This window comes from Centroberyx affinis, unplaced genomic scaffold, assembly GCF_046629955.1.
Source record: "Centroberyx affinis isolate AG114_WGS23_722 - 3 ecotype Tasmania unplaced genomic scaffold, CSIRO-AGI_Caff_v1 ptg000429l_1, whole genome shotgun sequence".
Lineage (NCBI taxonomy): Eukaryota > Metazoa > Chordata > Actinopteri > Beryciformes > Berycidae > Centroberyx > Centroberyx affinis.
The window spans coordinates 133-138,715 of record NW_027279093.1 but is presented as its reverse complement, the minus strand read 5'-3'; the positions used below and the strand labels follow the sequence as shown (position 1 = coordinate 138,715).

General features: G+C 42.7%; 13 protein-coding genes and 1 pseudogene across 24 annotated transcripts in view; 5 read left to right on the top strand and 9 right to left on the bottom strand.

Moving 5' to 3' along the window:
- Positions 1-9,227, bottom strand: part of gpbp1l1 (GC-rich promoter binding protein 1-like 1) — an 11,640-nt gene extending 2,413 nt beyond the window's left edge. For 2 of the 3 annotated variants that reach the window (XM_071516761.1, XM_071516763.1), the window contains exons 1-7: positions 9,151-9,227; positions 6,166-7,572; positions 5,356-5,470; positions 3,724-3,853; positions 979-1,298; positions 546-621; positions 166-362 (exon numbers count right to left, since the gene is read on the bottom strand). In XM_071516761.1, coding sequence (XP_071372862.1) covers positions 166-362; positions 546-621; positions 979-1,298; positions 3,724-3,853; positions 5,356-5,415 — 783 coding nt within the window. In that variant the 5' untranslated portion in view covers positions 5,416-5,470; positions 6,166-7,572; positions 9,151-9,227. Of the gene's footprint in view, positions 1-165; positions 363-545; positions 622-978; positions 1,299-3,723; positions 3,854-5,355; positions 5,471-6,165; positions 7,573-8,927; positions 8,940-9,150 lie in introns of those variants that run through there. The other variant, XM_071516762.1, reaches the window with a different exon arrangement.
- A 293-nt stretch (positions 9,228-9,520) lies between these two features.
- LOC139642066 (transmembrane protein 69-like) lies at positions 9,521-10,819 on the top strand. Of its 2 annotated transcripts, none has more exons than XM_071516771.1 (3): positions 9,521-9,671; positions 9,892-9,937; positions 10,049-10,819. In XM_071516771.1, the coding sequence occupies exons 2-3, from the start codon at positions 9,899-9,901 to the stop codon at positions 10,763-10,765; spliced, it is 756 nt and encodes a 251-aa protein (XP_071372872.1). In that variant the 5' UTR covers positions 9,521-9,671; positions 9,892-9,898; the 3' UTR covers positions 10,766-10,819. The 2 variants fall into 2 exon arrangements, with proteins under 2 accessions (XP_071372872.1, XP_071372871.1); XM_071516770.1 differs by having other exon boundaries at positions 9,521-9,806.
- Positions 10,820-10,980: 161 nt separating this feature from the next.
- On the bottom strand, positions 10,981-19,568 carry ipp (intracisternal A particle-promoted polypeptide). Its single transcript, XM_071516765.1, has 10 exons — positions 19,509-19,568; positions 18,569-19,003; positions 18,187-18,398; positions 17,671-17,890; positions 17,363-17,518; positions 16,959-17,126; positions 16,738-16,875; positions 15,705-15,827; positions 14,875-15,095; positions 10,981-14,099 (listed from the first exon to the last, which is right to left on the bottom strand). Exons 2-10 carry the CDS (start codon positions 18,924-18,926, stop codon positions 13,875-13,877), a joined length of 1,821 nt encoding a protein of 606 aa, XP_071372866.1. The 5' UTR covers positions 18,927-19,003; positions 19,509-19,568; the 3' UTR covers positions 10,981-13,874.
- Positions 19,569-25,669: 6,101 nt separating this feature from the next.
- LOC139642048 (phosphatidylinositol 3-kinase regulatory subunit gamma-like) lies at positions 25,670-32,997 on the bottom strand. Of its 3 annotated transcripts, XM_071516747.1 has the most exons (10): positions 32,648-32,997; positions 29,503-29,614; positions 29,256-29,354; positions 28,947-29,127; positions 28,657-28,782; positions 28,346-28,488; positions 28,025-28,201; positions 27,749-27,823; positions 27,460-27,630; positions 25,670-27,320 (listed from the first exon to the last, which is right to left on the bottom strand). In XM_071516747.1, the coding sequence occupies exons 1-10, from the start codon at positions 32,700-32,702 to the stop codon at positions 27,047-27,049; spliced, it is 1,413 nt and encodes a 470-aa protein (XP_071372848.1). In that variant the 5' UTR covers positions 32,703-32,997; the 3' UTR covers positions 25,670-27,046. The 3 variants fall into 3 exon arrangements, with proteins under 3 accessions (XP_071372848.1, XP_071372849.1, XP_071372850.1); XM_071516748.1 differs by lacking the exon at positions 27,460-27,630; XM_071516749.1 differs by lacking the exon at positions 28,025-28,201.
- An 11,483-nt stretch (positions 32,998-44,480) lies between these two features.
- On the top strand, positions 44,481-48,498 carry LOC139642063 (cytochrome P450 2J2-like). Its single transcript, XM_071516766.1, has 9 exons — positions 44,481-44,663; positions 44,915-45,077; positions 45,195-45,344; positions 45,641-45,798; positions 46,244-46,420; positions 46,941-47,082; positions 47,310-47,497; positions 47,648-47,789; positions 48,217-48,498. The coding sequence occupies exons 1-9, from the start codon at positions 44,481-44,483 to the stop codon at positions 48,390-48,392; spliced, it is 1,479 nt and encodes a 492-aa protein (XP_071372867.1). The 3' UTR covers positions 48,393-48,498.
- Positions 48,499-53,652: 5,154 nt separating this feature from the next.
- Positions 53,653-69,607, top strand: sgip1b (SH3GL interacting endocytic adaptor 1b). Its single transcript, XM_071516764.1, has 24 exons — positions 53,653-53,662; positions 57,709-57,772; positions 58,019-58,064; positions 58,444-58,500; positions 58,871-58,928; positions 59,967-60,142; positions 60,390-60,401; positions 60,986-60,997; positions 61,581-61,605; positions 61,720-61,783; positions 61,983-62,047; positions 62,162-62,230; positions 62,329-62,397; positions 62,497-63,261; positions 65,957-66,078; positions 66,471-66,621; positions 66,892-66,948; positions 67,312-67,423; positions 67,847-68,002; positions 68,131-68,263; positions 68,367-68,569; positions 68,735-68,799; positions 69,238-69,402; positions 69,585-69,607. The coding sequence occupies exons 1-24, from the start codon at positions 53,653-53,655 to the stop codon at positions 69,605-69,607; spliced, it is 2,679 nt and encodes an 892-aa protein (XP_071372865.1).
- A 3,443-nt stretch (positions 69,608-73,050) lies between these two features.
- dynlt5 (dynein light chain Tctex-type family member 5) lies at positions 73,051-74,186 on the top strand. Its single transcript, XM_071516773.1, has 4 exons — positions 73,051-73,163; positions 73,491-73,582; positions 73,719-73,843; positions 73,983-74,186. The coding sequence occupies exons 1-4, from the start codon at positions 73,051-73,053 to the stop codon at positions 74,184-74,186; spliced, it is 534 nt and encodes a 177-aa protein (XP_071372874.1).
- Positions 74,187-74,921: 735 nt separating this feature from the next.
- LOC139642064 (relaxin-3-like) lies at positions 74,922-76,199 on the bottom strand. Its single transcript, XM_071516768.1, has 3 exons — positions 76,169-76,199; positions 75,180-75,311; positions 74,922-75,061 (listed from the first exon to the last, which is right to left on the bottom strand). The coding sequence occupies exons 1-3, from the start codon at positions 76,197-76,199 to the stop codon at positions 74,922-74,924; spliced, it is 303 nt and encodes a 100-aa protein (XP_071372869.1).
- Positions 76,198-83,412, top strand: mier1b (mesoderm induction early response 1b, transcriptional regulator). Of its 3 annotated transcripts, none has more exons than XM_071516751.1 (13): positions 76,198-76,206; positions 77,020-77,044; positions 77,268-77,416; positions 77,541-77,726; positions 77,825-77,951; positions 78,106-78,173; positions 78,588-78,660; positions 78,822-78,973; positions 79,082-79,163; positions 79,333-79,427; positions 79,874-79,920; positions 80,879-81,006; positions 81,429-83,412. In XM_071516751.1, the coding sequence occupies exons 1-13, from the start codon at positions 76,198-76,200 to the stop codon at positions 81,740-81,742; spliced, it is 1,455 nt and encodes a 484-aa protein (XP_071372852.1). In that variant the 3' UTR covers positions 81,743-83,412. The 3 variants fall into 3 exon arrangements, with proteins under 3 accessions (XP_071372852.1, XP_071372851.1, XP_071372853.1); XM_071516750.1 differs by having other exon boundaries at positions 79,793-79,920; XM_071516752.1 differs by lacking the exon at positions 76,198-76,206 and having other exon boundaries at positions 77,017-77,044; positions 79,793-79,920; positions 80,879-81,021.
- A 581-nt stretch (positions 83,413-83,993) lies between these two features.
- LOC139642053 (nucleotide sugar transporter SLC35D2-like) lies at positions 83,994-87,968 on the bottom strand. Of its 3 annotated transcripts, none has more exons than XR_011695001.1 (14): positions 87,771-87,968; positions 87,352-87,385; positions 87,169-87,255; positions 87,005-87,072; positions 86,825-86,896; positions 86,641-86,709; positions 86,393-86,495; positions 86,198-86,290; positions 86,035-86,102; positions 85,860-85,938; positions 85,680-85,762; positions 85,550-85,602; positions 85,320-85,407; positions 83,994-84,679 (listed from the first exon to the last, which is right to left on the bottom strand). XR_011695001.1 is itself a non-coding variant. In XM_071516754.1 (13 exons), the coding sequence occupies exons 1-13, from the start codon at positions 87,956-87,958 to the stop codon at positions 85,397-85,399; spliced, it is 1,008 nt and encodes a 335-aa protein (XP_071372855.1). In that variant the 5' UTR covers positions 87,959-87,968; the 3' UTR covers positions 83,994-85,396. The 3 variants fall into 3 exon arrangements, 1 of the variants encoding a protein (XP_071372855.1); XR_011695002.1 differs by having other exon boundaries at positions 83,994-84,572; XM_071516754.1 differs by having other exon boundaries at positions 83,994-85,407.
- An 864-nt stretch (positions 87,969-88,832) lies between these two features.
- Positions 88,833-97,934, bottom strand: LOC139642054 (SERPINE1 mRNA-binding protein 1-like). 3 transcript variants are annotated; one of them, XM_071516757.1, is made up of 9 exons: positions 97,479-97,934; positions 96,271-96,451; positions 95,759-95,899; positions 95,625-95,631; positions 94,948-95,012; positions 94,517-94,591; positions 93,032-93,209; positions 91,594-91,779; positions 88,833-90,681 (listed from the first exon to the last, which is right to left on the bottom strand). In XM_071516757.1, the coding sequence occupies exons 1-9, from the start codon at positions 97,732-97,734 to the stop codon at positions 90,622-90,624; spliced, it is 1,149 nt and encodes a 382-aa protein (XP_071372858.1). In that variant the 5' UTR covers positions 97,735-97,934; the 3' UTR covers positions 88,833-90,621. The 3 variants fall into 3 exon arrangements, with proteins under 3 accessions (XP_071372858.1, XP_071372856.1, XP_071372857.1); XM_071516755.1 differs by lacking the exon at positions 95,625-95,631 and adding an exon at positions 91,968-92,033 and having other exon boundaries at positions 94,948-95,016; positions 97,479-97,920; XM_071516756.1 differs by lacking the exon at positions 95,625-95,631 and having other exon boundaries at positions 94,948-95,016; positions 97,479-97,932.
- Positions 97,935-98,268: 334 nt separating this feature from the next.
- LOC139642056 (3-keto-steroid reductase/17-beta-hydroxysteroid dehydrogenase 7-like) lies at positions 98,269-104,004 on the bottom strand. The gene is made up of 9 exons (XM_071516758.1): positions 103,852-104,004; positions 103,231-103,434; positions 102,999-103,091; positions 102,739-102,853; positions 101,874-102,068; positions 100,911-101,015; positions 100,731-100,787; positions 100,539-100,637; positions 98,269-100,436 (listed from the first exon to the last, which is right to left on the bottom strand). The coding sequence occupies exons 1-9, from the start codon at positions 103,884-103,886 to the stop codon at positions 100,302-100,304; spliced, it is 1,038 nt and encodes a 345-aa protein (XP_071372859.1). The 5' UTR covers positions 103,887-104,004; the 3' UTR covers positions 98,269-100,301.
- A 330-nt stretch (positions 104,005-104,334) lies between these two features.
- On the bottom strand, positions 104,335-116,800 carry LOC139642051 (discoidin domain-containing receptor 2-like; annotated as a pseudogene).
- A 7,070-nt stretch (positions 116,801-123,870) lies between these two features.
- LOC139642067 (carboxyl-terminal PDZ ligand of neuronal nitric oxide synthase protein-like) lies at positions 123,871-137,481 on the bottom strand. The gene is made up of 10 exons (XM_071516772.1): positions 137,377-137,481; positions 136,767-136,838; positions 133,863-133,955; positions 133,695-133,753; positions 133,456-133,564; positions 130,888-131,017; positions 130,276-130,403; positions 126,733-126,894; positions 124,956-125,124; positions 123,871-124,403 (listed from the first exon to the last, which is right to left on the bottom strand). Exons 1-10 carry the CDS (start codon positions 137,479-137,481, stop codon positions 123,871-123,873), a joined length of 1,560 nt encoding a protein of 519 aa, XP_071372873.1.
- Positions 137,482-138,583: the final 1,102 nt, after the last annotated feature.

Below are 138,583 nucleotides of genomic sequence, written 5' to 3'. Positions count from 1 at the left end.
AAGATAATGTGTTTGTCACAAAAGAGAAGCTTGTTCCTATCATAACTGGTACTGACCCAAGACCCAAAATGTATCTATTTAATCCATTCGAGTGTGCTTAATCTTGCAAATTACATTTTCTTTCTGTAGTAGTTGAAACACGTGACTCGACCCAGGAGATCATACCTTGGTGGGGGCCACAGCAGGCTTGGGGACCAGGTTCTTGTAGACGCTGGAGCCTGCTATGGGAGCTTTGCTGCCGTTGGTGGGCAGGGCGCCTGCACTGGCGAACCCTGCAGAGAAGGCCGTACTGGGGTCCTCCTTGGAAACCTTCTTGATAACCAGCATTTTGGACACCATCTGTTTGCCACTAGGGGGGTTTTCTGCAACACAACCAGGACGAGCAGTGAGGCAAGGTTACAGGGAGGTGAGGTGGTTAACTGGTGGGACGAGGGACTGTCAGAGCAACCCTCGCTAGGACTTAACCTTTGAATTGTCTATTTTATTTTACTCACAAATTTTATTTTAAGTGAAAGACAGCCTTAAGTTGGACTGAGAGTTCTTACCCCATACTCCAGCGTGGGGAGCGACTGCTCGCATCTGGGTCCCAGGCTTTCCAGTTGTTTCAGGGTTGAGGGAGGGCTATAAAGACAAAGATTGAATGCAAGCTTAGAATACTTTTGCATTCACATTTTGGACTTTCAAGTTATGTTCATTTACAATAATCTAGGCAGTTTATATGTCATTACTGGCAGAAGTACTGCGACAGTGGAGAGAAACTGGTATACTCATGAAATTCAATTCATATTTCTCAAGTGTGTTTTAACAGTTTTAACACTGATAACCGACAATCTGCATTCAGAAACAATTTCACTAGACAGTCTCAATACCTTTGCCACAGAATCAAAGTGTCTTATCCTTCAACAGAACTATGTCATTCAAGAACTATGTCAAGGTCAGTGGCATGCATGGGAAGTTCAGGGAAGGTTAGCTACTCACAAAGTCCTCTTCCACGAACTTCAGCTTGTCGTCCTTGCGTTCCTCCGTGGGGAACTTGTCCTGGTACGGGGCGCCCTTGCGGGGATGGAAGTTACCATTGCGCTGCCGGTGTCCCCCCTGCCTGTCCCTGTCGACCGCTCCCCGTTTGGGGTGACGTCCCTGGTGATGGTGACCGTCTTGGGCTCCCCGCGGCGCTCCGTGCCAGCTGGGCGCTTCCTTCCAACATGAACCCCCTGCCAGCCCGCCATGCCCCCCTTTGGCCACCCCAGAGTCCACCGAGTCGTGCCTCAGAAGCAGAGAGGGCTGCTGCCATCCGTCACCTAAACAGACAACAAAAACATTCACATAAAAATAATGAAGTTGTGTGTGTTTATTTGGGGGAAAAGCTGCAGACATCACCTCAAGCAGTATATGCACAGCCTAACCTGGCAAAGCGCTGAATGCCAGTTAAATTTGTCTTCGACAGATGAATCAATATGTCTCCTGCCACACTGGCCGGTAGCTTCCTGAGACGATAACACCTGAAAGCCTTGGTTATAAACAGTCTTTGGTCTTGGCCTGTGCTAACAAAGTGGCAGCATCTAAACGTCTGTTTCTCTGATGCCTGGATGGTAGAGATATTATTTCCATTGTGGAGACAGAGCAGGTGTGAGGCCACCAAGAAGGAAATAAATGAAGATCAAGAGTAGGTGAGCACATTTTTAATTAAGACTCTAAAGCTACTCACACAAATAATAATTCTGTACACAAAATAGCACTGAATACTAGTGCTGTCACGATACCAGAATTTTGATTTCAATACCAATACTAAAGTTTACTATCTAAAAATTCAATACTACGGCAATACCAGGGAAAACAATAAAAACAATAAAATAGTTGTAAAGTAGTAATAGTAGTAGTAAAATAGGTCCATATTTGGCTCCTAACACCTGTTTGTCAACCAGTTATGGTGGACTGGGATCCAGTTCAACACCTGGTGGACTATCTGACACTGTTAAATGGTTTCAGCTGTTTGACTCCGACTGTTGCAGTCTACTGTCAAGAGCCAGACTGCTGCTCTGTCTATCACAATCCTCCTCCTTTTGTAACTATACCAATCTGCATGTTTACGCCCTCTGGAGGTGACACTGAAATTTAATTTCAGCTTGCAGAACACATTTGGTGAAAGTACTGAACTTACACAATTCTGTGTTGAATTTAATCTTTCAGAACAGTATTGATGTAGTGTTGAAATTTCATTTATCATGACAACAATATTGAATACAGGTAGGGAAACATAGGTAAAAATTATTCTTGGCAGGTAGGTAGGTTGTTTTAGTTCACAAACCCGTTCCGACATTAAGCTCTACCGTCTCTAGTATTCAAGGCTTTGTGCTATGGTTCTCTCCTCTCCTCCCACTGTTAACTTGACTGTGATCCTTGATTGTATGGTTGTTGCAACTTTAAAAGCTTTTAAACCCCAAGAACACTACACCTTTAGAAGACATGAAAAGTAGAACCATTTCAGAAAAAGATACGATATAGCGATTTGGCAGCATGCAATACAGTCAAATTTTAAGGGGCCCTCAACTTTCAACTTTTCCTGTATTTATATTCATATATAATCAAAGATGTTTAAAGAAGACATTGTTAACATTTGGTTTTGCTTCAGTGATTAAATTTAAAGTTAGAGCATTTTCAAAAATCAATCCTTTTTTACAGGCAGTTTCAGACCAAATCCAATCAACGCATCACAACTGGACTTGGTCTTGATTGGCTCCCTCACTAAACAATTCCTGAAATCCTTTCAATTAGGCCATTTTGCAGCATTTGACCTGACACTCCCACTAGAAAGCCTCCACTCAGCAGGTTTACCTCGTTTGACTAAGAGCAGCTGGTGTTGTTGGCCAATCAGGGTCCAGTATTGTGACTGTTTTGCCTGTGAGGACTCTTCAAATTCATTCATTTTAACCAACTCCATTTAACATTTACCTACTACTGCATTTATTTGCAAAACATCATGAAGAACAACATTATTCTTATCCTGAGCCACAGAATATTTGAAAACATAATCATGAGAATTAAATGTTATGGAACCTTTTAGTGGAAAAAAATACTTTATCTCATTAGTTTGAATAGAACAAATCACACAAGTCATGTCCCATGTTTGCCATAACATAACATTGAACTAATATGCATTTCACTGGCTAGCTTCAGATTTGCCAGAATGCATGGGATTCCCAACTTTCCAGTATTGGGTGCTCGGCAGGAGCACCTCTACAAGAGCCAGGTTCTATGTGTGCATTTGTTTGTAACACTTTTTGCCATGCACACTGCTTACGGTCTGCACTGTTTAGGCAGCGCAAATCCGCAACTGCCCTGCATAAGGGAAATACAGTGTGCACTTGTACACCAGGCAGTGTGGTAGAAGTCAAACAAGCCCATCAACCAGCTCTGTGTTGGTGCACTGAACATCCACACACCAGGAAGTTGCGTGGTGATTTTGTAACTGTAGTGGCTAAGTCAATGCAGGAATTAAATATTTTGTTCAGTGATTTTCTTAGTTACAACACTGTGCTGCCACAGCACTTTGGTGTTAACAGATGGAGTTTTTATAGTCAACATAGTGTCACTCACTCCAATCATGCAAAACCCACTGAGCGCCTAAAAAGTGCAAGCACACTTGTTTCTCACTGACAGTTGCTTCCCTTCAAACAATCAAACCCCGTAATAACACAGACAGGAATAACTGTTGTACAGGGTTACCTGCTGGAGCACGCAGGGGCCCGTTGTTGAAGAAGCCATCAGAGGAGTTGTGGCGGCGGCGGCTCACAGCGGTTCTGCTGTCTCTGTGGTGGTGGGGCTCACCTTGTTTCTCAAGGTTGGCGGCAGGGGACTGGAGGACAGAAAGGGGACCATGGCAGTCAAAGAGGGAAAACAGGCCGAGGGCTGTGCACAGAGACGGTGGGTCATGGACCACACATGCCTCGTCTAGGCTGGGGTGATCCAGAATACAGAAGGATCTGCTCTTTCCTGTGTATCCCTTTCTCTCACCTATTAAAAATGACAATTACCTTACAACCAACTTTCAGAGAAGAGGACATTCTAATTTCCCCCTCCTTATTTTTGTCTGGCCCTTGTGAAGGAACTTGGATGTGCATAAAACCTCTTTGTACTCTGCAAACCTTTCATCTTCGTAATGTCTCAGAGAACTGGAATAACTGGAGGGAAAATGTCAATTTGGGGATCCATCCTTTGGGGACCAAGAGTGAACTAAGAGAGGCAAGAGAAAAGGAACTAAAAACTCTTTTGCTTAATGTTTTATGGGGCTTGCAGGAAAAGTTGCTGCCATGGGAGCCACTGGGATCAGAAACACCCAGTAAACCTATTTCTTAGTAGTCTCAAATGCTCAATTCCATCTGGATCACACACTGCTCTTCAAATGAGGTTCAAATATCAAATTAGCATGCATTTTTCTTCAAGGGGGTTTTTCTTTCACTTCCAAAGACAGAACAACACAGTTGATTTAATAATATACAAAAAAACTAGAGAGAGAATGTAGCTCTAAGCTTAGTGACAGTATATGCACTAAACCCTGAGGATAAATGACATTGAAGTGAAGTCATTTGTCAGCAGGACAGTGACTATGCATTTGCTTCTTGGTTTTGACTCTTGATTTACAGACAGGCCACTCAGCTGGGCAACGTCCTGACTCACAGATTACACTGAGCTTTGGCTGGGGGAGACACTGACTGATCCCATTTAGCAGGACAGTCTAACAACCAAACACATTCTTAACAAGGCAAGCCAACATCAAACCAATTGTTCTTCTTCATCCAACATCTGCCTTTTTCCATCTGCACCCCCCTGCACCCAATTTTACTTTCAATTCTTCTACTAGCCATGCGTGAACTGAACTGATACATGTTCAGAAAATAAAGGTGCATTTCCAAGAACACAACTAAAAACAACAACAAATTTAATTTTAGCTCACATGGAGGAGCATCTGAAAAACAAACGCAGCTTGGACCCTGAAGACCTAAAATCTTGTCACTACTACTGTGAGTTGTCATTAGAAGCTACTTAAAGTTGTTTGCTTTCTTCTATTATCAGTCTTTTCCAAGAGGACACAAAATGTCTGTGACCCTCCACTGAACCGTGCATCGACTGCACTGTCTCTCCCTGAGGGTGACTCGTCCCTGACTACACACACACACACACACACACACACAGGTGTACAAAGACACACACATGCACAGACAGACACAAGAAATGGGTGCTAATGCAGTTGCTCTGACAGGCATACTTTCAAGTTCCATCTCTTTCGCTCCCTCTGTTTTTCTCTCTTACCCACTCACATACACCGTCACGCATGCACACACACACATAAACACACACCTTGGCAGGCTGGGGCGTGGAGAAGTTAAGCCAGGCAGGGACAAAGTCATGCTGCGCCATTTAGGTCCAGTGTTTCCGGTCAGTGGATCGAGGCGTCAAACCTCATGGCCAGGATCTAACAAAAGAAATGTGGAGAATTAATGACATTTTCAATATTCAGATTCTGTACAAATATCAAGCATAGAAACACGAATCTGAGAAACACAAATCAACTGCATTTCATGCCCTAAAATCCTATCTTGAACATACAAAGCGTTTTGTCTTCCATCGGTTATTTAGAAAACACTGCATAAAAGTCTCCCGCAAGACAAGCCAAAAAGCGTCCTATTCTTAGCAGAAAAACAACAAAGCTAGACTTGCTGCAGCTGTGCCTATGAGGCTGATGGCTGGATGACAGCCTGGATGGAAAATATCTTGTGCAGTATAATACCAGTGTTTTTATGCAGCGTGTGTATGTGATAAATTTATATAGCTCATTGTGCAGCGAGTCAAATTCTCATCATCTCGCACGTCAACTACGGTGGCAGTCACCCAAGACTCAGGTGGAGTGCAGTGCAAAGCGTCTTCAAAAGAAATGCTTATTGGACTTAGCTAAACTTTCTAAGGAAGTATGAGTCAGAAAAGAAAAATACTACATTGTGTGTGTGTGTGTATTAAATGGGAAATAAACACCAGCTACCCATAAAATGATTGCAAATTGCTGGCAATGCAGCGTACTAAAGTGATTACTCTCACAACTATTGTGTGCGTTTACATCCATAAAGATTTGTCTGTCTGAGCTGAGTCAGTCAGGTGAAACGTTATCATTACCCCAGAGTCTGTGGCTCTGAAGTCCTCTGCCTCCTCCCTCGGTCCGGCTGGGCTTGGTTCCTCAGGCCCTCTGGCGCTGATCACAGAGTGCGTGCACTGACAGACGGGGAGCACCACACTGCCAACCCCTTGTCCACCTCCGCCAGGACAGCACAGCCCCTTTCCCCAGAGGCAGATCCCCTCGTCCAGGGTGAAACACTGGGAGACAGGTCAAAAGGTTGCAGGAATGATCTGGAATGGTGATCCAGAGAGCTGGGCAAGCAGGAAGCTGATTTTCTGAGAGGGACAGGTGTCGCTTTTTGAACTGGATTCCCAAGCAGCTCCTGAGCAGGGGACGTCACCGGTGGATTTTTATGAGTGCTACTGTTCCCACCAACTTGTCCAGGTGACTTTACTCAAGCAGACTGAATTCTTCACCAACTTATTTGAATCATTTGCTCTTTTTGTTTAGGGCTGAGGCACAAAACCTGATTGGTCTGTGTGCTGATTGGCAAGCTGAATTGATTGACAGGTGATTTGTCCAACTGGTGAGGCAGAGCCAGGTTGTCTTTTATTAATATAAGGAAGTAGTCTGTGGAAGTAGTCTGCACTGGAGTATGGATAGCAGTCCGTGTGGCAGTTCCACTATGACACCAGATGGGGGGGAAAAGAGATTCCACGTCTTCTCCTGCCACACTGTGTGCCAGTATGTTTTTTACTTCGACTCACCTTTTACCGAATCATTGTAAGTTCGACCGAAATGCATGCAGAAAAAAGAAAGAAGTTCTGAGACAGTCTTTTATTTGCAATGGAGATCACTGAAAACCACCGCTCACCTCATTAAACTGGTGAAAAGGCTGTCTGAGTTTGAAGAAAATAACGCTCCAGGTTTCAAAGTCACATGACAGTGAAGGAAGTAAAACCCAATGTTACATTGCCGTCATCTTCAGTCTAAGTTAGTGAAACTGGGATGCTGCGGGACGATGCATTATAATGCCGTTGTTGTCTTCATATGTTTTACATTCACGTTTGTTAAATGTCCATTGGATTATCTGGGGTCGTCTGATTGAAGCAGAAGTGGAGAATAGTTCAGATTTCATAGATATGCGAACTCTGACAGTTGAACAGAAATCCACCACAAGCCAAATATCTTCGGTGTCATTGAATGCATGAGAGTCCTTTAAGAATAGCCAAAACTAATCTTTTCCATAAGGAAAGCCTCAATAAAGACAATACAATCAACTTCTTTTTCTTTGACCAAAAAAGGATTGAAAAATAGCGTGGGCCCAAAATCTGTCAATTGGATATTTCCTTTCCTTCCAGGATGAGTTTTTCCTAACACAAGGGGAAGCTTCAGTGCAGCTATGCCAACTGTTTTCTTTTCTCTTGCTGAGGGTTCATGGGTATCTGCACAGGAACAGACAGGACCTGCAGAAAAAAGAAGACAGTATTAGCCATTATTCAGAGAAATTAACTTCACAGCATATGGCTCAAAAATAAACACAGACCTAAATTAGACGTCCATACACAGAAACACAGCTTTAACTGATAATAATTTTACCCATATTTCTTTAGGAGAGCACAGCTAAGTTGCTACACAAGGCTTATTGGTATATCAGGCATTATGAAACACTCCTCCTTCACTGAATACTTATATTAAAGCCTAAAATAGCTTCCAATTCAAGAGACAGTCAATACTTTGAAAGAAACAGCGTTTGATGCTTCAAGTACATTTTGAGAGGTATGAGGGAAAAACATGATGACTCAGGGATCTAAGAACCATTTCATGCTGAGAGATGGCTCCTTTTATAAAATTGTGTCGGCTTTCTTAAATCAAATATTCATACCAGTGTAAAAATAACTTGGACATGAACACTTTCTTCCTCACTACTTCTCCCCTGACTGCTGCACATCGAAACAGGCTGCCCTGAGAGTGTGTGTAATGCTGCATGACACTGAAGTGACAATCACACCAGAGTAGCGATTCTTCAGCCCAGCACCTTCTTAAAACATATATGACAAATCGGTCTGCCTGCCCATTCAATTAAACAACTGAGTCCTCAGTTTACATCAGTTGCAAAGCACTACGTAAATGTTTACACATTAACCCTTTATTCACAAAGACAGACCTTCAAAGGATATGTTAACTTGCTCCCACTGAAGTAGCCCGTTACGTAAGAACTCAACATCAATGAGTTTGCCTCAGACACTGGCTACAATGCGTTGTACACACATTTAGTTGAGTTAGAAGTAATGCCGAGTTGCATGATGGCATCGCTTATTTAAAGTATTACTCTGTAGTCTGTCTGTCAGGGTTGAATTGTAGCAAGCGGGCTAACGTTAACGTAGTGTGTGGGGAACCCAAATGTGCGCGACATTGACAATGAGTACAATCCACAAACACTGCAGAAGACCAAGTAAACATAAATTCACGTTTTACCAAACTGGCTGAGGAATGCGAATTCAAATGAGCCAATATTGTTTAGGTAGCACACTAGTTGTAATGGTTGCTAGCTAATCAACGTTACAAAGCTCTGTAGCGTTATCAGATCAGCCTTAACTCTGCTCAACGTTGCTGCTAACTCTAACGTTAGCATAGCAATTGTTAGCTAATAGCTAGCGTTACATAGCTTGGTAACTAGCCCACGAAAAATGATAGCTAGTAAAAACGAATTAGCAAGGTTGAAAGGCTTATCCACGCAAAAACTCGGTGCATATACCCATAGTCGCTAAAACTGTCTATATAAGCAGCTGTCACAATTCTACAATAGAGGTAAACAGACCTGGCTTCGTTGGAACAACACAGTTTCAAAATGGCTACCTTAGCAGCGGCACCACACATTCATCAGCCTGCTAGCCCTAGCGAGCTAACTGACTAGCTGTTGTATTTAATGACGATGCCATGTACCTTCTCTTGAGCAAGATAGTCTTGATAAAGTATGACTCCAATGCATAACTAATGTGACAACATTCACAGCGAGATTACAGATTCACACGACTACTCACCTCTTAATAAAGTGGCTATTGATGTTTGTTTGGGTTTTAGGAGCGCTTACCACTGGCGCTGGCACTGAGGGATTCGAATAGCCTAATGGAGGTACATTCAAGTTCTGTTGTGATTATGCAACTAAGTGAGGTTCTGCAAGATGTTTAGAGTCGGGACTGCATCTTAGCAGTACACTCCACATGGAATAGTATTCCATCCAAATAAACAGACGAAATATGTACATGCAGTTTCAGTAAGAACATTTTAAACTACATTTCGCAAAATTTTAAAACATTATTGTCATATTACGTAGGTTTAGAGTTTGCGATCTTGAATACAACTTAGTGCCTCCCCCGCCACCGCCAGACAAACCAGTCGATAACAGAACCGATTTCGCTTGCGAATCAGAAAGAGACAATTAAATCGAGTACCGATGGAATTTGAGTCAGCAAACGACCTCTAATGTAGTTAACGTTAACTTCGCAACTTTAGATGTTATTGACTCTGTTGAGGCATTGACACACATTTTTAATGTTCAAGGGTAACTGCAACTTCTGTGATTCTTATGTATTACGTCAGCTTGAGCTAGTAGCTATCTGATGTCAATCGTCAGTAGTTGCGAGCTTCGCTTAGCTAGGTTAGCTTGCGTTAGTTTCAGCCGGTTTCATCACATACAGTAAGACAACTCATACTGACGCGTCTTAATACAGCATGCAACATGGAGATTGTCCTAATACTAATGAATGTGTTGCTTTTTTCAGGTTGAAAATGATTGGATTTGCATGGAGAAGACACATAACTCCTGGGGTAAGAAGGAATAGCACATTCCTCACTAACTTCAATACAGTGAAAAGGGCTGGCATCATAAGAATGTGAAGCAATCCTAATTTCTCTGCACTTCAATTATCATGTTGTCAGGGTCCAGCATGGAGATGTCTTCAGCAGATCATCAGAGTACCAGACTGCTCAATGAAAGGTCAGCAGCATTTTAACACTCAAGCCTCCTCATGGTCACTGCTGTCCACACCAGCTTCCACCACCAGGCTGCTGAGCCTCAGGCCCATGAGCTGGCCCTCCTCCCGTCTCTGCCATGGGGACGCAGCCGGCACCTCCAAAGGAGGGGACCCAAGACACACCAAGGAGGGCTTCAGTATGGGGGCCCTCGTCCAGGCTCCTAAACCCGCTCTGTACCTCGGTTTCTCTGGCCTCATCCCGTTCCTGTCCGCCCCTCTCCTCATGGCAGCGACACAGTCCTTTTACCCTGAGCTGGCCTACGTGCAAGTGGTGTACGGGGCTTCTATCGTCTCCTTCCTCGGTGGGGCCCGCTGGGGGTTTGCCATCCCAGAGGGCAGCCCCGCTCGGCCCGACTGGATGAACCTGGGCAACAGCGTAGTGCCCTCACTCCTGGCCTGGCTGGCGCTGCTCTGCAGGGACAATGTAACAGAGGGAGCCCTGGTAGTCATCATGGGACTGGGTCTGTCTCTGCACTATGACCTGACCCTGCTGCCAGGATACCCCGCCTGGTTCAAAGCCATGCGGACTGTCCTCACTCTGGTCGCCACCTTCTCACTGGTGGCCACACTGACACTGAAGAAATTCTGCACTGAGAAAAAGATTAAGGAGCTTCAGAACTGACTGAAGTTGTTGGTTGTTGGTATTTTATTTTAATTAAAATAGTGTATTAAAAAAGTGAAGATGTGGGGTTGGTCTGGTTTGTTCTTGCAGCAGTAATATTGTTGCTTATGAAATGGGACATAGAATCTAATTTGCTGCTGCTTTACTCAAAACCGGTTTGAACAAAGAAAAATATGGTAATTTTACATGAGCAAATTCAAGTGTACAGACAACTGATAAAGATGCATGCAATTTGCATACTTTTCCTTTCCATTGCTGCTCAACTCAAGGCAAAACCACAGTCAAGGAAAAACGCTTGGGCCTCGTTCCATAGGAGTGTGTAGGCCACAGTCTTTGTTTATGTGAAATGTTCCCAAACATCTTCACCAATCGGCCTCTCCCTGCCCTTCTAGTGACTACAGTCTGAGATAGTGGAGAGGGGCAAAAAGATAAACAAATATTTTAACAGTTATTTAAAGACAGATGAATCATAACATCATGACCCAGCACATCTTAAAGCTCAAAATGTTTTGTTGTGGCGGGATGAGGGACATTTACAGAAAAACTTTTTTTTTTTTCTTACCTGAAACAAACATTAAGCATTTTCTGAAATCCATTAGTCACTGAAATCCTGACAGCCATCATCAAAAAAAGAGTTGCATTAGACTGGCATTAGATGTAAAACTCCTGTGTTAATCCATATGCGTCTAGCTTTAGTGGGCTTGTTCCTCAGTCACCGAGCAGGACACTTTCAAGAGCCGGACGACATTAATCTCACATTCTGTCCTGTGTGGGAAGTGAGCAAGATCAAGACCAAACACCACCCTTGATGCTTTACTAAACCTCAGCCAAGCAGATGAATACAGAGCATAATGAAAGTCCTGGATCTGAGAATGAGGACATTATGATGGGAATTAGAGAGTGGATGACAACAGACACAGTCCGGTTTGAAGAATACGTCTTCCTTTGTAATAAGAGGAGACAGAAATCTATTGAGATGTCAAATATAAAACCACAAAGGCCGAGCCTTGCTTTTTTTGCTCGTTTGTAAAATATGAAGAAAAACTTTCAACCTTTCTTCCCCTGCCACGCAAACTCATGCAGTGAATTTGTAATGTGTTTGTCACGTATGTGGAGAAGATTTAGCGTCTCAACAAAATTCAATCAATCAATAGGTCAGGAATACAAGTGTGTAATATTTACACAGGAGAGGAATTTAGTTGTGATTCTCTGATTAGTCACAACAGATGGTGAAACTCCTTAGTTTGGAGATAGTGTGGGAAAGGATTCACACTGTCTTTGCCTTTTGAACAGGATCACACGTGGAATTACATGATGAAAACGCCTATAGTGAGTCAAACCTCCAGTCATTAGAGCATCAGCTAACTCCTCTCATGAAAATGTAGTGTGTCATTCACAGCTTGGACTCACACTCCACTAGAGCGGGGTAAAGAGGAGACTTCTATAAACGACTGTATATACAGACTATATACACATTTTAAACAGTGCACTCTTGCGTCTTTATAACTGCAGAGTGCTAGATGTGTGCTACTCTGTGTATGGTTCCTGTACAAAAAGTTCAAACACAATTTACCTTGTGTACATGTACAAATCAGTCACATTGCCTGATTTACATCTGTGAAATGTCACAATTTGAAGTTACAATTTCATCATCTTTAATGAAGAAAGAGGGAATGTAGACTCACTCCGAACCCAGCATGCACAAAAAAATATTTTATTAGGTCTTTTCAGGGGAAAAAAAACAACTAATAAAAGATGATGTAATTACCATTGTGTACTGTTAATGTTATTACACTGTGCAGAGGGGATACATATGATGGGAGCTAATGCTACAGCAACACCACCACTCAGCTTGCTAAGTTGATGAGTTGCAGAATCCAAGAAAATCAATCAAAGGATGTTGTTGGTTTTTTTTTGCAAAACAATAAACACTTTCCTATACATGTGCATTGTGCTGCTTATCTCAACATTAGAGGGTTGAAACGTAAATGCACTTTCTAGTCATTTCAAGTGCCACTGGTGAGTGAAATGATAAAACACCCCTCCCTTGCTTGAATGTAAGTGTAAAATACTGACTAAAAGGCACTGATATTTATAGTAGCCTGTGTATGTACAATACATATAATATCAGCCAGTGAGATTGAATGAAAACTGAGTGACAGCTGTACTCGTGTTACATTAGTGGTGTGCTTCTTCACTTGATGAGACATACAGAAATCATGTTACTGAGAAGCTTGTCATAAAACCCAAGTAGCATTAAGCTTCATTTATCAAATAGGCTCAAAGTGGTTTGTTACTCCAAGTATCAATCCAAGCACATCAAACACTTCTTTCTTTTTGGTAAAAAACAAACAAATCAATCTCAGTGCATTCACATCTTAGCCAAGAATTGAATCTATTCATCATGTACATTCTGGCATATTGTTCAGAGTGAAGTGACGAGATGCTTTCAGAAGTCCAAGTCCCCGGAGGATTCTGGCACTAAAGATGAAACACCCTCTGGTCCCTCAAAGACAGCACTCCTCCGCTGTGCAAAACGATCTTCATCACATGGACGCCTTTGTTTTCAAATACACGAGAGAAATAGACAGAAAAAGCATTTGGCCTTTCTGATATTCTCGTACAGTGATTTAGTGAATTGGTAATAAACACAGTATAGATGGGTGGGTCCTGTAACAGTGTGAGTGGAGGCAGTTTGCACCCAGTTTTGGCAGCTTTCCAGTTACAGAATTGTTGTCGGTTTAATGTCAAAGTGTTCAACTTAAGTGAGATGGAGGTAAAATGGTACGGACGAACAAAAAAACCCCAGACAGAACCCGTCTAATCCAAGTATAAATAATAACATTTGTGAGAATGTGAAAGACTATTTGAGACAGAGAAACTGTGTTCCTTCAGGTGCAGTTTTAAATTTAAAATCTTTTCAGTAGCTCATTAAGGATACGATACGGACATGGGGTGATATGGGTGGTAGCGGACTACCGTGTCAACCTAAAAAAAATGTGAAACAGATTGCTGGTGAAATCCTTCCATCTGTGCAGTTAAAACCTTAGAGAAAGGACTCTAGCGTTGATATAGATGTTGACAGTTAATATGTGAACGCTTCCGGCTGTCAGAGCACGGCCAGCCCGCCGTCGCAGCGGCTGGTGATCATGTTGCCGATCTCAGTCCAGGTGTCCAGGTGCGGGTCGTAGATCTCCACGGAGTCCACCGTCACCGGTGCCGAGAAGTCTCTGCTGGAGGCCCGGCCCCCGACGGCGTACAGCAGCCCGTTCACCGCCGACACCGACACCCCCGCCCGCGCAGTGGACATCGGGGCCACCTCCACCCACTTCTCCTGAGGAAACACAAGCGCAACGTCGGGGAGAATATTAGGGACAGTCCCGCAGCACATTCGTAGTGATGACATGTAGATCCAGGGTTCACACACTCCTGGATAACCTGGAAAAGTCATGGTATTGGAAATATATTTTCCAGACCTGGAGAAGTTATGAGAAATGATAAAAGAGAGAAAGGTTCTGGAAGTTTTTTTCTTGAATACTGTCAAATGTCACAAAAAGCTGTGGCTGGCTCCAAAACGTTCTAGACGTGTTGGACGAAAATATTGTTGGTTGCTGACAGAGTTAAATTTATATTATAATCATTGATTTTAGGAAAAAAACAAACAAATGCTTAAAGTTAGTGTAATTGATGCATACTTTTTGATTTGGTCATGGAAATGTGAAAAGGGGTCATGGAGAGATTTCTTCAATGAAAAGGTGTACTTGTACACCTTTTACATCTTTCCGAATCGCAACAAAGATTGTGGGAGCTGTGTGAACATTTGCAGCTAAGGAGTGAAGATTCATAATGAAATGTAAATTTTCTGAATAACAGAACTTTTAAATCCCTTTTTACTGCTGTAAACTGTGACGAAGACTGATAGCACCCAGGTAGAGGAAGTGTCCCCCGACTGCCTGACCTGAATTTGCCTCTTGATGAAACAGCACTTCATGAGTCGACTCTCTGACTCAGTCGTTGATCGTGGGCTAAACACTATTTTGATGTGTCCTTACAAAGCCTCCTCCTTTTCAAACAGACACAGACAGTCCCCTCTCTCTCTCCCACCTCACCTCCTCGGGACAGTACTTCTCCACCGTCTCCAGTGAGCCCAGCGCCTCGTTCCAGCCGCCCACGGCGTAGATGCAGTTATTGAGGCAGGCGACGCCCACGTAGGCGCGACGCGTCACCATGACGGGCAGCGCGCTCCAGCGGCGGGAGATGGGGTCGTACACCTCGGCCGAGCGCAGCTCCACTCCCTCGTCACTGATCCCCCCGATTACGTAGATAAACCCTTGAAGGAGAAAACGGTGTTCAGCAGAGGTGTGACCAAGTCAATTTCGCTCAAGTCAGTCAGTCTCAAGTCTCGAGGCACAAGTCTCAAGTCAAGGCTCAAGTCTAAATGTAGAACAGCAAGTCAAGTCAGAACAAATCAAGAGTCCAGTATCAGTTGGAATATCTTAAAGAAAACTAAATCTATCTATCTAGGACTTTTCAATGCAATATAGTTTTAATAGGATAAAAACTTGGTAAGAGAATCATGAGTTTGATTTCTATAATCAGTTTCAACTTCAATAAATTCAATCATTCCATACAAAATTCAGAAAACTGAATTTAAAACCTAACCCAGTTGTCTGGTGGAACAAATCTCTTTTGTCAGATCTTTAGAAACCTTTTCATGTCAAAGTCAAGTCCCAAGTCACCAGAACTCAAGTCAAGTCTCAAGTATTCTCTTCTTGCATCAAGTCAAGTCTCAAGCATTGTTTTTTTTAATTGCATTTAGTTCTATTCTTTCTTCCTCCACCATAATCTTCTCTGTCATGTGGGGAAGTTGATGTAATACTTGAGAGAAAGCACTCACAAGTTGTACTGGACTATACAGATTTAAGAAGGAGGAACACACCTTGTAGCTCACAGCAGCCAAAGTAGTAGCGGGGAACTGCCATGCTGCCGATGACCTCCCACTTGTTCTCCTCTGGGTCGTAGCGCTCCATCGTCTTCCCAATCTCTGACCCGATCCAACCACCTGCAGGAGTTCAATGATCAGGTGTCACTTCTGTCCAACATTTCCCAACACAGGCTATAAATGAGCCACTTCATTGCTTTGGTTGAGTGATTATTATTTGATGAGCATTGTTTATTTGGATCTTTTTGCTCGTTTCTTGTTCTGTTTTCCACACTGTTGTGCACTGTGGTCAGTAAGATTCTGTTAACCAACCCAGTTGTGTCATCTTGATTTTACTGTTGTTGTTTTTTTTTTGTGTCTTCCTTAATTCCATTTATTTTTATATAACTTTCACATTTGTTTTGACATTAGTTTTAGTTTTAGTTTCATTTTTATTTCGTTTTTATTTAGTTTCACTTCTAGATTTAGTAATTTTGGTAGAGACAGTATTTTTTAAAGGTATAATGATAGAAGCTCAGAACAGGGATTTTGCATGTTTGCATATTGTGTAATACACACAATAAATCCTAAATGCGTGTGTAATTAAATGTAATTATATGAGTTTTTCAATACATCCTCAATTAATCCACTTCATTCTCTTCTTTAGCCTGCACATAAAAAAAAAGATGAAAACTATGAAAACATTTCACATATATCTTTATGTTGTGTTAGTTATTTTTACAAGTAGACAGGATAGTTTTAGTTCAGTTCTAGTTTTCTCACAAAATGTAGTTTTTACTTTTATTTCAGTTTACAACAATGTCTTCTAACACCTAGTTTTCATCTTGGTTTTAGATGTAGTTTACGATTAACCTTAGCGTGCACAAATTAGTAATTTGTATCTCTTCTTTCAGTGTTTTCTGTGATCACATTGTATCACTGTTTTTTTTTTTTACTTTGCTTCTATGTTCTATCATTGTGCAAAAAAACTATACTAGCAGCGCGTGTGTATTGTGGACAAACAGTGCGTTAGTAGTACTGCAGCGCTTACCGAGTGCATACAGAGCTCCGTGGCAGGGGCAGACGCCGACCCCACAGCGTGGGAAATTCAGCGAGGCCACAGCCGCCCACTGCTTCGTCACCGGGTCGTACCTCTCTGTGCAGTCAAAAATCATCGAGTCCTTCTCCCCTGGTGGAACATCATTCACACTTGTAAATACTGTTTTTTGGGTTTTTTTACATGAAGTGAAACAATGACCTCATCTCTCTCACCTCCCACCACATAGATCATGCCCTCCAGCACGGCGACCCCCAGCCCGCTGCGGGCCTGGTGCAGGGAGCACACGGTGGTCCAGTACTGGTTGAAGGAGTCGAAGCGCTCCACGCAGCTCAGCGCCCGGCTGTCACTCCAGCGGCCGCCCTGCAGCCGAGTGTAGCCTCCTGAACAGAAGGAAACACACAGAGGAGAGGCAATATATGATTTCACGGAGTGTGTTGTTCCGCTGGATGGAGATATTGTACACATACACACACGCACAAACACACACACGTTGATGTTCTAATGTTAGTGAATACATCTCTAACGTAAGTTCTGTAAGTTCTCTCTTCATTTCAACATGTTACAGGTCATCACGGTCACATATAGATGTTGAAACAAGAAGTTTACACCACAGAACCTATGGCATAGAGGTATTTCCTGGCTTTCCTTCTGGGCCTCATCTTGGCTGGCTGTAATAGACTGTACATCTTATTTTCCTTGGGAGACTTGGTGACTTCTGTGTATTCCTTCAGCAGCGTCTGCAGTGCCACCCGCAGGCTGAAGTCAGCAATGCCTTTATTGTGAGACAAAATGACAAAAATGATAAGCTGTCGGTATTGAAGAATTGGTTTGCAACATGTCCCAGTTGGTTTTAAAACCATATTTTAAGTGCAAATCAGTGGTTGTACAATCCTGTAAAATTGCAAGCTTTCATATTCTCCTCACCCTCTATGTACTTGAACAGCCTCTGTGGGGAAAGCAGAGGGAAGCGGACTGGATCCAACACCTCCACCACATGTTTCTTCCTCTTTGCCACATCTTGGAGAACCCAGTCCATGGCTGCGGTGAATACCTGGTACTCGTCCTCGATTCTCAGCTCCTCACTTCGCAGCAACTTCACCAGCTGATCCTTCGACAGGCCCCAGAACTCATCGGTAAGGCACACCTAAAGGGGGGCAGTTGATGGAGGCTTTGTGTAAGCATTTAACTTGAAAAGAATGTGTTGCCTCCCTTTTCACAACATAAGTGGTATAAATAAGGCTTTGATAATATGTTGTGATACGGTGTCATTCCTTGGTGTGTACTCTAGCAATCAACCACCTTTAAATTGGGTGATGAAACTGATCTTCAGTATATGTCTCGCTTCCATCAACCAGAGAAACAGAAAAGAGAGTTTAACAGCAAAAAGAGAGTCTTGGCAGAGAAATATTTTATTTATTTATTACTTTCATGCTTTAGTACCTCCAGGAAATGAACATGGATGTAGTTCTCTGTGAACTCCAGCATGTCCATGCAAGCGATCTGCTCCAGGAACTGGAAGATGCCCACACAGTTGGAAGGGTCCATGTGACCCTTGAGAAAGTCTCCACAGATAGACACCACCTCGCTCAGCTGCAGCATGTCTGCCGCCACCATCAGCTCCTGAACGTTCTCTACTGTCACATTGATCATACCTGATGAGAAGAGGTACATACGTGCCTGTCATAGATGTGTAGTAAATACTGCCTGTTAGATTTTTTCCTGTTGTTACATACATGAATGAATGAACGAATGAATGAATGGATGAACAGATTTGTAAGGACATGACTGATGGTGTGGTAGGCATATCAGGGGGAGTGAGAACCTGTGTATATGAAGTCCAGCAGAACCGCAAAGACTTCACCCTCCACTCCTAGGATCTGCACCTCCTCCTTATCCACCTCCCTCATCCCCCCAGAGAACAACGCGGAGAAGTAGGGGCTGCTGGCGGCGAGCACCAGCCTGTGGACCCTGAAGACACGGCCGCCAATCCTCAGCCCCACGTCGCAGAAGTCGGTGCGGAGCCGCATCTTGTTCATCTGGGCCAGGATGAGTCTGGCATAGCGGTCTGAGGCCAGCAGAGCCTGGTCAGAGGACTGGGGTGCCATGGCAGCTGTGGCATCACCGCAGCCGCCGGATGCTGAGACAGAGGTGGAGGCGGGCAGAGCACCCAGGGAGGACATGGCTCAGTCTCACACCCAGCCCCTCCCCTCTACAGCTTCATAGCACAAGACAGTCTTGGGAGACACATGACCTGGCCCTGAGGCAATGAACAACAACACAGACAAAGCTAGAGTCAGTGGCATAATGGCAGTACTACAGCAGCACTAGTGGTTCACTTGCCTGTAGTGTAGCTACATAAAAACTGTACATAAAACCTACGTAAAAGATTTAACCGTTCAAGTTAACCGACGAATAACTGCACAGTCTACGATACTGCATTGTGTTAATACGAAGAGACAGCGTTAAGGTTGTAAAAGCGTACATGCATTACTGTCTCATGGCATAAGACACTGGATACGTGAAAGGTGGTAGCTGTCCATCTCTCCGTAGCTATGTAAACAAAACACACCTGCCGCTGTTAGCCAGGCAAGCTAGCTAGCAGCTAGCTAGGATGCTCTGACATTCAAACATCTTGCTCTTTAAAACGGAGCGACCGATTTAACCGCTGGACAAATCCCTGCTCAGACTCTCAACTCGATGTGAATGGCGGACCTCCGTAAAAATGCTTGGCAAATTTGTGTTGTTGTTTTTTTATTTCTTACCCATAAGTTTACTGATGAGGATGCAGTCAACTTCCGTCTGCGCTCTGCAGACTGTCTGTCAATCGATTTGCTGAATCGACTACACTGTCTGGCAATGAATCCTAATACTAGGCATAACTAAACAATCCCCAAATCCTGGCAGGGTTTTTTTGTCGCCTGGGCTTGGTTGACTCTGGGCTTGGTTGAAACGAAAGTTTTGATTACATGAAATTATCAGTTATTTCTTGTTTTTATTCTGCTTCATCAGTTTTTATAATTCCGTTTAAAGTAGCCTGTTTTTTGCTGTTCACAGGAATGCACGCCACGTCTATTATATGATGCAACGCCAGATGGCAGTATTGCCTTTGAACCAGGTGCAAAAAAATTAGAAGTCCTTCACAAGCCAAAGAAACCTTCAGCAAATCATCACGGTTCTGTAATAATGTGAGTCCCTGGAATGTAATATGTATGTAATGTGTATCCTCCAGTGGGTCTGTTGTATCCCCTGCATTACAGACTTGACCAAGCCTACATCACATAGGGTCTTAATTGGGTTGCCCTCCACTTGGCCTGGATCATTCTGAATTGTCAGTGTGTCCTGTCTCCTGAGAGGGCGTCCAGCATGGCCATTATCTGAGCTGAACAATTAGCTTATTGGATACGGTTTAAATGGAATCTGAATAAGCCAATATAAAGCTAAGCTCGAGGCTCTCTGCTAAGACTGAACTCAGTGAGCTTCGACCATCATACAACCAACAGCTCCCTTTGTCATTTTAATGTGACATTTTCTCTTTCACGGCCAACTATCTTGAGAGGAATTCAATCTTTCATTACAAAATCTAGACTTAAAATGGGACATCATCTATGCTATTTGTCTGTCCTAAGAGACGGCAGTGGAACCAAAAGAACCAAAGAACTGTGCTGACATGAAGACATCCAGCCGGGAACTTCTCTGACGAATGAATGAATAAATAAATACTGTTTTTTTTATTCTCATCAATTATGAAACTGAAAATCTAGTAATAATATATTAATAATTATTAATATTAATAATTATCTTGGGTTCTGTCGGTCAACTTTTTGGCAGTTGATTCTTTTCAGCAAATGGACACACTGACATTTGAATGTTGACATGAATTGATATTCACCTTTAGATCTCTTGATTTGTACACATAAACCTATTCATCAGTGTTTGGAGTTGCATTACTATCCTGTTTAATTCATCCAATTTAAATGTTGGGCATTAACTTTAAGTGGTCACCCAGAACTTAGCAACATATTTGTCAGAAAAGCTAAAAAAAAAAAAAAAAAAAAAAAAGAAGAAGAAGAAAATATTTCGAGGAGACAAATGTATTGACACTTTCCACACAAGCAGATGAGTCCTGAGACATTGGAGACGTGTTAATCACATTATTTTTCACAGTCATGAAGTGATCTGGACTGTTTATCAAATCAAGAGCCTTGTTGGTGTTTCATTTCAGAGGGACAACAGCCTCCATTCAGTCAACGAAAGATATGTACCAGTGAGTTACACTTGTGTAGCCCAAAAGGTTAAAGGGTCAATCAAGTCAGATCACACAGAAATTGGTTCAAATGACTGATAAAGAGATTTCAGTCAGAACTTCAGATTCTTGATTTGGCTTCAACTCATAGTGTCTTCAATACTCAAAGTAGAAAGCAGGCCTGCAGTATCTGATAAAGACATTAAATTAACCTCAATCACAGAATTTTCATGCATGATCCGTCTATTTGTTAGAGCCTTTGTATGTTTCATTTGTAATATGAAAGTTGTTTTTTTCCCTTTGCCTTTTGTTCTTCATGCTGCTGTCTGTCTAGACAGGTGTCTCTTGTAGAACAGGTTTTAATAAGTAGGTGAGGTGCTGAAGTGAATTTGAATGTAGAACTGTAATATGTAGATGTCTTTTGGTGAAGATGGTTCTGTTATGGTGTGGCATGCTTTTCCTGGCATGGCCGTAGTTATTTTGTAAAGATTTTTTTCTAGAGGGCAAGGTTATCGCTTGTCATGAGCGTAATGATTTTCACTAAATCGTGGCTCTCCTTTGTGATGATGGAAAACAGTGTTCGACTCCCTCTCAGAATCTCCCAAAAAGTGGGAGAAAGACTGATTGGTGCGATGGCCATTATATGGAAAGTGGTTACCATGATTATCATGCTGTTCAAAGCACAGTGTGACCATGTCTGCCTTTCTGACTGGGCCTTTGTCCTCCAGTAGACACTGCTCCCACCAGGAAAGAAAGGCATAATGGGATGAAACTGACAACTTAGGATAGTTAGGAGAGCAGTAATTAGAATTTACCTCGCCCTTTAAAATATGATTCACCCTAAACCAGGCTGCAAATAAGTAGAGAACTCACTGTGGGGGGACTTTTATTGGTGTTTCCATTATATCCATGATAATACTATAAAAATCATAGTTGCGTGGCAAGGGTATTTTGCATCAACATTACATTTGTTTCAAAGTTGCCAGTTTTCTTCCTCTAACACAAACAGTTTATTCTGATCTGTCATGGGCAGACGTGGCTGCTCTCCTCACCTGGGAGGATTCATGAACTCTTTAACCCTTTGTGATCTTGGCTGAACTCTCCACCTACGTATTATTCTTACAAACCTAATTGCTTTGTGATTTGTCTCCTGAAGCTTTTTGCTGCCATCTGCACTGCAGCCGATGTCGCCCAATCCTACACCACGTCGGTTTGTTGGCCTTGTGCCTGGTGGTCCCATTTAATCTTTTTTAGAGCTGAACTCCTCCGATGAGATTGTCCTTAGAGCTCGAGGGCGGCTGAGGTCCGTCACTGACACCGCTGAAATCATTAGAGAGCATTCTTCTTCTTCTTTCATATCATAACACAGTATGTCACGGGTTAAATCAGGAAGAATTCGTGCAAGCTGTTGGACGTTTAACAGTCAGTTGTTATAGTTTTTTTAGTGTCCTGCTCTACCTGTTTAAGGAGGTGGGATCATCTTCCATCCCTGCCTAAGCTGGTATCTGCAAATCTGATTTGGTGGTGGATCTGGATTGGCATCGCTCCTGAATGGTTTGTCGGCAAGCAGCGAGATGTTATCTCCTTATAAGAACTGGCTCAGCGTCAGTCACTTCTCATCTCGGTGTGGTCTCAGCCCCTATTACCTCCATCGCTGTCACCACATGTTACAAAAAGAGCCGACAAATGACAGTTTAGGCTCTGAAACATGGCAGCCCAATTTCCATGACCAGTATTTGTCAGTGTCAATCTTCAAATATTAGTAATAAACTTTGTAATAAACTTTATTTATAGAGCACTTGTTACACAGTACACACTAGTTACAAAATACAAAATAAATGTAAGTTTATTCTGTATTTTAGAATGGAGCGTGAGCAGTCTATTTATTGATATGGTTGTAAAGCAGAGGAGGTAGAGGAGAGAAAGCTCTGCCAGGATTGGATGTTGGCCCAGCAGGAGGACACGCATGTTTCCAGAGGCAGGGGACTTAACCACCGACTGTCTCTGGGCACTAATGTTTCTTTGTTGTTGTTGTTGTTGTTGAATATCTTTATTTAGCATTCCAGCTCTTGTTTTGGCTAGCTACTAGGCTACTGTAACTTGGGGCTTAATTAATCAGGAATTGTGTTATTTGGGTTATCCTTTAAAATGCTTTGCTACCAGCAGCCGAACTTGATATTAAACACATGACTGGTTGGGGAAAAAAAAGATTATGTTCATGTCCTTTCCAAAACCTTTTTGGTACACGTTTGCCATAATCTTTCCACGATGGAAACACAATTTCCAGGTTTTACATGACCTGAACAAGTCAGTGGAGGGTGAGCCCATGAACTGAATCACTGTATTTTTAACCTGCAAACGTCATGAAACAGGACTATGAAAACTGGATTAACAATATTTTGTTTTCAAGTTCTGCTGGACAAAGCAAATGCAGTGTGTAAAATCAGTCTAGTCTAGCAACTGAAGTTTATAAATGAATTGTGATAGATAGATAGATAGATAGATAGATAGATAGATAGATAGATAGATAGAAAGAAAGAAAGAAAATGTTCAGTTTTGTCCTTTGTAATGTAATTCTCTGGTGTTTGACAACAATAGTAGTCATGAAGCAATAGCAAGCAAGCATGGAGCCAGTGTGTTTCGACGGTTCAGTCCATAGACAACAAAATTATGTTGCTTGGCAGGCAACAGACTCTCATGCCTTCCACCCATAAGCCAACTATAATGTGAGCTAGTAAAAAAAAAGGGAGAAAAAAATCCTTCGCTTATAGATTCTGCCTCCAACATAGCAACTGGGCGGTGATTGGCTAACGGCTAGCACGTTCTCGTTCTCCCATTGGTGGGCTGGCTAGCGTGAAAGCGGTGGAAGCGGACGGAGACAGAGGGGAGGAGAGACGCGATTGGCTGTGACAAAACTGAAAGCGAAAACCTCTTTTTCCAAAAGCCTGCGAGACAGTTGATGGTGTGTGTTTTAGGCGTGACTCCAAAGGTAATTCGTCCTCCAGTCACCCGGCCAAGAGTTATTTAAATTGGACAGGGCACTATAAAGAAAAACGTCTACGAATATAAACGAGTTTCTCCTATGACTAAGGTGTGCTGACAGAGAAAGAGAGAGAGGGAGGGAGGGAGGGGAGTAGAGGGGGAGTGTGTGTGTGTGTGTGTGTGTGTGTGAGAGAGAGAGAGAGAGAGAGAGAGAGTGAGTATGGGGGCTGGGTTTTTACATAGATTATACTGAGGGGCCAGGAGCTGAAGGCAGGACTCAGGCTCAAACTCTGGTGGGGCTGAGGCAAAGAGCTTTTACTTTTAGCTAGGTGGGTGAGAATGTTTAAACTTAATGAAATGTGGTGAAGGAAGGCCCGACATGACCTTTCCAGCCTCAGTCTCTCCAGTTTGAGACGTGCACTTTTTGAGCACCATTTCCTGTTCCTCCTGTCTTCCTGTCTGTCTTTATCTACCCCCCACTTTCTCTACCCGCTCTCTCTCTCTTGGACACACACACACACACAGCCTGAGGGTGACTCAGCGCTGGTACAGTCTGTCCTATCGCCACCGCATCTGGTCCATCCGAGCAGAACATGCATGCTGTCGACCAACTCTCTATGCTGACACAGTTAAGAGGGAGTAATCCGTGGCCTGGAACTGAGGCTCTCCCCCAGAACATCCCTGCCCTCTGCACCTCATTAATCCCTGCCTAACACAGACCTTATGTGATGGTTGAAAGAGGCCACCTGTTGTGCTGGTCACGGAGGGCCAATGGCAGTGTCAGGCAGGGTCATCGTCATCAGTGGTCAGCAGGCCTACATCGCAAGGTATACTCAGTATTCCTCAGCAGACTTTGTTTGGAAAAAAACACACGAATAGTTGTGCATCCTTCTGATAATGTGATGAAGTTTGGGAGACAAAAATCTCAAGCTGGATGGTGCCAAATGTATACAGTCAGGTTGCATTGCTTGCAAACCAGCTTCTGCACAGTCCAAAATAGTTTTTTTTCCATTACGAAATAATTCCATTTTTTTTAGTCAAGGACGTTTGATTTGTTTTTTCTCTATGGACCCAATTTTCGTAAGTGACTCAACACAGCGGCCAAACTGAGGGGGGGAAAGGGCTGCACATATCCAGCTATTGTCTTATCGCTTCCTTTCTCTTCCATCTGTCCACAGTGTCCCAACGTGCACCCGCTCAGCTTGTCTCATCACCAGCGATATCGCCACCGGCCCAAGGATAAGCTCATCGGACTACAATGGCTTCACTACAGACAGATGGTAAATCTTGGATAACTAGTTATCTCACCTGTTGTAGGAGGCACAGTACATTTTACATTTGGTCATTGTCCTCCCCCATGTTATTGAAATTATACAATAACTTGCCCATTGAAAACTTGGCATCACAAAAAAATAGTTGAATATGAGTAAAATATGATGCATCAATAGTCTTGTATATAAGGCCCCTGTAGCCACATGAGTCAGTTAATGTGGGAATAAGAATCTTCTGCCGTTAGCGCTTGTGGTATTTTAGTATCACGATTGAAGTTGTGATCGCATAGTTGCAGACTGACACATCTTCAAATTGTTTTTCACATGATCATTTAAAAAAAAAAAAACTGATAGTGTACTGCGTAGCTTGCACAGTATCAGCAATGCACCATGTAAAAAATAAAGCAGTGGACTACGCAAGTCGACAAAACCCTCATCAGTTTATTGTCTTTCAGCAAGAAAAGGTCAGGATCTCACATTGCTTAGCTTCACCCGAGGAGCTTCCGCAATCCTCCAGTAGAGTTTTTATAAGAGGCTAAAACACCTTCCATGAACCAACCTCAAAACAAGTTTAACAGTTTCTCTGTACAGAGTATCTATTGTCCTCAAACTTGAAAAATGTGCCAATTTCAACATGGATTCCTTTCCCCTTAAGCTATGTAGGCTGCATGTCATGAAAAACATTCATAGCTCGAGCAATGCCACAGTTCAAGTAATGGAGGCAGGATACTTCCGGACCTCTGTCAGTTCACACAAACATAAGAGGCCACATCATACCGACGCCACCAAAGAGAGTGCATTTTTGTGGCAAATGTCAACCTCTCATAACAGCATCACCTTCACCACCATCATCGTCATACACTGCAACAATAGAAATACTGTTGGATTGCACTTTCTTCAAGCTTTCATCTTCTGTGGCATGTTTATAGAAAAAATATATATAGAATACAAAAAGCTTATACTTCTTTGAGTAACAGAATATAACATACAGTACTTCAGATTATGTTTTGATCAGCACATCAGCAGGTGTACATGAATTGCCCCCCCTTGCCCTAATGTAACTGCCGGTCTAAACAGGGATGTGTTTTTGCTCACTAATAAGTGCTTTGGTCAATGGATATAACATTGAGTATGCTTTTACAATGGTATTCTACAGAATGTTAATGCTACATAATTTTCCACTGTATTTTAATGTCTAGTAAGATAGGGGCTAATTGTCAAGATGCACCACAACCTTTCACATATTCACATGTGGCTTTTACCCAGAAATGGTTTGGTCCACCAAACCTGTATGACAGAATCAGCCTGTTTACAGCACCATTTTATCTCACAAATGCACTAAGTAGTAATCCAATATATAAGTCACATATTAGTCAAATTTTCATAATTGAATAGAATTTTAACCAGGGAAATGGACATGGTATCTCTAGCAACATCAACTCCGATTGTAAAAGTTGACGTCAAAAGAAGGTGTAGCACCTGATGACAGTGAGCATTTTTTTTGTCAACATCCCCACCACGAAGATGTCCATTTAACAAATGGCAATATATGAAGTACAAAAAATCTTTTAAAAGACGAAACAGTCTTTATCGAGAAAAAACAAAAACAAAAACCCAAAACAAAAAACAAAGTTCAAGCTGACATTCAAGTTCCGGTCCCACTTCAATCTGTGAAATCCCATTCACAAAAACCGATGGAATCACTCTAGTGCAAATTTCACACATTCCTCTCAGCGAACAATGCACCTCGACGCAGTCGTTCTCGCAGGATACAGTAAACATGTCCTTTTGTCTCTCCGTTGGACTACATTTCCGGAGCGGCTGGCGGGAGCCCCGCCGTGTGTTTTGGAGTCTGTAAGAGTTTGTGTTCCTCTGTGTGCTGCGAGGACGTGGCTGGCACGGCGGCGTGCACCGGGTGCGCCAGCCGAACATCCAGGGCGTCGTTGTGTTGCGCTAGGGAGTTCAGGCGATAGTGCAGGACAAGGTCTTTCAGTGAGCAGTGGACGTCGTAGGGCTCAGCGAAGCCGTATCCGTGAGGCGTGCTGTAGACCATGCAATGCTTCACTTCTTCATTCACGCTGAAAAGAATGAAGAAGAAGCAATCGGTTAACACGAGCGCATCGGCGAGCCTCGCACAACAAAACTGCACCAGTGTGTAATATTAGTCACACAGCTGATCCGCTCTCCAGATATAGCTTTCCATAATTTAGTACTCACACAACAGAGCAGGCGTAGCATCCCTGCTTGCTGCTCTCGCGGATCAGGAAGGTTCCGGGAGCTTTGCCCTGCAGCATCTCCTCCGCCTGTGTCCGGCTCAGTTCGCCGACAAACCAGCTCGCCTCGTCTTGATGTGGCAGCTTCTCCTCGTCTCCCTTCAGCACGTAGGTGCTGCAAAGACAACAACCGCCTTATTTTAACAGCTCTTCAACAATTCTGCGTTTCATTTGCCAGTTTGGCGTTGCACTCTTGATTTGTGACTTCTAGAGAGAATCATTTGAGGACTTACTCATCAAGGCTGTCGTTCTGTATCCCCAGCCAGTCGTTTATACGTTTCTGCCGTACGCCTTTGTGATTCAGCCAGCTGCAGCGCAATGGAATGACAGAGGGAGGGGTGGAGAGGGAGAGGAGCAAAGAAAGACTTAATTTTAACACTAAATAATAGAGCAGTGAAGTTTTGTTCTTTTTATGAGCTTGCAATCATTTAGCACAAATGCCAAAACAGACCGTGCCTGAGCATTAGTATGCACCGCCTCCAATAAGATCTCATTCTGGCACTACTCACTTGAGATACTGGTCTCTGATGTTGCGTAGCTGGATGAGGTCAGGCCGCAAGCTGTTGATCTTCCTGTCTGTCTCTCTGTAGTCCTCCACCTGGGTCCTCAGGTCTTCCTCCAGATGGACTTTGCTGTCATAGATCTCCCCAAGACGGCACTTCAGCTTCTCATAATTAATCAGGAAGCTAAACAAGGAGGACAAAGGTCGCAGAGTTGAGAACATGGGCTTTAACTACATGCCTCCAAATCAAACTACTGCTGGGATGAAAAACCAGCGTGTGTGTATCCACTGATGGGGACATTTTTTGCACCATGATGAAATCAAGTACCTCTCCAGATCCTTCTCAGCTCCCTCAGACTGATTGTTCCTCTCAAACTCCTCTCCGTAGCGCTCCTGCTCACGACACTGCTCCTCAAAGATCAGCATTGTCTCATTGAAGGCCTCAATTGCCGTCCTCTTCATCTGAATCTCCTGCGTCACAATGAACAGATCAAATCAGGACAACTCAGAGATTGCTAAATGCAGATTTTGCTCTTTTGAAAAGAGGCGATATTTTGGTCTTAGCACAGACATTCTCTTAACATGCTCCCATGTACAATAACGGACCATAAGAGTTTATTTCAAAAAGTTATTTTTTACCTGTGATGTCTTTGTGAAGGCTTCGTAAAGACGGTCAAACTCCTTAGATTTCTCTTGATACTGACTGTGGTACTCCTTGAGTTTTCTTCCAGCGACATCAACACTGTCCTCCTTCACCGGCTGCTCCTGATGTCAAAAATATCACTCAATCAAATATCTCTAAAATTCACATCACTCCACTTTAACAAAATGGCACCATCATTAATAGTTTTTCACTCCAACATTTTTGCAGTTTTAGGCTTTTAGCTAACATTCTTATTCAAAGAAAACTGGTACTGGTGCTTACTAACCTGCTGGAAGCGGGACACAGGATGGGTCAGCATCAGGTCCAGCGTGGCGTTGTACTCCACCAACGGGTGGTGCTGATAGTGCCAAATGAGCTCCACCACGGAGCTAAAGGTCAGGGGGTCGGAGAAGCCGTACTTCCCGTCGCGATGGTAAATCTTGATCAGCTTGTTGTGGCCGTCTTTCCTGAGGAGGCGAAGCAGTGAGGCACAAAATGAGATCATCGTGCGTAAAAGAGGATGTAAACCTCGTTAGCGCTGCCCTTTGTCGTAGTGCGGTATCGGGGATGGACGGTCTCCCTTCCTTCTGCTTACCTTAACGTCAGTGTGAAGTCTCCCTGCATCTTTGTGGATGCGTCACGCACCAGGAAGGACCCGTCAGGTGTGTCGCGGAGCTTCTCGTTGACTTCATCCCTGAGGGAAAAGTGATGACAGTTACAGATCAAACGCAGAGCACCGACAAGATAAACAAACAACGACCGAGTCTGACTCAGCAGCCTTTTCTGCGGTTTGAGAAGGATGTGACGCTTGAAAAGGGACCGGTAAGGTTAAGATACTTTACCTGGTTATGTCTCCCCAATACCATTCAGCATCCTGCAGTGAATACACAGGTGGAGGAAGGCAGTTGTTGTTCATGGTGGAAGACACTGGCTTTGTTGACCTAGGAGGGAGAGCTGAGAGCGATAAGGGAGAGAGAGACAGAGAGAGAGAGAGAACAAAAGAAATGGAAAGGATCAGGATGACAGTTTCTGAGAAAGAGGTCCGTTGATAATTGCAATGTATTGATCTGTTTGAGATTTCTCAAGTGAAGTTCTGCAAACATGACCCCGTCATTATTGTGACCTTTGCAGACACAAGGCTTGTGCGTGTGTTTGTGTGTTGGGGGATTACAGTATTTGCTTTCTCTATTCACCCCCCCCACACACACACAAACACACACGCGCCAAATTTGTCCACACTTGTCTTAATTTGATTGTAACTAGGGTGACACTGGGTGACACAGCATAAATACATTTATCTCGATCTACAAAGAAAGAAAAAACAGAAATAAACCTACTATGCTTTTGGAACATTGTACTCCTTGTTTTACTGAGACTGAGTTACAGCAACAGGTTGAGTTCTACTCCCAGTCTATCTCACAACCTGCTCCAGGCGAGCAGCTTTGAGTCTCTTTCAGTAAAGTAATAATAAATATTGCGCTATGAGTTGATTTAAGTGACATGAGACACAACTGGGGAGGATTTACTAAATTGTTTTGAATGTAATGTATTAACCAATCAAGGGCAATGCGTGTGTGCGTCGGGGAGGCCACGTTGTGCGTCGGGTGAAGGTAAGATGCCTTTGCAGTTTATTTTCATGACTTTTTGTTGGGCTGTGCTTTTTACATATTTACTGTGTTGTTTGTCTTGGTTGTAGGTTGCGTATTTAGCAATTGGCAATGTGTGATGATGGTTAACGGGACATGTTAGTTGCGCATTTGGCACTGCGTAATGGTGAGACATGTAGTTTTTGACATTTGGCATTGCGTAATGGTGAAAGCATATGGCAATTTGGCAACAAAATACATGTCAGGAATGAAGTAAAGTGCAAATTTTCATAGTAGATGATCCTATTTTTCTATTTTGCATGGTAACATGTGTGTCTGTGTGAGAGAGAGAGAGAGAGAGAGAGAGAGTGAGAGAGAGAGAGAACTGTTTGATGCTGTGGGTCATTGTGTGGCAATAACAATGGGCATCATATTATTAGTAGTTTTTGAGTTTGTATAACCCCCCCCCAACCCGCAACCCGACGTGAAATAGTTGATAAAACGTGAGAACGTGTGGATGGGCTGCATTTATAGTTTTGCCCAGGGCGCCTGATTGGCACGCGCCGGCACTGCGCACACACACACACACACACACACACACACACACACACACACACACAACCCCCTCCCACACACACTCGCTCTCACACGTTGCTTGATGAGGCCTGTCAAGATCTCCTGACAAGCCCAGGCATGTCTCCAACAGGTATCAGTGGCCCGATCATTACCAAGATCTTAAATTGGCCAGCAAAGAAAAAGCAACTGTTGCAGTAAATCATAATTTCTCTGCAAGAGGTCAACAACATATTAACGATGTTTTTAGTGTTTTTCCAAATTCTTCACTGGTCCATTTTTAGGCATTCAATAGCCTACAACTCTTATGAAGTTGATTAAATTCCAATTTCTAATCTTTGAACTGCCTTAAGCACTATGCCGAAGGGTTTGAAAGACATCAAATATGTATTTTGATCCTCTTAGACCACCCCTCCCTCTTTATAATCCTTGCACTCTTCAAGATCCTCATAAATTTTCCATCAACCTCAAAAGAAAAAAAAATCTAAATCTGCCCAAAGGACTGCGTTTTCCAAAAAATGAAAAAGGAGGGCAAACCGCATCAAGAGGAGGTGAAGGGCGATATATTTCACTGCAGGACAAAAGTGCCTTTCATGAGGCAGTTAGGGAGAATACAAGAGCACCCTCAGAGAGCAGAAAATGTGGGTTTCTCCCTCCATCCGCTCTCCTCTTTTTCTGACCTTAAAATAAACAAAAGGCAGGTGCAACAGCACAGTGGCAGCACAAGACCAAAAGCTGGGACTCCTAAACTCAGCAAAATGAAATCTGCACACCTTTCCTTCCTGTCGGCTGCCAAAAAACTCTACTGGCTGCCAAAACCCACATGCACAGAACAGTACAGAGAAGAGCCAGATATTCAAATTATATGAAAAATCTAAATAATCATACTGTAGCCTAGTTTTGCTGTAGCATATAGTGGCCAATCCAGGCAGTATATAAATAAATGGTCTGCCTTGATGGCCAAACCCTTAAGAATAATCACTATAATATTCCTGTTATTCCCATAGGGCCTTATAGTGTGTCTGTGGCACTCAATTTATGAGTTTATAATGAATTTACAGTGCTATGGAATCATTATAATAGTCCTATAATATTCCTAATGGGGACGTACAATTTTGCTGTGATATCTGTATTGTATCCTTCTGAAATCTATTATTGGGTTACTGTAGATCTTTGCATAAGGCATAACATATTATAAGTCCAAGTGTTACACTGTTAAGGCAATGTAATAATGCAGTGGTCAACTGGAAAATGTTTAAAATATATATATAATAAATCGATTGTAAAATGTCAGAGTAAGTCATGAGACGAGCTGTCTAGCCTGGTTGCCTGTAGCCTACTTTCAAAGCGAGCACAGAAATTAACCACGGTCGGCTGCAGCGGAGAACAAAGCGGTCGTTTCATGCGGCGTTTATTAACGCACCCTCAACACTGTTCCCCTCAAAATGCACCCTTTTGAATTGCAGACATACATATTCACATTCGACTTGGCTTATGAGGAAGTGCAAAAGCGCTGTGTGTTGCTATCCAAGTTTGTCAGATGTGGTGGGACAAAAGAAAGAGGCAAGCCACTGCGCCTGGTCCACCAAAGGGTATTACGTAATTGGCAAGTGAATTGCGCTATGCATGCCTGGGCAATGCCACTGGGGGAGCGCAACGCCAAGTACCAGGTTATTATAACGTTATACAGACACCTGCACAGCATTTGTCACATGTCAGCTTCATTCTAGCTATTAAATACGAGGATGACAAAAAAGAAGAAGCAAGGAGCACATTAAGGAAGGTTTTTGACCCCCCGCAGATCAGACAATGGCTGCCTTAACCCTACCTGGGGGTGCTTGATCCATCTCGATGTAGAATAAACCTTCGGGAGGATTAACCATTCCGGTTTCAAAAGAGTAGTCCAGGTTGTCTTCTTTTTTCTTGACGTTTCGACGCGCGGAGGGAAAAAAAATGCGAGTTTCTTCTGCAGCAAAATCAGCCCAAGTTGCCTCAGTTGAGCCGTAGACGCCACGTCCTACCGTAGACTTGGATAATAAGAAAGGCCCTCGATTCCGACTCCACGAAACATCCCAGAATCCACACGTATCCTTTCAACATAGCCTTTTTTTAACTGGGGACTATGTAGCGAAATAGATTGTCAGTCCATGTCTCCTCGGTGTGCGGTGCAGCTCTACTTTACTTCATCTCGGAAGTGAAGGGACTTTAAAGGGCTGTCTGTAACATCATCTTGGGACGATCCAACCGGCCGCTACGATAGGGGGGTTTCTTTCGCGAATGAATTTTTGGCACGCAAAATACACCCAATTAGACCTCGGTTGCATGTTTACATAAAAGCAAACGGAGTGACCAGATGCTGCAAGATAATATTTAATTTGGCGAATTTCCAATTACAGATACTTAGGACGGCCCAAACCCCTTCACCCCTAAATTGTAATGGTACATCCCAGACCGTTTCATTCAACTCTCCTCAAGCTGCACTGTAACAGCTGAAAAATTCCTTGCATTGTATGAATGGGAAAGAAAAACCTTACATATGTGTAAAATTACTGGTAGTCTATTAATTTAGACCATGGCTAGGATGTAATTTATGTCTGACTAAAGTGAGAAATAAACATTTGTTGTATTTGGATGTTTTTTATAGGGCTAGGGATCAAATCGTTTTCTGCCACTGTAGGTCTACAGTGAGTGAATAGATTACAATATAATGACATCATGCTGTAGACTTTATCATACCTCAGCTGTCTTCGGCCGCCTGGCATCCAGAGACAAGTAGGCTAAAATCTTCAGGGGCCGAGTCTGAACGGTGACAGGGAAGCATCTATTTGGCAAGCGTTTATTATATTCTTGTTGAGCTTGTCAAACATGTTCAGCAGCAAAAATGGCTTCTTGAGTGTCACCACTTGGAATGATTGCTGTTCTGAGATCATCCGTCTGAGGACACTTTGGGTAATAGCAGGTGTGTTATACCTGTATATGCCACTGAAATGAACAGGGATACAGCAGCACAGAGAAACACTTATTTAAAGATGAGTCATTCTGACATTTCTTTCTTGTTATACTAAAAATGGCCTGAGGTTTACCATTACAATCTCCTTATATTTTAGTGTTGGATGAATATGTGTATTGTTGTCCGGTCTCGACACAGAAGCGCATTGTGCTGTAATTTAAACAACCGGGGGCCTCTAACATCAGCTGAAGTTAGTGGCTGCAGGGAGAGTGAAACAAGGCCTGTATGGTCAGAGGTCTCTCTCTGTTGGTGTCCAGGCGTTTATGGCCGGTCCCCTTTTGACCCACGGACAGAGAGTCAGGAGGTAATTGCCTCCAGCATTCCTTTTTCCCATCAGTAAGATGATTCTTTCCTGTGTCCAATCAGCGCCCATGAAACTATCTAAACTAACTGCCTTGGTGGACAACCACAACACACAGACACACACACACACACACACACATGCTTGTGGGTAGCTCAGGCCAACACATACACAGTTCGTTAACATTTCTGGAAAAATTTGTTTTCCTTGTCTTATTTGCATGCTGTATGCAAATGATGACTAACTCGCGGAACTGCACCTCAAGGATAGATTTGTGGAAATGTGGAATTGGTAGTTGGGGGATAATGGCGAGCTTCTTTTTCAGCATTAGATCCGCCGTTTGACAGGTGTGTCATCGTGTGGGTGTGTGCACGCATGTCACGTGTGTGTGTGCGTGTGTGGGTGCATATGCCATGCATGAGTGTGTGTCTGGGTGCTTTTCATGCGCTCCTCCTCTAAGAAGCCCTGAAGCCTGTCACGGCATGTCACTTGGCTGCTGCCCATCCCCCCACGGTGTCAGAAGTGCACAGAATTTGCCCCCTTGACTTCTGGGTCTGACCCCTGTGACACTGTTCAGCACTACCACCCTCTGCCAACACAACGGCATCGGGGCTGCAGACATGTGTATGGGGGACAGGCCTAGGCATGATGAGCATGGGTGCTGGTCTCTGGGCTGTGTGTTAGGGATATGTTGCCTCTATGAGAAGCATTACAAGAAGTCAGAGTATTTGACTTAGGGTGTAACTGAGTATGGAGCATTTGTGTGTGCGTGCATGTGTGTGTGTGTGTGTGCCACATTTGTGTGTGGTATGGTCAGAGTGTGGGAGGGTCGACTTGCAGGATAAACCTTTAGGCTCTGCACCCCAGATCTAGGCAGTCCTGATGGGATCAGTGAAGGCTAATCGTGAGATTAATGGGATAGGCTGATACTGCAAGCCTGCCAGCTGCCTGCTAGCTGATGTGACTCATCTTGATATCCACCGCAACAATATACAGCTGCACTGTGTGAACGCTGAGAACAGAGCACGGGTTTTTAAATCAATAGACAGATGTTCCTCTGAGCTAAATGTAGATAACAGTTAAACTCTAATTACATCCTACATTTACATTTTTAGCGTTTATCTGATGCCGTTCTCCAGAGCAACTTGCAAAAGGAGGATAAGCTTCAATTCCTAAATCACCAACGTTACAAGCAAGCAACAGTAAAGAGGGCAAGGGTCAGAGACTTAACACCCTGGCCATATCCTTGTGATCATAGTGTGGTCACGTGGGAGAGAAGTGTTAGGAAAAGACATAAAACTAAATAAGAGCTAAGGAGAATCGTAGAAGAAATTTAAGTGTCAAGAGACGTTATTGATTTTATTTATTCTATGTGCTGTCAGTGTGGTGGAATGTATTTTACATTAACTCTGTAGCGAAATGATGAAAAGAGCATGAATTCCCCATATTTAACAAACTGTAAAACTTGTGTATGATATATTTGCTGCCCTTGTTCACTTAGTTGCATTAAACTGTGAGTTATTTACCAATATTTGACTGAATGGAATAATCTCCTCTGGCCTTTGAGAGTAATGGTTGTTTAGACTGAGTTAACTAATGATGCCAAGCAACTTCATTTATCAACTGTGTTCATATTTCCTGTACAATCAATGTAGCACAAATTTTATCTGGATTTGTTTTGTTTGTTGTCCATCAGAAAAGACTCAAAGACTCAACACAGAGAAACCATGTCAGGGATTAGTTCAGTTTACCAGTGTCGGTATCTGTGTCATGGTCTTGCGTTTTAGCACTGGGTGAATTGCACATCTCTCAAATCTGCTGTACTATAGTGTGCTGCTATTCACGGCCATTGAAGGGATGCATAATGGTCTTGGCAGAGCGTTCGACATTCACCACGGAGAGACTGTGGGGTTTCCCTGATCGGCGGCCAGAACCAGCACACAAAGCATGCAGTAGTCCTGCCAGAGGCAACTCAACTGCGGGCAGAGTGTAGGGCGGCTATGGTCTGGCCCCCAGGACCCGGCCATTGTGGAAATGTAAGTGGGGACAGTGTCTGAACGGCTTGAGTTGGAACAGAAAACTTTGGATGACCAAAACTATGAGCTTCAAATAGCTGGGCCCTGGGAAACATAGCTTGTTCTTTTAAGGAGGTCAAAGAGAAGCCAAAAAGAGAGAAAAAAAACAGAAAACCGATGTTTGGTGGAGGGAATGTCAAATTGGAGGCTACTGTAACTATAGACATCAGCAAAAGTGACATACCGTTTATCCAAACTCTCCAGTTTCGGTCTGTCTGTCTGCTTGTCTGTCTGCCTGTCTGTCCAGTCCTGTCTTGTGTAGCCCTCTGTCTCTCTGTCCTCTGCCTTCGCTCAGCACCCGATGGTCATACCCACCACTCATCGTCTGTCACTCCATTCTGCCCGAGCCTAATCTCACTAACAGAGGTGACAACTGAGGTACTCGTGGCATGCCACCCCATAACATTTACCAGCTGAGTGTCTGAGTTATGCTGAAGATGATGATCCTGTGGTATCGCTGGCCTCTCTTGCTCCGGAGGCCTTCCCTACCTCTCTGCTCAAGTGGAGTGCCAAATAAAGACCCGACCAAGAAGAGCCCCGGCAGAATAGATCCACGAGACGTTGTGCGTTCTTTGATGCTATGTTGTTCCAATTTAAATAATTAGAACAATGAATCAAAATAAGTCACAGGTGAATACTGATTTGCTCCATTGTCCTACAAACAAAGACTATATTATTCCCGATGCAGTCTTCGCCAGTGTGACCAAATAGGCTTATAAAAGGAAAAGTCATGTTGAAATCACCCCACCTGCACACTGGGGTCAGCTGATCTGTGATGTAACTTGTCAACTATGAGTATTTAGGGAGAGGAGTCATGTGTGTCAGTGAGCAATGGATTCGTGGCTCGAAGCTCAGTGAAGTTAAGCTAGTAACCTCTCTCTCTCACACACACACATAAACACACACGCACACACACTAACGCGCACACACACACACACACACACACACACACACACAATCCCGGGCTTTCATGCAGAGCAAAATTGAGAAGCTGAGACCTCTTTCAAGCTCCTTGGCAGTTACCCTCTTTATATAAAAGGACACTACTCTCTCCTTTGCTACACAGCCATCACATCAGCACTATAACTCTATTAGGCACAGCTCCAGGACACACTAAGCAACCCATAGTCCACAATGGCATCATTGTCAGCGGGGATAGCAGCCATTGTCGGCCATGCTACAGGATTTATTCCCCTCCTCCCATATTGTGACCTTCACCTCTGACCCCGGCTGCCATCTCACATGCTCTGGGACTGAGAGCCTGCGAGGCATTATGCCTTCCCCTCAGGTCTTAAATGCTCCTTTACAATGACCCAGGGCTGCTAAGTGGCTTCTCTCTACAGCACCAGTGTTGGGGACGATTCAGGTTAGTGTCAGGAAGGAGAGAGCGGGGGGAGTATTGAGTGGTGGTTGGACTGATTGACCCTTGGAAAAGGTCAGTTGGAAGGCATGAGAGGAGAGGAGCTGCCTAAATGGCTCTTTTCTCTCCTTTTTCTCCCCCTGGCCAGGGCAGAGACTCTGTGTGGTTATTTATGAGCGTGTGGGAGAGCGAGAGGGGCTGCAGTGAAACCCACCCGTCTTTGTTGAGAGGGCTGGGCTGGGCTGAGGTGCCTGTCATTGGTTCGGTTCTGTCATATATACATGCACGTGCACGCACACACATGCACGCGCGCTCACACACACACTATTAAGAACCCCTCCCAGAGCTGCAAGGACAGAGGAGAGGACTCTGTTGCGAGGCAGATTTTGAAAATGAGGTGTGCTTCACACAATAGCTGTCAGCGGTTTGATAGATGCCTCTCAGGCGCCTAACCCCCGTGAAACTTCCAGAAACTGAAGGCCCGGGACGTTATTCTGAACATGCACAAGCCTAGTCGTACTGTTTCTTACAGTACATGATATGTGAGATTGCCACATGACTCATATATTCTTCACGAGTGCGATAGTTTAGAGCATAAATTAGCTGTGCCGCTTCATGAAGTTACCGTTCACACCATTATGTTGCTGTGTGAGTGTGACACACACCAGTTTTTCCTGACAAAGTTAAATTAAGCTTGAATTTCACGCTGAAGTCAAATGGTCATGATGTCATGGTTTGAGGACAGAATGACTCGGTTTGTCTGTTGACTGAGAAGGCCTATTCTTGCATGTTTGGGTGGGAGCGTAGCATATAATTGCAGAGCGGGATAGCATGAGGGGATGGGGGAGGGAGAGAGTTAGCACGCAACATGAGTTTTGGCCCACAGTTGCTGGTGTGGGTGCCAAACTTGTCCAGAGGGCTGCTGTGTATATCTGTGTGCTAGGCTAGCTCTGCTCTGCCTAGAGGCTCCCACTGTTCCAAGACACATCTTTCATTTGCACACGCTGAATAGCTTAGGGGAGCCCGAGGCAGTTTGGACTGGAGATGGATCTGGCTTTTTCGACTTTTTGGGGAACGTTGTGGGTTTCTTGGCTGGCTGTGTCTGTGTGTGTGTGTGTGCATGTATGAGATTGTGGGTCTTTTCTTGCATCTGGACTTACCAAATTCCTTCTCAATAAAAGTGTCCCTTCTCAATAAAGGCCATTGCATTGTTTAGTTGTCAAGTTAGTTGTTAGGGAGCAACCGAACCACTGTACACGTGCTCTCGCCATTGAGGATTACACTGATCCAAAAATCCGACAGTAAAAGAAGAGAATGGAAAGCTTTGTTGGTCTTTTCATATCCTCTCTGTGGGAGGTAGAAGGCAAGACCTCTAGACCTGGGGTGGTGGTGGTGGGTGTTGTGGGAGGTGGGGGGTGGGGGGTGGGGAGGGGGGGTGGGGGGAATAACTCTCAACTGCCAACCAGATGGACAGCCAAGCCCTGTGCATTTAGGGAGATCATATGGGATAACCTTGCAAAGACAGATTGACATTTTGCTGACAAAATAAACCACTCATGTCTCACACGCAAGAAGCCCCCCCACCCACCCACCCCGCCCCCTCCTCTTCTTCTCCCGACACACAAACACACACACACACACGCACAAATACTCTGAGTGGTATTTGCTTACATAAGTCTTAAGGAAGTTATTTCAGCATGTGTTAAGCAGTTTGTGAGGAGCCACAACAATAAGAGGATAGGACAAAGGAATCTAGGATTACACAACTCCAACACAAACAATAGCAGCATCAGTGACCTGTGTAAATGAAACAACCTTGAGCAATGAGGATAGTAAGTTCACTGGTTTTCTGCGTCATGAATTAGGATTTACCTTGGTGCATTAAGGTCATGGGTTGGGACGTGTTTCCAGGAAGGTTAATAATGTCATTATCCATTTGACTTTATTTTTTGCCCTGATTTTCTCTAATAGAATTAGACTACTTCAGAGGAGATCAAGTATTAGATATCAACTGTAAGATAAAGTAGGTCTTTTTTTTTTTTCTGGGCAAGTGAAGGCTGCTTTGCCCTATTAGTCCTGCGATTTCCAAGCGAGCTTGAGTTCACGCTCATAGAAATGGATCATCACAGGGGATATATTATGATTGAGAAAGAGAATATTATCAGATAAAGTTTTGTACTGTATCTTTTTCCTATGGTTTAGTCAAAATAGTTCACTCAGTTCAGAAATAAAAAATGGCATCAGAACAAAACATTCTCTGACATGACAGAACAGAATAAATGTAAACTGAAATTATCAAGAGTCACTCTGCTCTGCCCTCTATGTTGAAATCTCCAGTCCTCTGTGCAATAAGCTAAATAAACTCTGGGGTGATTTATGGCACATCAACTCCCCACACACATCAAAATTACATTATTAATACAACTTGTACCAATGCTGGATGTTCCAAAATACTGATTACATTTGTTGTCATAACATCTAAAGCAGAAATTACTGTCATCTTTCCACTTCGCACCTGCACTGACCTTTTGACGCCACCGTCAATCTCAGTACAAGAGATTCTGTGAGAGAGATTACTGCACCATCAAACTGCTGACTGCAAAGAAGCAGAACTTGTCGTGATGACCTCCGAATATGATGCCCAAAGCTATTTTATCTCATTTAATTCTTGTGATCTATTGGTAATTGTTATGCCTAGAGATACTTCAGTGTCTTTTTCTGCAGAATAAAGGTCTTGGATGAAGAATCTTTCTCGGGTTAATCAAGAGAGTAATCAGAGTGTTTAGGAAGTTGGTTAAAAAAGCCTAATTTCTTCCCCTTTTCTATCAGGCTACTTTGTATTTTTATGTCCCTCCACTATGGTACATGGTATGCAGGATGTTATGTCATCATGGTGGCGTCTGTCTGCCTGTCTGTCACCTTCTTGTGAAATCAAGAACAAAACATGATAGAAAATTCATACTTACACCACAGGTTCCCCCTATAGAGTAGATGAGCAGATTAGAGTTTGGATACATTTGCATAATAATGAGGAAAAATATTTTCTTGAAACTACTTTCTAATGCATCAACAAATTTCAGAGAAATCTGACAATAAAGTTATATTGTATCATATCGTATAACTCCTAAGATACAGAGTTCATATCAATACTGCCATGTGCTATATGAAGACAAGTATGTTTACATCTTAATTAATGACATAATTAGCATAACTGATTGATTGATTTTTAATATATCATGGTGATTATAGTGGGACATTATGCAGCTCAAAAGCCTTTAGCTCTTGCTGTCCCACTCTTCCTCTATGTACCTGATGGCCTGGAGTCAGGACAAAGATGAGCTTAGTGAATGGATTCAATCCAGTTTAGTCATCTAACGAGGATGGAGTATGTTAGGTGGCTGCTTGAAGGTCAAAGGCCTGTTAAGCTTGTATGACCACCCTTCTTTTACAATTATGCCTGTCAGTGAGGTTTAGCCTTTGTCAACACTGGAAATGTCACAAGGTAAACAGGTCACCAACAGCCTGTGCCTGAGCCTTAACTGCAGACAAGTAATAGTGTAATAGGATGTTGTGTGAGACATAGAGATAGACAGACAGACAACAAACAAACAGACAGGCAGGCAGGCAGACAGGGAAACAAATACACAACAGTTGTGACAAAGGAATCCACAACCTCATCACATGCTCATGAAGATAGTTTATGTTGCGTGTCTAACCCCTTTCAGTTTGATTACACCCATCATGCTCAAATTTATGTTACCCACAAGGATGCTTGCTTGTGCTATTTCGGTAAAGGCCGTCGCTTGGGCTTGTCTCTACCGGTTAGGGACCCGATCCAGCTCTCTCGCTCTGTCTTGCACTCTCTCCGTCTCTCTTTCTCTCACCCCTCCCCACTCCCCCACTCCCCCCCACACCTCCCATCCCCCCATCCCCCCCCCCCCCCCCCCCCCCCTCCCTCTCCTCTGTCTTTCCCTCCCTACCGCTGTAGCCACATTGCCACACTCACTTTTCCATGGCCTCTCATTCCCGGGCGCTTTGCGAAACCAAGTAAATGAACGACACAATCCGGAAATAGTGTTCCAGCAGGAGACGGTGGGAAGGAAAATCCCTCGACTAGTGCTGGGAGGAGGGTGGGAGAGAGAGAGAGAGAGAGAGAGGGAGAGAGAGAGAGAGAGAGAGAGAGAGAGAGAATTCAGACAAGGACATGACTGCTGGAAGACATGTTCCCTACACCACACTCTCTCTTGAAAACTCCTAATCTTGATTCTTCATGCAACTTCCCTGCTAAAGTTGTTTTTTTCCAAAGACAGTTATATAATACTGGATTTTCTTTTTTATCGAGGCTGACATACTGCGAAAGTGCACCGACAAAACGGCATTATGAGGAAGTGTGTTGGTAGCTTCATGACATCGCAGTAGAGGTTAACTTATCTTTAGCCTGCGAGGTCAAAGGTCAGTTTTACAAGAAGGGCAGATGTCTCTGAGGCGGTGGGTGTGGAGGAGAGCAGCACAAGGCACTGGGTAAATGTTGTCAGCTTGGGCCCGGAGTTTGACAGAGGGAGGGGGGGGTTGGGTGAAGACAGGAGATGTGCCACCAGGTTAAAAGCAGGGTCAACTCTATAACCAGGGTGTTATCTGGACACCTCTGCACAGCTGCCAATCACGGTCGCACCGCTTTAAAGGGAGCGGCTCGAGATGCCGAGAGGGGTATAGGAGGTATCAGTCGCTGCGATCCTACATGCCCGGGAAATAGAGAGGTTCCACCGCCGACGTGAAAAACCTGTGACTCGGTCTCTTGGTCACGGTGGTAAAATCTCTGCATGAAGGTTGTTCTTCTGTGATTTAATCCCAGCAGAAAAGTCTGTATTCCTGAAGCTTCTCATCATAGGACCAATGATGTAACATTACTAGGCCATATAATTAAGCTTCAGTATGATTTCAAAAGGTAAAAATGGTTTTATTCAGAAGAAGATGTAACTAGTATTCCAAAATACTTGAATGAATACGGGCCAAATGTGCGATGTAGAGTCAACAAATCATCTCCACAGGCCCTGTTTTGGATCTTTAATCGGGTTTCGGTTGGTGCCTGTTTAATGGCTAACAAATACCCTGCTCGCATTTTACAAGGGGAGGGAAGCCTGCGTGAGTACGTCTCACTAAAACAGTCAGTAACATGAGAGGGGGAACCACACAACCGCTAAATCAGTAAAATGGGAACCCAGAGTCACTGTAATTTGGGAGAGAGCTGGTTAACCACTCCTCATAATGGATGGTGTTTCTGTTTAGCCTAAGGCGTTGGAGCTGAGGTCATATGCAAACAAGGCAGAGCCTGGGCCACGGCTTTTATTCAGTGGAAGATGTTAGACAGATTCTTGACTTAGCCACTCTGTCTGTCTTTCATCTGTCTCTCCTCCTATCTCTCTCTCTCTCTCTCTTTCTCTCTCCATCCATCTATCTCTTCACACAGACGAACAGACACACACGAGCGTGCACACACCCAGCCGCGACCACACACACGATCATAAACATTGCTGTATATTGTTATTGTCACCTCAGCTCCACTGCAGCCCGTCTATTGTAACCATATATTTTATTCTGCCACTATCCCTTTAAAGCATGACATCATTCTCCTTGGTCCTTTTTTTTTTTTTTTTTTTTTTCTCTCACCACATTTCTCTGTGTTCAGCCTTTTCTGCCCAGAGACAATTGGTTAATTCAGTGGTGTATAACACTGCCACCTCCTGATCCACAACACCGCCACCATCTGAGAATGCGCCACACCTGTCAGCGGCAGGTTTAGCTTGACGTCTGTCATGATACTTGAACATTATGAGGCACTAAAAGATGTCACGCTTCTCGGACCGGCTCTCCGTGCACAGAAAAACCGCACGACTGCACCAACTGCAGGTTTCGTTATAGTGTGGATTTGAGCCAAATGTTCAGCAGTGGTAGGGAAATGTGAACCAGCTGCAAGAGCAAGTGCTTTGTGTTCATTAGTACCCCACTCTGAGCAGATTGGAAGAGAAGATATTGCATTGGGATGTATTAGTGTCGGTGTGCCATCTAGTGGTTGGGTCCGAGGATGAAGGAGTTTTCTGTGAGATCCCACAGTTATCAGTCGTCCATGTTACTCATTAGCCATGAACATTTCAGCTGCGACATACCTTGTTACGGCACAATTGTATGCATCTGCAGTGACGAAACATCCATGCTTACACACATTTTTACATTACTAGTCATTTTATGAAAATCATTGCAGTGATATGGTGTTTCAGTCGTGGCTCTGCACATCATTTTCTGTGTTGTCGATGGGTTCAGCTGACATCCATGGAGTCTTGACAGCATGCATACAGATTGTATGAACGCTTAAAGACTCAAAGTGAAAGAATGTGATTTTTAGTACAAGCAAATAAGTAGAGATGGTCTCGGGTTTAGTTTTTTTTGGAAGGGAAACAAAGTGGAGGTTTATCAGCTTTCTGGCCTTGACGCTCTTTGTCTTCCTGGTTATTTGTTTAGAGGCTGTTACATAAGAGTTGGAACTCAACCCCTGAATTACTAGCAGCCACCTCACTGGGTGTTTAGTTTCTCCATGCTCAATTCAAGCATGAGGGGAAAGACAGTGTTGTGATATTCACTTATGGTTTCAGACAGGCGAGGGGAGATAGAAGCAAATAAGAGATACAGGGGAAGAAGTGAGTTTAGAAATACAGATAGTTACATTGGTCATAAAAGTCTGTAACCTCTTCCATATTTTGATGATATTATTACACCAGATAAGACATCTCAGTATGGGAACGATTCCATTCAGCTAATCTTGGTTACTGCAGTAGGAGGAATAGGATTCAGACTTGACTTGAACTTTGCACTCAGCCTGCCAGCATCTCTCTCACAGACTTTCTGCATCAATCTGCCAGCATGCTGCTCCTCTCAGCGCTGGACTGGCTTGACGCAAAGAGCGTTCTTCTCTTTATCGTTGTTTTCCTCCTTGTGGTTCATTTTCAGAGGAACAGAAACCCTCGTAACTTTCCGCCTGGACCCTGGGCATTGCCCTTCCTGGGGAATGTGTTCACTGGTTTTGACTACCATGCTTTTAACAAGGTACAGTAACACTGACCTGTATTTCATTCATAATGACTGTTACAGCATGTAAGAGATTTGAAACTGCATTTTGTTCTGTTTGTGTCATGTCAAAGGAAGCTTAGGTTTCAGTGTGATACCATCCATTCAGCCTGTGTGTTTAGGTTAGCTGTGTCCATGTACTGTTTTCTGTCATCATGCTTTATATCAGATTTTAGTGTGAAGAACTGTCTGGTGTAGCTACTTGTCTCTCTGTGGTGGTTTGTCTTTAGTTGGCAGCGCAGTTTGGCAACATTTTCAGCATTCGCTTTGGTGGAGAGAAGCTGGTGATTGTGTCAGGCTACAACTTGGTGAAGGAGGTTTTGGTGACCCAGGGAGACTGTTTTTTAGATCGACCTGTCTCCCCTCTCTTCGACGTCATCTTCAAAGGCAATGGTGAGATGTGAAACTTCCTTTTCCCACAGTCTCGCAGTTCGTTTATGAGTGACATGCTATCATTGGAGGGGTTATTAAGGAGGGCTGTTCTATAATTAGCGTTTATCATATTCAAAGGCATCTCCATGAGTAGTGGGTACAAATGGAGGAGGCAGAGGCAGTTTTCCATTGCCCACCTGAAATACTTTGGAGAGGGGAAAAGAACCCTTGAACTTCACTGTCAGCTGGAGTGCACCTTCCTCTGTGAAGCTTTCCAACAGGAGAAAGGTACCAGCTGACATGTTTTCTGTCTTCTGTTTTCAATCTTTCATTCTCACCTATGACAAAAACAGGGTATTAGAAGTGGATATGGATGATAGTGTGAATTGAATTGTAAATTTCCTGGCATGGTTGGGATCAATACATTTTCAGTTTAACATTTAAACATTTAAAATTCAGGAAATTGATGTTAGTTAAAATCAATTACCTGAAAAATGTCTTAAAATGTTAATGTCCTGTCCTGTTTTGAACTGATTGAAGATGACCCCTCCCCTGCTTTCTGAATTTACTTCTCTTTTTAACAGGGCCTTTCAACCCTCTTCATTTAATTAACAATGCTGTTGCCAATATCATCGGATCCTTGGTGTTTGGGAAGCGTTTTGACTATGATTCGGAAGACTTTCAGAACCTCCTTCGGCGGATGCAGCAGACCCTCATGCTGGCAGGGACACTTAGAGTTCAGGTAGGATTGGCTCTGTTTACAGTGGCAGAAAAATTCATTTGTAGAGTCAGACACCTCCAGCTAAGGACAGATTGATTTCTGTTGTGTAATCAGGCAGAATGTGGATTCAAATCTAGCTTTCGGCTGCCACTTCCTAAGGTAACAAGGCAGATGGACAAAAATATCTCTCTTTGGCTAGAGCTGTATAGGAAGTTACATGTGAAGAGCCATATTTTTCACTTGTGTAAATAGTGGCAGGTGTATGAATAAACATTACATTTACAACAAGCAACAAAGGGCACACAAATATTTTACACAAAAGGGATGCATACATAAAGTCCAGTTCTTTTTTGTGTCACCCATGTTTCTTGTGCGTCTCCTCCTCATCTTCGCTTCCGTCTCAGTATAAAGTTGTTGTTGGTTGTTGTATAGTTCAGTTAAATTTTGTTTCGGACCCTTTCCCCAGCTGTATGATATCTGCCCGTGGCTGTTCAAGCATTTACCCGGTCCCCATGAGATTGTCATCGACAACTACGCCACACTGGTCTCATTTCTGAAAAGAGAGATAGAGAAACACAAGAGGGACTGGGACCCGTTTGATCACCGGGACTTCATCGATGCCTACATTGGTCAAATAGACAAGGTTGGGCCTGAATTTATTAGACACAAGTCTCACTTTAGTCTCCACTGCAAAAATGTGCATCTTAACAGGTCATTTATGTTCATATTCATATTCAGTCTCAGTCTAATTTTGCTTAAAATTCTGCCAACAGGGTGAGATAATTATGTTTTCCAGTGCAGTATAATTCATATCAGGAATTATCTAGTAACAAGTGTCTTGAAACAAGGCAGAATAAGGCAGATCACTAATATCTGCTAATATTAAGAAAATGACACTCGATTCAACAAAATTCTTGAAACAAGTTGATTTACACTGAAAACAAATGCAATTATCTCACCCATTTGCAGATTTTGTCACTTGTTTTAAGAAACAGAAGATTTCAACTCTCAGTACTAGATTAAGATTGTTTTTTGCAGTGTGTTTGTGCTGAAATTGTTTTTCTTATACCTCAGACTATTATCCTGCTACCAATGCAATGCTGTGTATTCAAAAAACATGCTTGATTCACTTCCCTTGCTTGCCATAATTATTTGTGGTTCAGAAAAAGAATGATGTAGAAGCTGGGTTCAACATAGACAACTTGGTGATAAGCACGCTAGACCTTTTCGAGGCTGGAACAGAGACCATGACCACTTCATTACGCTGGGCTCTCGTTTATATGATGAAGTATCCAGAAATACAGGGTGAGTACTGACATCAAACAAACACGGTATACACACCAATTAACATTTGAATAACTAAGAAAACAGCTAAAGTAACCACGCTTTACTCTTGTATCACCATATCTTTCGATCCATCCCCTCATCCACCCACCCAAGCATTCATCCATCCACACACCAGCCCACTTAAAATACATTTACCATCAACAATCAGCTGTCCAGGCCTTTTGAAGTCCTCTCTATCTCCACAGAGAAGGTGCAGGAGGAGATAGAGCGTGTGATTGGTCAGTTCAGGCAGCCTTGCCTGGCTGACAGAGCCAACATGCCTTTCACTGAGGCTGTCATCCACGAGACCCAGAGGATAGGCGACCTCGTCCCCCTGAATTTCCCTCGGCTGTGCACAAGAGACACCAGTGTAGGGGGATATTTCATCCCCCAGGTACGAGAAACAAACATCTTTTTGCTTTCTCAAAGGTTGAATGGCATAATTGCAGATGTGTGGTGATGTGATACCAGTGATAATGAAGTGCTATAAGCCACTACTTCATAAGCTGTTCCTTCCACGTGTGTCTGTAACTTGATCCCACAGGGAACTACAGTGGTGACCACCCTGTCCTCAGTGTTGCACGACGAGACAGAGTGGGAGACACCGCACCAGTTCAACCCGCAGCACTTCCTGGACGAGCATGGACGCTTCCGGAAAAGAGAAGCCTTTTTCCCCTTCTCTGCAGGCGAGTGACTCCCAGTTTGGGCAGCAGGGTGACGTAGCGAGTAGGGTGATCGCCCTGCCTCCTCCAGTGTTACAGAAGCGAAGTGACTAAGAGATAGTACATACTGCTGAAGTCTATAATGTGACATTGTGGCATCGCAGTAGCATGTTACTAACTGATAGGCTGATTTATTTAATATTATTTATCCTTTCAGGTCACAAATTCTTATTCACAACTGGCAAGAGAGAATTCACATCTTGAGACTGAAAGGGAATAAAAAAGAAAAGACAGACAAAAACATTCAACAGTGAGAGTCAATACTAGACAGTGGTATTCAATAGAAACTAATAGATAATGACTAAACCTCATATCCGCCCACTTTGGGATGAGGTATATATTGTGCGGCAGATGATAACCCAGTAACGTTCTTTACCTCCACCACCTTCAGGGAAAAGGGGGTGCTTGGGGGAGCAGTTGGCTCGAATGGAGCTCTTCCTCTTCTTCACCTCCCTCCTCCAGAGGTTCTCCATCTCTCCGCCCCCAGGGCAAGAAGTCAGCCTGGAGAATCAGGGCATTTTTATCCTCTCCCCCAAACCTTTCCACATCTGTCTCAAAGCTCGGTGATCATGGCCTGTGCTTTTTTGAAAATGCTACAAGTCTGAAAAAGAAGATTAGATTAGTGCCGTCTTGGAAGCAGTTAAGAGTGTTTATTCTGTGGGTTATGCAGATTTCTGTCAGTATAAAAATAACGACATGTAGGTAATTAACATTCGATAAGTGTGAGTTCTGCCTGTACACACTTCCTATGACTAAGCTGTTTTTGATTTACATAACACTGACCCTTTACTGAACCATACATTCATTACGAATTAGTCAATAAATGTGTCTCACAAATATGACTGAATTCATCACAAAATATTTAATGAGATATTGTAACGGATATTGAAATATTTTTTACAGGTCATGCTTCATTATTTCCTCTGTCTTCGCATCATATGAACCATGTTGCCATTCATGAATGTTGATACTTTGCACTTTGATGCAAGCCAACCAGTATAATGATTGATTAAAAGTTGTTGTAAATATCGAATGATGTTTGCTGTTGACGTCTTTTGGTTCAGGCTTTGTGACATTCATGGAAAGGGGCCACATCCCACAAAGGCAATGGGTCTGAACTTTGGACCTTATTGTAAATCCCATGTGTAGTTTCTCCTGTCAGGGTTTGGTAATGTCAGATATGGTAAAAGTGTTTGGAATCCCTTCCTCCTAGATATAAACAATCATTTGATACAAAATTATCTAGAAAGGACCATTTTAATAGTAAAGTTTTAAAGTGTAGTGATTTTGTTTAGCCTTATATTGATAATATAGCAAGGGGAAAGTGCAGGTGGATTGGGCCTCAGCTTACCAGGACTTAATACATTTATTGATTTCAGTGTAGTTTGAACTGAACCTGACTCTGTTTTGAGGCTCAGAAAGCCATTTAACTTTCCCTCAGGACTCTTCCTTTTGCTGCCAACACGTTTAACGTGGAAGCAAAAGGAAGAGTACTCACCTGTACCTACCGAAAGTAGGCTTGGAAAATAAGGCAATATCATAAAGACTAGATAGCATGATAGAAATAATAGTAGATAGCAATGATGCCCAATAATGCCTTTGATGTATAAGGAATTGTGGACCTTTTGCAAATACACAGTTTTTCTGTCAAATAGCACATCAGATGAAGAAAACATGTTTATCTTTCTGTTCCATGATACTCATTCATAGTTTTAGACAAGCAGCTACGACAGCAGTCAGTTCAGTCCAACACACTGCCTTACAGCTCTGTGAAATTCTGCCTGACATCAGTTATAATAAGGGGAGAAAGAGAGAGAGAGAGGACTGAAACCTGAGATTTACACTAACTATACAATCACCATGATGCGTGCTGACAAAACAATAAGCATTGTGCCCTCTGTTCATTTTAGGCTTGTTTCCCAGTAGTGGCCATGAGTGGAAAAAGCGGAGGATTTGTCCCGTCCGCAGAGACAAACCCTGGGTTTGGAAAGCAAGCTCTAGAGGAGGAGCAAAGCAGGTGCAGCAAAAGAGTGGTAATGGCAAGTATATATACAGGATATTGCAAATTAATTAAAACGTTTCCAGTGTCTCTCACTACAGCCTGTTAGGAAGAGAGAAAGTGCTTTCTTGTGGTATGTCTCATTTCAGAAATAATACAATTCTCCAGAGTGATATTTATGACAGCCTTACTTCTACATCTAAATGGAACAACCTGTGAACTTGTCTCCATTTAGAACCAGCTTATTTATACAGTCGTTGCCCTGGGGCATGGTCGACCTTGCTGCTGGGTTGGAGGAGGCCAGCCGAGTCTCCTAGTGCACCGTGGACCTACTTCTTCCTGGCACTGAGATCACCTACACGACACTGCAGGGGGCGCTGCTCTGGGATTTAATACCGTCACATACAGAGTCAGTGGTGGAGTGGATGAAACTATCCCATTTATGATGGAGTTACATAGTTAAGTGACACAATTGATATAAGATTAATATATGTGATGAAGAAATGGCATGTCATGGGAGTTAGTGATGAGTTATATAGTGAAGTACTTTCCCATACACAGAGAGTTAGAAAGAGATATAGAAAGGTTCCACTGGACTGGTAATCTCTTACCAAAAGTCAGAAATCATTCAGAAGTTGCCCCTTGCCTCTACTACATGCAAGTAGATTTAAAGAGTTGTTGAATAATTAATCATCATCTGTTCCTCTTGTAGAGAGGCTCCGGGCGGAGACAGAGCGGTGGCAAGGTTACAGCGGCTCCCCATGGCCGACAGCACCAACATGCCCTACACTGATGCTGTCACCCCGTCAGCCCCAGTGGAGTCGTGTTGTCATGACACCCAGAGGATGGGCAACATCACCCTACATCACTGGGCTGCCACGCATGGCCACCAAGGACACAAACAGGGACTCCATTCCAAAGGTACCAAAAAGGCAGTGATTACTGATCTGTGATCATGCTCAGCCAAGATTTGGTGTACATACAATTATGGTTAACTTTGGATAACTGATAAGTGTTTGGTTTCTCATGGTTGAATCCAGACTGTTACTCATGATATATTATGAAGAGAACAGTGGGTATCAATCACCAAAAGTGATTGTATCCAAATCAATTCTTGCCTTTTGCTTGAAGGTAGGCAATATATTCTGACAAGTTGTAACAAGCAAGCTACAATGTGCAGAGCGAGACATAACCAGGAATTCTGTGACTCATTTAAGGTTCGCTAAATAGCCAAAATTAATCGACAAATTTAACATCTGATCTGCCAACCAACTCCTTGGTTAATCAATATGACAAGTCCTGGTGATGACAGCATTTCAACTTGCTGTAAGATTTTGGTTCTGTCTAATTTGACAATGCTGAGGATGATGACGATGATGATGATTATGATGATGATGATGATGTTGAGGATGATGATGATGATGATGATGATGATGAAGATGAAGATGAAGATGATGATGATGCTGAGGATGATGATGATGATGACTGATGCTTGGAATGGTTATTTTAGAGTGAACTGTTGCTACAAGAAAAATACAGCTCATGCAAACCCATATTAACTGTTGAAGACATTAGGTGGCAGTATTGAGCCACACAAAGCCAGAGGAATCACTGCAAAGTAATCCTGTCACTGCTCATGTTTTCCACAGATAGGCCTCAGCGAAGGCCTTCATGTCCTCAGTGATATCCATAGCTTTCATCAAATTGAATTCAGTGGGTTTGGCTCTAATAAAACTAGGCTGTAATCACCCAGTAAGCCGCCTGTTGACACACAAAATCCTGCTCACTGAGGCTAATTTTGCAGTGCCCTTCACCGTTTTCTTCCCTTGGAGATGATGTCTGCCATGATCCCAGTGTATAGAAATGTACCTACCTGAGCAACCAAACACGTTTCATTTACCACTGTTTATCTCAGATGTGAAGTCACGAATAGTAACAGTAATGCCACATTTGGCAGTATTGGACAGCAGCCCCACATGCACAGGTCAGAGCTCACTCTCCTCGTGTTTTGCTCTCCTCTGTCCGGCGCTCTCTTGCTAATCCCAGCTGCTCTGATCTGTGACCCATGGATGGCATCTTACATAAGGCGCTGGTTAAGGAAAGCACACGGGAGCAGCCTGTGGTCAGGTTAGGTAAGCTCATTAACAGTTACTCCAGGATGCCAGCTACTGATAAACCTTATTGGTGGGAATAGTAAACCAAGGCAGTGTGGATCCTGAATAAAGGTTCTGTGGCCTGCATCCTCTTCTCTAAATAGTCTTGGTCTCACGGTTTGGTAAATGATTAACTTGTTTGCCTCAGGGGCCTTAAATCTGATACTGGTGTACACTAAGCGAACGGTATAAAATAGCCTACAGGTTTTGTGTGTCTGTGTCAGATAACCAGCCCAATACAACTCATTGACATCCATGGGTCCCTTATGTCTTTCCATTATGAGAAAGAAGAGGGAGAACAGGAACGAGAGGGAGATTAAAAAAATACCCACAATCTGAGATTTACAACAAAATTTGAATCAGAGTATCTTTTGTGTCTTCCTTTTTTGAGATTATATGACCCCCCACAGCAGAACCCCCCCCCCCCATTCCTGACCTAACCTCCAATACCCCCCCCCCACACACACACACACACACACACACTATACCCTCTAACTGCCTTCCCCCATCTGTCCTCTCCCTACCAGTGAGCAGTGAGTCACTCTGCTGCGTCCGACTCACTGCCATTAAAAGCGGCTGAATAATCATACCATTGCTTTTCACTATTGGCATCTCAGCTTTCCTACAGAGGTACAACACTCGTAGAGTAGCGGGAGGCTCGTTTGTCCTCTGCCGCGCTCGCTTTCTCTTTATCAGGCTAAAGTGTGAGTGTTGGAGGCCCCTCCTTCCTCCTCCTCCTCCTCCACCTCCTCCTCCTCTTCCCAGTGAGCTTGTGGTATTATTACAGTTGACAGTGTGCACTCTGCGGTGCTGGACACGCTGTCGTCTTACAGTACAGCGCATCTTTGTGCGACGACAGAAACATTATTGCAGCCTGAATGACAAGCGCATGTAAATGTCCACTGAGAAGCAGAATTCGAGGTGAATGCGCCATTTCTTTTCAAAAGCACATTTCACCTCGACGCACCATGACACATTGTGAAGAAAAAGTGTTGCCACAGTACAACAGCATGGTCAGTGCGTTGCATTATGTGAGACCTTGCAAATATGTATGCAGTCGGCTGTGGAGTGTCTGCTCTAGGCAAGCCGAGAGCTGCTAAGGCATCAGGGGACAACAGCCATGTGACCATGGTTGCAGGGATTGGTTTAGTGCAGATGTGACATCAGCAAGCCTCCCACTCCCTCCCTCCCTTTCTCTCTGTCTTTCCCGGTGTGCCTCTCTCTCTCTCTCTCTCTCACACTCTCTCTCTCCCTCTCTGTATTGCTCTGTTTTTTTCTCCTTTGCCTTTTCTCAGCATCCCCCCTCTCGGAGATGGCGTGCATTGGTGCTGCTGGGGCGTCCGGGGCCTAACGCGCACCGAGAGGACCCCCTTCCCCCGATTTGCTGTAGATTCCTCGGGACTCTCTCCTGCCCGCAACACCGCTGCCTCTCAGCCTCCCCCCCACCCCGCCCCACCTCACCCACCCCCTCCGTGCGGGTGTCTGGGAGCTGGGCCCTCGGGGGTGGAGGGAATCAACATCGTGCTTCGTTGGGGAGCTGTGCAGAATCGGCTATGCCCTGCCCAGGCATCCTCCTTTAGCCGGCTGGATTCCTCCATTTCTGTCTGCCTGTCCTGCTGTCGGCCCGTCTCCCACCGTGCGTGCGGGGGCAACATAGGAATGAAAATCTGCAATCATGATGCAAGGTAATTATCTGCGCTCTCCTTCTCCTCTTCTCCTCCCTTATTTTTCTTTTTTCCCCCCTGCTCCCTCCTCCTGCCCTCATCTGTACTGCTGGGCTATTAGAGCCAGTGAATCTAGTGATGTGCTGTGTAATGCCTTATGGATTTCTGGAACACCTGTGCTTCATGTCCTATGTGACGTGGCTGTCGTGTGTGTGTGTGTGTGTGTGTGTGTGAGAGAGAGAGAGTGTGTGAGGTGTAGATTGATTTGTAAAGGGAGAACTGATGCTCCCGGCGGTGTAGTACCGCACTTGCTGATGTCTTGTTGTGTTTGTGTGAGTGCGTGTGCATGCATGTGTGTTTATACATGTGACCGTGTGCGTGCGTGTGTGTGTGTAGTTTATAGTTCTGTCTCAAGGTTACACACTAAGGCTGTGTCCTATGAATGTGTAGTTGTGGAGAGATGTGAGCAGTCCAGGAAGCTCTTATCTCATCTAAACCACACACTACTGTCTGCAAATACAACTGGATCCATTCATACTACTGCTGCCAATAGGGCCGCAACTAACGATTATTTTCATTGTCGATTAATCTGTCGATTATTTTCTCGATTAATCGATTAGTTGTTTGGTCTATAAAATGTCAGAAAATGGTGAGAAATGTCGATCAGTGTTTCCCAAAGCCCAGGATGACATCCTCAAATATCTTGTTTTGTCCACAACCCAAAGATATTCAGTTTACTGTCATAGAGGAGTAAAGAAACCAGAAAATATTCACATTTAAGAAGCTGGAATCAGAGAATTTTTACTTATTTTTCTTAAAAAATTATTCAAACCGATTAATCGATTATCAAAATAGTTGGCGATTAATTTGATAGTTGACAACTAATCAATTAATCGATTAATCGTTGCAACTCTATATAATATTATATCATGCTAATAGGAAAAATGATCCTTAAATATATTTTGTTATACACATAAAGTATAGTAAAAGGGCCATACCACAGAACAAAGGCATAGTGTAACAGTAATGGATGGGGATGAAGTAGATAGCAGACTATGAATAACTGGATTGTTTAGGGTCGCTTAACAAGCACTGCTTTGGAAAACATCTACAATGCTCACAGAGCAGCTCCATCATAGATCCCACCCTGCATGAAGAATACCAGGCCTTTACCATCCATTAATGCCAACGTGGTAATGGAAGGAAGGTGGCTATTATTAGCAAAAGGCCTGCGGTCAGCTTGCCTTGATATTGTACTTAGTTCACGTGCTCTAAGAAATCAACACTCACATCCACACAGATATCACATGCTCATCATAGCCATTGTTAGCCACATGTCCAAGCAGCCAACCCGCATCACTAATTACACAGTGCAGGCAGTTAGACATAGTTAGGCATCGCTAGTCACATTCAGTGATTGATCCCAGTTGGACTCACATATGATCACAGTACGCATACTGTAATAACTGCCCAGGTGTTTATGCAGCAGTGTTTATGAGCTGTACAGTATATGAAGTAGTAATTCTATGAGATGTTTTCAGGAACATGGATTATAATCCTAGACTAAGAAATCTCTCTCAGTGGAGCTTGCCATTGAAAGGAGTGTTTTAATCTTTGACTAGGTTTAATCTGTATTTAAACTAACCTTTTTAGAACTGTCAGCTTTATACATGGGAGTCAGTTATTATCAGTAGACAGTGACTTTAGGCTGGCACAAGGATTGGGAGAGCTGTGTCCAAAACTGAATTCTGGGTAATCTCACCTGCCAAAGTTCTAGTATAAAGGTCCCATATTATTTAGTTTTCATGATTTTGTTTTCAACTGTGTTCTTCATGATGTTTGCAAATCAATGTAGCTTAGTTTAAAGTTGAATTGAATTCAGTTGAATGGATTAAGTCCTCAAAACAGTCACAATACTGGACCCTGATTGGCTGACAACTCCAGCTCCTCTGATTCAGATGAGGTAAACCTGCTGATTGGAGGCTCTTCAGGGGTGATGCCAGGTCAGATGCTGCAGACTGGCCTGATTGGAAGGATTTCAGGAATTGTTTAGTGAGGGGAGCCAATCAAGACCAAGTCCAGTTGTGATGTGTTGACTGGATTTGGTCTGAAACTGCCTGTAAAAAAAGGATTGATTTTTGAAAATGCAACAGCTTTAAATTTAACCACTCAAACAAAATCAATCTTAACAATGTTTTCATTAAACAACTTTGATCATATATGTACATGAATAGAGGAAATTTTGAATCATATAATGTGAGATCTTTAAACTATGTGTTCCTGTGAGTTAGCATCAAAAGGGGCCACATCAAAAGACCCAAACTCAACTATATTTACAGTTAATATGATTAATTACCATAATCTCTCTGTTTAAAGAGTGCCTTAGGGCTCAGTTCAGACAAACTTAATAAATGGGTTACAAAACAACAGTCCTCCTTGGATGCACGATGTAATGTGCATGCTGTGCTGTCATGCTCTCAGCAAACCAACTAATCTGTTTGGATTGCTCAGTACTACTTGTGCTGCATCAGTGTATTTCACGCAGCTTGGTAGGTTGTTCCATATCAATGTCAAGATTGATTCTCTATTTTTACACCTTATCACACAAGACGCACACAGGTCAAGACCGGATAGAAGGCTCGCTCTACGCCGCGGTCTCCACTGATGCAGAGCCACGCAGGAATAACCTTTGCCATTGAGCGGCCCAGCTAGCTAATGCATCACATGCCCTGGCATGTCCTTCAGCACCCGGGAGACTTTCTGCTTCCCAAGTGACTGGCACTGCGAACCAGTCCAGCGTGATGTCTCTACATTTACAGTGTTAATCAGCACTATATAATGCTGGTGTGGAGAGCCACAGAGTGTGCATGGCAGTCTGTGCAGTCTGATTCGACAAATGCAGGGGTTTCATGGGCGACACGGGTGTTTCTGCACGCACCTTTCATTCATTATACATTTCTACATTCCAGCTTTTTAGATGTTTGTTGATTCACCTGATGTATGTAGGGTTGAAAGAAAAGCCACTACATCCTATGTCAGTGATTCTCAACATGGGGTCCGGGGACCCCAGGGGCTCTTGAGTGGGTTCCAGGGAGTCCCCAGCAAATTGATTGTTGAATTGATTGATAATTTACAAGAAGTTAACACGATTAGAGAATGTAGAAGAATGACAATTTTGATCATAGTTTCTCTGTTATCTCTCTACCTACAATACAGATAGGCATGGGATTCTGGACAAAATCATATCTAACAATAAAAATATTCTCAGATTTGGGTCCAAGAGACAAAATCTCATCAAATGCGGGTCTGTGGCCTGAATGTGGACTAAATTAGGGGTCCTGGATGTAAAAAAGGTTGAGAATCATTGTCCTATGTGATACCCCAAACCTCAAATGAAGAACATGTATGAAGTATTACACTGAAATCCCATCCAGCAAGACTCACTGATATGGGACGCCTCGGGAAACCTTCAGGCTCCGTACACGTTAAAAGTGTGTCTTGGTGTTGGTTTTTCTAGTTGCCCTGATTCCGGCGCTGCGTGGTGCCAACCGACGACGCTGTGGGGGGCTTGGCATCCTGTTTGGCAGACGGGTCGCTGTACATTTCTGCCCACTCTCCCCTGAATCTCGCTAATGAAGTGTTCAAATTGATCACCCCCGGCTTGTCTCTCCTTTCCATCTTATACATTTAAGGAGGGGACACTTAAGGGGATTGCTTCCGCATCTATATGATGTAATGCGTGCCCCGTGTTCAGTGTATGCTCTCCCTAGATGGGAGGATGTTTGTGTCCCACATTGATACATCAGTTTGTATTAACTGGCTGTTATTAGGGTTGGTGTAAGTGTTCTTCCTTGAGTTACATCAGCGTCCCACTCTGCTGCGTTCTCTGCTTTTAACTACTTTTTAAATGCCGCCAAGACAGTTAACTTAATAGTAGACTCTAAAACTGTTAAAATTAATTCTTTATGATGTTGTTTTCTCTCTCTCTCCATCTCCATCTCTCTCTCTCTCTCTCTCTCTCTCTCCCCCTCTCTCTCTCTCTCTCTCTCTCTATCTCACTGTACTAGGACTGAAAAACCGAACCAGGAAGGCCTTGGGGTTACGGAGGAAAGACAAGGATACAGACTCCACGTGAGTTTGCTCGTGCGCATACAGGGACACAATAAATATGCAAAGTTGAACAGCCGTACAACTTTGAAAACACTGCATAATTTAGCAGCTTGGAAATGTGTTTTCGAGACGTTGGCAGGCATTAAGAAAACGCTATGTAACTATGTATCTTGTGAGATTTATTTTTCCCCCAAAAGCTTTGTGGCACTGATTGTCTTCGGCTCTTAAGCATCTGATCGTCGTGCTCCTCCTTGTCTCTCCAAACAGGAGCTCACCTGACAAAGAAGGAACTGGAAGTGGAAAGAAAGGAAGCGTATGTACATTTGGATTTTCTCCTGTTTCTCCTGTTTCCCCTCTGAATAATGAGTATTGTTCTTCTCGGGATTTGTGACAGTGTGGTGCCTGGGTACCATCTTTCACATGAAATGATACACCTGCTGATGTAATAAGTTGTAGATTGACAGGTTGGATTTTTTACATAGTGGTGCAGTAGATTCATAGCAGGTTGCAGCACAGCTGTTACACACTTTAGGGAAATTCTGGCGCTGTTTATCGTTTGTGGTGTTTATTCCAATTAAAATTTAGCATTGAGATTCCTGATGTTTGTCATGCCAATACTGACACTGACGTCACTTGAGGTAAGCTTTCCAATATTGTCCTCTTGCTATTCTCTCTTTTCTCCATTTTGACAGAAAAAGGCCAATGGGGCGCCCAATGGCTTCTATGGGGAGATTGACTGGGACAGATATGTAAGTGTCCACAGCCCTCCACTCCCTGCTCCGCTGCTACTACTTCTTCTTTATGTTTCTGACTGAGCAGAGACATTGCAGCTTTGGGTGTGAAACAGTTGCTGTGCCGTGGCGATCGTTATCATGTAACGCTGGGCTCAGAATGACTGCGTAAACTGTGCGAACAGAGTGATAGCTGCATATATTCTGTGAGTCAGCAAGAGCTTCAGCCAGCAATCTGACAGCCTCAGCCAAGACATCTGAGTGGAATTTGATCCGCATTTATATGCAGTGTTCACAGGAATGAGGAGAGTTTAGCAGCGCATCTGTTACAGTGTGTGATGAGCTACGATTGACTGTCGTCCCTGTTGGTCTCCTCTCCGTTTCCCAGGCATCTCCTGATGTGGATGAGGAGGGCTTCAGCCTCAGACCGGGTGAGGAGGGAGATGATATCCTTTCAGCAGAGACTGAGACTGGCAGGCAGGAAGCAGCACCAGCCTCGGGACCCTTGCCTGCAAAACTATTGACCTGTTTGGCTGAGTGACACATTGGACGAGTGCTTCTCAGCATTAAATAGGCCAAATCAATAGACCTCTCCGGCCACACGGCACATGCCCAGCCCTGCAGCGAGGTGCAGGGCAGCCGGACAGAGCCACATTGCATTCGGCTTTACAGTTGCCACTACGTTACATAGTTCTCATTAACCCCTGACCCAGAATGCCTTGGTATTCCAAAGCTATGTTTTGTCCCCCGCGGGAATTAGTAAACTATATGTTGGAATTGGATTTGGAATGTGATCCTGGAGAGCCGGTACTATGGAGATGGTCCGCCGTGAGCAGGAAGATTTGGCTCAGATAAAGCTGGAGTGTCAGTTACAGCAGGTGTAACGTTGTTAACTGGGGCACAGCAGGCAGAGACAGAGGGCTAAGATCTCACTCCTGTGCTGCAATATTGTTCTACAAGTGAAGAGTGTGTATTTGAGAGAACATTTATTTATTTTAAAAGGATGTGGCTGGATCATAGTTTTAAATGCTGCAGCCTAACCCTAACTGTGACCCTATACAAGACCAGAACAAAGCAAGTCCAATTCAAGACCATTCAAGACTGTAGTTGTGTTGGTCTGCCATCATAGTCAGGGCTGCATCAGTTTCTCTGCTAATATTCCAAACCAAAAATGGCATTTTAGTCAAATAGAATTGGACATATGTTAGAGATTAGCGCTCTATGTGACAGAAGGCATTGTAAGGGAAAGTTTTGTTAGATCAAACCACAGTAAAAAGAAAGACAGATGATGTGCACAAGGTTGGATATGATGACACTATAGTTGTTTTCTCAACCACTCTTGAAATCAATTTTTTTTTAGTCAATTTCTGACCCTTAAAATGTTGCCTTGAGACCGGTCTGGAGTACCACAACACTAAAAAATTAGGCATCGCATTGGTTCCATTTTACAATCTCAGTCCTTATCGTCCTTGACAATTACTCACCAGCTTCCAGAGGAAAACATTTCTTCTCCTCCAGTGATTCAGAGGATGAGGAAGACAGCAAGAAAAAGTTCAAAATTAAGATCAAGCCGCTGGTGTCGGACAGTGCCAAGTGTGTCACTCCTTCCATGGACGAGCTGAAGGCCTCGGTGGGGGGCCTGGCGCTGTCTCCCTCTCTGGTGAGCCCTACTAATTGCCCCTGCTCTTACACAGTACACAGTTACACAGTATTGATCCGGGGCAAAATATGCACACACACCCCGCAACTTTAGTATGTGTTTTTATTTCCTTATTAGCGACTGAATCTATTGAATGTGTGTCGCTTTGTCTCTCTCTTTCTCTCTCTGTGACACTGTCTCCTCACACTTTCTCTCTCTTTCCATGTCTTTGCTTCTCTCTTTTTCTGCTGACTTGTGCATCTTGTAGAAGAGAAGTCCGGTAAGCCTGTCTTTTCTGACTTGTTCATCTCTGTATCACTACCAAGAGCGAGAGCATGGCATGAGTTCACTTGGTAGCAGTGCTTGATACTTTTTCCTTTCTGTGGTAGTTGATTTTATAAATTGCCTTTATGGCAAGATGTTGAACCCCCGTTTCTGCATGTAGTTTCTGTCCTTCCCTCAAAGTGTGTGCTCTTTTTAGGCATAGAAAGTCCTCCCTTCCTTTTGTTGATTCTTTTTTCTTTTCAGTTCCAACTTTACTTCAACCTGTCTGGCAAAGCGCCTGTGTTACATAATGCACAGTAAACATAACACTCGCTCCAAACCTATTGATTTGGTTTCATCGGGGCTTATGCGCCGAGCAGCAAACTACATTCAATGCGCAGCTGTGTGAATGTTGGGCGTACATGATGCTGATGTTGTGTTCATGGTGTCGAAAAAGTGTTATGGCTCATGTTGCATTATGAAGGCTTTGCAGTTAAAGTAAAGAGGTGCGGTGTGCAGTTTTAGTTTGTGTCCATTTGACTGATTTGTCACTCACTCTCTGACCCAGGTCTGTTCTCTCTTCCTTTTTGCTGGTCTCAGAGACGCAGCCCGGTGAGTTTCTCACACCATCTGCTGGCTGTTTCAAGGCCCGCACCGCAAAACACAGCTGTCTAAACTCTGCTGCTTGTCCACTTTTAAGTACAGATTATAAAACACCTGTACACAACAAAAAAAATGTCCATTTTAGTCAATCTTAATGTCATACTGAGTCTTGAAATATAATTTTTTATCAATACTAGAAAATGGAGTGAGATAATTTCACATTTTTCCAATGCAAATCAACTTGTCTAAAGAACTGTGTTTAATTAAATGTCATTTTCTTGATACTGATGGAGTGATCTGCCTTGTTTCAAGATACTGACTTTTGTTTCTAGAAACTTACAACCTAAAAGAAATGAAACTGCACTGGAAACAAGTGGAATTATCTCACCCCATTGGCAGATGATTTGTTTTAAGACAAATAAGATTTCATTGCTGAATATGACTAAATGACTTGTTAAGATAGACATTTTTTGCAGTGTATTGAAAATTTGAGTCACATATATGCATATCATTTCACACATACATTCCTGTATTATCTGTATCTTAAATTCCTGTATTATGTATATCTAAATTTGGTTTGTTTCTTTTACAGGGACAGATAAAAAGACACTTGTCCTGTAAGTACATCCGTCGGGGACTTTTCCACTTCCACAGTTTACTTTGTGTTACACATTTGTTCATATACAAGTGTGTAACAGAGAGATGTTGAGTTTTTCTTATGTTTTTCGCAGGTGAGGAGATTGCCCGACCAAGACGCTCCACCCCAACACCAAGCCCCGCCCCTGACACGCCAAGGTCAGAGTCTTACTTTTACTAATATATACAATAATATTCATTATATTCACAGAAAGGCTGGGCAATGTTTCTCTTTGAGGTGTGCGGATTTGTCTTGAATTGCAAAAGAAGCTGATTTACTACATTTCGAGCAGCCAAATGAGAAACAAAATGAGGGATGTTTGTTTGTGATTGTTGTATTTATCCATTGCAGTGACAGACTATCCCAGAACGTTCCTGCCTTCTTTGGGCTGCCACCAGAGACCAGCTATTCCAGATATGATGGTCTGTCACATATCAATAGGATATAGCTCCATACACATGAAATAGTAGTTAGTATTGTAGTTAGTATAGAGGTGTCATTGACTGTTTCTCTGTCACTGGCTCATCCAATCACAGTTGTCCCTGATGTCTGGGAATCGAGACCACGGCCTGAGTCTCCTTTGACCAGAGGCTTTCCAACAGGAGGTGAGCTGGCATGGATGAACCTCACTTTATCTTAGTTGTATTAGGAGTTACACCTGTTGAATGTGCTTTGACTCATTTAACTGTCATCTTTCTTTCAGCTCCTCCTCCGCTTCCTCCGAAAAACATTCCATCGACCAGTCATTACGGCTATCCTTTGGACTCTTCCGGTAAATTCTGCTTTTAATAATCACATCGCACACCTGTCGTACAGTGAAATCCCATGACGGCTGGCTGTGATCTAAGTGCTCCATCCTAATTTTTTGCAGCTGATCTACCTAATGGAAGGGTCTCCCGCAGCCCCGCCCCCATCTACCTGAACGTCCAATCCCCCGCCTCCTACCGCGGCTCCCCCGCCCCGGACCTGGACGACGTGTTCGGCCCCGTGGACAGCCCCCAGAGCAGCGAGGAGGCGGTGTCTCCCAGATGGGTCACTTTCAGCAGCGACCGCCCCCCTCCGCCGGACGAACCTGCTCCCCCTCCGCCGCCGGAGTCCCCTGCCCCCGACACGCCCTCGTCCACCCCCTCCACCCCCTGCCTCTCCCCCGGCCCGCCACCCGACGAGCCCCCGCCTTCCCCTCCGCCCCTTTCTCCGCCCGAGTCACCTCCTCCTCCTTTCACGCCTCCAGACTCGCCCCCTTCCATCGTCCTGGGACCCCCTCCGGACGAACCGGCCCCTCCCCTGCCTCCCGACTTCTCCCCCTCCGACTCGCCTCCGGTCTGCCTGGACGACGAGGCGTTCGACGAGGAGGTGCTGCAGTTCGCGCAGTACTCTTCGTCCCCTGCCCCCACCAGCCCCGTCCCGCCTCTGCCAGCGGAGCGGAGGTCTCCCCGGGTGGGAGTGCCGTCTCCCTTGGTCCTGGGGGGCGCCGGGGGGAAGAGGACTCCGGAGGGTGCGTACCTGAGAGACGATATCCCAGACTTCGTGGGCTCACCCAGAGAGTTGACGCCAAGCTTCAGGGGCACGCCACCTCCTCTCCCTCCCACCACCTACAGGTCTATTGTGTCTTCCCCGGGGCCCTACTCAGGCAGCAGTGAGTACTGTGGTCTCTTTCTAAAAGTTTCCAATGTAGTAGTATGTTTTGAGTGGTTCAAAAGAAATCTGGAGCATTTACTCATTTAGTTTGGTTCATTTGGGCAGGTGAGAACAATGCCATTTGAACCTGCGTGATACTAAAAAAAACAGAGTGAGGTGCCTGAAAATGCAGTCCTCTCAAGCAAACTGCAGTGCGGTTTCCTAGGAGTGAGAAAGTAATCCCAACCAACTACAGGAAATGACCATAAAACGCAAGGGTTTATGGGTATAAGGAGACAGATGTTGCCTGTAGGCTATCAAATGGCAATATATTAAACATAAAATTCTGTCTAAATGGACAAAACAAAATAAAGAAACAGTTTGAAAATGACATTAAAAGCAAAAAAAGGTTGAAAACTGTATCTCCTCGGGTGTTTCTAACTGGATCAGAGCTGGCAGGGCGTCCTGACTGAACTGACTCATTGTTAGTGTGAGAAGCTTCTGTGGAAGAAGTTTTACAAGCTTATAGCAACTGATATGTCAGAGCTTTTCAAAATGTAATGAAATATTGCTCTAAATGGGTTGAAAATGTAATAAAACCTGTTGCTGTGCTAAAATGTTGGACAATGTAAAAACATCATATTGTTATATTAACCGGTGTTATAACTTCATAAAGGGTGTAACATATTTTTAACTGATGATGTAATAATAATATTAACAAATAATGTTATAAGCCATAAGAATGAGAATAATGCAATAATATGACTACTCATACTTCATTATGAAGTAATAATTGCCAGTTAATGTAAATATTTGCTGTTATTTATTACATTAACAGGTTTTACATTTTTATATTATCCAGCAGTGAGCTGGAATCAGTTCTGTTGTTCTGTAGAAATATAGCTTTGTTTACTAAAGTTCACTAGAAAAAGAAGTTCAAACTATTTTGTATCATACAAAATCAAAAGACTGCAAAAGAAAAAAACATACTGACTGGGATATTAACAAAAGTTTTGGCCTAATTTATTTGAAATAAAGTGCAAACAGTACTTTCTGTGTTTATAATGCTCTCACACTGACAGCTGCCTGCCAGGAACTAGAGTCTGGATGTAAATACAAACCAAATAACCCAGTCTGGTTCATCACAGGGAGAACTGCAACAAATGTTAACTTGCTTTATGTAATGTCAATCATTCCTGCATTTTCACACAAACCCAAACCAAAGAACCCAGTTTGGGTTTTCATAGAGCAAATTGGAAGGAATGTTAACTTTTTGTTGTACTTAAATAAACATACTTAAAATAACATTTGACTTTTACTACCTCAACAATTAAAGGAGTAAATAAAAAATGTAAAAATAAATACATGGGTGAAAAATGCAGTTCCTTTCTTTTCTTTTATGGCCAAAAGTAGTAAGTTGCAGGAGTTAACTAAGCCTCAATATGAATAAAGTAATAAACTACTAAAAACACTAATTTTAATTTAGTTAAACTACTAGTTTAATTACATGAAGGGAAACTACTCCCCAAAACTGCGCATTATTAGCTCCTACTATACAGGTATCTGCTATGCATGGTCACTAGGTCACATGGTCACAACTGTTCAAAATATTTGCATTATTTACAGTTTATCAAAGCAAAGAGAAATGGTGTGAGGATTATTATTGAGTACTATCACCACCTTATGCAGATGATAGAGGTTTTGCTGTATGAGCTCCATGTAACACTGCAGCTGCACTGCACTTCTGCCCCAACCTTGAGAAGGATTGATCTGAAAATAATATACTAATATAATTTTCTTTTCAGCTTCCAGAAGAATCAAATAATAGTCTGGTGGAGACAGCTAATCATTTGAGAGTCATATGTTGAGATGGGATGGGCTGAAATATGTCTAGTGTTGTGTTTCACTTAGACAGCTGTGTTAAATGTGAGACCTGGTTTTCCATAAGATGTTGCAGATTGCTATAGCAGCTTAGCACAATCTTATTGCTCTTGAAAACAGCCTTGAGTACACAGGTGACTTTTTTTATTTATTTTGGAAGTCAAATATCACAGCTGTTCAGACTCATTATTATTAGCAGATGTTCTGTGTGTTAGGATGTGATAGAATTAAATACTGATTAGTAATTTCCCACTAGTTCGATTGAGCGGGGAGGGATCAGTATAGATATATAGAATTGAGCCGACAAACTCCCTGCAAAAAGTTGTCCCTCATAACAAGTCTTTTAATCTTGTAATTAGTCCTAAAATCTTATTTTTCTTAATTGCATGAGATCATTTCACTTATTTCCAATACTACTCAACTTTTCAAGTGACATCGTCTTGAATCAGGTGAAGTGATCTGCCTTATTGCACAATTATTGCAAGAGTCACATATTTTAAATTCTCGAAACAAAAACAAAAATGATTTGAAAACAACTGAAATCATCTCACAATAATAGCAGATTTTTCTGATTTTTTTGAGTGTAGAGTGACAGATTAGCCACAACAAATACCATTACATATTACATAGATTTATTTTCCCACTGTGTCTATACCGTCTAAACTATGGACACAAGTCATTATCTAAAACAAGTTCTGGTGAGTCTGTAGGCGTAGTCGCTCTGTGAAAAAGACATTAACATATGATGGGAAATGACTGTGCTATCACTGAATGAAAAATCTGTATATGTGATCTAATGAAAAGGCTAACTGTAGCCCCGGCATGTGCCACAGGCCCCTCGTCTCCAGCTCGTCCTGCCACGCCTCAGTCAGGAGGCAGTCCCGTTCCTCCTCCTCCTCCTCCTAGACCGTCATCGCGACCAAAGCTGCCCCCGGGAAAACCAATAGCAGACCTGGTATGGTGTCCCTTCATTTCTCTGTCCTTCCTCTCTCATGATTACTTTTTATTCTGATGTTGCACACATTTGGAGGAGTGGCAAGAGAACAGAGAATTTCCCTTCAGGCATCTATAAAATATCCCATTATTATAATAACTAATATTATAATAACTTAATTATTAATTAATTGTTAATTGTCTCAGTCTGTATTTTCCTTTTTAAAGGAGAGACACTAGTCTTCCTTTTGTTAGTTTTCAGTCCTAGACAACAGATGAAGTGTTTCAACAGACAGAAATCATGCCAGTCACTGTTAATTGTAGCCTCAGACAGGCGTGTGAGTGTGTGATCACCCTCTGCACTGTGTTTTCACTGTAATCATAGAGTGTTGTGTTGCTGTGTACCGACTCCAGGCTCGGCCGTTCAGTCCGCCGGTCTCAGGCAGCCCCCCGCCTTTTGCCCCACTGGCCCGGGCGGAGAGCTCTTCCTCCATCTCCTCCATCACCTCGCTGAGCGCAGCATCCACCCCCACCTTAGGGAGGGACCTCAACATGTCCACCACAGGTACAGCACCAGGACAGGGATCACTCTCAGCCACGCAGACAAATCACGCATCAGCGACATGACCAGCTAATACAGACATAGACATTTAGTTTAGGTTTACTTACAGTCTAAAATTACCTGGTGTGGATGGGAATCTATGAGCGAGGGACAAGTGTGCACCCCTGTAGCATTTTGTTTCACCTCTCAGTGTGTGTCCGTGTTGTGCAGTCACTCATCGTCCTGTCCTCTCCTGTCCATGATTCTCTCCCCCTCATCTCTCTGCACACTCAGAGGGCCCACAGCCTCTGGTGTGGTTTGACCACGGCAGGTTTTATTTAGCCTTTGAAGGTGAGTCAAGCCAAACCACTACTGTAGTGCCACCTGTGCATGGGCTGAATACACCTGTCCTCCTCTAAACCTGCCGTCCCCATGCAGTCCTGACTCCTGTCCACGCTCAAGTCCACTAAGTGAGAATATTCCCACCCATCCCATTCCATGTCAGCTCACTCTGTTGACCTCGAATCTAGATTCTAGATGGAGTGTTGAGTTTTGCTTCTGTCCTGTTGCTTCTCTTTGGTTTTACCCCTTTACCCTCTGCCTGTAATCCATGGCTGATCATTTGAGCAGATAGAGACACCTCAGAGGAATAGAGGAGACTGTTTAGGTGTAGATCTACGAGGCCCATGGTGTGTGTGTGTGTGTGTGCTTTAGGGTGCTCCAGAGGACCCAGCCCACTTACCATGGGACCCCAGGACACTCTGCCAGTGGCAGCTGCCTTCACTGAAACCATCAATGCCTACTTCAAAGGCGCCGACCCCAGCAAGTAGGCCAACATATTCTGTTACAGTCGCAATAACCAACATTCTTGCCAATATGAATAACTCCCACTGATGATAGAAACAGGTTTAACGCTGATGTAACACAGAGGCAGGTTATGCATCTTGTTGACAGTCTTGAGTCATGATGAGCAAAATGAATCACTTGTATCGTAATGTGGAGCATGCTTTTAGCAATTTGTCTTCAAGTAAGAATTCTATTGACAGCAAAAGGAAAGATGAGAGAAAAATAGCTTCGGGGAGACCGAGGAGACAAGTTTCTGTAATAGACTAACAAAGTGAATGCATTTCTGGCAGCCGGGCATCCTCTTTGACATTCAGCTTTAGATACCAAAGGGATTCTGGGAGCTTAAGTTTTCATCCAGCCCGATGTGTGCGTTCTCACTGCCTCTTCACTCCCTGTGTCCCAGATGTGTGGTAAAGATCATGGGGGAGATGGTGCTGTCCTTCCCCGCAGGCATAACCAGGCACTTTGCCAGCCACCCGACTCAGCCCGTCCTCACCTTCAGCATCAGCAACTACAACCGACTGGAGCAGGTCCTCCCCAATCCACAGCTGCTGTGCTGGTAGGAGCAACATTTTATGCAAATATACCACACACAAACACATTAACTGTACATGTAGTTCTTTGTTTGTATAATAATACATACATGATATATGATATGTACGTCTCTACATACCTCTCCTCCCTTAGTGATTCCATAACGGACAATGTACACACCAAGGAATTCTGGGTGAATATGCCAAACTTGATGAGCCATCTGAGGAAAGTGGCTGAGCAGAAGCCTCAGGCAACATACTACAACGTGGATATGATCAAATATCAGGTCAGCCGCAATCACCACTATCTATCTATCTATCTATCTATCTATCTATCTATCTATCTATCTGTTATATATCTATCTGTCTGCTGTCTTTCCCCTGCCTCAGGTCTCGGCAGATGGGATCCAGTCCACTCCTCTCAACCTGGCAGTGAGTTGGCGAGGCGATGCTACCAGCACGGACCTGCGGATAGACTACAAATACAACACAGAGGCCATGGCCGCCCCCATGCCACTACACAACATCCACTTCCTGGTTCCTGTGGATGGAGGCGTGGCCAAACTCCAGGCCATGATCCCCCCTGCCACCTGGTGAGGATGCAGATATATTGGAACTAATTCTAATTTGTTTGCAGTTTGTTAGGCTAACAGCTGTATTTGCTGTGTTGACGGTTGAGGCTTTACATCTTTCCCATGGACAAATGCACATCAGAAAACAAAATGTTGCTCCTTATACGGTGTGGTTTTGTTATTAAGGAACCCAGAGCAGCGGACAATGCAGTGGAAGATCTCCAGCCTCTCTCATAGATCTGAAAACGGAGGCAAGTATTCATCTTTTTTCATCTTCATGTTTTTCATCTTCCTCTTTCACCTCAGCATCACTCTCATTATCTTCTGTCTTCATTTCACTGGACTTTTTTTTTTTTTTAAGAAAAATAATTAAAAAGCCAATTTCAGGCAAACGAGATTTAGGCATGTACAGACATCTAAAACAGACGGATCATGTATGATATATCATATTTATTTGATGGTATTTTAATGTGAAAAAGTTGCATATTGCATTATTGGGAACTACATTTGATTTCATGGATTGATGGGTTGACGGAGGGATTGATTTAGACTTTATTAATTCATTACATTATCAGACAAAACAACATTTATATACTACAACATACAGACCCAAACTTTAAAACATAAAACAAAAAAACCCCACAACTTTCAACACCATAACTGTTTAATTCCATGTCTCTGTCCTGCAGGAGTTGGGGCTCTGCTGGGCCGGTTCCAGTTGACAGAAGGTCCCAGTAAGCCCTCCCAGCTGGCAGTCCAGTTCACCAGTGAGGGAAGCACGCTGTCCGGGTGTGACATCCAGCTGGTAGGGACTGGCTACAGGCTTTCCCTGGTCAAGAAGAGATTTGCTGCAGGTCAGTTTGAGTGTAAGGGATTGCATGATGTCATGGTGCCTGACTGCGCTCAATCTGAATTAAGTTGCTGTAGGATTTAGTCTGTCGAACAAGAAACAAACCCAGACACTCTACCAGAGTGATTTAGAATTGAATGGCTGGACTTCTCCTCTTTGACTCGTCTTCTCTTTTTTTTGCTTCAGGTAAATATCTGGCGGATAATTAGCGGACTTGTTTGTGAGCGGAAACCAAGAGAATCAATGGCTTTTGACTGTGAAGATGACACACTATGGATCCATCCCATGTTTAGTATATTTGAAATTTTATCTTTAGCAGCAAAGGATTAATGGTTGAGATGTAACATCAGAACATAATCTCTCTCTGTCTCTCTCTTTCTCTCTCACACACACACACACACATACACACACACAAACCTAGATTATTATTTTATTATTTGACTTTCTAACACTCCATATTCAGTAGACTGACCGCTGCTGAGTTTATGCAAGTAGTTACAAATCATCAGTTTTGTGCACCTGGAACACTTATGGGTTCATGTGGAGTAAAATATAGGGAAACCCGACGTCTTTGTTCTTGTTACATTAATCATTGTGGATTCATACAGTGATCCAGCCTTATTCATTTCAGAGTTTCTTTTCTCTAACTGGTTGTCATGGCAAATGCACTGTACAAGATATTGTGAATAGATATTATATATTAAAATAGTCTAAAACAAGACGGAAAAGGAGGGGAAATATGAAAATGTGTGGTGTGGGGTTGCTTGACAGTTGTATTCCAGTGGGTTCACCAAATAACAGGTTGCTCGGTCAGATCTGATTTACACTGCCGCCTCAAATCTGACTTTTTTTCATCATGTGTGACACAGATCTAATCTATTATTGTTGTCTAAACAGAGCATTGAATTTATTTTTTTCTGTTTAGACAGTGTTGAAAAGAGCCCATTCTACCAGACTTGAGATATTAGAATTAGCGCTGATTATAGATGACTGATCACTTCACAGTTCTATGAACCTCAGCATCAACACTCTCAATTTGAGATAGTTGATGCATGCTGAACCAGGTCAGTGTCTCACATGATGGTCAAAAGCAATCAGCTTTAAGGGGCAGGGAAAACGCAGCCGAGGGGAACTTGGCTGCAGATTGTAAGTGTTGCCTTTGGTGATGTTTGATAAGTTGGCCAATTCCTTTGACTTTGATCTTTGGTCTTGACCAGGATAATTCTGGACATCACAGAGTAATGAAAAGAAATGTCTATCAAGAATACAGCACTATACATGTCCCTCTTGTTGATTTATTTTCTTGTTTTTCCACCATGTGGAGTAAATAGGTGTTTTATCATTTTCTAATAGCAATATTTAAAAACTAAGTGTAAAAAGTGTACATAGAAAAATATGTTTCAGATATCTCTTTGGACATTTGGATGTGTCTGTGATTGTCTCTTGATTTATCGATGTCAACCCTCATAATGCGTTAGGTTTACATAACACCGTTCAAATCTCTGTTCATCTTCGTCTTTGATTTTCAATGTGGATTTCTTGTACAAAAAAACTGTGACTGTCAATTATGAATAACTCCAAAACGGTTCCGCATGAAATCTGCATCAATCTGCATTTGTCCGTCACCACTCTTACCAATGCAATGCCAATTTATCTGTTTCCATACGTTCATGATACATGTGTTTTTGAAACCGACCCATGAGAGGAAACTTTTGCCTTCACTTACACTTCCACTCACTATTTTGCTGTTGTTGCACCTTCAGAAACTCATTGTCAATAGGTTCGGCATGCATTCATTAATATTGCAACTCCATAATATGTACAGTATGTAGCTGTTTGACATCCTCCTGTGTTTGACTTGCACACAAAACACACCTTACAGTCCAACGCATTCATAATACATTTTATGGCTTGACGTCATAAATAACATTTGATATGTGTTTGAACATCGCATTTTATAGAATGTTTTGATGTGTTGACTCACAATTTGGTCCTGGGTGTAATATTTTGTTTAGGCCTTACTGGATTTTGGAGAAAAAGAAAGAAAAATACTTAACAAGTTCACTTGGTTCTCTTCAGTTGAGTAGAAACAGTAGTTCAAAGTGTTTCTGTTGACAATGCTTATGTTTTTATTTGCCTTATGTGTGAGCATATGTCCGCCAATATTAGAGGCTTTCTGTAAGTTTATTTTTTCTATAACTTTTTGGCTGTATTCCTTTCACTGCATAACACACAGAATATGCAAACATTTCATGTAAATTTCCCATCCAAAGATTTTGAAAGTAAATATATAAAAAGTCAATATAATGTAATACCTGTTTTACTTGGTAATAAAGAAGGGGAAATATTGGACATAGCTCTCTCTCTTATTTGTTCAAAGATACAGCAAGCAGAACATAGTTTTATAGAAGTAGTTATAGTTGACAGTCCTCAGTTCTGATTGGATGAGTCACATTCAAAGCCGTAGGCTAATAACACAGAGCCGAAACAACGGGTTCTGGAAATAAATTTCCCAATCATTTTTCCTATAGGGAATTTGATTATTTGCCATGATGTTTTAATGGTGTAGACTAACCACGAATTATCACATTGTGAATCAACTATATAACTATGTCCCTGTAGAAGCCATCGGTCAATCTGATTTCAGCTTTGTTATTAAGAAATTGTGTTTTATTCCTGAGCTTGTGAAATGCTACACTAACTTTGCTTTTGCTTTGCTTAGCTTTAGTGAGTTCCCACCAATGGGAGAGGCTGCTGTTACCATAGAAACATTGCCCATTCCAAAATTGCATGGTTGGTAGCCAGACCAGTTTTACTGTCAGACATGATGTCTTTCTTGAGAAAAAAAAGTGTGGACATGGGAAAAAATCATTACCAATCAGCAATTACTATATATATACTATACATTATATATACCTTTTCGTGGCTTATTGCCTAAATGTGTATGTGTTATGTGAGAGGTTTGATATATTATTAATATTGTTGCAATCGTGCAAATTATGCAAAGCTATTTGAACCACTGCAATATCAGTCAAATCCGTACAGGCCATAACCAACGGTGATAATCGGGACGTTAGTGGAATCACTTGCGAGCCCTTGCGAGCGTGAATAGGAAACCCCTCCCCCTAGATTGACGGTTGCCAAGACAACTCAATGCTCTGCGGTGTTGTAACTGTTTCCTGTTGGGTTCAAGAGATCCTGAAATTGGTAAAAAATGTGTTTATTTTCCACTCACTGTTGATTCTGTATGCGACTTCTATAGAAAGCTAGCACCTATCTATCTATATTTCCCATAGGAAACCCCAGAGTCATTTGTTTAAAAACTGTCTCATCACTCAAATTCCTCTTGCGAGCTCATTGATTACCTGAAAAACTAGCGAAAGTTGGATTATTTTTTTTACCCTTTCTTACGTTTCTACCAGAACGTTACGTATTCGTCATTTTACTTCTCAAATGCATTTTGAGTACTTCTCCTCTGTGGCAATGTAGCTTATTTTAATTAGATAAGTTTACTATCAAGAATTTGCCTCAACAGGGAATTTGCGATGTGAGCTATCTCCAGGGGGACTGAACGTTACACGTTTTGTATTCACTGCTTGCTGTTTAAAGACAACAGGTTTTGTAAACACAAGCTAACAGGAGGGAAGCTACCATGTCTGATCTGGCTAAAGAGAAAACAACTCGTCTTATGAAGAAGAGAGGCAGTATGTCTTCCTTGGGAAGCCATGAAGTCAAAGCCAGGGAAACAGTTGGCAAGACCAAGGAGTGAGTAGACTATCAAAATAATATGGACTAATATCCATCTTTTACCATTTATGTTGTGTTTCAGAAATAATCTGTCAGTGGTGTAGGATTGACATTCAGAAAGCGGCCTATATGTTTAGCCTACAAATTTGATATTGATGATAGTCAGCTCTTCTTTCATTAATTTTTTGCTAAGATGAAAAGTAGGGAAATTATTGAAGTTAACGTTACTTATTTGGCAGCCAGGCAACCACAGCATGTAAATACCCCACTGAACCACACAAACACCCTGCATGGCCCTTTCCCTGGTAATCTCTTGGTTCTGATATGTTCCTCTTTGTCTTTCAGCTCCATAAGCACCGTTTCCTGCATAGATGAGCGAGGGCACCATGATGACAACGCTCGAACAGCTGTACAAATGGAGAACACCTACCAGCTGGGTGAGATAAAATGCACCTGCGTCTCTTGCATCTCCCTCTTTTTGCATCAAGGAATTAATACCAACCAAAGCAATTGCACAGAAAGTCCTGAGAAATGTCAGTTATTGGATTCCTTTTTGTTTGTGTTTTTGAACAGGACCTTACAAACGCTTTCCTGTTCTTGCTGTCAGAGACATATTGAAGGATGTACTTGCCAGTTACCTACAAGAGGAGAAATATGATGCAGAGCTGTGTCGGCAGATGACAAAGACAATATCTGAGGTAAAAAGACTGGGGCATTCAAAAGAAACTGCAACTTATCCAATATAAGCTGCTCCTGCAACACCCTATAGCGATACATATCAGATTCTGTACCTGGGGATTTCTGCTTTATCTATTCCGATTCTTTGGGTTCCCCCAGGTGATAAAAGCCCGTGTGAAGGACCTAATGGTTCCCCGATATAAGATCATCGTCCTGGTTACCATCGGCCAGCTCTGTGATCAGAACATGCGCATTAGCAGCCGCTGTCTTTGGGACGCGTCTAATGACACCTTCTCCTCACACACCTTCAAGAACAGCTCTCTCTTCGCTGTGGCAAATGTCTATGCTGTTTACTTTGAGTGAATCATAGACACTTATGATGATGACTGCCATGAACTGTAGACTCATTAACTGTGGGTTTTATCTTTATGACAGCATGACATGGTCTCCTGTTAATATTCATATCATGACGAATAGTCTTTGTCATGTTAAGAAAGTACACAGGACACCTAGTTATGCAGTGTTGGGAGCAGTTTATATGTTTGCAAAGAGTTTATATGCTTGTAAAGAGAGAGTCTGGAAGAGCTATAGTTTTCAAAAAATAGTGAGGATGTATGTTATGATGACCTGAAGCAAAGAGCAAACAGGTACCATATGTCAATATATATATATATATATATATATATCTAAACATTTTAAATAAAAGTTGTTGAATGGAATTTCATGAAAACATCCATCTAAAGCAGCTAAAGGTCACAATTTATGTTAAATTATTTTTGTTTCAACTAGCCCTTCGCAAACTAAGGTGTGTGCTTCACTGTAGATCTGTCTATTGCTGATTATTTTGATGACATGCGTTTTTCACAGTTGTGAACAGGTTCTTAATGCTACAGTTTGCATATTAAATTATATGTTTTGCCATATATAAAGTGATAAAACAAAAAATACATGGTGCTGTTTTGTTTTATTTTTGCTAGAATAGAGAATGATATCACATTACCATAATCATAATCTGAATGATTTACTGAAGATTTTATTCCACACTAATGAATCAATGGATGTGACGGACTGTTGATGAGCTCCTTGCAGTGTTCCCCTCTAGCACATGATGGAGAGGTCACTCTTCCGACAGCCTAGTTGACAGCACATCGTAGTCACAGCCTCGGTTAGGTCTCTCCGATGACGCTCCGTCACTGGCACCACATCCCTAGTCCTCAGCAGGTCTTGCTCCCAGCTGCCTGGCAAGAGATACCAAATCTATTCCTTGCACTGACATTTTGTCAAACGGTGTCAGATCTGGATTTGTGATATCAACAACAGAGTAACAAAGATAAATTCAAGCATCTGTATACTGACTGTGTGGTAGTGTCTCCTCCTCTCCCATCAGTCTTCTCCACCTGGATCCCCCACAGGTGTACACCACAGCCCGCAGAAACGCCCGTCCACACAGCCTCAGAGTGTGTGTGTTATCCTGTGTCCGGACCTCAGCTACACACAACACACACACCAGCATCACAAGCAGGAGTAGGGATCTCATGGAGGATTATTAGCTAAAGATGCTGAGATACTTAGCCGAGATACTCACTTCACACACACACACAAATGTCCTTCTTTGTTGACAGTCTAAGAAGACAGCTGTCCTGGTCTACCCTTTTATATAGAGTCGCTAGTGATGTCAGACCCTTTCTCTGGGTCTTTCTCAGGTGAATCCTATGTTTTGTCAACCGTGACAGTGACGCGAGTCCTCTTTGGTAATCATCATTTGGTTTTTAACAGCAGATGACTATCCGGCCATTTGGGAAATGTGTGGGAATCTAGGCCATCGACAAAATCAGTGATTAACTCCATCTTCTTAAATGTTAAAGAGAAGAATTGCTGTTTTACGTCAGTGAACTGCAGGGGCTTTATTGCCACTGATTTAGCAAAGTGTTTCCTAATGGACCGCTTGAGATATCCTTCATAAAACGGATTGAGGCAATGGCTCTCTACATAGCAACATAGTGGAGTTTGTGGCCACTATCTTGCAAGTAAATCAGCAATTCCAAGAAGAGACAATGGCATTTATGTATGTTATCAAACTGAACTGACTCATAAAATAGAGTGAACTTCTCAAAACAATCACTAGTTGAATAGGACACAAACATAATAGAAATTCAGAGTGAAAAATAATACAATGTGTATTAATTAAATTATTAAATCATTATCCCGACTAAAAACTATATGTAAGATTTAATTTTGTATGACATGAATACATCAAGATCTATTTCCATGAGGCTGCCGAGGAGGTTTTATATTATGCTGCAGGACTGGTGGGCGGGGCTCTGCATCCGGGATCTGTCGCTGACCCCCAGCGTGACCCTCCAGGATTGCAAACATGGCGGAGGTAGGAAAGTGTAATAAATATTCGGGAAAAATAAAATTGTTTTACAAGATAGTTGATTCAATCGAATGTATACGTTGTCCGTTAATCATAGAATTAATACACGAAATCGAGGATCAAATGATTGCGTTTCTAGATATTAGATACTTGTCATTTCTTGACACAATCATGTTTTGTAAACTTCGGATTTAGCTAACATTAGCTGCGCTAGCCGAGACGCCAGTTAGCTGGGGCGCTAGCGTTATGTCACTCGGCTTTTTAATTTATATATTACTTATCCATTGTAATAAACTTATCGGTCACGTAGCGGTAGTTTCAGGCCTTACATTTGTGGTGTATTGTTTTTTGCCCATTATTTGTAGCCTGTTATTAGTAAGCTTAACTTGAACGCGTTAGCTTAAGTATATCCAGGAGAATTAGCTTGCAACTTGTAATACAACTAAGCAAGTTAGCTAACTTAGTAAGCGCTCGCCTGCTCTAACTGTGAGTGAATGCAAGCGGTAAACACTAAACTTGTTGGTTATATTATCGTGCTTTGTTACCAATACTGTGATGCTACTTAGCTTTGTCTGTATGAAGTTATGTGACAGTGGTCTTTGTTCGTTTCCTGTAAAATTGAATCAGCCAGCTTTGAGGCCACAAGTTCAGGCGCGCTTTTTGTGCACTCCCACTCTGTCCAGTGCGGGGGTTATCCTCGAGTGACCCTAAAATGTCATTTTATATATTGAGGTGAAACGTATTTCTAATTGTACATCTAAGATGATATTTGTACCTGAAGCTGTTCATTAATTTATTTTTCTCGTTTGCGTTTTCCAGCCCTCCTTCGGGAGTTCGAGCCCAGGTACATCATTTTAAAGCTTTTCTGTTGCTGGTCAAATACATGACGTGTGTTTAAAGTAATTGTCCAAATTGTGATGCCTAATAATTATTCAACTTGATGCTTAATTTGATGTGTCTATAATTTCCTTATGGAAATGTTGTATCTTGTTATGTTTCCTGTTGTATGGGCTGGTAAAATTGTCTAAATCTTAAACTATTTTTTAATATATGGGTTATTTTCCTAGGAGGTTCAGCAGGTTCCGATGACCATGATTTCGACCCCTCAGCAGACATGCTTGTCCACGACTTCGATGATGAACGCACCCTGGAGGAAGAGGAAATGTTGGAAGCAGCGGATGAGACCAATGTCAACGAGATTGAAGATCTTGCGCGGGTGAGTTCCAGCACGGTTTTGTTTTTGTTGCCTCTATCCAGTGTGTGATACGTTTGATATGGGTTCTCCCCCAGGCTGTGTTTTACAGTACAGCAAGCAGCATCACTTTTTTTTTTATCAATAGGAGGGAGAGATGCCCATTCATGAGTTGCTGAGTCTATATGGCTATGGAGGTGGTTCACCTGCAGATGAGGATGAAGAGGAGGAGGAAGAACCTGAGGAGGAAGAGGAGGATGAGGAAGAGGAGGAAGAAGAGGACTTGGACAATGATGAAAGCAGCAGAAGCACCGGCGAGCTGAAAAGGAATGAGGTGTGTTTCATGAAGCTCCTGAAAATGATAAAGCTTCCAAAAACGTCGGTGGCTTTTCTGACTCGTATGAATACGTATGTGTGCGTGTGTGTTTCCAGGCTGAGGGAGTGAAGATCTCATCAGGACAGGATGAGGCCCAGGCAACCTGTGAGGTCCGCACACGCTCAGTCAGGTCCCTCGGCACGGCAGAACTTATTCGCCCACAGAAACTCAAATACTTTGAAAGTATGAGCCAGCTTCTCTCAGTGTTTTTCTCTATTTCCCTCTTGTCTCTACTTGTAGGAACTGTGTGGTGATTGCATGCGTTTCAAAACAACGTAAATTCTCCGGAATATCGGGGAGGTCAAGAAGGTTAAATGAATATAACATTGTGTTTCAGACAACAACGATGCAGAAGAGGAGTCAGATGAGGATGAGGACTATGTTCCATCTGAGGACTGGAAAAAGGTATGATGGATTTATCTGAATGTATCTGAATGTAATGTCAGATTACGACTGGATTTATACACTATATACTGTGCTGCCAAAGCCATTTCTCAGAAGAACATGGCTCACCTTGCATACTAATTTTCTTGTGTGTTACAATGTGCGCAGTGTCAGTTTACATGTTTATCAATCACTGGAAAAATTTATGTCGTTCAGGAATACAAAGAATACATAGAATATCCACAATGTATACATACATAAAGAAAAATCCCAAATTGCGAAGAATATTTATTGTGAAGAAGTGAACAAATTTTCTTGTTGATGTGTAAAGACATCTCAGTTGAAAGGGTGAGTTTAGGTGTGCAAGCAGATTTCACATTTTGAAGTAGTCTTCAATAGTAATTGTGTTATCTAAACTGTGTTCAACCTCAACAGGAGATCATGGTGGGCTCCATGTATCAGGCAGAAACCCCTGTGGGCCTATGTAAATATAAAGACAATGAAAAAGGTAAGTTGGCTGTGTGTGGTCTCACAATATTAATGTACATCTGCATGGCTAGGCTATAACGAAGACCCACCAGTGCTTCCTATCTGGGCCCCAAATCCATGAAAGTTGTTATGGTGTAAAAAGGTTGACTCTCATTCCTTGTTCTTTTTTAATCCTTACAGTGTATGAAAACGATGACCAGCTGTTGTGGAACCCCGAGTGTCTTCCTGAAGGCAAAGTGGTGGAGTTCTTGACAGAGGCATCGAGGCGAACCGGAGAGGAGAAGGGAGTGGACGCAATCCCAGAGGGATCCCACATCAAAGACAATGAACAGGTGAGAGGATCACAGCTCTTATAGCAATAGTTTGTATTGAAACAAATGAAGCATCAAGATGCTTTATTGTATTTGTGCATAGTTAACCGATCATCTGTATCTCTGCAGGCATTGTATGAACTGGTGAAATGTGACTTTGACACAGACGAAGCTTTAAGAAGACTGAGGTTTAATGTAAAAGCAGCTAGAGGTAAGCAGACTGTCGAGCCAAAATGTTCGACACATTTTCTTTTCCTCTACTGATTTCACAGGCAACATGTCTGAGGTAGCCCAATGTTCTGTACATTGGTCATCTGAGTTTTAGTTTTAGAAGGATTTAAATGCAGCTGCAGCATTAACACCTTTCTTCTCTGCAACAGAAGAGCTATCTGTCTGGACTGAAGAGGAATGTAGAAATTTTGAGCAAGGACTAAAAGCTTATGGGAAAGACTTTCATTTAATACAGGCCAACAAGGTAAGAGAAATGTCAAAAACCTACATCAATTACCTGATTTCAATAAATATGGCATGTGACCATAATTTGATAACATTGAATATTTTTAATTCTGACATTAATTTGATATCTTTGTTGATGTGTTTTGTTGTTATGTGGTGTGATGGGTGCTCAGGGTTGGAATCGGCTCCATTTCAACCTTGTGGCATTTTGAGACAAATCAAATTTCAAAGTTTGAGAATGGAGGAGTCTCTGTGAAGCTTCAGACTTTTGTCATATTCCCAAACCGTAATTTGATTTGTCTCTGAGTTGAAATTGAACTGAGTCCATCCCTACAGACAATGGTAATAATGGCTATTTCGTGTCTGCTGAATTAAATTTTTCAGGTGAGAACTAGGTCTGTAGGAGAATGTGTGGCCTTTTATTACATGTGGAAGAAGTCTGAGCGTTATGATTTCTTTGCACAGCAAACCAGACTTGGGAAAAGGAAATACAATCTTCATCCCGGTGTCACGTAAGTTATTTGTGATATAGAAGGTTTTATTTTCTGAAGTTGCTAATGTAAGTTTTTCTTAGACAATTTGCAGAATGCATTGCTAATATTAATATGCTGAATTATTAATTTGAGGAACCAAGTGAAATAGTTTCATTTTGCCATGTTTTTGTTAATATGTTTCAGTTATGGTTTATAGCTATATTATTGTCAATGCAATGCTCACTGGTGTTATGAGGTGATAGAAATTGACACAAAAACTGTGCTCCCGTTCAGTTTTGGTTACAGGGTGTATATGCTGTACCTAATGTGTTGCAAGGCTGTCATGTTTTATGTTCAATATTGTTTCAAGTATCCCAGCAGGTCAGTTGTTCAGCTCAGTGATATCTGACTTACAAAGACGCAGCAGGTTGTTCCACAAAATTAGGCAACAGATTTCAGATTTTATTGGCATTAGCGGGAAATTGCAACTCAATGATGTATTCATGAAACTGTGGATTGGTACACTACAGTTTCATGTGGCCATGCCTCACATGGCAGTAGGCCCTGCTCTTCATGCATCCCATTAAACAGATTACCCCAATTAGAGAGTGTAGTTTGGCACATTATTTTATTCAATGGCTAGTTTCAGCCGAGCTATTGATTAGTCAAAGACGCATTCCAACTGTGCTGATAATTCCCATAAAGCAAATCAAAAATGGAATTGGTTGCCATGCTTGTGATAACCAAGTAGCTAGTTGTCAATCTTTCTCGTTTTCTTGTTTTTTTATTCTTATGCATTATACTACCTTGAATTAAACTTTTCGGACAATACAATACAATACAATACATCTTAGCTGATGTGATTTTCTAGTGTTATCGGTAGGACCTAGCTGCAGTCAAGTTTGGGAAAAAGTGACAGCCCCAGCCCCACCTATGTTAAACCAGCGCAAGAGTTTAGGTTGTGTGTAACGGGCTGTGTGCTGCTGTGTGTCATCAGAGACTACATGGACAGGTTGCTGGATGAGACGGAGAGCGCTACATCCAGCAGGGCAGCGTCGCCCCCTCCAACCACCTCCAACAGCAGCGCCAGCCACTCAGAGAAGGAGGACAGCAGCAGTCAGAATGGTGAGCAGATATACTGTGTACATATATAAGAAATGAGTGCACACACACAGGTCTTGAAAGTCTTAAAAATGTCTAATTATAGTACATAAACTCAAGGCCTTAAATATATTTAAATGTATTCAAGTTGGATTGAAACCATTAATGTTGATGTAGGAGTACAACATTCATTTAAATGTAATTGTAGGAGTCTTAAAAATATTATGGTTTCTTGGTGCAGTTTTTCTAGTGAGAAGTCCTGCAGACCTGTATTCTGACATCTACAATTGTTTTCATTTTCAGTTGCAAAATCAATCTTGTATTTCATTCTGGCATCAAAACGCCTTCAAATTCTTGATTCTTAAATTTATCTTGAAACTTACAGACACCTTGCACACCATCATAGACTCTCTAGCCACTCAGTTTTCTCCATCTTTCTTTGGCAGGTATTGCAAGCCACATTTCAAGCTCAGTAGAAGGCCCTCAGTTGCCAGTAGCAAATCAAGTCAAACCTGAATCAGTCCAATCCAACGGTCCCTGCCATCCTCTGTTGGATGCTCCTCCTCCCGCCTCAGACAACGACTCCAACGGCTGCACTCAGCCCAGTGCCCCCAGCCACGACCGAAACGGTTCTCTGGAACCTCACCTAGACCACAGAGATGCCCCAGTGGCGTACGACAGGCCGGCCAAGAGGTGCAGGACCGAGGCCGAGCCGCTGGGCCAAAGTGAGGTGGAACCCTCCAGAACGCAGGAGAACTGAAGAGAAGAAGAAGACCATAGATGCTGATCTGGGCTCTTTTTTTTTTTTTTTTGCTACTTAGGGTTTGGGACAAAGGGGACGGGGTAGCCAAACCCCACTCAGCCCTCAAGCGCAGCAGCTACTCAGAGCAATGACTCAATGACTCACTCTAAGATAAGGTCAAAGGTCACTGAAAAGCATACCTTGAAGAAAACAACCAACCAAACCCCAGCTGGTCCTCCAGCGTCGGAGGGAAGGGCAGCGGCTTGATTGTAAAGGAGCACATGTTGGCCCCCCCACCCGCCTACTGACTGCCCCCAGTCCAGCAAAGCTCATCCCAAAGTACCACAGCTCCACCTGAGTCCTCATCCCCACTAAGACCATCATGTCATTCTACAAAACATGCTCTTCTACCCATCATCTTTATTCCCTTTTTGGAGACTGATCTTAAAATTTTGCCAAGAAAATGTTTTCTTTTTCTTTTTCTATTTGTATTCAAAGAAAATAAATCACCTGCGATATTTTTTTACACAAGAGATATTTATATTTTTTAAGAGAAAAAAAAGTACTATGATGGGTATTTGCTGTCCAAGCCATTTGAACATTTGAGGAAATAGGCAAGTCGTTGTTTAAAGGGTTATATACTTAAGTTGTCAAAAAGAGGCAAGGTAGGCAAACAAGTTAGATAGGCTGGTGCTGTTGCTAGCTCACTTTAGTTGCACTTTCATTGTAAGTTTCTCTTTATTGATAAGGAGTGGTGACGCAACCCAGCAGCATTACATTTCAGCTCCCCATTTTGGCCTCTACCATGGCTTTATGTTTGATTCTAAAAAATAAACCGATGGGTGAGCCCCCCCCCCAGGTTTGTTTGTGTAAAGCAGCTGACATCAGTGATGTCCTGTATTATAACTCATCAGTTAGAAGATCGCTGTATTTTTGGATTTTCATAGTCAGCGCTTTGCTCGTCTCCTTGTTTTTACTAGACAGAATGTCCGTGATTTTTAATGTAAAGTTTGTATAGATTTCTTATCTTGTGCAGTTGGTACACATTTTTGATAACTGTCTTTCATCTGTCTGTATTTTATGGTCTTCCTTGTATGCTTTCTGTTGAACAACCTCTTGCTTTTGTTGCTCTAAGATGGGATGTAATAAACAGTAGCCATTCCTTTTTCCTCTCCCACTGGCAGCATTTCCCATTCCTGTTTGACCTTGCTCATTCTGAAATGTTTGTTGCAAAAAAAACCTCATAACTCTTGTGTATAAAATGCCCCCGACATAGTGTAATGTGCTGCTTGCCTTTGGTTAGAAAACTGTTTCAAAAGTGCTTAAGTTCATGCAATGTTTGCTTTCTGGCCTCAGTACGTCGCTTCAGGGCAAAGGATTCCCAGCGGTTCACATAGACCACTTTGACGTTGAGGCGTGGTTTGGAAGAGCTGTATTTTTTTGGTACAGTAGCTGTTCTGTTTAATGCTTCAATGTTTTACTTTGTACTCCAGCTTTGAACTTACATTCACAAATTGTTAAGGTAAACAGTTTGTCTTTAATGCCTCAAATAATGTTGATTGTTGATTCATGTAGTCTTTTTCTTTCCCTTTTTTTTTGGATAAATGCTGTGTTGTAAGTTTTTCTCCATAAATGACAACATGAATAAAAATGAAGTGTATACCAAGACTGGCTGTGAATGGGATAGTGTTGGCTATATTTAATAAATGTATTAAGAATTACTCTGAATTGTTTTATTTTGATATTCCAAACAGTGTGCAGACTTGTATTGCAGCAACAAGCAACTCTTTAGAACTTGATTTTTTATTAGTTTCTCAAATGAATATTTACAATCATTAAGAAATAACGCAGTAAACTTATAAGGCACTTTGTCTTAATGATATATGTGTGTATATATATGTGTGTGTATATATATATATATAATATATATATGTGTATATATATAAACATCGCACAAAAAGTTCTGAACTTTGTGTTTGGTAGATTATTTCTCTGTTGTAACAATGCTTCTTGGCAATACATTTTATACTGTTGGAAAGCCTGTTTATTTCCCTTTTAAATGGTGCCTCATTTGTAAGGAACATGCATTTGTGGGATGAGCAGCACAGCTGAGTATGTGGGTTGCGCTCATGTAAAATTTGCCAAATCTTCTCTGCCAATGCCAAACAGCTTATTCTGCTGTTGCTATTGACTCTTGTTTGGTGTTGTTTGGTGGATTGGATGATTGAAGTCTATCAGTAACAAGGAAGAAACAAGACATATTGGCAATTTTACAATTTATTCATTTAACAAACAGTCAGGAGCCTCAGTAGCGTGTGGAAGAACCATACACAGCCACAACAGCCTGGCACCTCCTCCTCATGCTGGTCACCAGCCTGGTCACACACTGCTGTGGGATGGCATTCCACTCCTCAACCAGGATTTGTCGCAAGTCAGCCGACGTGGTTGTGTCGGTCACTCTAGCACGAACAGCACACCCAAGCTGATCCCATAAGTGTTCAATTGGGTTGAGGTCAGGACTGTTGGCAGGCCATTCCATTCTCTCTACTCCCAAATTCTGGAGGTAGTCTCTGATAAACCCCGCTCTGTGGGAGCGGGCGTTGTCATCTTGGAGGATGGAGTTCGGTCCCAGACTGTGGAGATATGGGATCGCCACTGGTTGCAGAATCTCATCTCGATATCTCTCTGCATTGAGATCGCCTCCAATGATGACAAGCCTCTTTTTTCCAGTGATGGAGATGCCGCCCCACACCATCACACTGCCTCCACCAAAAGGTGTTACTCTATCGGTGCAGCGATCAGCATAGCGTTCTCCCCGTCTTCTCCACACTTTGACCCTACGATCCAACTTCCGTAGGCAGAATCTGGACTCATCGCTGAACATAACGTTCCTCCACATGTTCAGGTTCCAGTGCAGGTGCCAATCAGGTACCTGATTGTCAGCACCTGGGGAAGCTCAAAACAAGAGTCAATAGCAACAGCAGAATAAGCTGTTTGTCATTGGCAGAGAAGATTTGGCAAATTTTTCATGAGCGCAACCCACATACTCAGCTGTGCTGCTCATCCCACAAATGCATGTTCCTTACAAATGGGGCACCATTTAAATGGCTTTCCAACGGTATAAAATGTATTGCCAAGAAGCATTGTTACAACAGAGAAATAATCTACCAAACACAAAGTTCCGAACTTTTTGTTCGATGTTTATATATATATATATATATATATATAAAAAAGAGAAAACCTTAAATGATTGCAACATTTTTTTTTTTTAAGATTTATTTTAGGCTTTTTATGCTTTATTTGACAGAGATAGTGTGAGAGAGAGACAGGAAGGTATGTGAGATAGAGAGGGGAGGACATGCAGCAAATGACCGCGGGCCGGATTCGAACCACGGTCGCAGCGGGAAGGACTGAGCCTTATGGTGCACGCTCTACTCGGTCAGTCACTGGGGCGCCCCAAATGATTGCAACATTAATAATTATCTGCTGACAAAATGTTTCACAATGAAGTACCTAATAAATGTATTAGATATTTAAAATTCATAGGATTGTAAATCACCATACACTGTAAGTATTCTCACACACACACACGTACTGGAACGTATTCCGTATGTAGTGGTTCAGTAGTTTCCCCTCCAGGAATAACAAGATGTCTGGGTGTGACTCTGTGGTTTATGCCTTTTCTGTCAAAATTAGATGCAAATATTTCAGAAACCTGTTACAAGCACACTTGATTTCATGCACATTACTCCATACTAAATCAAAAACAAAACCTGATGGCACACATTTATAATGAAGGTTACTAGACATTTTCACTTTTCTTACTTGATTGTTCCTGTGTGAAGGTGATGTAGGAGTACACCAGGCTTCCAGCAATGCTGCGGGAAAGAAAATTGAAAATATTAGATGAGCTCCTCAACAAACTACTACAGCACAGTTTGAAGGGGTTTCTTACCTTATGTTTAGACCGATAAAGTTGGTCCAGGTGAATATGTAGTCTCCACCAAACACCATTCCAAGGTATGTGATGAGAATATTCTGCGGGAATCACATAAGGAATTGCTGCAGACGCCAGTATTCCTCTTCATGAAATTTAACAACCAATAGTGGATTGAACCAGCTTGACATGACTTACTTTAATACAGCCCACAATGGAGGTGGTGAGTGCAGAGTTGTACTGGGTGCACAGCACTATGGAGTACATTAAAATGAAGCTGTCAAAGAGATTGGAGCGCTGTTAGACAGGAACCACACTATGGGATGTTATGTATTAGTGAAGTAATGATGCAAAAACAGGTAGAGGAGCTTACCCCATGACACAGGAAAGCGCAAACTGGACAGCAAACAGCATGTCGGACCATCCATCAAACTCCAACGCCTGTGCACAACACACACACACACACACACACACTAGTACAGCAACGCTCTAGTTGTCAGACACTGAAATGAACTAGGATACTCTAAACACCTTACCATGTTCAAGTCCCCTGCATAGTATGCGTATGCCACAGTAGGGAAAATCATGATCAAAGCGTTGTAGTAGAGAAGCCCATATTTCCCCAGCTCCTGTGAGAACAGCAGCACACAAACTTGCAGAAAATATATAACAACAGCGTAACAGAGTGAAACAGCTTAACAGCGAAGAAGAGTGAATAGCAGCTACCTCACCTTGGAATCAAGTTTCTGCTTCACATACGCCCCGTTGGCCGCAGTCAGAACATTGTTCAGCATGATGAACACATAGCCTTGTAGGTCAAAGGCTAAATCAGCACTACAAACAGAGAAAGTCAAAGCCTGAAGTATAGCCTGGGTGGATCGATCTGTTTACCTCAAATATGCATGAAAATGCAGTAGTCTCCACTGACTGGATAATGTAAATGTTTATTATAGCAAGTGGAGCTAGGTGGGCATCTCACCTCGCAGCGATAAAAGCACCAAAGATCATGGCAAACACTGTGATCTTCACAGACCTGGAGAAGGTTTTTCTGTCCGGAAAAGCAACAGGTTATTGTAATTGTGCTGAGGACAATGTAGTCAAAATAATGTGCAGGTTTAAGGGAATTCTGGTTATGCGGCACAAGGAAATGAAGCTAAACTTACTTCAGCAAGAGTCCCTCAAACACCATGGTGAGAAAAATAGAGAACCTCCTTAAAACGGTAAACATGGGCAGACTAGGACAGGAGAAAAACAAGCTGTCATGTTCTGCTGCCTCATATCAGTGACATGAAGTTACAATATATAATACAAGATGAGGTAATGACTGGACAACTAGTTCTTACTTGAGGCGTTGTGTCCCAAACAGTCCTGATATCTGATTCCCAACATACAGGAGAGGTAGAGGAAACATCTGGAAAGACAGCAAACAAAAATATATAGTTTTGATTTTTATATATATTTGTTACTGATTTGATATTTATATTTGACCAACAAACTTAAACCTCACCTTGTTCGGTATACTCAAATCCATATCTGGAAATGTGATAACACCTAGCGCCTTTGCAACCCTCAGGACTACAATTGTAGCCAGCATCTGCAACATGATTTTAGCAGGGAAACGTGTCAGGGTCTCTTGTTTAAGTGCATAGGGAACATTGGTAACTAAAACTGAATGCTTAGAGAAACTTACTTGGCCAATTCCAACACATGTTGATGAAGGAAATCTGCAATGCATGTAGACAATGGTATGAGTGGAAGTAAATGGTCAGCAGAACTACAAGAAACCTCAACTGTCCTTTCACTAATACACAATTAATGGCCTCTAATAATGTGCTTCATCTTTTGAATACATCCATAGACCACCACTAAGTCAGTACATGAATAAATTCTCATTTGGATTCTTCCACTTCATTTGCATAAGTTACCGTGTGTGTCATCTCAAAGTCTCTATAATGCTGTCTCTGGTCATCCTTGAGCAAGATACGCCTCCCTGCCCCTCCACAGTCAGTATATACCCATCATTAGCATAACTGTCGGTCTCTCCCAGCCCTTCACTTCCACTATTATCTGCTATCAAGGTGGTTCAACGTCCAACCGACGCTCCCTTACCTGTAGCTGGTGAGAACGCTTTTGTTGACAACAACGATCAGAAAAGAACTGAGTCCGTAAAATCCAGCAGCCAAAAGCTTCAGTAATACCACCGAACTGTCACCGGTTGCCTCTCTTTTGGCATCGTCTTCGGTTGATACTCTTTTATTTGAGAAGTTTCTGTCACGACGCTTGTAGACTTCTACCATGACTTACGTAATAGCGGTACACACACACAGCTGGGCGGGGCAACTGAACAAAAATGCTGAAGTTTGTCCACATAGTTCATATCGCGAGACCAGAACAGTGCAGAGTGGGGAATCCTCTTGCACGTGCGTTTATTTGGCTTTACAGGGTGAACACGGAAGTAAGTACAAGTGAGACCTCTCGCTTTAATTGGAAACTCTCTGTAAGGTTTCACTCCAAGCTTTAGTAAAAACCTGGTGAAAACCTTACGGTCTGAAAACCGCTCAGTGTCTCCACCGTGTGGACTACACTGAAATGTACATTTGCTGGAAATACATATTCCTTTGCCATTTACAGAATCTAGAAATATAACCATATCGCGCGCTGTCAGTTTAAAGTTACGGTGTCTGTTTTTAAATGCCTGTTAGAACAAATGTAAGACCATAAAATTAGATAGCTACCACTTGCTACCACCAGCTACCATCCTGACACCTGCTCTAAATGGTACTTGACAAATATGTAAATCATGTCGCGGATTAGTATTTAAGTCATGACTCATCTTAAGACCTTTGCTGTTTGTTTTTTTAATAGTTCTGTTATTGAGGGCAGCTTCACCTATGTTTCTGAAATGTTGACATTTTCAGGTGTTTTGGACTGAAATATCAGGTAGCACTGAGAAAACACAATTTTAACACCTCTGAAACTATCCAAGACCTAAGGCTAATATCCAACTGTATTTAAGACCTTTCAAAACCTTGAATTTAATTTAGTATGTTTAAAGACTTTTTTTAATCACAGTCCAAACCCTTCTGGACCCAAGTTAATATCCCACCCCAATCTAAATTGGATTCATAGGGAAATTGTGTGGTTAAGGCTTCATAGGTTTCACAAAAAGCAATAAAGAGTCCACAGCACATTTGTTTACACCTTTAAAATCACAGTATTGATTTCACACAACCCAACAGCCGTGGGCAGAATACATGTAACACCTCTAAAGCAATTTATTAGAACAGGGATGTTTGCAGAGAAGTTTTACCGTCATGTGGCTCAAACAATCCTACAAGAAAACTGCTCCGGCCGTCTGCATCAGTGCATCACCAGCAAGTCTTTCCAGAGCACAGCATATAAAGCTTTCAATTCACTTAGTCCCGTCTATTCACCCACCCCTTCCCTACCCAATGAGAAATGCACCCGCTTCATTAAAATAAAATGCTCGCTGGAAATGCACACACAGGGGGCTAAAAGCACCATTAGCTTACATTACATTCTGTAGCTCTTGCTTGGTCCACAATGACCGGCAACATTTCTTTCAGACAAATTATGCAGTGGTGCTGCTGTACTGATAAAAAAAACTAAACAAAACAAAACAAAAAAGAAGAAAAAAAACAAAACAAAACAGCAAATATGATTACAATAGGGAATAAACATAACAAAAACAATCTTCAGAGTACTGGTGCTGATAAAAACCAAGTGCTTCTGAGATCTAAAAGACATTACCAATACTCTAAGTGCAAGATATGTCCATGGTCTACCTATCATTCTCACCTAGATTGAAACAATCACTTCTCAAAATACAATGTGAACTACTTCAGGCAAGAACCTGCAGTCTACTGTTCGAGAGAATGGCAAGTTCATAGCAGAGGAATACTTAAACTCTAAGTAACTACCTGTCAAATTCACACATTCGCCCTCTCACACTTTGTTGCACATGCACACACGCACGCACACGCACACACACGCACACATACTCACACACACACACACACACACATATCCTTAACAAAAAATACAATATTTGCTTAGTGGTCCTGAAGTTACTAGTAGTACAGTCTGTATGACCTAAGAGGACCAGCCTAAAGATATATATTGGGCCCTGGGACACCCTGAAAACACAGGTAGCACATCCGGATCAGGGGATACAAAGCATTACTAACCACTGGTCCACCAAAAAGAGGCAAGCTATCAAAAAAGGAAAGAGGCATTTACTTTCACTGCACAACAAGCAGAAAAATACCAAGCTTTAGTAGGAAGTCCCTTTGCCTGGCTACCCATCCTGAATTTGTGCTTGCAAAGGATGGGTAGTCAGGAGAAGAGTAATTACACTTTAGATGCATGTTAAACCATACTTCAGATACCTAGTACAAGTTTCCTAACTGTAGTGTAGCTCTACCACATCAGTGTGTATTACTGGAAAAAAAAATATGACCCCATAAAAAGTCTTGTCTAAGATGACCCCATAATACTGAGTTGAAGTCATGAGGAGAGTGAGCACAAAAGCTTCAGGGGAAAAAGAGACGCGCACACTTCAACCTAACCTGCGGAAATGCATATATTCAAGCAGCACAAAAAATATCAATGAAGTATGCATAATCTCTGAAAAAAAAACACTGTATGAAAACATCCCTGCTTTCATGTCCCTAAATACAAAACTTCTACCAATAATTTGCTTCAGTGTAACAAGAGGTCCTTTTTCCGCCTTTTTTTTTGTCTTTTGTTCTCCTTTAAAACAGGTAAAATTTCAGTCCTCTGGTGGTGTGAGTGGTATGGGATGACAGTCTTTTTCGTCATTAAAATCTTTTTTTTTTTCTCTGTTTTCTTATATACTTGAAGATGTGGTAAGCATGCAAGCCTCGTAGAGGAGGGGCCCGGAAGGGCTGATGGGTGGGCTGGTGGTGGAAAAGGAGCCTCAGGCCAGAGCCGGGAAGGCCTCAGGATCATCCACGTTGGGGACTGACACTCCACTTGGCTGATGGGAAGCACACGGGAAAAAGGACAATGTTAAGAGTGTATAGGACAAGAGAGAGACAGGTCCGGGGACAACAGTTTCAAATTAAACTTAAAAGTAGAGACAGAAAGAGCCAGAGAGGTGTGTTTTGGTAGAACTCTTCACATATTAGTAGGGCTGCAACTAACGATTATCGATTAATATATTGACTGTTTTTTTTTTGATTAATCATTTAGTCTATAAAATTTACAAACAAAACAATGACAGCTACCAGAGCCCAAAGTGATTCTTCATATTGCTTACTTACTCTGACCAGCAGACAAAAAACCCCACCAAGTATTCATTTTATTAATGATATAAAACAGAGAATGACAAGCAAATCTTAGCACTTGTGAAGCTGTAACCAGCAAATGTTTGGTATTTTTACTTGATTAATGACTACATCTATTAATCCATTATCAAAGTTATAATCAATACATTTTCTGTCAAACGACTAATCGATTAATCAACTAATTGTTTCAGCACTACATATTAGACAGTTGACTATTCTGGATGGTAAAGAGAGCAGTTTGGAGCAGATAGAAATATTCCTCCTTAATCGGCATCTGGCTACAAGTGGACACTCAAAGATCCAAAGATCACACAACTCAGCACCATTACTACAGAAAACCACCTCAACAGTGACACACAGTATTTTCAGTCTGTGCCTTTGTGTCAACACCTACAGCATGTAGCCACCAGTCAGTCACCACAGGGCTCTAGTGGTCCACAGCTGCTTTTCTGGGTCAGTGGCTTTGGGCTCATGGCCACGCGCTGCCTTTGTGGTCAATGAACAACATCAACATTCTTTCACGGTTTTCCTTCAACTAAATCTTTTGTGAAGGAAGTTAAACCTTTGCTGTTGGCAGTGACGACAGCCTTCATTGTTGTTACCTTTTCGGAGCGTCCTCCCCCACGTGCTGGCCTGCTGCCTCCCCCGCCGCGCCCTCCCCTGCCTCCGCGAGCACCCCCACGCCCGCGCCCAGGGCGGCCAAGGTCTCCGAAGTTGATCTCCAGCTGAGATGTGATGTCGTTGGCTGGCTTGCGGAAGTGGTGGTCTCCGGCGTCCTCAGCGTTGCCCTGACGACAAGCATGTTAGATGTTAACTGTACTCTATTTCCACGCAGTAAAAATGTATATACTATTCTCAGTATATTAAGATGTGTTAAAGCGCCCACCATTATGTAGTAAATGCTTTCAAAACAGACAGCGTACACTGATTTTCTTTAGTGGATTGTGTGGTTAAAGATCAATGTGAGAACAGGCACCTTGTGGTACAGAGGGTGTGGTTCTGCTTCCGTCTCTGCGGCATCAATCAAAGCACCAACAGGCCTCTGAAATTTAAAGACAAGAAAAGATATCTGAGCAGTCGTGTCATGTCACATCAGCTGGTGAGAAAAACAAGGTAGCTTATGTGTGCCTAGCACTAAACGAATGCATGCTACACAGAAAGTAAGGCACTAGCAACACAGAAAGTCTAAGCTGGTTGTTTCAATTTCAACACATCAATTAAGAACAAAAAACATTGCAAGCTCTCTATGCTGTCAGCTTTTGAACCCAGCTCCTTCATAGTATATGAATAAAACAAACTTGGACCCAACAAATTTCAAATAATTTTAGAACACTTTCCAAACTCCCTTTTTTAAAATCTCAAGTTGCAGAGAAAATGCAACCTGCAGCAGACTCAGTATTTTAGCCTCCAATGTGAAACCTGTAGCTAAGAACCTTGGGGTGTCTTTAACTCCAACTTTTGACACAGGTTAAAAGGCATGCTTTCTGCAGCTGAGAACTATTAAAAAAATGAAACCACTACTACGCTCAGCTGACTCAGAGAAAGTCATTCATGTATTTATTTCCTCTTGCAACCCTCTACTCCTGTCCAACCCAAAATTCTCTCTTGTGCTCGCCGCAATTGGAAATCTTGTGTTGGTTATCCAAGTCCTGGGCCATTTGTTTGGTCTCGCATAACTACTTTCCCTGATCTCAATGAGACCACGACCACAATCCCAATCTTATACCAACCCCAACATCACTAACAACACTACCAAAACAAAAAATATACAACAAGAACCACATCAACAAAAATAACCAGCCTAACAAACCCACCGCGGTCTGTGTACTGAATTCAGCACTTATTTTTATGTGTTGTCATTTTTTTCCTCTGTATATTGATTTGTAAACTCCACACTAACTACAAATAAATTTTCTATTATTATTATACTCATCTTACAAAACACCATGTTATGTTTTAAAACTCATGTTTGAAAAGGCAGAAATACAAAGTATAAAACAAGATTGTCATTCCTCCATACTTGTATCTCACACTACTTACGTCTTCACTCTTGGACTTGTGCAGCACGTATCCTTTCTTCCACTGGCTGTCCGCTCCCTCATTAGGCTTACGAATGTTGAACTCCACCTTGGCGCGTTCCTTGTCCTGCATGGCCTTCCACTCATCCAAGGTCATCTCTTTGGGGCCCTCGTCCTTCACTTCTTCAACCTCATTCTCCCTGGAAGTAGAACAGTAGAACAATGTCAGAATGACACCTCAAACTGCCAGCCCTCCTTCCTCTATTCAGGTTCTCTAATCTTGAGGCCAAACTGTTAGCCACAATGCACATCCCTTCCATCCATCTTTCCATCCAATAGTGGTAGCAGAGTAGTCTCCATGTGTTGTCCTCTCCATATGGAGCAGCAGTGGCCCGATACCAAGGTCCTCTCATATCACTGAACTCCTCACCCTATCATGCAGACTGAGGTCCGCCACCCTGCAGAGGAACCTCATCTCAGCCGCTTGTATCCACAATCTCATTCTGATTGGATGAACATACCACTTGTTGGGCTGTCCTTGGTTTCTGTCCCAGGTTTTCAAACTGGAAAAACATGGCGGCTTGTTCGTAAACTCTCTTTTACTTCACCTCAACAGTCCAACGAAATCTGTTTCTGAAAATATTTGAGGAAAGAAATATGCCTGTTGCTGAATCTTGATTAATTTTAGATCTATAACACTAGCAACAGCTAGTTTAAAAGTTTGGTCACAAGGTTCAGGTGTTTCAAGAGGCAGTGAGTCATGTTGGACACCCTTGATTTACATATTATTCAGATCAAGTCTACCACACGCAAATATGGAGCTGCCAATGTGACACACCACCTCTTGAAACTTGCTGCACTGCTACCAGCATCCACTGCATGACCACTTACATAGAAGCGTGGAAATGACGCCCCTCACCAGAATTGATCAAAATGTACCATCACTCATGAATAAGACTGTAATGTGAATAATGTACATCCCATTTGTGCTAAACCTTTGTGAAGAAAATGCAGAGACAGAAATACTGGCTGTGACACAGAACACCTGGTGACTTCCATCTTATTTGAGACTGAGACTTGTAGAGACTGGTGACAGCGTTGCTGGGCTGGCAGACCTTTGGTGACAGGTACAATCTACAACACTACTAAAACTAGCGCAAGAACTGCTGTTTCAGTGAGCGCATCTGCAGGGTGACTGAACATGTGAGGGGGAAAGAAACAGCTCATCACCCGGGGGCGTCTACAAACACAGTAAATCTGGGTGGAAGTGGCCATCGAGAATCACAACCGAAAGCAAAATGTGCGCTTACACTTTTCAGATACTCGTCAAACTTTCTCAACTAAACCTACAGGAAAACATCACAGGGGCTCAAACAGTGCAGTGAGAGACAATGCAAATAGGGCAAATAATCTGGTGCTGAAATTTCTGTACAGGTGAGTTTCCTATTGCTGAATATTCAAATAGCACCTGAAACCCGACCGGCTCCGACAGGAAAAGAGCACTCACTTGTTCTCAGAGTCGGCAGGCGGGTGCTCCTCTCCCTCTGGGGTCGCCTCAGGAGCAGCAGTCTGTTCAGCCTCACTGGGAACAAAGACACACAACCATCTTGTCAACACAGCATTTATATATATTTTTTCTATTATTTGAGGTTATTTAGTGGAACAGTGCATGTTTGGAGCGACAGCCTTGGTGCAGGTTTCAACATATCAGTGGGATTGACTTGCTAATGATTTAGCCAGTGATTTAGGGGAGGAAAAAACAATAACATATCTCAAAGTTGCACCACTTGCTGTCTATGTTTGCCAATTAAATTGTCCTGTTAAATGTACATTAGCCATTGGATACAACTGAAAAATCATATGTCCGCCAGCTACATCGGCTTGCAGCTTCCCTAATGCTTGCATTTATGGAGCATGTATCTGTGCCTGAAGACTCACCTCACTTCCTCCTTCACATTGCCCCAGTTGTGCGAGCCACTGCCACCGCGCTTCTCCTCATTTTTCTGACTGAAATGGAAAGAGAAACACATCATGCCACATGTAAACACTCAAGAAAAAACTTAGCCCGCACAATGCACAGTAACTTTAAAACTAAGAACAACCCTTGCACCCAAGGCTCATGATGTTATGTAGTCAAAACTAGACTTGAGTGCATGAATATGTCTCCACCCAAAACTAGAAATAACAAGATCCACGTTTAATCTGCAAGGTCATTCTGAGTATCATTCTGGAGATACTCTATTGGCTTCAGCAGTAGCGTGGGTGTGTTTTTGGGAATATCGGTACCTACTCCGCTTCAGAGCACAACTGTTAAATGAAGCTCATTTAGGTGTTGAAGCTGAAATTAACTATTAGCTAGCTAATAAAAAAATGGATGTCCTGCAAAGTCAGCTGGCCATTGATTAGCCTAACTTCTACCACCCAGGGTTTAAACATTATTGTAATTCCACTTTCCTCTTTCCCTCCAAAAAAAATGTGCGACTCCTTTCACATCCTGTTGCCAACAGAAGCGATTTGTCAGTCGGGCTTTAGTTTCAAACAAACCAAAAGCGCTGTAAACAGTGTGAGCTGGTCCTGGCACTCACTGCCTGCCAGTGCTGTGAGCAAATAGCAACGAAAGAGCTCAGGGAAGCACGTCTTGCCGATAACACTGATACTCTAGTCTTGGATGGATTGTAGCTTTGGGAAGTAGCTGTTCCTATTCACAGATTAACTGGTCTGCTAAGGACCCAGTTCAGGACTGACTCACGTTTTGTCGTTGCCGCTGTGTCTGTCGAAGTCTCGTTTCCCGCGGGAGTCAAAGCCGTCTCCTCGGCCCATGCCCCGCCCCCTTCCACCACGCCCACCCCGGCCGCCACCACGCCCTCTCGGGGGCCTGTCTCCAGAAGGCCTGACAGACAGAAACAGACACACTCACTTAGTACAAAGCACATAAACATGACCTTATCGGCACAATGATCAGCAGTACTTATCTGTACAAGCGCACAGTGACACACATGCATGTTTCCCAGTGTGGTCTTTATGTCAGTGGTGATAACATGAACACCAAGAACAGCAGTTCAGTTTCCAACACTAGTGGGTTACAGATCGCTGGGCTGCGATGTTGAGGTAAGTGGGCTGAGATCACATAAGAAAATCAATATCTGAAAGCAACACTAATCTCAGCGTACGCCCCCACATTGATCCTATGATCACACTAGACAGCCTTGGGCTTATCAGCACGCTTAAATATGCTATTCATCATTCATTACAGCTACTCACTTGTCTGCAGAGAACTCTCCACCTCCCTCAGGCTTGTCCTCGGTGGGCTTGTCGAAGCGGCGCTCGCGAGGGGGTCTCCGGTCCGGCCTCCTGTCTCCAGGCCGCCCCTCGCCCTGCCCGCCCTGATGCTGGGAGCCAGGCTGGCCCTGCTGGTCTGGCCTTCGGCCCACCCGCCTGATACCTGCCATCACACACACACGTACACAAACTATTGAGATGAACCTATAACATTCATTTAATCAATCATGAATGCTGTTTTGAACACCTGCAGAGTAACATGGCTTGTTCCTCTGGTTTGCTAAGAATAGGCCTACATAGGACAATTAGTCAACTCCATTGGTGTGTGTTCAATCCTGAATATAGTCATCTGTGCATGTTAAATTGTCAACTGCTTATTTTTTTTACACCATAAACACACACAAGAGTATGCTCATTTTCAAGTGAAGGAGCTATTTAAGTTAGTGATGTTATCAAAATGTATCAGTCTTGGCCTGTTGGTACTGACCGTTATCTCTCCTGTCAGCAGCTCTATGCTACAACAACAACACAACACAACACCACAAAGCATGCAGCACTGAGCTACATTGCAACATCATTACTGGCTAACACAGACTGGGCCCCTCTCTTGTCACAACTCGGCTCGGCTGCTGATGACTTCAACTCGTTATTAGACGAGAAAGAACATTAAATGTGAAAATATTGTATTCACACGAGACAACATCAATCCAAACAACGGACCTGCTGTTTTGTTTTCACACCACTCACGTGAATATCTTATGTTATCATCTCATATTTGGTTTGCATAGCTCGCTGCTACAAGCGACCTGCGTAGCAAGTGCATGGAGCATCATCTACCAGGCAGCGACCCAACGTTACACCATCCTGGCTGATGCTAGTGGAAACTATTTCTGCGACACAGGCTCGCCACTTTGCACAGTACTTTATTATGGGGAGACGTGAGCATTGTAGTTATCCTCTGTGACCAAGACATCACGTCTCATCTGTGCTCAGTCTGTAAGGACCGCAGACAAAGTGTCTGTCCTCTAATTGATAACAACAGGACAGGGTCCATGTTGACCTCATGCTGTGCTTCGCAGAGACCCAACAGCAGGCTAGCAGCTGAGCTAGCAAGGAGCTGCACATGACAGTTCACCACAAAAACGAAAATAAAGATGCAACTCACATACGTGAGAGCATACACAGTTTACCTTCTTTCTTCAGGGGGACTGGAGCCTGAGACTCCTCCTTCTTGTCCAGGAGCGGGTTCTTTCTGTCCTTCTGTGACTCTTTCTTCGGCTGCTTGGCGGCTTGAGCTGCGGTCTTGGTGGAGCCGGCGGCGGCCCCCTCCTTCTTCTTGTTTTCAGCGGCTTTCAGTATCTCGAACGGATCGGATTCATCGTCCAATAACTGGTCGAACCGGTTGGTTACGACGCAGCCGAAGCCTTCTTGCAGGTGTCCGGGCATGATGGCGCCCCTTCAACGGGATTCACCTCCGATTCTACGAGGCTTGATGCGAACAATTCGCTGGATGCTGCCACAAGATGGCTGGGAGACCTACCCCTTCTCTTCCGGCGCGAGCAGCATCCGGGACATTCTGCAGCGCGCACCAATCTAAACACAGGCTGTCAGCAATGTTTTTATTTACATTATGTAAGACTGTGTTTTCATGTCCTCCTAGAATATTCCACTTTCTAATTTCTAATAAGACATCAGATGCAAGGAATGCTTTCATTGTGTTCAATAAGGCCGGAGAGTTGCATGGCTGTGGCAAGTTGTTCTATATGTTATATATAAAGTTATATATGAAGTATATATTAAATAGCTATATTAAATATTGTGTATTAAATCTGTGTAATAAATGTATAACTTAAAATAAAAAAATATGCATGGATGTATTGAAATAAACTCCCCATTGTTTGCTTACAGACAAATTTCCAAAATCATACACCAAGATGTATATATATATATTTTTTTTTGTAAAGTTTATTTGAGGATCCTGAAAAGCACTACATGGATACAATTATTATGATTATGATTATTTTCATAAACAATGTCACTGTCTAGGAGTACACTGTGTGTGCAGCTGTGACCCCAAGCTGATCCTACAGACATGCATATCAGAAGATTAAGTGGGATTTGTCAGTTTATAAAAAGCAGCAAATGGTGTGGGCAGGGCAAGCCGGGGCATGCTGAGAAACAGCTGGTGGTAACATATCTGACAAGTCTGCCTTCTGTAGAATCAGTACTCCAACACACCATAAAGGAAGCTCTACAGCTGTCATCACACTCCTGAAGGATACACAGACACCAAGTCATGTAGGATGGAGCTTGTGTTTTGAGTTATTTCACAGTTAAAAAGAAAAGCAAATAAGTTGCAAATCAGTACGACAGCCGTTGGAGGCTGTCTGCCACAAGCCACATGACTCATGTGACAAGCAATTTAGCGAGCATAGCATAGCCCGTCCCTGATGTTGCCCTGAAGCAGTTTTGAAATTTGAGCAACAGAGGATATCAGTAACATAAAGCTTAAGTGCATAAGGGATCTTGACACAAGGCAGTGTTGTGTTGCAGTGTGCTATTTTGAACTACGCCCTCCTCAATCAGTTGAAACCGGATTCATTCATACACTTTGTTTTGTCCTGACAGCCTATTATTGACCTTGATAGTCATTTCATTTATTTAAACTAGCCATTCATCTCAGGTAATTGTGCATCATGATTTATGGATTCTGGTGAGCACTAGAGCCACAGATGACAACTGGTGCTGGTGGTGGAGGAGGTGCAAGGCCTCAGGAAACCACAGCATAAACAAACAGCTCATTAACGTTGGTAAGGTTACGCTGGGAAGCCTGTCGTGAGAGAAACATGATATCGCTATCAGGTTAGGCCACAGCAGGCGGCGGTATCTATATTACAACAGAAAAACACAACAGACGAGAGCAACTGCTGCTTTTTTGGATCTCAAGCATTTGGTGAACCCTAAAATGATTGTTTTTGAGAGTGTGAACACAGAGACAGCTGGTTTTGATTCAATGATGGAAAAATGTGGCATGTCAGCCCATGTGACAAAGAGTGTTATTGCCTTGATTAATTACATTTTATTGGCCAAAAATGTAAAAACAAGAATAGATTCTGTACAGTGCAACATTGCATGGGTTTGCAAGCTAGGGCAAGCAAGAAAAACATTTCAAAACAGGTTGTGAAAGTTAAAATAGCAAATAATTAACTAATATAATTGACACCTCAAACAAAACAAAGAAGAAGAAAAAAATTACTTAGAAAAAAGTAAAAGTTCCTCTGATATAGTCAATTTAAAGAAAAATTTCCTGAATACAAGAAGGGGATTATTGGAGGTGTGTGGAATGTTGCAGCTGAGGTGTAACTATTAATTTTTATGGTTTCATTTTCACAGTAAGGCTTCCTTTTATTAAGTAGATATTGCTCAATAAACGGGCATGATTATCTTCTCAAGTGCTGTAAACCGTGATGGATTTAAATAGCACACAGCTATAGAGGAATAAAGTGTCTTACCCCTGACCGACTGACCTGAATTTATCTCTTAATGCTCAGAACTGCATGGCGAGAGCACCGTGGGTTACATAAGTAATTATGGAAGAGTAATAGCAGCACAATTATCATCTATTCATATTTAGCCAAATCCACAAAAAGCTCTTGGAAAATAAGAGCAATGTGAATCAAAGAACTCAGAGGGAGTGAATCAGCACCATTGATCACTTCATTGTGTTTGATTATTTAAACAGACGTCAATGATGTCCAAGCCTGGTCTCTTTTCTACCATCAATGTTTCAGTGTATTATGTTGCCAACTTCTTTTGATGTGATTTAGGAGTGGCTTCACTGTCTTCCTGTAGATATGATCCATGGTCCCATTACACAGATCTGAACAGGTTGTGACCTTAATTGAAGTAGAAGTATGGCTGTGCTAAAATGCACATACCCATTAGAAACTGCATGTGGTGCATTTCCAGAGAGCAACACTTTCCCTCCATCACACTGAAATTAGGCCACACCTCTACTCGGTCTCATTGAGATACTGTCGATGGGCCTCCATGTCAGCATTTTCCTCACTCAGTTTCCTTCTAACTACTTTCTCAAGTTCAACCAGTTTCACATAAAGGACCTCAGACATTCCATCTTCAACATCCATCTGAAACATGAACACAAAGACACAGGAGATCTAAATGAATTGCATCTTTGGTAGACTTCAGTAGTATTACGTCTGTGGTAGCACAGGCCTACAGTCACTTACCTGTCGAGGCTGTGTGTAGTTTGTTCCGAGGCCCGATGTTAAACTGTGATACTTTGCTCTTGGGTCCAGAGACTCTGGCTTTTGAAGAAACAGCCAGTGCTGTGAAAGCCAAAAGCACAATTCCATATTCATAGAAAATTCATTGTTACAATATGAATCCTAAAAGCATTTTAACAAAGACACACTACATACCAAGGCCTCTGCTCCATTGTACGGTGTTAGTGTGAACGTGTTGGTGAAGATCCTAATCTGTTCAGCACAACAAGAAATACAAGAATGTTAGCATGTTCATAAACTCCAGTCAAGTCAGAAAAAGAACATTAGTTTTTGTGAGAGTTGTGAGAGATGGAAGAAAAAGAAAAACAATCTCACAAGCCACATGATAGGCATGATGAGGGTCCAGAAGAAGGAGGGGAGGATGCCATAGGTCAGATTGGTCATCACCAGTCCTGGGCATATCACAGAGGAGAACAGGCCCTGCCAATCAGAAAAAAACCCACAAAAATTATGGTTTTAACCAACCAGATACATATTTATTTATTTTAGGTAAGGAATAAATCTGTCCATTTTCAACCTGCATTATTTTCCATCTTACCAATCGGTTCTGACCAAAATCTCATCAATCGCTTCAGTATAAAGCTACTTACGTCTTCCTTGCCTGGATGCACAGTCCTATAGGGTCAATAGACAGCCCAAAAATCAACCCCAGAAGCACCCAAAGCATGTCTTTTTCAAAATATACTGTAGGCTCTCACTCTGTAATAAAGAATGTATATATCAATGCCAAGAGGCGGCAAAGAGTAATGGAGGAAGTGCTAAAGTAATGGCCGAGGTAGCATTAAAACTGCATGAGAAAAGCATGACTTAAGAACATTTTCATTTAAATATTTTTACTGACATGTCTCAATACGAAGTGAGCAGTCAATGTGCTGAGAAAGACATACTTTGGGTACTTTTGGGGTTGATTTTTGGAGTGTCCACTGGCCCTATAGGACAGAGCTGTGCACCCAGGCAAGCAAGATGCAAGTAGTGAAGCAAGCAACTGACAAGATTTTGGCCAGAATGGAATGGTATGATGGAAAATTATGAGAAATTAGGATCCAGGTTGAAAATGGACAGAGTTATGCTTTAACTTTAGTTTTGAAAATATATGATTACAGCATAGGAGACAATTCTGGCACTTTGACTTGTCATAGTATACATTAGTGAGGCTTTGGGAAAATACAGCACATCAAGGTATTTTCACAGTGTATCACTGCAACTGGCAGTCACCAGCGCACAGCAAGAGCTTGACATCGGCAGTGGTAAACTGCGGAGTACGTGACACACACACACCTGACTGTTCTTATGTCTGTTGAGCGCGACGCTGAGCAGGTCTGAAGCGTACTTGGAGGAGCTGTAGGGCTCAGTGCCGTGTCTGTGCTGGATGTCATCCAGGCTGAAGGCAGAGCTCCTGGCGTTGCTCGAGGAAGTCCACACCACTCTGGAGCTGTGATCCGCCTGAGACAGGAGAGGCTCCAGCTCCCTGACCTACACCAGAGACAGCACAGACGTTAGGGCCATAGATAACAATACAAGGGCAAGCAGATGGATAACATTGCCTTCAGCAGGGACGGGGATTACGATGACATTAAAACATCATAGATGTGGAGAAAACATTTCATCTACATTGCTTCAGGACATTGCCTATTTATAAAAGCCTTGTGACTTACATTATAATAGCTGTGTTGTTACTGTTCAACTTTTTCTTACTTGTTACAAAGCCTCATTTGAAACATATGATAATTAATGGATTGAGGACATTTCTCAGTTTGAAAATCGTACAATATATTACTGTTGGCAAATATTTTTTCTGAAATCTAAACATAACCATTGACAATTCTGTAATCAACAAACATCATAAATGCCTTTGTAGTATTCAGCAATACAATTCAGTTATCCTACTGCCTCAACTAAGCAAGGAAAAGGAAAGAGTATGGTAATGCAGAAACAAGGCGTTAACACTTGGGTGAATGGGGTAACATCTTCCCTTTAGATCTGAAAAAACCTACAAGATTTCCTACTTTTTTTTTTTTAATCTGTATGCATACTATGTTTCTACAACATTTAACATAAGCACCATATTATGTCACATTATGTGATTTGAAGTCACAATTTAGGCTTCTAATTGAGAAATGTATGTTTGTGGTCTGTGGCTTACTAGAAGGAAGTGACCAAATACGTTAGTGGCAAAAACTTCCTGCATGCCATCTGAGTTGAGGCGGTCCTGTTGAGTTAGGAGACCCTCCGCTGTTGCAAACATGTTGATGACGTTCCTGCAGAGGGAAGATAACAGCAGTACATAAGAGTGCGGGAAATCAGGAACAAGTTGTCACTAGTATACAACCATTTAGCTTTAGGCCTATTTCACTTTGAGGATTCAAGACAACATAAAAAGTAAAGTTTGCTTTGAAAGTTTACCTAGAAAATAGACCTTTGAAAAAAGCTTTGATGTCCACTTGTGGATTGGGCATAATTCCTGCATTGAGGTACAAATAGTCAAGTCTGCTGTACCTGTGGAAAAACACAAATGCACATTAAGGATGACTCAATTTCAAAAGGAGTGCTTCATATTCATAATTTATATTTCAGGGCAGATGAAACCAGAATGAGGCCAGTGAGTGACACCCCTCCCCCTTCCCCCTCCTACTACCTGGCCTTGACCACCTGAGCGGCAGCGAGCACTGATTGGGCGGAGCCGACATCAAGGTGCAGCAGGTCTACCTGGGCGTTGGGGTGAGAGGTCAGGAGGGCGGAGCGGGCTGCCTGGGCCCGCTGCATGTTCCTGCAGGCCAGGCACAGGCGCAGCAGGCCGTCCTCACCGAGCAGCCTCTCACACAGGGCCAGGCCAATGCCACTGTGGAGCACAAAGACAGAATATTTAATGGTACGTCTATGGGTGAGATATCCAATAGGGGAAGATAACAGAAGCACGTGCCCATGCATATAACCCCACCTTCTCTGAGTAATTCGGAGTGGGTGTACAAAAGCACTGAGGTTTGAATGACTTTGAACGACAGAGGCTTATAAATAAATCTATAGGTGAACCGTCATTACAGCTTGGAAGAATCAGGGCATCATAGTCAGCTTATCACAGACTTATAAGCAGTTAATTCTAATTAGTCAGGAGGGATTCTCCTTCAGCGAAGCTATAACAGACTCAGGTGTTGCACAATGTTTATAAACAAGCTGAAGGCGTCACTTTGCGACAATGTAACAAATCAGTGATGGAGTCCAGTGATCGTTCTGTTAGCGCGAGTGAAAATGAACTTACCTGTTCGCACCGGTCACGACGACAACTTTCTCCATGAGTCCCTGTAGTCTACAGCAGGTTCGGATGAAAAGGGGAACACAGCCAGATAATCAATATGATCGGACTTCCAGCAGTTCTGACAGACACTAGACTAGCAAGGAACGTACAGGTACAGCCCCATGGTCCGATTAGGAAAACAGAGCAGCAGCCTATATGAAGAAGCCTGTACGTGGTGTGATTGGATGTCACCAGACTGCCGGCCAATCAGCTTCAACTACGGAGAGCGAAGGGACCCAAGATTACTAAAAAGCGCAACGCTTGAAAATGTCGCAAGGGAAACTCATGTTATGTGGCACTAGTGCATTTTATGGAGTGAATGGCATAAAACTAAAGCCATACTGTGAAGGAAACATGACGAACACACTTGATTAATATTCATTTTTCTTTTTATACAGGAAGTTTTGGGTTTGACAACTACACAAAATCTTAATTCTTTAATAAACGTCAACAATATACAGTCATCCATCTATTAATCCAACTGTAGCCTATACAAAAGGACACGTTTTCAAATCATACAGTGAACTGCTGCAGAGTAAAAAAGCCTGTTGCTTCCTCCTGAAGGTAACCATCAACATGTCTTTATTTTCCTTTAAAATAACGTAATAATGTAAAAAAAAAACAAAAAAAAAAACAGCAACAGTGATACCAATATTAACAGATCTACATTCACTTTCTAATAAATATGCTATAGAATTTTGTAGAACTATAGAAGTATAGAAGGCATGGACCTGTGACAGCCAAATATTTACAAATGTGTCTGAGAACACAAGGATAGCGTGGGGAAATCTGAAAATAGAAACAACCTAGAAACAGAAAATAAAGTAAAGTATTTATCTGCACATCATATATTAGTAATTTATTAGTATCTACAACGTCAGGCCTTGTTCAGCTATATGCCTTGTCCTCATATTGTAATATTTACAGTACAGCACTACTAAGAAATGGAAAAGATTCTCTGAACCTCTCTTGTTTCTGACTCAGTTCCAAATGAATCCAGACTGAAGTGAACACAAGTTTCATCAGTCTGCGTGGCAGAGAGGAACGGTATGTGCGTGGACACCATCTGCTACGCCTGGCTCTCCATCAGCTGAGTGTGTATCTCCTGGAAGCTGGGCCTCTGCTTGGCGTTCCTCCTCCAGCAGCTCAGCATCAGGTCACTGTAGACCGCTTCAGGACAGCAGGGGGGCTTTGGCAGGTACACCTGGGAGCACGAAGGGAAGTGTTGGGGGTAAAGGAATCTGTGTGTGTATGTGTAGCATTTTGTGTTTCACAAAAATGAAGACCACATTTCCCATAAACTGTTGCTTTCTGTCACAAAGAGGATGTTGGGTGTCACTCCTTGTGTTTGTTTTGAGGACCAAGAGCTGAGAACCACCCTTGGTAACAGCCATGTTTGCATTGGAAGAACAGCGGCCCTCTTCCTATTTTGTGCTATAAAGAAATACAGACCCAGTGCCACACAATGTAAAATGCCATGCAGAGGCCGGTAGAGGACACCAATCTTCTCAGCAATGGTCTTGTTAATTTATGGTAATACTAACATCTTGAATGTAGTAATGATTTATTGATGATTTATTGATGTTATAAATGCAACATGTAATGATGTAAATGATTTATTTTAGTATTAGGTGGATTGCTTGTGGATAAAGCTGTGTAATCCTCACCTGCTTGCCCTGGTCCCTGAAGAACTCGCCTGTGTTTTCGATAACCTGCTCGTCAGACAGCTGGGAGTACGGCTGCTCCTTACACAGAGTCAGAATCTCCCACAGAGTCACGCCGAATGCCCACACGTCACTGGCCATGGTGAACTTGCCCTGGGAGAGATGACACGTTATATACAAACACAGTCTGGCATTGACTTCAAGTGGTTGCTGGGATGTAGTTTAGTGGGATTAGGCTAGTGAATTACATAGCTACAATATCATTAAGTCAAGTAAGTTACAATTAGTACATAGTATTAGTACTACAATTAGTACATGGTATTATGAATGCACAATTGCAGCATTTAATCTATTCCCCCCTCAGTTGCCTTATTAACTTCTATTTCTTTATATATTTGCTGGGTACATTAAGTAGAATACAGGATCACAATAAAGAGGAACACATGTTTCATTTTGCCTGGTCTTTTTTATATGTGATGTCATTGAACTTTGTAGGGGTTTTAGGCACCAACCAACCAGAGCTATTTGACTGTCAATGACAACTTAATTTCCCCCACTTAAAGTGTGGACAATTTAGAAAAATCAGATGGGCTAAATGGGCTACTTTAGATTTCCATCCACATTAGTCCCCATTCCTAAGAGCCCTCACCAGCAGGATGCTTTCCCAGGACATCCAGCGGATGGGCAGGACGGCCCGGCCCTGGATCCGGTAGTAGTCCCCCCGATACAGGTTCCGACTCATGCCGAAATCAGCGATCTTTATGGTGTAGTTCTTACCCACCAGGCAGTTGCGGGTGGCCAGATCACGGTGGACAAAGTTGAGAGAGGACAAGTACTTCATACCAGATGCAATCTGTACCGCCATGCCAATCAGTTTACTGTAGCTACAGGAGAAGACAGGAGAAAGAGAGAACAGGTCATTGGTTCTTTAACCTTGTGTAGTTGTAGTGTTATACAGTTGGCTCTATACCATTTATATTATACCCTTAATAATAATTCAAATTACACAATTTAATGTCATGATATGGACAGACCCAGTGTTGGCCTACCTGACCATAGCCATGTTGTTTAACTTCTTGTCTAGCTTCCCCTCTTTCCCCTCCTTTTCTTTCTTGTCTTCCTCAACACCCTCCTTCAGCCGGAGACTGCAGAGGAACTGGTTGAGGTCTCCGTTCTCCATGTACTCAGTGATCATGCACAGAGGGTCCGTGTCCACACACACCGCCAGCAGACGCACGATGTTGGGGTCCCTCAGACGAGACATGATCCGGATCTCCTTCAGGAAATCATTCCTGCAGCACAGCGGGGATGGTAATCATTGTGAATCATGATTGATTGATAGACTGATTAATTACCTGCTTGCCTGAGTGAATAATTAAATGAATAATAACAACCAGCTGGAGATTAGTTAACATAGCTGTGCAGGGATGCCACCTGTTTGCGGGATAAATCCTCAAGAAAATATTATCTTTTTGGATCCACTTGTTAGAGATAATGACAGCTTACACACAATATGCCACCCATAATCCATTCTAACACACAGAAATTATTCTTATAGTTGTTAAGCATGAGAACAGGACAATAACACACACAAAAAAATGAATTGAGGTCACCAAATGTTAGTACCTTGCATTCTTGTTGGCGTCTTCCCGCAGTGTTTTTACAGCCACAAGCAAAGGTGACTCACTGCTCCCTTCTATAGACAGATCCTCATCCAGAAAGTCCTGCATGCCCTCCGCCTCACACAGGTGCACCTGTGTTAAAAAAAGACACTTACTCAGTCCATCATCCACTTGGCACCACTTACAACCGTCTATTTAGCTCAATTTAATACCACCCATTAAGTGTTACCTACTATTTATCGCCCTTTCATACTCATTACACTTCACACTCATGTTTGGAGTTTCACCACACAGTGAAATCCATCATCCACCATCCAGACTGAGAGCTATAAAGCCACATTAACATAACATTGGAAAAGAAAGAATAACCCTTTGATTCGAGTAATCATTTCTGATTTAAAGCATATTTGTAAAACCCCAGAACAAACAGAAATTGAAGCGACGCCACAAAGTTAAGTTTACTTCTCCAAACTGGCCCTCTCCCAGCTTCTCCTTGAAGGTGAGCTTGTGTCTGGGGAACTCTCTCATGGCCGAGTCTCTCCCGGCGAAGAGGTTCATGTTGACGGCTGTGATGGAGTAAGTGTTGCTGCCTGAAGACTCCTGGAGGCTGATGATGTCTGCCTCCGCATAGTGGGGAGCGCCGTCTGAACCGCTGGCCTGGACGGGTCTGGAGGAGCCGCTGGGGCCTGCTGTGGACACACACACACACATACACACTGCAGCAGCTGTAGCCAACCTCCAAGATATCATGGCATTATGTATGGCTTTGCCAACTCACCGAGGTTTTCGGTGGACTGAGCGAACTCGGGCAGTTTCCGGATGAGTCGGGATGGCTCCTGGTAGTCGGAGCAGAGGGGGAAGATCCTCTCGTAGGTGGAGTTGGAGTTGGAGCCCCCCTCGCTGGACAGAGAGGAGTGGAGGAAGGAGAAGGCCTGGGTCTGGACCGCAAGCCGGGCTGTCAGTTCATCATCCAGCATGCGACGGGACGCCTAAGAAGGACATGAGCAGGCAGCAGTCGAGAGCTGCTGTTAACTGTTATGTGTCTGTAATAATACTCAGTGTTGGAGCTTTGGATGCTCTTAATGTAAGTTGTTTCAATTTTCTAGAAGGAAGAAACAATTGGCAAATTAACAAAGTCATCACTATTGTAAAGAACCCCTGATTACCAGAAAGTGTGTGCTTCTTAGTGTTTATCAACACTAAAGATATTTTTTTATATACCAAATATAAAGTAAATTAACAAAAAAATCCCCCTCACACCTTTTCAAGCATCTTTTGCCAGACCTGCCGCCACAGGATGATGACGATAATAGCCAACAGGATGGCAATGATAGCCACCAAGCAGCCAATCAGGATCCTGGTGTTGCTGTCATCCAACTTATGGGTAGGGTCATCCCCTAATAAACCAGATGAGAGTCAGGGGATCAGATGGGTTTGATTTAATGAATAATAGCCATCATACTTCAAGTCCTAATTATAACACAGTATAATTACATTCCCATTGCGTAATCCCCTTCATGTTTCACTGCAGTGAAGAAGCCTGGAATTCATTATAATAATCAGTAGTGTTCCCTACTGACAGCAGGGGGCACTGTTTATTTAGAAAAGCAGTTTAGGTTAAACTCAGTTGACCCACCTTTTTATTTGTGCAATAGAGATTACCCACCCTTTTTAGGCAGAAATAAGTCTTTATGGTGTGAAATTCACAGTATTAATCATAGTAAGAAGTATCAAACCAATGCAAGCTATATGAAGATTGGGTCTTTTAAGGAAAAATGGAAAAATGTTTTTATGAATATATAATTGATTTTTGATTACAGAATATCAGTGGTTGTTTGCCTTATGATGATCACCGACTGGAGGTTATAGTTTGCCCAGCTTTTTGTTTACCTTGCTGGATTGCTTTACCTTGCCAGTCTACCCTGACAGGGCATTATCTCCTGTGTCTATCTTTCCTTTCTCTATAATTATTACCAGTCCTTCAAAAAAAAATGGTTATAAGGGTTTGGGTTTGTGTTTCTGTTGCTGACCTGGTAGTGTGTTTGTAGGGTGTCCACGTTTGCGAGGAGTCAGAGATGTGTTGTACACCGCTGAGCCTGGCAGTGAGAAAGAAAGAGGAAGAAAGAGAAAGAGGACGGGTGTGGATAGGAAATCACTTTCTCAGGATGTAGAGTCAGACAAAAAGGAGCTATTCACCCAGTCAGCTCTACAGTAACCATGTTCTTCATGCAGCACCGCTTGGGGAAAATCCATGAAAACATCAAAAGTTAAAATTTCCATATATGTGGGACAGACGTCTGTCACAGTCACTGTCTGGAAAATCAAATGAGAGAGATTATGGGTTCTCCTGAGGCCGGAGGAACTTAAAGGCACTGACTGGAGGATGACACACACATCTAGTCCCATTTACCTGACTGGAAGGCCACCTCACTGAACAGCATCCAAATGTCATTGAAGTAGAAACGGCATCTGATGGCGCTGGCTGTGCGGTCCCCAAGGGGCACGGTAACAAAACGGGCGCTTTGGCTCACACGGTCAGCGGAGAGCCTGAAGGACACCGGGTCGGCCTCCCAGTCCGGTCCAGACCGGAAGTAACAGGCGGCCTGTCTGAATATCTTCACCCTCCGACTGAACATGTTACTGCAGTGGACCTGTAGGGGGGAGGGAGTATATAACATGACGCATGATGGCAGATCGCAATGGGTCAATGACAGATGAGACAAGGTTTTAAAAGAGAACAAAATGACCAGAATGACCGAAATGGATTTCAAATGCAATATCAAGTCCATAGGAATGTATCCTATGTAGGCTATACATATTTGCTTTATAGTTTTTAAGATGGAATTAATTGATGTTTTAACAAGATTTCTTATCACCCACAAAATGTCAACTAGTGCAACTGAAGATATATATATATATATATTTTTTTTTATTTATTTATTTATTTATTTTTTTTACAAATAATGTACTTTTGTTATATTTACCACTACTGATATTTTTTGGACTTTGGAACATCAAAACTTAAAAAATGAATTGCATTTCAATAAAATGAAAGTGGTTTCTCTTGAAGTACATATTGTAGAATAATTTCATATATTGCATGTGTTTCTTTTATTTACTTATTTATTTATTTAAAATAATGAATTTGGGCACAAAAAATGCATGTCATGTCACTGGCCCATAGATAAATGATTAGAATTTGAATGGGGTCTATAGAAGATGGTGTAGTGATGACTTGGTCTTGCTGGGCTACAGCTAACAAACCTGAGCTTCCATCTTTGATCTCTAGCCTGAGCACTCACCCATGACAAATAGGCTGATTATACAGAGCAGGTAATGTTCACACTACCAGGCTATCCTGCACCTATTCTTCAATTTTATTTCCTATTGACATTGCACAGCAGCTAAAGAGGATGGCTCCTATAGGCCAGCACAGAACAGCACAGCACAGCACAGCTCAGTTCAGTTTAATGATGGCTCAGCAGTTTGAAAAATCCTCTTCCACTATTAAGTTGTTAATGGAATAATCCCAACTCTCCCCCTGCATTGGCCTCTGACCTTCATGGAGGTGAAGTTTCGGACGTGGTCAAACTCAAAGGCCATCTCCACGTAACCCTTGGGGAAGCTCTTGTTGGTCCAGCCCACATAGTCGTATCCCGGCCACATGCCATAGATGTGGCTGTGGAGGAAATCATCCAGACCCCAGGTACCATCTGTCAGCTGGCCTAGGCCCTTGGTCAGACTAGTGGAGGGAGGGATGGATGGATGGATGGATGGATGATGGATTGATAGAAAGATAGAAAAGAATTTAGAATTTACTTAATTGAGAAGTGCACAGATTTGTAAATTGATGACTAGATATAATTCAGCTCAAAGAAAAACTCTTATGGCCCATATTTCCATTCATTCATGTTGATGATATTCATTCAGATTCATTCAGGTAATAAACTTACTGCACTCACACAAAGTAATTAAAACAATAGAACAGCAATCAAAGTTAGTGCTGCTTGTGGCCTACTTTATAGAAGTAGTGGTAAAACCCAGACCTTTCAGCCGAAGCTCCGTCATACACAGAGTCATTAAGGTAAACATCCAGGCCTCTGTAGACCATTTGCTGCCCATCTGGAGTGCTGTAAGACATCAGGCCATCTGAAAGAGGTCAAAGGTCAAAGATTATGGTCAATGTCCAGATTGCATGCCTTCATTAGCAAAATCACTAACACGTTAAACGTCTGAATGAATTCACACAAACAAAGATACTTTTACAAAATTACTAAAGTTGCACTGTGTATGAGAGTTACGACTAACCCAGCCATTCACAGCCGTAGAGCTCCACTCTCATGCACACGATCATGGAATGGTCCGTCACAGGCATAAAGCGGACAAAGCGAGCGATGATGGGTGGCTCCAGATCCTTCAGCACCACATCATAGGCATTCCTGTTCCCCTCGATGACCTGGCATAGGAGAGGAAGATGACATCAGCCAGACTGACTGAGAGAAACATGCCAGGGATAGAAATGAAACTGTTTAAATATACATATATAGCGTTAATGCTTTGACTCCTTGAACAAAAATCTGTGTGCTGCTGCAGGGAATCGGGGTTGCTGAGTGACAAAAAATATTTGCTTGCAGTTTTTAAACATCAATATGTCATTCTCAAATTAACTGTGAAACTTTGGCATAAATGAGACCATGGTTGAGACGATTGGTAGCCTCTGTCTCACGCCAGCGGTATTGTTAGTGCCAGTGTTTCTCAAAATTAAGACCGCATTTCCCATAAACTGTTGCGTACTGTTGCAAAGAGGATGTTGCTGCTCGTCCCTCCTCCCCCTCCCTGGCGTCCATCGGCATTTTACTCGTTCCAGCATCTGTCATTACAACAAACTCTAAAAGCTTTAGCTCTGTTTGAGAACAGCGGCCTTCTTGCTGTGTTGTGGTGTAAAGCGATCCAGCAGATTTCCCACAAAATCCGACCCAGTGCCACACGATATAAAATGCAGTGTGGAGGCCAGCAGAGGCTGCCAATCTTCTTGCCGATGGATCTTGTTCAATTATGCTAATGTCTCAAAATGAATGTGGTAATGATTAATTGATGTTAAAATGGTCCATGTAGCACCTTTAAATGCCTTATTTGTGGTTATGCTGTAGAGATACAAAATGAGCCAATGATCACCTAATCTGATTTAAATGCACTGATTCAAACTGAGAGTGGATAAGACTGCCTCTTACAAAACTAGTAATCATACACTGTAATATGCAGTATTATGTTGACCCGCTCACCTGCCTACCCTTCCTGTCATGCCAGGCCACCCAGCTGCTGCCGTCACGGCTGTACTTGATCCTGTATCGCTGGGCGAACTCATTACCCATTCCATCGGCATGGCGCCCTTGGGTGCCCACCAGGGTGATGAAGTGCAGCGAACGCAGGTCCACCTGGAGATACTCTTTGAGGCCGTCCGGCTCTGACATGATGTCAGGACACCAAGCCCCATCCCCATCTCCGTTATCAAAGTCCAGTCTGGGGAGAGGAAGAGGAGAGGAGTGAGTGAAAGAAGGGAGGAGAAAGGAGGGGAGAAGAGGTAGAGAAGGGAAGGGGGATGAATATTAAGAGGAAGGGATAGAAAGGAAGGACAGTAGAAAAAAAAAATTCGTATAGGATGAAGAGATAGTAGTAGTAGTCGAAAACTTTATTATCCCTTAAAGGGAAATGGTGTTGCAGCGCCTCAATAAAAGACACAATATACTGTACAGACGATTCATAAGACATAAAACATAATCACACATACATGGCTGAGATGAATGGAGGAGGAAGAGAGGGGAAGAGAAGGGAGAGGGGATAAGAAAGGAGGGGACAGTTAATTTATCTACTATGCATGGTCTTTTCTATTATGGTGGTGAATTCATGTGTGCGAGAGAAGATATTGAGATATATGAGAAGATATTTAACAAAGAGAGTTTAAGGTTGATCCTTCCTTCTGTGATTTCACCAAGTTATAATCTGCAACCTTTTCATATAAATAAATGTCTATTTTACTCCTCTCTATTGCTGAATGATATAACACAATAATAAGTAAATCTATAGCTGGTTTGTGTCTTTCCTGGGAAAAATCCTCTGGTTCACAGGACGGGATGTGTTTTACTTGCGGATTGCCGTTTTCACAAGCATCGTAAACAAACCATTGACTTACGAGCCAAAACAGTCGATAATCACATTCACTGAGTACAGAAATGCACGTGTGTGGATATTTTAACATGCATACTATGTTGCTCCAACTAAATGAAATGAAATCACTTTTTGAAATGAAGTGAGATGAAGAAATCATAGAAATTTGAATGAGGTGATTGGATTAATGGATTAATATTGCACATACAGTACCTGCCAAATCGTGCAGCAGTGGACTCAGACCACTGACTGGAGGCGGAGATGTCCTCATCCTGAATCTGCCCACCGGTCATACCAAGAGGATAGCGACACATTTCTACAAACACAGGTACGATACACACGCATCACCTCAAAATCATAAAGATATATTTTTGGACATGATATCAAGTCTGGTTAATTGGTGTATGTTGTGTGTATGAAATTAAATGTACCTTTGTGCATTATAGGACTATATAGGACACACTATCTTGTGTGTGTGTATTTGAGTATGTTGCCTGTATGGTCACACGTGCATGCACACACGTGTGGCTATATGAGTTTTGGTATTTTGGGTGTTTGCAGGACATGAGGAGTCGAGTGTTAAGTGGACAGCTCTTCCCTTCCCCCAGTCCCCTTCCTGCAGCCCTGCAAGGCCTCTAAACTCAAACAGAGGCATCACTGTGTAGGTGCCAGTCTAAGCAAAATGAGACGGGAGTGGCCTCAGAGCTGCCTACTCTTTATTTTTCGTCCCCTTTTTTTCATCATTTTCGACCAGAACCAAAACGAGAGGAAGTCGTGATTTAACTTTTTAGAAGTGTGGTGCCCACTGGACAAAATGAAATGAAAACTTTGAAAACAATAGAAGTAATGATTTTAATGTGATTCATGGACCAAACTGCTACTCACTGCATCTACCAGAGTGCCACTGTTTATTCTCACCTTCCCTACCTGATAATTAAGGCCGGTCTGTTTCCCATTCACCTTCCTACACATATACTTTGAGAGAGAGCAGCAGAACAAATAAGCTTTTTACTGTGAAAACTTTTTGCTGTGTGTGTGTGTGTGTGTGTGTGTGTGTGTGTGTTAATAAGCGTAGACCTTTGCTCACTCTGCCTCTAGCTGCCTTCCCTCACCACTCTCCTCTACACCTACAACTTTTCAAACTCTTTCTTTTTTTTTTCTTTTCCCTGAATGCCCCCCGCCTGTGAAAGGTCTGCCTGTTTCTGGGGATATTTGCTGTCTGACCATTAGGTAAACCACACACACACACACACGTACACATTCTTGCATACTAAGCCCACCCACCTGAAATTGCTTTCCATCTCCATCATGTCAACATTCCTGCATATCCCTCAGGAATATAGAAACGTTATTTTAAGCTTATCTACCGTACATCCGCGCTGACCGCCTCATGCCTCTTGCTTTGATCATACACTTATGAAACTAAACTCACTGTATCATTGATTGACTGATTGGCTTGCACAGTAAGCAGAGTGGCCTCGCGGTTCGGGGGACCATGCCATAATCAAATTGTCACAGGTTCGGTCCTGGCGACAGCCAATGTGTCCTGTCAGAGTGAGTGTCCTAAAGTGAAATATTGAACCCGGTCCTGCTTACTCAAGCCACTCTGGGTAAGAGCATCAGCTAAATGCCAAAAAATATAAATATATACCTGGGTTGACTTGAGATTGCACTGTGGCAGCCAGCAGGATAAACAGGACTTGGTGTCTGATCTGTTGAACCTCCATCACCTTCATCTCATCTCAAGGAGCTGCACACCTGAATGAAAGTTTAGCATCAAGGCCACATTTGTAGATCAGTGGTAAGTGGTACAGCCGACCATTCATAGTCATCATAATATTCATATCAGCAAAGTCGGCTCGATTCACAAGTCAGTCTCAAGTCTTGAGGCACAAGTCCCAAGTCTAAATGTAGAACACCAAGTCAAGTCCAAGTCAAGTCCATGTGATTAATGTCAAGTCTCAAGTCTAAATGTAGAACACCAAGTCAAGTCAGAACAAATCAAGAGTCCAGTATCAATTTAATATCTTAAAGAAAACGAAATATCTAGGACTTTTCAATGCAATATGGTTTTAATAGGATAAAAACCTGGTAACAGCATCATGAGTTTCAACTTCAATAAATTCAATCATTTTCATACCAATCTAAGTCATTTACACAAACACAAGATCTTTTGTCAAGACTTTAGAAACCTTTTCAAGTCATCAAAGTACAAGTCAAAGTCAAGTGCCAAGTCACCAGAACCCAAGTCAAGTCAAATCTCAAGCAATTAAAACTGTGACTTGAGTCTTACTCAAGTCCAAGTCATGTGACTCGAGTCTCCACCTCTGATTCATATACATTCATAGTAATCAAAATTGGCAGTTGGCTATCTAACCTAATGTAAGTTTTGAAATTTAACGTCAACAAATTTAAATTTAAAGTGCTGTAATTCGTAGATTAACATGATAACAATTTCATTGGTGTGATTTTTGGTTGTCAGTATTGGTTCTGTATGGTGCTGAACGTTCCTAAAACCCTGGTGAGATCCGCAGTGGCAAACACACACACACAGTCCTCCTTGTAACCTTGTTGAAGTGACTGCTGCTCTCCCACCACAGTACCTGCAGTATGAGCTCTCGTTTTATTTACCTTGTAAAAGGCCTGTAAAGGTCTCAGTGAATTATGCCTGTAGCACACTCCGGTTTGCTCTGCACAACTTAGACTACTGTTCAGCTGCTGTACTTACAGTCATTCATCTGGTGAGTTCACCAAAAATGTGAGTTGGGGGGGAAAAGTACTGACAGTGTGTTTCTGTGATAGTGTACAAACTGTCGAACTGCAAAACGCTGCCTCTGGAGTTTTGTGTGGTCCTGCCTTGGGTTCCTCAAAATAAATCTACAAAATTACAGTACTATAGCCTTTTTGTCTTTCATACATGAATGTAATATTACAAGAAATTAAAAAAGATGTCCATTATATGCAGAATTTAATATATCACACCACTACAGTAGCAAGACATAACATATCGGGATTGTACTTTTCATTACTGTCTAGATAATCATTAAATGTTTTCCTTTTGAAAACATGAACTAGCATGATGATCAGTGACCCTAATAATTTGTATCAAATAATAACATTTTCTGTATATTTGTTAAGTAAATACAAGGGAAATAAGAACAAAGCAAGAATATCTCACTTTTCAACCTATATAATATGTCTAGATGATATATTCCATGCCCTCTAACTTATTTCAACCTGTATGATCTTTCACCCTATATGATGTTATATAATAGAGATGAACTGACAAACTTTCCACATTAGGATCAGGATTATCAGTCACAGATGAGAACAATATGGATAAGACTTACTTTCGCAAGTTCTCTCCTCCTTATTGGAAACCATTTGTCGCAGGGAATATTCCACATCTACTGTGAGTTGATGCATTCAGCATTGAAAGTCACTGACCTCTTCCTAGGAAGGTCTTTCTGGGAAAGGAAGAGAGGTAGAGAGAGAGAGAGAGAGAGAGAGAGAGAGGAGAGAGAGGGAGAGAGAGAGAGGGAGAGAGAGAGAGAGAGAGAGAGAGAGACACAGAGAGAGGAAACGAAGGCTGATGTAAGAGTCTTCTGGCTTCTGGCTAGAGGAAAGAAACTAAGAAAAAAAAAGAAAGAGAAAATAACACACTTTGGGATTTTGAGGTGAGGCCAAAAGCCCAGAATTCCACCTGATCCACATAAGGTTTCAATTATGGCCCAGAGGGGCAGCTGAGAGCAGCAGTCTCTGGCGGCTACCAAGGGCTACTGAAAAAAAGACTTGAGTTTACATTCCTGCTGAGGAAAACCTGCTAATTACTAGAGGACAGATGATGTTTTATAGAAACTATGAAACTATCACAGGATGTGGGCACCATGGCTGGGCATGAAAGGGAATTGCATGGGCACAGTAGCCAGCAGAAATTTGTTTTGACAATAAGAATTTGAGATACTACTGCATATGTGAATCAGAGTGGTCTAGGGGCATGGAAAACCACAAGGTATGTCTATGTATGGTACTCATAGGCGGCGCTAGGGCATCACGCATGGGGAAGCTAAAACTCCCAGGATTTTCATAGGACAAAATTAGGCAAACCACATAAACAGCTCGACTGGCAGTATGGAATAAGAAAGGCCACATCTTGCCATGAAATATAAAATTAGAAACAATGCATCAAGCTCAATTATCACTGGTATGGCCAAATTGAGATAGCGCAGTAGAATAATTCCATTCATTCTTCACACAGAAGCAATGCTCACCTCTATTCTGAGGTCAATTTGCTTTTACCAGTCAGATATGTTTGTTTTGTTATTGTTTAATCAGAGCATCACAGCCATCCATGTCATCCATCGATGGATAATCGATGGATCACTATATCCATCCAAAGGCATCTTGGCAGCAGTGGTGGAAGAAGTACTCAGATCTTTTACTTAAGTAAAAGTAGAAATACCACAGTATAAAAATACTCTGTTACAAGTAAAGGTCCTGCATTCAAAATGTTACTTAAGTAAAAGTACAAAAGTATTAGCATCAAAATGTACTAAAAGCAACAAAAGTAAAAGTACTCATTATGCAGAATGGCCCATTTCAGAATAATACAGTATATATTATATTATTGAATTATAATTATTGATGCATTAATGTGTAAGCATCACTTTAATGTTGCAGCTGGAAAAGGTGGGGCTGATTTCCACTACTTTATATACTGCTGGGTATCTTACGGTAATCTATAATAATACATCACAATATATTAGTTGATTATATTTTGTATTAATAATCTGAATCTGCAAAGTAACTAGTAACTTCAGTTATCAAATAAAGGCAGTGGAGTAAAAAGTACAATATTTCCCTCTGAAATATAGTGGAGTAGAAGTATAAAGTAGCATAAAATGGTAATACTCAAGTAAAGTACAAGTACCTCAAAATTGTACTTAAGTAGGCTACAGTATTTGAGTAAATGTACTTAGTTACTTTCCACCGGTGCTTGGCAGTTATGTGCGTTCCACCTGCAGCCTCTAATTTGAACGATGTGGTGCGCATTTTCAAAGCGTTGCGCAATGACCCACACCTCAACCAGTGTACCTTGATATTGCAAAACCAGCATCAGGCTCTTGCCAAATAGGTACACAAACCTCTGTGTTTTTGTGCACACATGGTAGGCTATTCCGCGCAGCTTCCATGTTTCTACAGTGCAAATCATCAGGAATACAGGAGACGGACGGTGACACTCTGGAGACGCGCTGGACACCACGGGTCACAGCTCCATCCAAACACACCACAACAACAGCATGCTCGCCTCCTTCCTTCCAACAGGTTTCCCAATAGTAGAGCCTGGAGCATGCCATTTTGTAATTGTAATAGAGATATGCATATGGCTGCGACGAACAACATTATGTGGTAGCGCACTATCATGACTGTAGTTTGGGTTAAATTTAAAGTGATGGGACAGGAAACAAGTTATTTTTTATCAAAACATATATGATACCTGTGCCACTGGCGGCGCGACGGGACACCGGAGCTCTCCTCTTCACCTCCATAACGGGAAACCCTACGTAGTGTTAGAAAAAGAGGGAGACACCGACATGGCATTAGAGGAAGATGAGACTGCTGCGACTGGCCCAGGTTTCCTAAAATGTGCCTTTTGTTTTTGGACAGAGTGAACCTAACCATGCATTCAACATTTCACATTCCTTTGATTTGAATGAAAAACGCATTACAGACTTAAGAACAGACTGGACAAGTTCTTTATTCTCATTTCTGACTCGGGGTATCAGACAGTGGTGCGGCACTGTGCCACAGGCGTCTCCAATGTGCCCCGTGCGCCATGAAGCCATAACGCATCATTATTTTATAACCCTGTGACACCCAGTCTAACTGCTTAACACCTTGAATTTGTCGCAATTATTCGGCACAAACTGGGGCTCTGCTATAAGAATGTAATGCGCTTAATTGAGACTGATTTACACCATATCAGCCTATAATGAAATGTGGACATACAATAGGCAACAAAGATGCTACTGTGATTAGTATCATTTAATAGGGGAAATCAGTAAGGCATAATGGCTTCTACCTGGATTCACCTAGTCAGTGTACTAGATGAAAACACTATCCCTGATATTTTGGACATTCAGTGTACCTCACCTGTCTTAATGGACAGAAGGCTCATGTCCCGCCTCCACCTCCCATCGTGTAGAAAAGCAGACCCGAACATTTCGAATTATCGTTCTGCACTTCAGCCTCTGTCGGAGACTGTCGAAATAACGGCCAGTGCAACGTGAGAAGTACCTGCTGGTTTCACGTTTCGTCCCCTACTCAGAGCAGGGTCATGCAGGTAGTTTGGAGAACTACTCAGTAATTTAGCGCCCGGGGACCCCGCCGTGAACAGGCCGTAATAAACTGCAGCCGCGGGTCGCGGCGGCAAGCTAGCTTAATGCTAAATTTGGAAAACACATTGTTTGACCGCAAAAATGACACACAATTAAACGTGAGACATTCGCTAGGAAATGCGTATTGTTTCAACAACACGACCAAATTTCAAAATGTGGGTTTGGTTAAAAAATAAAAACATGACAAAAACATGGCACGGCATAATAAGGCGAGTCAAAGTCAGCCGAGCTAACTTTAGCTCACCTAACGTTAGCTAGCTTACATAACTTGTATGAAAACAGACGATTCTTTAAAAGGCTTCCAGGTCAGTAAACACGCTTTACCGCTAATCCCACGAGCTCTTCTGACCCCGACCGGTATGTCACGGTTCTTTTCAACATTTTTAGAGGCGATGGTCTTTGTCAAATAGCGCATTCGTTTTTATAGTTGTAGTTGTAGTGTGAACACAGACTTTTTTTATTATTATTATTTTACCAACACATTACGCTATAATAGTGAATGGCAAATAATCACAGAGTAATAAGTGCTACGGTTATCGGTTACGGTTATGATTGGCTACGATTATCCATTGTTCATTTTCCAAAGCTTGAGTTTAACTGTTAATGCTGACCTGAGGGCATGGCTTTCTTTTTATCATAACCTTTTCCACTTCAACATATATGATGAGTAGCCTATATAGTAGGCTTAAAAAACAAAATGAACGAAATGGACATTAAATGAACATGGCAAGTGAGCGTGGCCACATATAGTCTACATGCCGCTATTAAAATACAACAAGCAAAAATAAAATTGTCCACATTTCATTGTGTACATAACTAGAACGTTCAAGAACCCTTGGGTGACTGCATTTGCTGATGCTACTTGCAGGTGTCAGTGGGCCGTAGGAGGCAACGTGTGCTGCTTCAATCCTCTTCCCCCGCTCCGCCTCTCTCTCTCTCTTGCTTCCCCTAGCCACTTAATAGCGCCGAATATGATGGTACTGTATATCTAGCTGTCTTCATCATCAAAAACGTCTTTTGTGAGGTCACAGTGACCTTGACCTTTGACCTTTGACCACCAAAATCGAATCAGTTCATCCTTGAGTCCAAGTGGACGTTTGTGCCAAATTTGAAGAAATTCCTTCAAAGCGTTCCTGAGATATCGCGTTCACGAGAATGGGACGGACGGACGTACTACGGACAACCCGAAAACATAATGCCTCCGGCCACGGCTGTCGCCGGCGCGAGGCATAAAAATCAAGGCCATCCATTAATTTTCAAAATTGTTAGGCCTCATTATATTTTTCTCAAATCCACAAAGCTTTCAAAGATTATCAAGGCTCGCGCAAACTCTGAAATTTAGAGGGTCATTTCCTACTCATTGTTGGCCGATAATCATGAAAGATAACAGGATATTAAAGAGAAAGAATGCAAAATTTCAACTTATACTGCAAAACAGCCTTGATTTGTTCGAGGGGAGATGATTAAATCCCTTATTCTGTGATCGTGGCTGTCTCTTAGTAATAAAGTTGACCACGGTAGGGGCAGCAATAGTAAATCTGCATCAACTTCTCTTCAGAAAGAGAGACATGAAATGATTCATGACTCATCATTAGAAATGTTCTTATAAGCCTCAGGTTCTCATGGATACATGACACACATCTGTTGTTTTAAAGAAGGTGACGTCTGGGCGTGCGTCAACATCATCCACGTAAAGTGGAATTTATATTTGACTAGTGACTAATACATAAAGCGGTCTGATGGGAAGGCAGGAGCATGAATACCAGTAGTGGTTATAAAAAGATGAAAAGAACCCAGGGATAAACATTACACCATATGTACAGTGAAGCAACTGTTTTATCAGATTCTATCAATTCATTTTACTTGGGGATTATAGAGGAACATGCTGGCACAGATTCAAGGGGGAGTGAAGCTACAGTCTATTTTCCTCCATAATCAAGTAAATGAAAGCAGAGGCAGTGTCCTAGAGGCCGCCCACTATCTGTGTCAGCGGCTGCTCTCCTCCAGCGGCAGGGTGTCGTGGCTGGAGGCGGGTGGGTAATGGCTGATATTCCTCACATTTTCTCTGATTATCTGTGGCGTTCCAACATCAAGGTACCGCTGTCCACACAGTGAGCCTAATGGGAGCTGACCCTGCTTAAAGACCAGCGCTGTTGTCCCTCTAACAATAACAGAGAGCCATCACCTTTACAAAGGACCTCCCACACACACACACACACACAGTGCACCATTTTGTAAACCAGTTATAAATACCAACGAGGAAAACATTTTGAAAAGGTCAGCCTGTGGCACTGCCAGGAACTGGGTGCAAGAACTGCTGCTTATTATTACGATAGCGACATGTTTCAGTTTTAATCATCGATGGCTAAATTTCAACAACTGTTGTGCAAGCGATTTTTAATTCACAACAACTGCACGAAATGCAGCGGCTGCAGCGGACACAACATGACACCGGTGGCACACACGGCATTTTAGAAAGGGCATTTAATTCCACAAGGAGCAACACTGAACTAAGTGCACTTCCATTTTCAGTACACTTCACATGAACAGGCATAACCTTGAAAAGAAATGTCAGAGACGGAGAGATAGATGGATGCAGCAGACAGATAGATTGTGAGTGCAAGAGAGGGAAAGAAAGAGAAGGTCAGAGAGGTAATGAGCTTGATAAAAAGGCAAAAAGAGGGAAAGACAGAGCGAAGTAAAAAGAGGAAAAGAGAAGGTGAGAGGGAGAGGGGCGAGGAAGCGATTTATCGATTTTGGAAAGAGCTCAAAGCCATGTCCCCAATACAGTGATTCAAAGAGTTGGCCCGCAGTCAGCTTGGTGGAGCTGCTGGGACAGCTGGCCATTAGAATATGAAGGAACCAGCAGTTGTTAGTGAAGGAAGGCACCGCTGCCTTCCTTCACACTACAGCGGTAGCTATTGTAGAAATCCCCTAAAGCCGCATCTTCCTCTGCATTGGCACTGCGGGATTTTCTAAATAATTCTTCTTAAGGGTGGAGCAACAGTGCAGCAGCAGCATCCCACTACAGCACCACAGCATAATTAATACTTCTGTAATGGCTACAGTTGTAAGGGGCAGAGACTAGCTAATAGCAGCACCTGCACACAGTATGATCTTCCCCTTTGAAACACAGCATTGCCCATCAGAGAATGTACTTTCATGATATAAAACAGGATGGAGAATTGTTTGAATAAAATACATGCTTCATAGTATGCTTTGCTTATGTTCAGTTGGTTAAAACACAACTATTTACATTGTGTTGGACAGAAAAAAAAATCAGTGCGAGATAATACATGCTCATTTTTAAACCCATTTATAATTACAGATTAAGTGTCATAACAAGCACAGCAAGCTTTTAATTTTCACACTCAAAATATATGTATTAGCATATCCATAAAGACTTGGCAAAGGAGTTTTTTTTTTTCCTCACAGTCCTTCATTATAAAACGACAAAGACGACTGTCCATGCTGGATGTGTGTCACAAATCCATAAACACAGACACAGCCACAGTGGAACAAGCCCAGCAAGTGGGGATGGCACCAAGTCAACTCTGAGAAAACAGAGAAAACCAAACTCGTCTAATATACAACAATCATCGACACACACACATACAGTATAACACACATACCGTGTATAACAATCAAACAGATTCAGCTGAGATGCAGACAGGAGAGATTTTCAGAGGGGGGAGAGCGGAGCGAGAAACACCACAGTGTTCATACTGTCTGGCAGTCCGTGGTTTGTTTAAAGCTGCACTAGGCAAAGTTCGTATGTGAAAATACACCCGTCATATCAGCCTAAGAGGAAGAGAAACAAAGAGACGCCGTAGATTCGTTCTGTTTGTCCAAATTAATTTCAGTTAAGTATGGTTACTGGCCGAAAGTACACAGAAAGTGATGAAACGAAACTTACGGGCGGAATACAAACTGCCTTGTAAACAGAAAACAATGCCTGAAACTCTTCACCATCTCCAAACCACCAGAAGAAGAAATTAAGGTCCAAGGAGTGTGGAGTTTACTGATGTCACATTACACGATTTCTGGGTAATGAAGTCCTTCAAACTTTCATCCCCTTCTGCCACTTTGAGTCACCAAAGTGCAAAGTTGCCTAGTGCAGCTTTAAGGGCGCCACTACACAGCCATCTCATCCCCTAAACAGTCCGCTGGGCTCTCTGCGTTCAGCACGTTTAAGAGGCGAGCGCCCCCCTCGGCCCCCCCGCCCTCACCCTGTCCCCAGCTGTCCCGGTCATCACTCTCATCCGTGTTCGATTCGTACTCCGACCCGATCCCCGACTCCCTGAACCGGAGCAGCTCCAGGGCGCCCAGGACCTGCTCCCCCAGCAGCGAGCTCTCGTCCGGGCCACCGTCACTGGGAGTCTCCCCCGGGTCCGGGCCCCGCTCCTGGCCGTCCGGCACCCGGGACGAGAAGCGGAAGCACTCCAGCCGAACGCCGCTGCCGCCGAGCCCCAGGGGGCTGCTGTCGGCGCCCATGGTCCCGGGAGAGCAGGGTCCGGGGAGGCCGGAAACCCAGGCGCCATCACTCATCTGGGGCTGGAGCTGAGCTGGCAGCGGGGCCGAGGACGAAGAGGGGGTAAGGGGGTCACGGGGCAAGCTGGGGGGCTTGGCACGGAAGGTGATCTCCAGAAGACTGTCCTGGGAGCCCACTGCAAATATATATATATATATATATGTATATATTCAGAGAGAGAGAGAGAGAGAGAGAGAGAGAGAGAGATGTATAGGAAGAAACAAAGACACAAAGGACAGAGAAGATTAGCAGTTAGATGAGAGCACATATAAATACAGGGATATAAGAGAGGCGTGAGCAAAGAAGATGAGATTAGAGGGAGCAGGATGACATCTCTGCTGACCTGCTGTAATGTCAGGCTTTGATAATTCATGCCCACATGGCAGCACATTGCCACCGGCTACATGCAGGGAGGGGAGACAGGAGAGCAGCACCGAATCCTCCGAGAGGTCTACCGCAGGATAATTAATAGTATGCCAAAATCGGATAAGAAAAGGAGCGATAAAGAGAGGGAGGACAGGGATAAGACAAGAAAGTGATAAAGAGAGAAAGAGATGAAGGGAGGAAGGGATGATTACAGGGAAAATGTGTCAAAAATGAGTACAGGAGTAAGGATGGGAATAGAGAGAGATTCAAGGCAGGTGGAAAAAACACAAAACAGGGAGGATAAAAGTAGATTGGCGCTCACTCGAGGTTAATTGCCCAGCAGCTTTGAGCTCCAGCTCCTGGATCTGTTTGACCAGCAGGGAGATGTGCTGCAGCAGGTCGGTGTTCTGCTGCAGCAGCCTCTGCACTCTGGCCTGGGCCTCGCTCCGCGCACACACCTCCACTGACAGCTGCTCCTGGAGCACACGCACCTGGGCGAGGAACACACACACATACACGCATGTACACACACTATGGCAAGCCGTTTTAACATCTAATGACTGAGGCTACTATGAATTAAACATATCAGTAACTCAGTTTTGACTAGTTAAGACGTCATATCCGTTATGCAATTATTACTAGTTATAATTCAGATTAAAGAAATCTACAATTCAATTCCAACTGGTCAAATGTTTATTCTTGATATCATACATTGAAAAATGTTAATTCCAGATAAAAGAGATCATTCTTGATATCAACAATTGAATTGTTACTAGTAAAAATATTCATTCTTAATATTCAGTTATCACTAGTTAAAACGTTAATTCTAGATATCTGTATCGTAATTCTGACTAGTTATATTGAATTAACTTTTATAATTGACTTCTCTTCAGCCTCCAATTGTAGATATAGGAATGTGTGTGAATGTGAGCAAGCCAAAAACAGAGATGTGTCTAAAATATCTAGACCCAATGAAATGCTTGAGTTGAGGGAAGAGGCACAGCTTGAGTTCATTAAAACACACAGACAGACTTAGCTGTCCACATTAAGCTGATGATCAAACATTATTTTCTTTTCCCTCTTTATTCCTTCACATTAGATACAATAAATCTCATTAAAGCCCATTGTGTCATTAAGAGGCACCCGCCTAATTAAGGAACAAAGTGACAAGTTGAGTTTGGAGCTTGTTAGCTCAAAGGAATCACTCTCTAATCCTGCAATGATTTTGAGGAAAGGGTTTGTTTTCTCCACAAGCCACAGCAGAAGAAGCAGACTTCCGCTGTATGGAACACCTCTGTCAGTGAAACTGGTCTGAGGGGACCAGGAACGCACTCTAAAATTCAACAAAGCTTCGCTTCATCTTCAAGGGCCTCGAATCAGATGTGTATGATGTGGAAAAAGTTTTGAGGTGTGAATTTAATAAGCTAAAAAGTTTTCCCTAATCTCTACTGTATCCTATTTAACACATCACTGATTGAAAATGGAAAATAGTGCATCCCTCATTAGTGTCCAAGTTAGATGAAAACTGTGACTCCTGGGGCTTTTTTTCCTACTTTCCTCTCCGACTTTTGTTTTATTAATGCCTCCACTGTTTCTGAATTTTTTGTGCCTAGCAAAATAAAGTTTTCTTAGTGTTTTAATTAGAGAACTTAAATGTACATTGTAATACTACAGGGGGGATGCTACAGTTGTGCCTGTGGCTGTCAAACACTGTTTGACAGCCTCTGCTGTTTAAATTCAGTTCATTTTCAGTTTATTACAATGTTGGAGCAGTGTGTTTGCCAACTATTTTAGGTCTATTTTATGTGTAATGTATGTATGTTTGTAGTCTATTCTATGGTGTATGATGTATATATGAGAATGTTTGTAGTCTGTTTTAATTTTGGAACATTCCTTTAAGACATTGCTTTTGTTAAAAAATAAAGCTTTGCATTAAAATAATTTGCACCATTCAGAGCTATACTGTGAACACTGGATTACCTCATCAGGAACACAAAAATCCAGAGAAAAAGCAAGAAAACAGTTATCTTCCATTATACATGTCATGGAGGTGTCTCCCAAAAAAAAACAACTGAAATCTGTGCCTGAGTCTGCAGTACCTGTGCTGAAGCCGCCTGCGCCTGCTGCTCCTGCTGCTCCAGTTGTCTCTGAAGGAGCTGGACCTGGTGCTCTGCGGAGCAGGGGGGCTCCGCCGCCAACCGACCCGACACAGAGGCACCGAGGATGGGGGAGTTCAGCAAGAGGGATGGGTTGTTGGATATCTAGGGCGGAGGTGACAGCAAATCAGTAGCCACTACTACTGCTAGAAGTAGCTTAAAAAGTAATAATCTGTCATATTATCATATAAATAAATGTACTTTTTGCTACTCTCGCTAATTGATATGACATAATTGTGATTCAGCCTATACCCAGTAATTGAAAGCTTTTACATTTGCTGCTAAACACTGTCTGGTAGGTCTTTCCATGGAAAAATCCTCTGGTGCACAGGAAGTGATGCACTTTATGTTTCCAGCAGCAGCAACGATGGTTTGTTTGGTATAAACAGAAGAAGAACTGGGTAGTTAGCATGAGCAGCAATAGCCACCATGGCTGAACAGACAAAGAAAAGAGCGCCACCTACAGAAACTCAAACTGCATTAATAGAAAATCCAAGGAAATAGAAGCCACAGCTCCACCCACACTGTTTGATTGACAGGTGATCTTTGGGAAGTGCAGCACAAAAAGAACACAGCAATGAGCGCTTAGCACCAAAGATGCTGCCAAAATCACAAAAACACAAATCTTAAATCAAGCAATGGAGCAATAGTGCAAAGAAAAACTTGAAAGCAAGTGTGTAGAAACCCATCTTAAGAAGTGATTTAACAGATGACACTGTCCCTGCCGCCTGAGCTCCTGAGGGAGGACACTTCAAAGAGAAGGTTCCCTGTCAGCAAAGGCCCAGTCTCCTTTAGTCTTAAAGGAAAAATCCACCTTCGGATACTCTAACACTGTTATATAACATTGATGTGTGATGTGCAACGCGTTCCAGGAGTTATTTTGTGAAGTGTTGCAATTTATTTTTTTGGTGTAACACACTTTCCACAGTAATCAAAACTGGTTCATTGGCTTGTAATAATAGGGAACCATTTTTGGTGCTATATGGCGCCCATACTTAAAGGCTCTTCTTTGTCATACGCTTCTAAATTGAACCGTAGATGTGCCATATAGCACCAAATGGTTGCTGAAATTTGTATCCTTCATTTCTTACCAACTGCTCAAATGATTCAAACTCAAACTGTGTGCTTAATAAGAATGACACCACTTTTTACAATCTTATTTTCATCAACTGTCTACAGACAGGATTTAATGGATTTCTCCCTATGATTAGTATGATTGTTCAACGTCAGTGCAAATTCGTGAGTGTAGAAAGAAGCTCCAGCTGCGTTGGGAATACCTTATCATTTATGCTTGGCCAGTTATCCACGGGAATAAGAGAAATACACTGGCAAGCAACAAAATGGGCCCAGAAATGCAAGATACATCACCAATAGCTGTTTTTGAATAGTGCTTTTTCAGGTGGATTTTTCCTTTACATCCAGTCCTGACGTCTGAGGGATACACATTTCAAAGTGTGCTTGAGAGGTTTAAAATTGATGGGCACTTTGATGGTTTATGATCCATAAAACAGCATCAAGGGGAGCTCCACATGAGCCAGAAACATCAGTCATACTGTCCGTTGCGTATGTACATGTTTAGTATTGCATACAAATCCCAAGTGCATTGTGAAATGCAGGGTACCATCACTCAATCTAGTTTCAAAGACAGGACAGCTACAGGCAGGATGAGAGGGCATTTTAACGGAGACCCGATCAATGGAGCGTATAAATAGGTCTATAGATTGAACTGGACAGGCTGCTATCAGATGGTTCAGCTTTACTTATGGCTCATGCAATTATGTTGGAGTGCTGTGGGCAGAGAGTAAAGGACAGGGCTTGTATCTGTCATATCCAAGATGGGAGATCAATTGGGTTGTCATTAGTACTGTTTGCCGACTGTGAAGGGCAGTGCATTCACCTGACCTTCAAGTTAAACATGTGAGAGGGAGAAATTGTACTTGACATGAGATTTCACTACCAGTGGGATTTACATCTACATGTAAAATACATTGGATTGATTGGAAGAGATACCGTAAACATATGAGAATATACGCTACCAGTCAAAAGTTTGGACACACCTGATTGAATGTACTATGTTTTTCATTATCTCAAAGCCATTTTGATCTAAAGGTTTATGCTTAAATGCTTGAAATTAGTTTCTTAAACAAATATAAATAGTGAAGTTGATGCTATGTATGATTTTCTTTACAAAGCCTTTGCCTTCCCATCAAGCCAAAGGGCGGCTGCTTTAAAGAATCTAAAATATAAGATAGTTTTGATTTGTTTAACACTTTTTTGGTCACGGCACAATTCCATTTGTGTTATTTCATAGTTTTGATGTCTTTACTATTATTCTAAAATGTGGAACATAGTAAAAATAAAGAAAAATGTGGTGTGTCCAAACTTTTGACTGGTAATGTAAATAAAACCATCTAACCATTTAATTTCCATTAACTCAAAGCGATCAACTCCTCTCGTTGTAATAAAGCTGACAGTACCAGAGAGACTCGATCGGGAAACGAGCTGACAAATATCGGAAAGCAGATCGCTGCTTGTTTGACAACACAGGATTAGCAGAGCGGCGCTAGAGAACCTTGCTGTGTTTTCATCAATAAACCATACGATCCCATCAATATTGAACAAGCCCCATGGAATATTCCTCCGCACACGGCCCCTAAACAAGCGGTCGCTCGCTGTAGCCCTCAGTGGCGTCTATTGATCTTCATACGGCTCCTTATGAGGCCAGACTTTCATCATGTGCCTCTGTGAGCTGCAAGCCTCCCAGAATTGTTTATTTATAGGACTTTTTTTTTCTGAATATTTAGATACACCTCGTCTAAAATCTTAGGAAATATACTACGGCAAAACACGGGCATTGAAGCTGCTCTCAGATGTTGCTGCTGTAGGAATGAATTTAGTAATTGCACCGGGAAACATTTTATTAATCTAATAAATTATTTGTGCGATGTCTGTCTGCAACGAGGAGTCGAATATTGCATATGTTTGACTCTGATAAATGTTCAGCGAAACTTCATGATTTATTCAGTTCAGTAGCAGGATTTGTGGGAATAAAGAGTTATGAAATGTGCTGCACTTAAGTGACTGTGCTGTACAGAGTAATGCTATAACATATTGTCGTCGGGTGAAAACCTTGTGTCTTCAAGCATTACATTCTCTTCTATGGGTTGAGAAACTTCTACAAGCCTTGGGCTTATGGAAACCTTTCAAAGTGCATTGTATAAACTGAAAAAAAAATACACCGTCAAGCTAAAACCAAGGCTGTTTTTCTTGGGTGACATTTTGGAGATATGAGGTTTTCACCCCGACAGCAGCGATAAGTTACACTGCACAGTGTAACTTATGGATAGGGCTTGCTTCATCTCCCTGGGGTTTCCAACACCTCCTGTGTTTCTAAAGGAGAGAAGCACAAGACAGAAGAGTGGGGCTTTTGCAGGAGTGACACCGCAGTGAACCAGGAGTGTATCGACGACGACATACACACACTACCTTCCCGTCGTCACCGAGGGCCTCGTCCCTTTTGCCCCTCTCCGGGTCCGAAGAGGAGACGCAGTCGATGCTCTCCTCGGTCGTGGCCTCAAGGTCGGTCTCCTCCGACAACGCGAACCTCTTCTTAGCTGCGGAGAGAGAGACAGATCGGAGATTTCCACGCAACTCTCGTCACCTTAAGGATTATGGACTGCGACGTTTCTGGAGGCAGGAAGCGAAGCGGCAGGCAACAGGAGCTGGCAGGAGCCCACACACGAGGTCTTTGATCAATGGCTTGCGCGACACACACCGAAAACTGATTTGCCGCAGCAGCAGCAAGGCAAGCTGCTCAAAACAATGGGCGGCGGATAATAACAGCGTTTCCTTGGGAGACGTGCACCCGTGTCACTGTGCGTTCCAGCAGGTGTTCATGGCGTGTGTGTGTGTATGTGCGAGAGAGGGAGGAGAGGAAGAGGGAGTTTGGGGTGTTGGTGCGTGAGAAGAAACAAGGGAGATTGAGTTTGTGTATGTGTGTGTGAGTGACAGAGGGAGAGAGAGGGGAGAGGAGGGGAGCGGGAGGGAATTTGTGTGTGTGTGTGTGTGTGTGTGTGTGTGTGTGTAGGTGTGAGTCACCTGGCACTGCCTCAGTCTCCTCTGTGTTCCCCTCCCCATCCTCCTGGTCGTCGGTTCTTTGCTGCAGGGTCAGCTGGTGACACACATCGAACGCCTGACCCACCGTCCGCACTATCCTCATCGCCTGAGACTGGGAGAGAGAGAGAGAGGAGGGAGGGGTGTGTGTGTGAGCGTGTGAGTGAGTGTGTTGGGGTTTAGAGAGGAGGGCGGGGGGGGGAGGAGAACAGCAGGAGCACAGTAAGGGAGGATGCAAAAAATGAAGGGAAAGCAGCAGGGGAGGAGGAGAGGTGCCGGAGGAGTGGAGCGGGAACAAAGTAGATGGATAGAGGGAGTGTGTGTGTGTGTGTGTGTAGGTAACATTATGAGAGACAGGAGATGAAAAATAGAGTCAGAGAAATAGGAAGGCAATGTGGGATGTAGGTAGAGAGGAGGGGAAACAGGAGGGGGGACAGGGGGAGGAAGGGAGTGAACAAAACGGCAGGTAGAGAGCAAATTAAAGCCAGTAGATATTGATAGCACAGTATTTCAGCTGCTTGGCCTTACCCATCTACTCTACATAGATGCTGCTGTCATCATGATGGATTGGTCTATTTCAGAGGCGGGCGACTTTGATGGTAGTGGGAGTGGAAGAAAATTCTGGGGGTGAGTGGGTGTGTCTGTATGAGTGTGTGTGTGTGAGTGTGTGTGTGTGTGTGTGTGTGTGTGTGTGTGTGTACATAGTGTACATACATAGTGTAATTTGGTTGTAATATCTCAAATATTTGCTACTGGTTCCTAAAATTAAATGCACACATACACACCTGTTATGACAAAGAGGATTGGATAATATGTACCACTGGCCTATTAAGGAATAGCATTTTCAGAAAAGTTAAAATTTCAGCCTGTTTGTACCCAAGGATTTAGGGTATTCAGTTCTATTACAATATACTGCATATGTTAAGCTGATTAATGCATTTTAATGACAATTTTAAGGCAATACTAAAAATTCATTTTAAGACCTCAAAAAACACATCTACATCTAGATGTATTGAACATTAAATAATTTGTGCTATTGTGTGATTTGGGATAGCTCTGTGTTGAACATAAAAAAATTTGGAAAATCATATTCACTGATTTCAAGGACCCTAAACTCCTCCCTGACTTGAGATTATGTGTTCTTCTTCTGTGACCTCTAATTATAATACATTTATATTGTTTGTTTTTGCCTATTTTATTCTTTGGTATTCCTGCTTTAATGAGGGTCTGGCATTGTTGTTCTTTTTGTGTTTTTGTGTATTTTATATCCTGTAAAGGACTTTGTAACTCTGTTATGAAAACAGCTATGCAAGTAAAGTTCCTTATTATTACATAGATGAAATATTCATCAATGTTACGTTTAAAATTTGAGAACTGGTGCCTCTTAAACTGAACATAGAGGCACAAAGGATTGATTTGGCCTGTGAGACACAGCGCTTACCATCCCTGGTAGATTTCAAGGCTGGCTTTTTTCATAAGGAGCCAGTTAGTGGGAGCATCATGAATCCACTGGAATTAAACATTATCCTCCATGTCCTTGCCCAATCACACTAAAGGTGAATTGTTTTGCTTTCTGTATAGACTAGCGGCAGAAGGCTGTTAAAATATATTTGGTGCTGTCTGACTCTGACGATCCTGCCACATGACAGTCAGTCATTACGTTGGTGAAAGCCAGCCAAGCTTAAAACACAGTCTTGTGGAGTGAAGGTTCAATGCGGAATAGCAAAAAATAACACAGATATAACAGAAGTCATTGCTTTGCTCCATCGACATGATGTTACAAGTCGTTAATACGTAAAATAGAGAATTATGTTTAATTTAGCCGATAAAAGAATGTAAAATCTGTGAGTTTAACTGTAAGCTCTCCCTGCTTTCCTGATGCAACGCTTCAGCTAGCTGAGCGAAAGGCCACGCTGCAGATGCATTGAGTTGACATCTAAGCCCTACTGGGCCGCAGCAGGCCATGATGAAAATAAATCAAATGTTGTGTATCAGCTGGTCCATCTCCGCCTACTGAGCCACATGCTTGGTCTGGAATCCCAAGATAAGGCTCTCCGGCCTCGGGGAGGCAGCGAGGCACCGCTGCCTGCGTCTCTGGCAGTGTGGTGGGTGGTAGCAGTCGTGAACATGTCATTAAGAGCAGAGTTAAAAACCCCCTCTTCTTTTCTCTTCCTACCAGAATGATTAGTATTCAGCTTCACTAAGTCACTGTCTGTCTGGTATCCATGGTGAAGGGATGGGAGTCAAACTCACTGGTGCACTGTCTTTGTTACGGCAGAAAATTGGCTCTGCTTGATATGCAGATATGGGGGAGAGGAACATGCCTTTCATTTTCACAAGCATTTTACCATAAAGCGCATGATGAGCAGTGTCTCTCAAATTAATTGGGGGGTGTGTGTGGGCCAACAGCAGAAAACATCTTTGTGACAACGAGTGTAATATCAAGCTATGTGCTGAATGTACTGCATGGAGCTGTAAATGACATGTAACGAATGACTGGTTAATAAGGGTTTGTGGATGTGCATCTTCAGGTCCTAAGGGAAGGCAGCCTACCTTCCTCTTGGACTTGAACACATTGCAGCGGAAAATGTTGCTCTGTCCGTCTCTCGCTATGTAGCTGAAGATCTTCAAGTCTTGGGCATCATGTGAGACATAGAATATCCTGAGGAGACAAGACAACATCAGATCAGGTCAATTGGGTTTTGCAGAGCTGCTTGTTTGACTACTGTCTCACAATTATTGCTTTAATATTATCTATGTCACTATTTGAGTTAAGGAGGTAGAAGCCCTACCTGTAGATGGGGTCCTGTGTCACCAAGACTGTACTGTCGTCCCATGACCACTCTTTCCTCTGTCACAGTGGGAAAACACATGGGTTGAGAACGACAAAAGACTCCCAAAAGACAAAGCCTTTGAAACCACATGGTATAAAATCAAACATTAGATTTTGCAGAGCTGACCTTTTTCTTTTTACGCAAAATCACCCGGACGCAATCAGTAGATACGACGATGTTGACTTTCTTCTTCTTTACATTCTTCAATTTGAATTCATACTGCGGGAAGGGAGACGCATATTCAAATTAACATTTAGGTTTCCAAAAATGAATTCAAGCCCACTTGATCATTATGCTACATGGCGTGGCTGCGATTAAATGTCACATCAGCACCACAGAGACAGAGCTCTTTAGGAGAAGAAAAATGGTATATTGGAAAAGAGAGAGGGCCGGGGCGTTTTGACAGGTGGATATTTTTGACTATCTTCTTCTCGGGGGAAATCAGAGATTGAGTAAACACGAAGTCGTCCAAAGGCAGAATAAAACTGTCAGTTTGTGCCTCTCGGAGCTGTTTAAGTTTTCAAAGGCCGAGTTCCCAGAGGGAGGCAGACATGTGTGGGACACTTTCATCCCTCTTCATGATTAATGTTACAGGCTGCACCCTCTGCCTCCCATGCGGGCAAGACACCAAATATCAGGACCAAGAGATCTGAGAACAACCCACATTTATGTGAAATAAACATGCCTTGCTTTGAGAAACGCGGAGTGCAACATCAGATGATTAATAGATCAGATGAACTTGTGTGAAATCAGGACAGCTCACTCTTTCCTCAGCAAAACCAGTTGTCACCCATATTGCGCAAGAGGCTCGGATATTCTCTCTGCCGTCGTTCCTTTCATTTGTGTGAAAATAATAACATCATCCTTTTTTTTCCTCAGCTGTCTTCTCGCTGTTTTCCTGACATCTCAGAATGGAGGAGGAGGAGAAGAAAAGGGTACAATTCTCGCTAACAACAGAACAAGGCAAATTGCATCTGTTCATGTTATCCCCAATCAATCCGGAGGGCTTCGTCCCTACGCCTGTGATCTGTATGACAGCCGGGGGAAACGCAGCTCACTAGAGGTTACAAGGTACACCGCTACTTGATATTCCTTGTCCTACGCTCTCATCCAGTCCATCTATCTTGTTGTTGTGTGGGAGTTTTCTCCACACACTCCCAGCAGCCTGGAGAACGGCCGCTCGGGTGAAGGACACAACTACCATATGGATTAGGCTCTGTCAGGGCATCTGTGTGTGTGTGTGAGTGCAAATGAATTCACACAAGCTCGTTTGTGTGTGTTTATGTGCATCCTTGTGTGTGTCATCCAGGCTAATGCCACCTCCATGCAAACTGGGACGACAAGGCCATCCATCTCCATCCGCTCCTGGCAGAGGGCAATGAAGTGGAACATGGGAGGTGTGTCTGCCACATTTCCATGAGCATCAGCATACAGCAGCCACGCTAACTCAGAACAACACTGGCCCCCGAGCAAAATAATACATAATACAGGATGTATCAACACACACACCGCGCCTCTAGTCTCATCTCTGTGCAGCTGTAGGTTCACTTTTAACTTGAAATGTGTGTCTGGTTTGGAACAATCAGAAGACGTTTTCCACCAGATGCGTAAACTCCTAATTACTGTGCCGGTACAGCGCTCACAAACAACCTGACTGTTTTATAGACTTGCTTTTATGTGGGGTTTTTTTTATCTCGCCCACTGTTAATCTCGGGTCGGGATTTCATTTGCTAATTTACATATTTGCTTCTTATTTTTATCTCCTCAGTACCTTCTGTGCTATTCTTGTTTTTATGCTTTCCTGTTAACCGCTGTGTAAACTCTACTTTTAGATAAGAGCTAGATATTATTTATTTATATATTCTAATGATTTATTAAATATATCCACGCACTGGATTCAAGCTCCCAAGCCTTAATGTTTTGACCAACAAACTCTTCGCCAGGCCCGGGCTTGCCTTGAATCCAGTGTGTGGGTACATTTTTCCATTTGAGCTGACACTGTCTGCTTGTGTGCAAGAAAATGTTTCATGACCCGGGCACCCAGGCAAATCCTTGGTAATGCATTGTAAGACAAATTGCATGGCAACAACGACAGGAAAAACCAACCAGTTTTTTCTCAATTCGCTACAATTTGTTTATTTTCTTTTAGAGGAAATTCAAAGAGACAGCGTCACTCGAAGCCACTGGCCAAAGCCAAAAGGCCATTATACTGCACTGTACACGAGGGATGAAGATGAAGTCGTTTCTGGGTGTCGTCGGGGATCTGGCTGACCTCTGAGTGACACAGTGGTGCTTGGCTAGATTGGATGTAACAGCTGACAAGGCAGCTAAATCCTCTCTTCAGTGTACTTCTCTGTAACGCTGCGGTGATATCTAATGACAACAAGGCATCCCATGGCCTTGTCTAGCCTCGTCTAACAGGACGGCGTCGAGAGATGTTGGTTTTTTACTTTTACAGCGTCTAATATAAAGCTGCCTGGTGTATCTCTCCGCAGCCAGGAAAACAGAGATGTCCTATGAATCTTACAGTGATTTAAATGACTCTGACAGCCTGCCAAACCCTGTGTAAAAAGAGGATGCTGAGGTGAGTGAGGATCCTTCAAGAAAACAAGCGAGACATGAAACGCATAGGGGGGAGAAAGAGAGACAGAGAGAGAGACAGAGGGAGAGAGAGACAGACAGAGGGAGAGAGAGAGAGAGAGTGAGTGAGAGAGAGAGAGAGAGAGAGAGAGAGAGAGAGAGAGAGACAGACAAACAGAGACAGATAGATAGGGGGGAGAGAGAGACAGAGAGAGACAGAGGGAGAGAGAGACAGACAGAGGGAGAGAGAGAGAGAGAGAGAGAGAGAGAGGGAGAAGCCTGAATGAATTAAGGATGAAGTATTTGCAATGATAAACATCATTATAAGCATGGACACCATACGTTTCCCATTCATATGGGCTGGGCCAGTGCTAATGTCTGTTCAGAACATTAACAGAGTCTCAGGTTCATCTGACTGGTTCAGAGAAGTCACTGATTTAAGTGTCTTACTCTTATTCTCCTCATTGCAGCAACTATCTCCATTCGGCTGCCCGGACGACCCACCTCCAAACTGCCAATGTACTGCAAAATTTAAGAGACAAATGGAAAGATTTGCAAATTGAGGGAATGAATGCCACTGATAACTTGAGTTGCAGCAGATTTATTTCCATTGACAGCCTTCAAATCATTTTTTTTAAGTAGGCTATTCCCTTCTAAAATGTATGGTAGGATTGTTCTGAAGGTTATCCAAAATTGCAGAATGGAAATAAATCTGCCAGCACGGCCAGGTAATCAGTGGCACTAATGTCACAGCAAAACTTTAAAATGTCATGAAGCTATTATAAGGTCAAAAATGCACCACAAAAATTCAACAGTAATACCATAGGAAATAAAAAATCCCATAAGTAGGTATGATAAGGTCAGTATAAACTCACTACTGAGTACCACAGTCACACTATAAGGAATGTTATAGAAATAGTGATTTTTCCTTAGTGTAGCGGTGAAATGCATGAAGGATACGCACAGCCTGTCATATCAGTATTCGCTATATTATAAGCCGTTGGGCTGCCAGCCTAATAGATCAATCCTGCTGAAAGTATCTGTTGCAGAAGGTCCCTACCTTTGCCTCGAAGCAGACCCCATGCTGAAACACCTCCTCGTTGTGCATGGGGATCCTCAAATCATGCGCATCATCCACTAAATTATACTTCGTTACCCCTGGCATCGCTTTAATGATAAATGAGTTGTTCCGACACTTGTTTTACTACAGCGCTAGAGACCTGCACACAAATGACGCGCATCTCTCCCCCCAGCAGCGCTGCTCCCACATCGCACTCTCATTGGAGCGACGCGTCACTCCGGAGGTCATCTGGGTTGAGCCACCGGTCGCGACAGATTGATTGGTTAATGAATTCAATTAACGCTGATCGTTGAGCGGTTTCCCGCAGCTCCCGAGCCCCCCTTCCCTTCACTGACCAGGTCGTGATGCACGAAGGGAAAACCAGAGCAGCACCGCTGCTGCCTCCGCCGGGGTCCCGATGACGCACGGATTTCAAGACAAGGGTTGATGATTGTTTCTATTCAAGCGCCACGGCGTTAATCTCGGCACTGTTTTTTAGTGGGATTAATTATCAGAACTAGGAAGCGCTTATTAGGCGTTAAACCGGGGGTAGCTGAGGCTTAACATGGGGAGACAGATCCTCCTTTGTATAGACACTATCAGCAGGCTACAGTTGGAGTGTGGGATAAAGGTTGTATGACATCTAGTGGCGCCACAAGGGAATGAGACAAACAAATCCTCTGGGTCACTGGTGGTTTCCAAACTGGGGGTCCGGGAACCCTTAGGGTACCCTTGGAGGGTACCAGGTGTTCCCCAGCAAAATGAGGATTAGTTTAATTCCACTGTTATTTCATTTTATAGAAGTTATCCCAAAGAGAGAATTATGATTGACTATTCTGAACAGAGGATTCACTCCCTCCATTGTTTGAAAAAACAAACAACAAACATGAAAAAAAAAAATTGTGAATCCCTGCAACCAACTGGTCCTGTAACAACTCATTTTATGGTAATAACCAGACAGACCACTATGACAGCAATGAAGACTATTCATCTTTGCTGATGGACTAGCAGCAGGGATCTGTCTCTGATGTTAGACGGTTAAATTCTCTTTGTAGTGCCGACAGAGTGACAGTTTCTACCAACGGCTGCACACTTTATTCTCCTATCACAGCCTACTTTCATTATAAGGGGTGAAATGGTTTAGAAATTGGATTGACACACTATATCAACTTCTTTCAACAAGTCATCTGACATTAAAACTGCCCCA

Excerpts from the sequence above, each read along its gene's own strand:
- LOC139642066 (XM_071516770.1), top strand. The coding sequence starts at position 9,730 with ATGTCAATCGTCAGTAGTTGCGAGCTTCGCTTAGCTAGGTTAGCTTGC. Across the intron at positions 9,807-9,891 it reads AGCCGGTTTCATCACATACA|GTTGAAAATGATTGGATTTG; the intron begins GTAAGACAACTC and ends TGCTTTTTTCAG. Across the intron at positions 9,938-10,048 it reads GAAGACACATAACTCCTGGG|GGTCCAGCATGGAGATGTCT; the intron begins GTAAGAAGGAAT and ends TCATGTTGTCAG.
- ipp (XM_071516765.1), bottom strand. The coding sequence starts at position 18,926 with ATGTCCTCCCTGGGTGCTCTGCCCGCCTCCACCTCTGTCTCAGCATCC. Across the intron at positions 17,891-18,186 it reads TCCATGTTCATTTCCTGGAG|GTGTGCCTTACCGATGAGTT; the intron begins GTACTAAAGCAT and ends GCCCCCCTTTAG. Across the intron at positions 15,828-16,737 it reads CGGAGCTCTGTATGCACTCG|GTGGTTGGATCGGGTCAGAG; the intron begins GTAAGCGCTGCA and ends GAACTCCTGCAG.
- LOC139642048 (XM_071516747.1), bottom strand. The coding sequence starts at position 32,702 with ATGGTTAATCCTCCCGAAGGTTTATTCTACATCGAGATGGATCAAGCA. Across the intron at positions 29,355-29,502 it reads TATTGGGGAGACATAACCAG|GGATGAAGTCAACGAGAAGC; the intron begins GTAAAGTATCTT and ends CTTTTCCCTCAG. Across the intron at positions 27,321-27,459 it reads TGCTACGCCTGCTCTGTTGT|CGTGAATGAAGAAGTGAAGC; the intron begins GTGAGTACTAAA and ends CATTCTTTTCAG.
- LOC139642063 (XM_071516766.1), top strand. The coding sequence starts at position 44,481 with ATGCTGCTCCTCTCAGCGCTGGACTGGCTTGACGCAAAGAGCGTTCTT. Across the intron at positions 47,083-47,309 it reads GAAGTATCCAGAAATACAGG|AGAAGGTGCAGGAGGAGATA; the intron begins GTGAGTACTGAC and ends CTATCTCCACAG. Across the intron at positions 47,498-47,647 it reads GGGGATATTTCATCCCCCAG|GGAACTACAGTGGTGACCAC; the intron begins GTACGAGAAACA and ends TTGATCCCACAG.
- sgip1b (XM_071516764.1), top strand. Across the intron at positions 58,501-58,870 it reads AGATTGACTGGGACAGATAT|GCATCTCCTGATGTGGATGA; the intron begins GTAAGTGTCCAC and ends TCCGTTTCCCAG. Across the intron at positions 68,570-68,734 it reads ATGATCCCCCCTGCCACCTG|GAACCCAGAGCAGCGGACAA; the intron begins GTGAGGATGCAG and ends TTTGTTATTAAG.
- dynlt5 (XM_071516773.1), top strand. The coding sequence starts at position 73,051 with ATGTCTGATCTGGCTAAAGAGAAAACAACTCGTCTTATGAAGAAGAGA. Across the intron at positions 73,583-73,718 it reads GGAGAACACCTACCAGCTGG|GACCTTACAAACGCTTTCCT; the intron begins GTGAGATAAAAT and ends GTTTTTGAACAG. Across the intron at positions 73,844-73,982 it reads TGACAAAGACAATATCTGAG|GTGATAAAAGCCCGTGTGAA; the intron begins GTAAAAAGACTG and ends GGGTTCCCCCAG.
- mier1b (XM_071516750.1), top strand. Across the intron at positions 78,974-79,081 it reads ACATCAAAGACAATGAACAG|GCATTGTATGAACTGGTGAA; the intron begins GTGAGAGGATCA and ends GTATCTCTGCAG. Across the intron at positions 79,428-79,792 it reads ATTTAATACAGGCCAACAAG|GTGAGAACTAGGTCTGTAGG; the intron begins GTAAGAGAAATG and ends TAAATTTTTCAG.
- LOC139642064 (XM_071516768.1), bottom strand. The coding sequence starts at position 76,199 with ATGTTTGCAATCCTGGAGGGTCACGCTGGGG. Across the intron at positions 75,312-76,168 it reads CCTGGAGGGTCACGCTGGGG|CTGAGGTCCGGACACAGGAT; the intron begins GTCAGCGACAGA and ends TGTTGTGTGTAG. Across the intron at positions 75,062-75,179 it reads GGAGGAGACACTACCACACA|GCAGCTGGGAGCAAGACCTG; the intron begins GTCAGTATACAG and ends ATCTCTTGCCAG.
- LOC139642053 (XM_071516754.1), bottom strand. The coding sequence starts at position 87,958 with ATGGTAGAAGTCTACAAGCGTCGTGACAGAAACTTCTCAAATAAAAGA. Across the intron at positions 87,386-87,770 it reads AGCGTTCTCACCAGCTACAG|ATTTCCTTCATCAACATGTG; the intron begins GTAAGGGAGCGT and ends CATGCATTGCAG. Across the intron at positions 85,603-85,679 it reads TTTATCGGTCTAAACATAAG|CATTGCTGGAAGCCTGGTGT; the intron begins GTAAGAAACCCC and ends TCTTTCCCGCAG.
- LOC139642054 (XM_071516755.1), bottom strand. The coding sequence starts at position 97,734 with ATGCCCGGACACCTGCAAGAAGGCTTCGGCTGCGTCGTAACCAACCGG. Across the intron at positions 94,592-94,947 it reads AATGTGAAGGAGGAAGTGAG|TGAGGCTGAACAGACTGCTG; the intron begins GTGAGTCTTCAG and ends CTTTGTTCCCAG. Across the intron at positions 90,682-91,593 it reads GGGGAGGACGCTCCGAAAAG|CCAAGTGGAGTGTCAGTCCC; the intron begins GTAACAACAATG and ends GCTTCCCATCAG.
- LOC139642056 (XM_071516758.1), bottom strand. The coding sequence starts at position 103,886 with ATGGAGAAAGTTGTCGTCGTGACCGGTGCGAACAG. Across the intron at positions 103,092-103,230 it reads GCTCAGGTGGTCAAGGCCAG|GTACAGCAGACTTGACTATT; the intron begins GTAGTAGGAGGG and ends GTTTTTCCACAG. Across the intron at positions 102,854-102,998 it reads TTCAAAGGTCTATTTTCTAG|GAACGTCATCAACATGTTTG; the intron begins GTAAACTTTCAA and ends TTCCCTCTGCAG.
- LOC139642067 (XM_071516772.1), bottom strand. The coding sequence starts at position 137,481 with ATGCCAGGGGTAACGAAGTATAATTTAGTGGATGATGCGCATGATTTG. Across the intron at positions 130,404-130,887 it reads GGAGACTGAGGCAGTGCCAG|CTAAGAAGAGGTTCGCGTTG; the intron begins GTGACTCACACC and ends CTCTCTCCGCAG. Across the intron at positions 126,895-130,275 it reads CCCTCGGTGACGACGGGAAG|ATATCCAACAACCCATCCCT; the intron begins GTAGTGTGTGTA and ends CCTCCGCCCTAG.